This window comes from Solea senegalensis, linkage group LG1, assembly GCF_019176455.1.
Source record: "Solea senegalensis isolate Sse05_10M linkage group LG1, IFAPA_SoseM_1, whole genome shotgun sequence".
Lineage (NCBI taxonomy): Eukaryota > Metazoa > Chordata > Actinopteri > Pleuronectiformes > Soleidae > Solea > Solea senegalensis.
In genome coordinates this window covers 42661541-42786107 of record NC_058021.1, presented here as the reverse complement: position 1 = coordinate 42786107, position 124567 = coordinate 42661541, and the positions used below count along the sequence as shown (strand labels likewise).

The 124567-nt window shown below is 41.7% G+C and overlaps 5 protein-coding genes across 7 annotated transcripts; 3 read left to right on the top strand and 2 right to left on the bottom strand.

Moving 5' to 3' along the window:
- Positions 1-17765: 17765 nt before the first annotated feature.
- Positions 17766-26812, bottom strand: LOC122764307 (pyruvate kinase PKM-like). 2 transcript variants are annotated; one of them, XM_044018545.1, is made up of 2 exons: positions 26545-26812; positions 17766-19733 (listed from the first exon to the last, which is right to left on the bottom strand). In XM_044018545.1, the coding sequence occupies exon 2, from the start codon at positions 19478-19480 to the stop codon at positions 17894-17896; it is 1587 nt and encodes a 528-aa protein (XP_043874480.1). In that variant the 5' UTR covers positions 19481-19733; positions 26545-26812; the 3' UTR covers positions 17766-17893. The 2 variants fall into 2 exon arrangements, with proteins under 2 accessions (XP_043874480.1, XP_043874511.1); XM_044018576.1 differs by lacking the exon at positions 26545-26812 and adding an exon at positions 21054-21913.
- Positions 26813-31488: 4676 nt separating this feature from the next.
- On the top strand, positions 31489-48544 carry jcada (junctional cadherin 5 associated a). 2 transcript variants are annotated; one of them, XM_044036000.1, is made up of 5 exons: positions 31489-31737; positions 38905-39402; positions 41016-41939; positions 42634-46199; positions 46444-48544. In XM_044036000.1, the coding sequence occupies exons 2-5, from the start codon at positions 39047-39049 to the stop codon at positions 46476-46478; spliced, it is 4881 nt and encodes a 1626-aa protein (XP_043891935.1). In that variant the 5' UTR covers positions 31489-31737; positions 38905-39046; the 3' UTR covers positions 46479-48544. The 2 variants fall into 2 exon arrangements, with proteins under 2 accessions (XP_043891935.1, XP_043891943.1); XM_044036008.1 differs by lacking the exon at positions 31489-31737 and adding an exon at positions 31983-32102.
- Positions 48545-49288: 744 nt separating this feature from the next.
- LOC122773227 (LON peptidase N-terminal domain and RING finger protein 2-like) lies at positions 49289-59090 on the top strand. Its single transcript, XM_044031738.1, has 5 exons — positions 49289-49611; positions 54566-54648; positions 56204-56353; positions 57739-57888; positions 58420-59090. Exons 1-5 carry the CDS (start codon positions 49465-49467, stop codon positions 58682-58684), a joined length of 795 nt encoding a protein of 264 aa, XP_043887673.1. The 5' UTR covers positions 49289-49464; the 3' UTR covers positions 58685-59090.
- Positions 59091-59212: 122 nt separating this feature from the next.
- Positions 59213-62609, top strand: LOC122773219 (NLR family CARD domain-containing protein 3-like; the record flags this gene model as incomplete). The annotated part of the gene is made up of 2 exons (XM_044031727.1): positions 59213-61047; positions 61773-62609. Coding segments are annotated over 2 exons (2013 nt in total), but the record flags the coding sequence as incomplete, so codon positions are not given.
- Positions 62610-68467: 5858 nt separating this feature from the next.
- Positions 68468-102820, bottom strand: LOC122768345 (neuropilin-1a-like). Its single transcript, XM_044024280.1, has 7 exons — positions 102308-102820; positions 100643-101053; positions 99186-99360; positions 82410-82591; positions 74302-74529; positions 71532-71687; positions 68468-68646 (listed from the first exon to the last, which is right to left on the bottom strand). Exons 2-7 carry the CDS (start codon positions 100707-100709, stop codon positions 68468-68470), a joined length of 987 nt encoding a protein of 328 aa, XP_043880215.1. The 5' UTR covers positions 100710-101053; positions 102308-102820.
- Between the last annotated feature and the right edge of the window lie 21747 nt (positions 102821-124567).

The following is a 124567-nucleotide window of genomic DNA, read 5'->3' as shown; positions in this document are numbered from 1 at the left end:
TCACTGTATCATCATCATCATCATTCACCTTCAGCTCAGATTTAAACCTGCATGTCCTAACGCTGCTATCATCTTCTAAGCATCACAAAATGACTATGTGTTATTTATTTTGATTTACTGACCATTTCAGACCTGTAGATATTTTTGTTCAGATACAGTGAGACACCTGCTGGTCAGATTTAGTCATTTTATAATTGTCTATTTATGCTGTCCATAAAGTGAAGGGAGCAAAATATGCATAGTCGTACCAATTTTGGATATAGATATGATGTTTAAAGATATATTAGGCAGCTGTCAAGATGAAATAAGAAATAGACAAAAAAATAAAAAATAGGGAACATACTCAGCTAGGTTATAAGCACATTTTGATAAAAACTACAAGTCTCGAACCCCGACCCATAAGTTAATTAGACTTGTACTAGTTATTAATTAGACTTGACATCACCAGATAGTTTCAGCATTTAAAGTCTGTTTTATATTATTTAAGGGCTTTGGAAAATGGCTTTCCCTTTGCCTTCCAAGTCAGTGTTCTGCAGCCATAGGTTAATTAGTGCTAGTCTATGATTATGTTGACATTATGAAGTTTATCCATGCCACTGAAACTATACTTATTGTATAACATCATTTCTTGTTTGGTCTTATATACACTGGAGAGTAAAGGGAGAACATAAATAGACATCAATTGAAAAATGACTAAATCTGACCAGCAGGTGTCTCACTGTATCTGAACATAATTATCTACAGGTCTGAAATGGTCAGTAAATCAAAATAAATAACACATAGTCATTTTGTGATGCTTAAAAGATGATAGCAGTGTTAGGACATGCAGGTTTAAATCTGAGCTGAAGGTGAAGGATGATGATGATGATACAGTGATGAAAAACTATGTGGTAAGTGAAGCCAGGTCTACTGAAGGGTGTTTGTTAAGACACCAAATGCCTCTTTATTTTTTTCAATAGTCCAAATAGTTAATTTATTGCTACACATCAACACATTCTCTTCCCTCCATAGAGGTATGGGTGGCTCTGATAGAATGATAAAAACATACAGATAAAATACATGCTGTATACAGGACTAGAGATGTTGTAAATAAACCAACAAATACTAGATGAAACACATATCAATACATCTCTATCAATGGACAATTACAGGCATATGAGCAAACCAGGCATACAGTTAAATACACTCATACTGCCACCTACTGGTAGCGAGGGTAAACATCACTAATCATCTGTCTGTCTAATCGGCTATTATTTGTTTCTCTACTCTCCTCTTGGCTTTTATTTTGAAGTGTTTGCTTTTACTTTTGGGTCATCTGACTTCCTGTCCTTTACTTCGTTCCTCAGAAGGAAAAAAGGCAAAATAGTCAAAAAAAAAACACAAAATCGGGCCATTTATTTGGATTTGGTTTTCTCATTTCTTGATTTTGACAACACTTCGTTTATGGTTCAAAACGAAAAAACAATGGTATTTCCGCTTTGTCGTTAATTGGTTTAAACGAAAAAACGGACGGTCAAAGCGTACACGGACGCTATTTAAGCAACCATTGAAAGCAAATAATTTAAGAATATAACTGAATTTAGAAACGGTGAACATTTAACATTTTATGGACCAAACATGAAAATAAATCACAGGTTAATGAAAATTAATTAATTAGTTGCAGTTAAACCAATGATTTAACTGCTGTAACCAGACAAAACGGCTGATCCATGATGGTGCATACAGTTCAATGATGTAATTCATTTATATCCTGAATTCATAGTTATTTACATTCATATATTTACATGTTTAAATTTCATATTAATGTTTGGTTTCATGATATTGAGTGACGCATGATTTATGTGATTATTCTTATGTACATTATTTACAACCCTGGTCTCGCTTTATTGTGGAGACCTAGTTTGGTTACTTACTTCCGGTTACTCAGTTCCGGTTCTTCCTGACGTAAATTGACAAGATGCTCGAACTATTAGCCGACTTCACGGTCTCTTCTAATTACTTATTTTCTACGTTTATAAGGTTTACGTTCTTCGCAAATACATTTAGGACAAGGACCCTGCTATTCATTTGTGGTATAATATTATGTTAGTTTGTATCAAATTGTGTTGCTAGCTACAGGTGTGTAGCCTACGTTTGTCTGGTCTGATTTGACTTTGTTATTTGTGCTAATTGTAATATTGTGTCCAGTTTTCACGGTGCTAATGAAGATGTGGACGCGTCATTAACTCAGTTTGTGGAGGGAAGTTACTCACCATTCTGGACGGGCCACCAATCTGGACCAGGTCGAACACGCCATCCTGGAGCGGTCCTGACCACGCGACCAACTTTTCGGCGTCTGACGTCACGCCGCGTTATTTTTTTTAATGATTTCCTTCTTTTTTGAGGTTTTATGGCGGTTGTTGGTGCATTACCGCCACATGTTCCCTCCTCCCGGAACAGTTTCACTAGTTAAGCAGCGACACTTTTTTCACGTCTTTTTTTCGTTCCACGTCTCGTGCAGCTTCTCTTCAAACTAACATCGCGGGACTGTTGGTTGGAGGGAGGTTAAATAAGAAGAGGAAGAGGAGGAGGAAGCAATCAGCGGTCATCAGCTGATTGAAAAACACCTGCGTGAAGACGACGACGCTGAAGTTAGCCTCTGATTCGCCAGTTTCCGATTAAGGGGAAAGTTAAGGGGAAATTTACCGAACGTCCACTGATTATCTTTTTTAAAAACATTTTAGACGTTTTGGGTATGACATTAACTTTGCTTGACACCCACTATTGTATTTGTGAAACTTTTATTTTGTTTGTGAAAATGCTAAAGTTTCATACCTAGACCTCATTAGACCAGGTCCACATCAAAAACCACTGTACCTACCTAAACTTCTCAAATCTGGACTGGATTGATCTACAGACCCTGAAGATTCATTAAAAACACAGCCTCTGATTTGTGAAACCTTTATTTGTGAAAACGCAATAAAATGCACATTTCACTGTTTTTCAGCATATAGACCATTTTGGACCAGGTCAGGTCCAAGGTAATAATCGTGATAATCGTAATATTGTGCATAATTCTCTGGCAATAATCGTACCAAGAAAATCTATATTTTTGACATCCCTAATTCATTATATCAGTGTATATCATATATCAGTTTAGAATCATAATCAGAATACTTTTATTATCCCGAAGGAAATTGTTAAAAGTCATATATCATTATAGCTCAGTATATATCAGTATTTATCAATGTACATCAGTATATCTGTGAAATGCGCTGAGGCAGATCACCATTTTTAAAAGACTATGAATGAAAACACTTTATATTAAATGCTCTACTGTCACAATAACAGATCTTCCTGTTACCGCGTGACTCCCATCATGCCTTTGGCTCTTCGTGGACCTGTAGAGATGCAGCGTTCACAAGCCCACAGGTGTAATGGAAGTAACGCTCTTATCACATAAATGATTTACTGACTGCTCTGCTATAACGTCTGTGTGTGTGTGTGTGTGACAGTTCACCTTCCTCCATAGAACACACCATTTAGACCACACCTATTAGAACACAGATAAACACGGATGCTGCTCACCGTGTGCTCGTATTTCTGGGTTAACTGAAACTAAGTCCCAGGCCGTCCCTCCCAGAGTATGTCACCAACAGTTTACCTCCTGTTTTTCAAAGAGGACACTTGGCTTCCAATATCCACATTGTGTAGCCAGTTGTCACCTCTGCAGACACACAGTAGACACTTTATAGTCTGAGATGCACACAGTAATAATCCCTGAGGCCTGGGTGTGAAGCAAATCCATTCCATTCTCACTACCTCCTATGTGAGGCCAAGTGTGATGCTGCTGCTGCTGCTGCTGCTGCTGCTGCTGCTGGGCAAAGGGGAGTAGGAGACTGAGTGGACGCCAGGACGCCTGTCGCTCAACCCACGGAAATCAACGTAATGACTTCTACGACATTGTGGGGACAATTGGTGGAACCATGAGGGGAAGTGCTTTGGAGATTACTTTGGCCACATTTCTAAAAGGTCTTTGTCGAGTCAGTGGAGGTAAGTGGAAGGAGTGGCGTTGTGATCGGACAGCTTGATAAAATAACTTGTGAAAGTTAAAAAGTGCTCCAACTGATAAGGCGGCCACATCAAACACCCCCTCCCCCATTGTATTCATATAACCTCCAGGATCCTTCTTGTTTTTCCCACATGAACCATTTTCATGTAAACATGTCAATGCCAGGAGGGCTGTTACAACACTTGTAACATATAAGAACACAAGGGAAATACAATTTACAGAAAGAAAGAAATAACAATAGTCTCGTGGACACTTTTACAGGCGTCTCTTTTATGATATTGGTCAATGGGAAAATTGCTGTCCATCACCAATTTGTGATAAAGGACCTTCAAATATGCTGCTGCTGATGTTGATGCTGAGTCATCAGAGATGAACCAATCAGCATGTATCATGTATAGAGCATCAAGGCTGTGGTGACTCCTGAAGGACGATAAAGACATGGCTACTTCAGGGACAGTGGGAGTGGAGAGGGGGGTTGATAATTCAGTGCTGGGTGTGTAGAGATGATAATGTTGGTTCTGGGATGGAGGGTTGATTAGTAACAGCCTTCTCTCCCCTGATGTCCTGGTGAGCCAGATTTCTCCTTTCTTTTCTAGAAGAGCTTAATCTACAGTCTGCACAGCAGCCAGCGAGGCCTTTATCAGCGGTGTGAGAGCCCGCGTGACAGCTCCAGCCTCGGCTCTCTTCACCGGACACAACTGCCTCAGAAGACACACAAAAAGCACTGTGTCAACTGTGCTGCCCGTGCCAGTACAGAGAGGAACTTACCACCCGACTGCTGTTAGGAGCTACAGTTAGAGGCTGAATAACAATCCATCGCCACACTCAAATAACAGCAAACTGACACAGAAGGATATGTTATTGAAACTACAGTTGTACACTATTTATACTGTACACAGTTACACATGCAAAACTGTGGACGTGAGCGGTGGTTGAAGGTCAGCGCTCTCTCCTCCTCCTCCTCCTCCACCTTCTCCATCAGGTAGATTCCACATAAATGTTCTTGCTTGCACTTTCCAGACTGGAGAACATACTTCATGGCAGTTAAGTAGGTGGACTCAGTTCAGAACAATACAGATGTGAGGGTGGAAGTCACAAAGGAAGCTGTGTGTTGCAGCCTGAGCTCCCAGTGACTCTGCTGGCAGCCACACATAGATCACTATTGTGTCAGTGGACAGTCGACGGGACCCAGCGCTCATCTACACCCCCGTGATGTCACTTGAACTCATCCAGATGTGTACAAACACCGTGCTGTTGTTCAGCCATCGCAGTCGTTATGTTTCATGATTCCACGAACACTTCTGCTTCCGTTAAAGTTCAGCTATCCTCGTCCCAGTGGAGTGTCAATTTATTGGATGTTGGACTCCACGATGCTACGCAGCGCTAGTTTTCCGACTCACCAATTAAATTATGCCAAAAACAACTAAAACAACTTTAGCTGGCAACTAGTTGTTAGCATCCTTTATTTCAGAAATATATGATGCAGGATTTCTACCTTCAAACACTGTCTCCAAGATTATTTTGATGATTCATCAACTTCTAACAGGGTGAATGTGACCTGCTTCGCCTGCATTGACACTACGCAGCGTCTGATTTCGGTTCCATGTGACTTGGAGTTCAGACGAGGCTGCTGCTCTATCTGTCTGCTGCTGGCAGCGTGGACTTCATTACAGATTGTTTCCAAATAGCAATTGACAAGAGAGGCTGGAAAAAACAGGGTAAGAGGAAAAAGACCAGTGAGGAAGAGAGGATTGAAGCTTGACTGGGGACCTGAGAGAGACGAGTCTTTCCTCTAAATGGATTCATTAGGGTAACATGATAGTCCCATCTGGGATAATAGAGAGCAGAGGAAGAGGCCGGGAGTAGTGTGATGTTGATGCTTCTATTCCTGGACAGAAGCTGTTCTCCACAAAAATCCAGCCTGAAATTTACTGTAACAAGAGCTGTCGTGCCGCGGTGGTTTGCAAAAAGCCCCGGAAATCTGTTGTGTCAGGCAGAGTGAAGGAAGAATCAGCTTATGTGGAGGTAAATAGGAGTGTTGGTGCATGCTGGGAGCTCAACCACTAAACAACAATTACCTCGGACTGCCTTCCAGGTGTGGTAAATGATGATAAAACAAGAAAAAACAAACAAACAAACATCATTGTGCTGTTTTAGACCTTGTGGTCATGTGATCAGCGTGGCAGTCACATGATCAGTGCACGGTCCGAGTTACATGTCACATTGTGTTTAACAGAAAACAACAAATGGACAAATCAATAAAAGCACAATACTTTTGTACTTTTATTGATGTAAAATTGATGTAATGTTGTAAACATGACAAAAACAGAAAGCGGTTTGAAAATGCTGCTCCAATTTTCTTTACATTTGAATTTTAGTCTGGACAGAGACAATGCAGTTTCTCACATTCACCAGAAATCCTGAATTTTAACACTCTTTCTTTCTGAAACTAAGCAAAAACCTGCGGTGGAGAAGCTCTACTTCCTGTTATGCCCAGTTTACCTGACTGGTCACAATATACATTTTTCGGCGTGTTTGTGTGGATTCAGATTATTGCTGCTACACAGCTGAAATGATTTGTTTTTATCTGAAAATGAAAAGTGTTTAAATGGATGTAAGTGTATCATATTTCCTCATCCTTCCACATACATGAATTTGGAAAAAGGCCCATTCAAACAAAACGTGAGTGCAGGGCGTTCCTTCCTGGTCTGTGTTTAGGCAGCAGGCTTAAAGAGAGGGTAAAGAGACCCGAGCCCAAACAGCAGGTTTCAATACTCCCACAATGAGGCAGGTGTGTGTGTGTGTGCAGACACCAACATGTGAATGTAGCCATGTTTATTTTCTTTAGATTAAATAGGCATTTAGAGCCTGTGCAGCCAGGCTTGAGCTTCTATAACGCCTTTATTCCCCAGGACGTGGGGCAGAGTTGAGAGAGAGTTGGACAGGGAAAGCAGCAGTAGTAGTGGACTGTGTTTCTTTCTTTGCCCTCCTCTTCATCATCTTTCTCTTCACACTGTTGTCAGAGTGTAGGCATGACATGTCACACATGCCTTTGATTTGAAATAAAGAGCGCAGGAGCGAAGTTATCTTACTGCTGTGGAATTTTCCACTCTTGCTTCTGACGTGAGGCCAGAAGCAAATAAAAAAAAAAGATTGAAAGATTGAAAAAGAGGGGCGATGACTGCCGAGGTGAACGACAGTAAATATAAAACATGCTCCATTTCCTTTTTTCATGCTTGTGTTGGATGCAGAGTGTGAGTGAGTGAGTGAGTGAGTGAGTGAGTAAGTGAGTGTAACACGATGAGAAGGTGAGAGAATAATAAATACTACAGTCCTCTCTGGAACTGTGTTGCTAAAGAGGTATCAAGTGAAGTGATATTCATATGAGCATATGTTTTGACACTGTGTTTGGAGACTTAAACAGGTCGACCACAATGGCTGCTCTATTTTTGACTTGATGGTGTCGTAAAGCCGTAGGAAATAACAAACGACAAAGTAATTGCTGATGTTTCAAAATAAACTCTTTCAAAACAGCCTGTAAAAGTGGATTTATACTTAAAACATGGAAGTTCAGCCCAAATTGTACTAGAATTTCTCAAAGTCAGACTAAGGGCCTGTCCAACCAACTGAACTTTTCGTCCACACAAAAGACCTGGATGGGGCATTTTCTGTAGCCTTAGAATAAATCCATGTACTGTAGGCAACGGCCGTGATTCACAGAGGATGCCATTTTGTGCCGGCTCAAAAACATTCTTTCTGGTACACAAAGGCCACCATAATTGGGAAAGTGAGGGATGCATGGAGGAGTCTTCTGTTTGCTGCTAATCTGCAGTCTCACCATTAGATGTCGCTAATTGTTATAAACATTTCACTAATCTGAGGTTAATCAATTTTCAGTTTTAAATTAAAACATTCAAGACCATCACAAACCAGTTTGGGTTTTGTATGAATTTATCAGTATTTATTGTATGAATTTATCAGTATTTATTGTATGACTGTATCAGTATTTACTGTATGACTGTATCAGTATTTATTGTATGACTGTATCAGTATTTATTGTATGAATGTATCAGTATTTATTGTATGAATGTATCAGTATTTATTGCATGACTGTATCAGTATTTACATGTATGAATGTATCAGTATTTATTGTATATTTTGATGTATCAGTATTTATTGTATGAATGTATCAGTATTTATTGTATGACTGTATCAGTATTTACTGTATGTATGACTGTATCAGTATTTATTGTATGAATGTATCAGTATTTATTGTATGAATGTATCAGTATTTACTGTATGACTGTATCAGTATTTATTGTATGAATGTATCAGTATTTATTGTATGAATGTATCAGTATTTATTGCATGACTGTATCAGTATTTACTGTATGACTGTATCAGTATTTACTGTATGACTGTATCAGTATTTATTGTATGACTGTATCAGTATTTATTGTATGAATGTATCAGTGTTTATTTTGATGAATATATCAGTGTTAACTTTTGACTGTATTATATTGGAGAAAAATTGTATTGCTTTACTTCCCATCACAGTAGAATTGGCCTTCTCTTATATCTACATATCAATGTTAAAATAAGGCTACAGCATGATGAGTAACATCTGTATTGATCATTTCTTCCATATTTAAATTGCATTTTAGTTCCTACAGGGTTAGTAAAGTAAAAGACAGAATATTTCTCTCTCTTGACAAATGACCGCCTGCTCATTATCTCATGTTTGCTTATTACATCTTTAGTGAGTCATGTCGTTTGATAGACTTCAGAGCCTCGACAGAATAATGACCACTGTTACATAAAGAAGGGAAAAGACAATATTCTCTGTCTCTGTCTGGGGAATACAAGCTCGAGTGACCCAGTCACAGACGCCGTGTGATGGATCCAACAGAAACGTTGGACCCTCGGTTCTGTGGTTTGATTTTCTCTTCACATCCTTATGTTTGGTTTCCGCTCCTTTTGTGTGACGGCAGACTAAAAACGGCGGGTTATAAAAAGAACTGTGACAGAAGATCTTTGAAGTTTTCCACAAGAAAATTGTGGAGAGGAGTGGGGAAACAGTTGGGTCCCTTCGCCTTGAAATAGTAATTATGCTAACGCTTTGATATTTTGGATCCAGGGAGCCCACGTTCAAGCCTCTTATTCTCTGTGTTGTAACACAGAGAAAACTCCCAGTTCTCCTGAATAACAGTCACATTGATGTTCAGAAAAGATCTTTATTCCCAAGTGATTTCACTCACATGCACTGCTCTTTTTTTTCTCTCTAAGGAATCTGTGAGTAAAAAAAACCTCACTCCTTCTTTAAATTCATGTAGAATAATAATAACCAGCTTCGTCTCCTATTTCTTCTTTTTCTTGTCGTTTTCTCTCTGTTAAAGGCAGGAAGCTAAAAAGAAAATCGGCACCAAATGAAATACCTTCAACCCTCTGGCTCTGCTCTCGTTTCTGTCCATCCACCGACTGATGTTTATATGACATAAAGGGGAGAGTCAGTCATCATCTCTGTCATGTGCAGTCACAAAAACAGATGACGGCACCGCTGCAGTCATCTGTTACAACTGAAGAGAGTACGAGTCAAAGCTCGCTGCACTCGTTTGACTTACATGAAACCCGCCCTTGCTGTCCGGCCAAATCGTGCACGCTCTCCACCCAAACGAAAACATGGGTGTGTTCCGCAGAGAGACGGAGGGAAGGAAGGAGGGAAGGAAGGTAGAAATAGCTCTCTCTCTTTTGTTCCTAAAACATGCAAATACATCCAGACTTTAAAAATAAAAAGGAAAACTCACTGAGAAATCTAGGGTGTATGTATTTATTTGTGTCATATAGAATCATGAAGAGAGAGAGAAAGGGAGAAAAGAAGACAGTATGAATACATAACAGAGGAGAGGTGAGCAGCTGTGTGGTGTGTTGTCTCGGTCAGTGAGCAGCTCATTGAGAGTCTGAGGCCTTTTCCCTGACCCTGACTCTCAACACACTCACTGCAGCATCTGTCACTGGAGGAGAGAGATGGAGAGATGGATAGATAGATAGATAGATAGATAGATAGATAGATGGATGGATGGATGGATGGATAGATCGATGGATAGATAGATAGATAGATGGATAGATAGATAGATAGATAGATAGATAGATAGATAGATAGATAGATAGATAGATAGATAGATAGATAGATAGATAGATAGATGGATGGATGGATGGATGGATGGATAGATAGATAGATAGATAGATAGATAGATAGATAGATAGATAGATAGCTTTCAGAGAAGGCCCAAAAAGAATTCTGGACCAAAAAATATTACAGTTTTAAATACTATATATTATATATGTATAAATATTTAAAATAATCTATGTTATTTAATTTAATAAAATACATTTAATACATGTTTTCTCATCTATGTTCTAAAGTTAAGTTTACTGTCAAGTTCTCATCAGCAATGAAAGGGTTACTGACCTGAAACATGTTATCCAATCAGAATCGTCCGTCTTCTCCGTGTTTTTGTTCGGAGAGTGATGGGCAAATTGACCAATCACGGTTTGATTTTAAGTGGGCGGGCCACATTCGTGAAGTCCGAACAGCGCAGGTCTAACTGCAGACCACGCCCCCCCCAGAGTGGTAAGAGAGGTTGAGAGACGGCGGGAGACGAGAGCGATGTTGTGGCTAGCTTGATACTATCACCTTATTCAAGGCGGCCTTTCACAGAAACACTTCAAATAATAAAACAATAGAAGTCCAACTCCAGAAGTGGAATTAAAATAAAAGTTTATGAAAGTGGAAAGGCCTTTCAAGACCGAACATTATTATAAGTATGAGACGTGCACGCACCGGAAGCTGCACAGTGAAAACTACAGACTGCACTTTGACTTCCGCTGGCTCAACATTGAGCTTTAGCAAACTTTGAGACAAGGAGCCCATGAGACAAGGTGCCCATGAGACAAGGAGCCCATGAGACAAGGTGCCCATGAGACAAGGAGCCCATGAGACCTGCTGCACTTTGTGACACTTAACGAGCTGACTGAGAGCATGCCGCAGCTGTGTCCACTCACCTGCCTGGTGCTGACCATCCCCGTGGACAGGTGTCCACCTCCCCCGTGGACAGGTCTTACACGGCTCTGAAGCGCATCAAGACACACGCCAGAAACAGTACTGGACAGGATCGCCTGGGACCTTTGGTACTGATGTCCATAGAGAAAGGACGTCTTTTGGAGCTTAAGTCAAAGGACAAACTTGAAGACGCTGCCATCGTCCACTTCAAGGAAAGATTGACAATGGGTTTCATTTTCATGTAAGGTAGGTCCATGTTTTAAGCCCCCTTTGTTTATAAAAGTTCCAGGGTCAATAACTATAGTTCAAGTGCTCGGTACTTCATTACAATATGCACTGTATTGCAGTGTATTGAGTGGCTCTGACACTCCTATTAGGGAAAAGGAAAAATAAGATAATTATTATTTTATTATTTGTCCTGCAGTGGGGACATTTACAACACATACACATACAAAACAACACAAACAGCCGCAGGTGGACCGTGCCACGGTGCGAAAGTGAGGGCCGGCACGCGCCGGGGCCGTGCGCACCTCCGTCCCGCAGCGTTGGGGAGGTGGAGCGTGAGCGCGCGATAGGACCCGAAAAATGGTTAACTATGGCTGGGCAGGGCGAGTCCCCGGCATATCTGACGCATATGAGCAACCTTGATTATTATTTCAAGTGATAAAGTGGACATTCAGTAATTTTTATTTATTGTGGAGGTTGTCTGTACAATTTCCAGCGCAAATTGCCTTTAATTCAACTTATCAAACTTAACAAACGTGTGTGGATGGATTTTTAGAGGGTTTTTATTCGCCCTATGCCCATTTTCTGTCCCTTTCCCTGTAGAGAATTAAGGAGGTGTAGTGGCATCTATAAATGAAAATTCCGACTTTTTTGACATTGGTATTCATTGCGCCATTCGTAATTGCGCATGGAGAGGTATTTGCACTTCATTGTACCTTTACAAATAGTCTTTGTATTACCAGCTTGCTTAATTGTCTATGTCTGTATGGTTTGTTGTGCGCAGTGATTTCATAGCGATGTCTCTGGTGATGAAATGAGCCTCATTGTCGGTGTCAGCAGCGTCACAGGGTGACCTCATTTTATATTTCCAGATTTGGTCTATGTTTGCACTGAGTATGTTTATTTCATTTCAACTATGTAGCCTAAATGGTCTCCAGTTTCATGCAGTTAATGTTGAGGCTGTATCTTGTTGCGGAGAATGTTATTGACGTTATGGTCTATTTGTTTACATCCTTGTCATCGTTAATTAAATAATTGCAGTTGTTTAACGCTTTCTATTCATCATACTGTTGCTTTTTCCCGCGATGATTTATTTTCTCGGCAATGATGGCTGAGATGAAGGCCCAGCTGTAGTGCTCACAGTTCGATCATCGATCGATTTGATCAGCTAAACCTCACTGAGACTTTCTATTTTGTAGAATCAAGTGTGAATAAAGAGTCAATAGTGGGTACAGTTAGGACTCCGTCTGCTTTAATGTTGGATGTTCTGTTCCATGAATTTCATACTGCTGATAACAAATGATCCTATAACCTGTAGTAACAATACACACATGCCTCTATAGTTTAATCATTCTCATATGAGGTTTTGTTTTAGCTGGGATAGAAGCAAAGCCTGTGAATGTTCTTTCATATATTTCAGACTGTTTACCACTATTTACCAAACTAATTTTAGATACAGCAGTAATTTCTCAAAGTGGAGTCTATGGACCCTCAGGTGTTTTCCAGGCGTGTTTTTGGTGGTATTTATGACAGTGCAGTTACACTCAGCAACTGTGGGGGCGCCTGTGAGTCAAAAATCTGAAATAATGCCGTGTATTGCTCTAAAGCCCTCTTTCTGTGAGCAGTGTGGTCCTCGGTCACTGAAATGAAGTAAAACTTCATTGTGTGTGTGTGTGTGCTCTGTATAATCATACCTTTCCACAGACAGTGGCTGTCATTTAACTCCATAAGTGTCATTTTACCCTCAACTGTAGGTGATGAAATGTTTCAGTTTGGTTTAGTCTTCTGTTCGTTCAGCCCTGAGACTTTAGTGCATGTAGTTTTCTCAGATTTCCTCTGATATTTCTTTTCATTTAACAACTAAAAAGCACATTTTCCCCATTAGATCCCCTGTTTCTTTGTTGTTTTTTCCTACAATGCCCACAATAGTGAAAGGTGCACTGCTGTTCAAACACACCATCCACTGACCTGAGTCCTTCCCCTTTACCACCCTGAAAGCCTGTGGATTGACTGCCCGGTCCTCTGAGATTAACCTCTGACCTCTACCTTCACTAATATTTGACCTTCATCCACCCCCCACAGAAACACAACAGTCCCATTCAGAAGGTTTACTCCCCGGCTGCTCGTGAGTCAGACTCTAACACGCATGAACTGCAGCGTCTGAGGCCACGCCTCTGTTCTGTTTGATCAACTGCACTTTGTTAAACCTCAGAAAAACAACAACATTGAAGCCCAGGATGAAATGGGATTTTGACCAGTGGGAATGTGTTTAATCACTGTGTTCAATTACTCTGCAATTCATTGGTGGAAATGCAAGCTTTGGGTAAACACATTCATTTCCTCTTCATCGGCTTCATTTTTATTATAATATAATAATATCTGACATAGCCATTAGCATAGCTGTCAGCCAAGAATGTTGTAGTGCAGTGGTCCCCAACCCCCGGGCCGCGGACCAGTACTGGTGCTGTAATTACTTCTTCAGTAGTGGAAGGCAAAAATAAAATAATAGAAAGATTATTGATGGAATCAAGCCTTCTTGAGTTAAAGTGTGCTATTTGGAGCACGGTTATAGGGACGTCCTATCAGTTTTCCAACGCTGTTATCTCATGGAATGTGGAATGCCGCTGGTTGGGTGTGTCTCTCAGCGTAGACACTGTCCAGAAGGAGTGAGTCAGAAGCTGCAAGAAACACAGTGTGTCTGGAAAGTGGTGTGGACACATGTGAATATGGACACATGGGAAGGAGAAGACACATTTTAGGAAGAAGTGGAACCCAAGAGCATTTATTCCCTGGGGTGAAATTGGATTTTGTTAAAAAACACTTAAAATAACAGAATACCATAACTATATAAAACAAAAGAGTATAAACAGAGATGGATATTTGCATACAATATGTTTATCAAAATAGTCAGTCAGTCAGTCATCATCTAACCGCTTTATCCTCCACCAGAGGGTCGCGGGGGGTGCTGTGCCAATCTCAGCTACATCGGGCGATAGGCGGGGTACACCCTGGACAGTTTGCCAGTCCATCGCAGGGCCACACACAGCTAGAGACAAACAACCATTCACTCTCACACTCACTCCTATGGTCAATTTAGAGTGTCCAATTCACCTAATCCCCACATTGCATGTTTTTGGACTGTGGGAGGAAGCCGGAGTACCCGGAGAGAACCCACGCACACACGGGGAGAACATGCAAACTACATGCAGAAAGGCCCTTGTTCCAACCGGGGCTCGAACCCGGGTCTTCTCGCTGTTATCAAAATAGTATGTTTGAAAATTAAATAGCAATATAATTGAATGCAATAAGCCTACTATATACTAGCCTAAGTGAACTCTGCTGAGTTTTGCTAGTGATTTGATTTTGCTCTGCAGAGAAGTCTGGCAAAGACGACTTTTGGCCAACGACAGAATGTCCTAAAAACAGGTTTTTCCTGGGAACGAGCTGAACACGATGACCACAGAGGCGTGACATGTTGCAGCTTACATTTGAATTCAATTCAATTTCAATTCAATTGTATTTGTGTAGCATCAAATCACAACATGAATGATCACAAGTCTCTGTACAATACAATATAACAGCTGGCATCAGTGGAGATAAAAACAACTCTCCATATGAGATCATATATATATATATATACATATATATATATATATATATGTATATATATATGTATATATATATATATATATATATATATATATATACATATACATATACATATATATGTGTGTATGTATGTATATATATATATATATATATATATATATATATATATACATACATACATATGTACATATGTGTGTGTGTGTATATAATATACACCTACACTCATTTCCGTGTGGACAACAGTTTTTCTCACTTCCTCCATCACTTTGCCTGATTCACTATGGCTTTGATGCCCTTTATTACCCATGGCTTGTGGAACAGTAGTCTGTCTCTGTGTGGTTCACAAGGTGTCCGTCAGTCAGTCATTTCAAAGTTGACCTAAAGTGCCTCCTAAACCTTCTCTGACCATCTCCTCACAGTCCTGGTGGTCACAGGCTTGTTTTTAACCAGCGGTCAGGGGAGGCAGGTGGGGCTCACATCGTGAAAAGTAAAAAACTAATAATGATAACATAAAATAAAAAATGAGTCCACTTGTCTGTACAATAAATTAGTTTTCTATATGAATCCAATCATTTTGATCATTTTTAGTCAAAAATCCCGAGATGAGATGACTTCACTAACACGGCCTGATTTGATATTTAAATGACAAGTTATTTACACTTACTAGTCCAGCAGTAACAGCACCAGGTTACACTCAGTCAAGTAACCCGACACTGGGTCGATGCACTCTTCTTTTCTCTTGCCACTCCCGGCACAAATAACCCTAACCCTCGACAGAGATGTTTTGATCCACTATGTCCTGATGTAATATCTCTGCAAAGTACATGATATTACATTTCTGGGACTCTGCCTGGCTCCTGACTCGCCCCTTAGATCCTAAATTTTATCAGCCAAATCAGAGCTCTCACATTGCCCACAATAAGACAAGTGAGATGCCGCTTATGTCACCACTGCTCTCAAAGCCTCTCCTGTCTTGACTCGGCTCTCTTTCATCCTCTGTGAGGTTTCCTTCAGATTTCGGCCTCAGCTCAATCAGCTGATCCCGAGAGTGAACAATCTGAGCAGCACATCCACTTTGAGAGGCCACAACAAGAACACAGCTGTCTGTTCTTTTTGTCTCCTCCTGGACGTTGTGGCCTTACTGTCACATCCAGCCTGTAATGCTGGCCAATCTGCCAACACTAAAATCTGAATCTACAGTATGCTCATTTTTACCTGCACTGTTATTGGCACTACACATATGCCTGATTTGTTTTTCTTTGGTCTCTTAAATATCACTTGTAAATATCACAAAAAAAACACCCTATATCCAAGAGCTTACAAAGATTGGATGGCCTCCTCTTTGGGAAATATGCCACCTCATCTCTCACAGTCTTCTGAGAAAGCTTTAAAATGTTTCACTGACTTAACAAAGATCTTTTTTTTGCTGATTGAATTAAACCACAGACCTCCCAGGCCCAAACACAGAGGGTCGCATCATAAAGTATTAACTCCAGTCCATTCAGTAACATGCAGGTGTATAAGCACTTATTTCTTTTAAAACAGCAGCTACATTTCTCTCCAGGAAGCACACATGCACACAATCTCATAAAATCGACCTCACTGCAGACTTATAAGACAAACCACTTAGTGTTGTCATAGTTGTCCTTTACCTTGTCTCTTTTCAGCAGTGTGGTGATGTGTCCGCATGGTAAAACCCCGTAATACCCACTAACCAGGACAGAGTGTGGGGGAGGCGGTGTAAAGCGGGCGGCCATTAAATGGGTTCTCCAAAGGGCCTCCCTACGTTGGTGGTCCTCCCTGCCTGCTTCAGATTTTATGGCACAGTCTAGTCAGCACTGTTGGGTCTTTCTTGGATGAATGTGGGATGCTGTAATGCATCGCATGTGGAGAAGCACCCCAACACTGTGTGGAGGTCTGGTCTTCTGCTGTTAAACAATGGTGGCGTTGGAATCTACTATAAAGCAGATGCTGGCTCTCACTGCTGACAGAGCCAGCTGCTGTGGGATGACTGTGTTTGTGTAATATCAAACACCAGTTTGTTAGAATTTAGAAAAAAAAATGTCGTTATTATTCATGAACCAATCTCCTCGTGGCGTTGACCTTCACGGTTGCCTCATGTCCCTGACTCCCAGCACTGTCCCTGAGCTGCAGCTGGACCGCAGATTACTGCTGTTTACAGAGGTCGAGGGGGGAGTAGGAAGAGGAGGAGGAGGAGGAGGAGGCTGCTTGGATAGTTGGTCGCTGGCTTCAGATCACAGGTTGTGTGCATACGAACCTCAGAGCAAAACAGGCTGTGCCAGGCAGCCCCTCATCTGCCCTGTGGCATGACTGAGCTGTAAACCTGCTCCATTTCATCTGTGCTTTTAACTCACACGCACTGTTAGAATGCAGAAGGTTGGGGGCTCAAACAAAACAGACAAGTGTGGAGACATGTGGAAAGAAGACTGAATGGTATGGTTAAAGCTATAAAAGTGCAATATTGTCATTTTTAATACACCTTATGAGAAAGGCATTTCCTGTTTTTTTTTCATATGGGATTAAAGTAACACCATACAGGTTACCCAGTTTATATAACCTACTGCTGTGTCAATCACTTGATTTATAAACGAGATGGACAAGATGACTTCAATAACATGGTCTGACACACAACAAGCTCAAATGCTCTAGATATAGATGACAAGCAAGCTATTTACTTACTAACTGATTAACTTCTAACAATGAATCCACCAATCTCTGGATAGGTGCATTCATCTGAGGCCTGAACACTGGTTTGACTGAGATCATTTGTGAGAAACGACTGGAGACAGAGTTCTCAGAGTGGCTTAATTTATTAAATTATCAACATTTGCCCCATATTGATTAACACATTGCACGAAAGTAAACGATATATCAACAAATCCCTAAGTGGAATTATAGTGAAGATTATACTCAGTTCCATTGGTTATTTAGATGACTGGAACCACACGCATCGTGTTGGTGTGACCCGAGCCTGGGCACCACCCAGTCAAGACGACGACGACATTTTCCTCTTTCAAGAAGCCACGGGCTTTGCCCACATCAATGGCAAAGTTGACACGCATGTCTACGTCCTCTGCCCACACTTCATGGGTGGGATTAGTGTACAGGACAGGGAAGATGCCACGATACAGGTGAGCTTGACGGGCTGTGCAGGCATTACGGGTCACAGCGATGATGGGGGCACGGGGTCTGTACCTTGAGACCAGGTGGGCAGACCTCCCAGTCTCGGTGAGAACAATGATGGCGCTAGCGCAGCATTTGAAGGATGACTCTACGGCTCCGACAGCTACAGCCTCTGTAGGGTCTTTGGTTATTTGGGAGTGTCTCCTCAGCTCCTCAAACAGCTGTCTGTGGAAGATGGCTGCCTCTGCCTCTCGTGCTATCACATGCTGTGTGCGCACTGCCTCCAGAGGGTAGTCTCCCTTGGCGGTCTCCCCGCTCAGCATGATGCAGTCGGCCCCATCCAAAACAGCATTGGCTACATCACTGCCCTCAGCACGGGTCGGCCTGGGCTTCTTGATCATGCTCTCCAACATCTGAGTGGCACATGTAATCGGCTTTCCAGCTTTGTTGCAGCGACCAATCATCATCTTTTGGGCTAGGAAGACCTTTTCTGTGGGGATCTCAACACCTAAGTCACCACGAGCAACCATGATGCCATCGCTGGCCTCCATGATCTCATTAAATCTGCACACACCCTCGTGGTTCTCCACCTTGCTGATGATCTTAATGTCTTTGCCTCTCTCTCCCAACACTGCCCTGACAGCATGTACATCTTCTGCTTTGCGGATGAAGGAGGCAAAGATCATGTCGACTCCCTGCTCCACACCAAACTGCAGATCCATGATGTCCTTGTCTGAAACCGCAGGCAGGTCCACAGCAGTACCAGGGAGGTTTACTCCCTTCTTACTGCCCAAGGTGCCACCATTCTCAATCTCACACATGAGGAAATCAGAGCCAATCTCCTTAACCTGTAGGGACATGAGGCCATCATCAATGAAGATTTTGCTGCCAACTTCCACCACTTGGGTTATATTCTTGTAGTCAATCCAGAGGATCTCATCACTGCAGTTTTCCTTGTTGTCATCATCCAAAGTAATCTTGATCATCTTGCCTTTCTTCAGCTCCACCTCAGCAGTGCCACTTCCTTTGATGAGGCCAGTCCTGATCTCTGGGCCTTTAGTGTCCAGAGCGATGCAAATAGGCCTGTACTGGATACTTCCGGGCTCAAAGCTCTCACACGCCTCACGGACATTCTTGATGGTCTGTGCATGGTACTCATGCGTGCCGTGTGAGAAGTTCAAGCGAGCAATGTTCATTCCAGACTTGATCATCTCCTTCAGCATTTCCACAGAGCGGGAGGCTGGTCCAATAGTACAGATGATGCCAGTGTTGCGTGCAGTGGTGGGCTCAGAGTTGATGTCCAGTAGACACATGTGTTCTAGGAAGGTGTCAGCCATGGCAGCATTTAGCTGCTGTGCCTGGATGAAGGCAGAGCCCATGTCTTGAGACATTGCAACCAGTGGAGCTCCTGGATTAGTCCTTAACTTGCAGTCAGTAGATGGTGAACCCAAATAAACACAGATGGCAGGCAGATTAGATTGATGATAACTGAAGTACTGATCCAGATCAACAATGATTTAGCAGGTGAATGGTGTTGGTCTGTAGAAAGGGACTGAAGCCAGAGAGCGTGGGCTATGTGGTCCTGGAGCAAAGTACCAATACAGAGCCAGCAGGTGGGAGTGGTGACAGGAGCCAGGTCGGTAACTGGAAACAGAGGAGAACAGGGCTGAACAGGGAGTCCAGAGGACACAGACTACATGTTCAAACGAAAGAGATTTCTCAAAAGGCTTGGTAGAAGCCTGAGTCTAGGGGAGAACTCTGACATTGTTGTTCCAAGCATTCTCTCCATTAGAAATCACGTGAAACTGTAAATGTCAATAATGCAACAACACAATTGGTATATTACATTATTTTGCTGTTGATTGGTTTCTGGATGATAAGGATATCTGTCATTCTCTGTCATCAGTGGACGTTTTCTATTCAGAATCATGAAAGAGTTGTCTCCTTTTGTCTTTGATATGCAGATGAAAGGCGGGTGTAGATACATTTGCCTTTTATCTGCGAACATATCACACCATCTTAGCTCCTCTTCATAGGCTCCCTGTTCATTTGAGATCAGATTTGAACTCTTCTGGTACCACCTTGTCATGGGCGACACGATTTGTCACATGTACTCCTCATTATGTTTGTGATGCCTAGAAAATTAAAAAACTATGGACTAACAATCTGTCCTGAATTTGACCTCGCCTTTCATCCTATGTCATCTGAGATTGGCCCAATACACACTCAGTACTTTTACAGTCACAGTTCATGATACAAATTAGATGGACATGTCTCTTATGGTTGTTGTTTTGTCTGACGACAGTCTATGATGTCATTGTCTCCTACTTCAGAGACAAAGACATTTTGGGCCAAGTTTGAGTCCAGTGCGACTAAGTGTATCCATGCATGAGTAATCAGACTATGAATCGATTATCCGGGTATGTTAGTCCGACTAAGACTATCTCCATTTTGAACGTGTTTATATGACATTAAGAAAACTGAATTATTGTCTTAGTCTGACTAAAATCTGTCTTTTAACATGAATGTAAACACACAGGGTGCTGACTGTGCACACTTCATTCGCTCTGCTTCAGTCATCACAGCCTCTAATTCTATTACATCCCTCAAGTGAACCCAGTGCTATTCCCCTCTCTTTCTGAACATTACGTTGGATCGTACTTCATACTAACAGCAGATGAACTGAATAGATACTGGAGCACCTAGATGCATATCATTTGCATATTAATGAATACCACATTCCCTTAATGCGGAACTGTATCAACCACATTAAGTATATTGATTTGGACGTAAGTGCTCATTATAGAGTTAATTTACTCAATTAATGACCTTTGGCATTACAGTAATACATCATGGTGTTTAAGTGAGGCTGGCAGACATTGTAACGCTGCAGCCTAAGTACATTTGAACCAAATGTCAGTGTCTTCTTATTTGATGTTTGCACAAATGATACTGTTTACTTACCGGAAACGGCTGAACAGTGAGAAGTGGCGTCTGAGGCTGGACTACTTTGGCTACTACATCTGTATTCAGCAGCCTGGTCATATGGGCTCAGAGAGAGGAATAATAATAATTCAGCTGTGTTGCACTGTGATTGACCCTATGCGCTGCCTCCAGTCTGCGTCACTTGACTCGCAATGCACTGGGCAATTGCTGATAATGTTAATAAATGAGCTGCTGGAAGTCAGCGGAACGTGTCGAGCGCCATGTGTACGCGCACGAAGCAGCACAGTAGGTCTACGTGTGGATGATTGGAAGCAGACCTCACTGGGTGGGGCTTGCCGTATAATGGTGATTAATCCAGATTAACACGGTTCCCTCTGTCCCTCAACTCCGCCCACTTTTGTTGTTTAAATGTACAGAAATGGTCATGAATTACGGATGTGACACAGATGACACTGTCACCAGTTCATGTAGTGCCAGATCCAGAAAATACTGCGGCGGGGAGACAGGCCCTGGGGAGTTGTGGATTGAGCCTCAAACTTCATTCTCTTGCCGCAGACCTACACCGTCGCACAAAACAAAACAGCACAGGGAGGTTAGATCCCACCCAGGATCAACGTGCTGAAAAACAACAAAGACTTTTTAGACCTTCTGGCTCAACTCATATTCTCGGTCTTTACCTCTCAATAGCCCTTGCACTGGAGCTCTGCAAGAATAACACTGTGTCATATTTCCCTCGCCCAAAGTGATTTAATGTTGTGCTTTTATTTTGATACACTCACTTTGACACACACCTCCCTTTTACTCCTTTCCACCTCTCCTTCTGTTTCTGCTCATGTGTTGTGTCTGTAAAGGTGCAGTGCATAACTTTTGCTGATGGTATTATTCTGCCTCTGTTTCATCTTTGTGAACAGAAACCATGTTAAGAGTATTTGTATGCTGCATCTTTCATGTGAAAGAATGGGCTCTGTCAGGTATCATCTGATGATACTGAGGGAGCACTTGTGTGTGTGTGTAGATCAGCAGAGCAGGGGCGGGGCGAAGACTAAAAGCATTTACCTTGTCATTTACTGCTGAACAACCAGGTCATCTCACTTTATTAGTGCAATGCTGTTGTTTCCTCCATCTGTCTTGACTTAAATCGATTCACTTCCTGTGTGCAGTGCAGGAATGTTACCAGGCAACATGTGTTCTAAACACTGCTACACTGATGGAACTGATAGACTTAATCAACATAGTGTGAACACATTTGACAGACATTTGTTTATGATGAGTTCTTACAACAAACTACATTTCAACTTTGTATTTTCTCTTTTATGTCTGTCAGATCAGGAAACGCGTTACAACTGGTATCAGTTGCATTGGGACTTATGTAACATGATCAGAGGAGCTTTCCATGCTCCCATGGGCTCCCACTGCACTCCCACAGACACACACACACATCCATTAAAATAAAGTACAAAGTAAGAAACATGCCATTTTCAGTCCTCCTCATCTGGAGAGTAAAGTTTTCTTTGGTTCTTTGGACAGGGAGTAAATATGTGGAACAGCTGGGTGTAGAAATGGGTACAGAGAGGCCGGCACTATAATCAGTCACTGGAAGGGTTCTGTGAAAAGCTGACCGTGTCCACTGAGAGTCCTCAGGCTGAAGGGAGAGACTTCCTTATCCCAGAGCAACATGTCAAGAGACGGAGGAAACCTGCTGAGGAATCCCAACCATGTGTGTGTGTGTGTGTGTGTGCGCCACTCATCCATCCCTCATGCCTGTTGGCCCCTACAGAGCAACTCATGCTGCTAATGTCTCTTCTGGGAAAGGGGGATGTTATTGCATGTGTTTGTCTGCACACTGGAGCGTGTGTGAGTGAGTGAGTGATAATGGAGACTCTATGGTAACGCACATGAGAGCAAATTTTTATAACCTTTGCAAAAATATACTTCTGGTTAAAAAGGTTTTAGTCCAGTGAGCATCGGCCCTGTGCTGCTTTGGAATTGCATTTTAGTGTTGATGGGAAATACTTTACAGACACACTACAATCCTGCGGTTGTGGTCAGTTTCAATGTTCTCTTTCTGCCTCTCGTAACTGCTCTGCTCACTCACTGAGGCTGAGGGGAGTAGGTTTTCTCAGGGAAAGTATAAGGTTCACAGCTGACTCAAGTGACAGGGCTACGTTGTGATGTAGTAAGGGAGTGAAAACATTACTTAAAGGTACAGTTTAGTTTTAAAGATATTGAAATAGAATTCATACTGACTTCACTGTGTGCGCTTGGAGCCGGCCTCAGAAGCAGAGGCTCATAGCTGCCAGTGGGGACACTTCACTAAAGGCTCAAGCAAGAAAATGCCCTTTTTTGTCTGAATCATTAGAAAATGTTTGCTTGTTTTTCTTAAGTTAGACAGATGTTTCCAACAAAACAAAGTTTGTGTCACTTTGTTGACAGCTTACACTCCCACAACAAAGTCCTCAGGGAGGGAAGTCAGTGATTTTACAGTTGTTGATCCAGTGCTGCCTCCATCACAAAGTTCAAATGTTTTACTTCAGTGTCTTAATTCATATTCACTATTCACTCATATTTAACTGCGTGGAACAAACGCAGCAGTGAATCACCAGCTCTAGTGTTGTCACAAGCTAAAAATGTGGATTTGTTTTCTCAAGAAAAGAAATTTTTCTTTCTTTTTGTGCAGGAGAGTGAATGGTTTGGAAACTAACCCTAACTGTGACACAAAGAAGTTGACGTATTCTTAAAACCACAGAATGTAGGATTTCAAATCTTATCTCAAAGATAATTATAATTTTAATGGCACATCAAATTACAGAGTGGGCACAGAAAGAACCAGGATTCAAACTGGCGACCCTGCTGTGCTGCAGTAGTGCTAGCCACTCCTCTACTGTGTGACCACACTATAATCGCTCCTCAATAAATTCATTCACCATGACAAATACATAAAAAATAATTTAGTTTTTGTAGGAAATTCAGTGTTTCTGATGAATGTGAGTATTAAGCTTTGCTCATCAAGCCACCACCAACACTATAAATAGTTTAAAAAGTGATCTGCTTTCATATAATAATAACAATAATGCTGTGTGTTTTCTGTATTGTCAGACTGCTAATTAGACTTAATTACACATCACTGCAAACTTATGACATTTAGATTTCAGCTTGAGAACACCACTGGATTTTCCCTCTGGCTTTCTTCCATCCTCCTCCTCTTTCTTTTCCATGTCTAGTAGCACTGGGGCCGTCTGTCGTGTGTCTGCTGAACTCCAGCCAGACCCCATGAGGAACGAGGGATAGCTCATATTACTTTGACTGTGTGTGTCTGTGATTGTGTGTTTTACTTTATAACAACTCGGTGACACTCACACAAGAGTGAGGAGGAGGACAAACAGCACAGGGATGACAAAATGGACACACACACAGAGACTGATGCATCTGCAGATTTATAGACTGATGTGTGTGAGGAAATGAATCAAACATATAATCATGATGTTCTGCAGCAGGACTCAGATTGTTAATGTGGATTTCAGCCCCGATGTCTTCATTTCAAATTAGCCACAATGTCTGCAGGACTTCATGTCCCGTCTTCCTAAAGCATCCATATCTTATCTCATTCAGATAATGGAAGATGCTGCAGGTGGCAGCAAGAATGTGTCCTGTGCTTCATCAGTTATCTGAAGGTCAGAGGTTTGATCAGATCTGCATGTGCCAGGGAGGGAGGGAGACTCATTGTATTGTGTCTGCAATACAATCATTAGCAGTGCAAATATTTAAATTTAGTTACTCTTTTTTTATTGATTTTTTAACAGGAAACATGCTGAAACAAAACAACAGAGACAACAAAAACACAGGGAATTCAACAGAGCAATATATACATATACATATGCATGCGTGTAAATATAGACTAATAGGTCAAAGTGAAAGAAAGGGTGTGGCTTCTCACTATATCAGGTTACATAAGAACTATTAGTATAAGAACCCCAGTCTGTAGCACAGTCTTTCATAGGAGGAAATCTTAGTCGTAGGACATGTCCTTATGTATTGTGAGTCCGGTTCTGGTTTACATTTCCAATGATGTAACCCTACCCTGCATCCAGTAATAAGTGCTATTCTACACCATGAGATATGGTGGACATTAAGACCACTTCCTGTCTGTCTTTCTGTATCACTCCAAGTAGGCAAAGCGTCTGTTGATGAAAGAGATAATCTTAGACCACAGATCTATCATGTGTAACATATGTAAGAGAGTCAGAAGTCAGAGTTCCTAAGTCCTAACCGTGCCGTCTTACTTGGGGGTCCAGTAGATCTTATTGATAATGTTATGATTAATTAGACGTGCCTGCATTTCTCTTGATACTTTAAACCATGATCCATTCATTTCCCCCTAATATTTCACCAGATATCTCTTCCCTATATCTCTCTCCCAGCATCTCTCATTCAAAACTGGGTCAAAAAGTTAAGGTGTGCCTGAATACAACGCCGTAACTGCAAGTATTTCCAAAAAGTAGTCCAAAAATCCTTATTTGAGAGCTCATAGTAAAATCTTGTCTTGTGATTCCCAATTTGGTCCAGTTCTGTAATAGAAGCTCTATTTTCTGAATGAAAGGAAGGAGATTAATTGTCATGATGTTATCTAGTCGCAGAGTGAGTTTTCTACCCAAATATGTTAGTCCTTGCCACCCGCCTTATTACTGGCTATATTATAATTTTCAGTCAGGGCAAATCAAAGTTATTATAGCAGTTTGCATACTATCTGGTAAAGAACCCTTTTCTACTGCATCCTTAACAACTCTGAGTAGTGTTTTGGGGCAAGAAGATGTGAAAAAGCCTTCTAAAATTTGCCCGGGAGGCCATCCTCTCCTGGAGATTTCCCACCTTGTAACCTCCTGCAATGTGAACTTTGATAATACGTTGCAATTAAAGCTTTTTTGTCTGTGTCGTCTGTCTTCAGTTCACCTGCAAATGTTTTATGATATGTAACATTGCAGGAGATGAACCACCATCATGTATTACATACTAAACATTGTTTTAGTTTTGACGCTTACTATATTCTCAAACCTAGTTGGGAGGAAGTTGTGAAGGATCTTCAGCTGCAGCGTCACCAATTAATGTTGCCAAATTTGACACCAATCGTTTTAAATGAAGATGAGATATGTTCTTCCAGCCGAGATCTCAGGAGCAAATTCATTTCATTTACCAATTAGCCCGAGGAGAGAATGACTCTACCATTACTTTTCATTCCCACCAATTATTTCACCCACTCTTAAAGTGGAAGCTCGGCAATGTGGGAGAGTCTGATGGGGTCTGCAGCCAGATGGCTCACGGTTTCTTCAGTCCCGGTGCTGAATATCTGAGATTCCCTGAAACAAGCAATTAACTGCCAACGATTGTATTGAAGTTTACGGTCTCCTCTGTGCACTGCAGTCTCTTTCTGTTTTCCTAAGCCACGCTTTTAGAGCTCACGTAATTGACAGGATCTTAAAGAAAGGAAACGTTGTAACTGTAGTGTTGTACATACCTTGAATTCCTGATAGAAGGGTTAGGGTTTTTTCCACTTGCAGAGAAAAGGAGGGAGCCATATGAGTGAATGTGGATACAGCTTTTCCTCAAATTTAATATGACCCAAGTCATAAGCCCGTGCATTTGTTTTCAACTAGTTTGGTCAAGTTTTTAAATGTGACACAATGACCATTTGGAGATGGTGAAAATTCAGCTGATTTATCGACTTTCTTTGAGTTTGAACTTGAATGCTTGTCCCTCTTCCCAAACAATACCGTTTACCAACTGTGAGCAATGAAACCACGTCGTATGGGTGTAGCTTTAACTCGGCCGTGGTGATGTGAACACAGTTGTCTGCTTGAATCCAGATAAAGGAGGATCAAAGTGAATCTCTATATCAACATGAGGCAGCTGTTCACACTGTCAGTTCAGAGGTGAGGGGACTTTACACGATCCTCATGTGTTGAGAGTGGCCTGCGTGGCCTCATCCCCACAGATCTCTTACTTTATTACAAAAAGCACAATCCACAGTGGGACCAAAACACAAAATAATCCATGGTGGGTTCCCCAGATGTCCTCAGCAGATACCTCTGGGTGGTGTGTGATACTGCCGGGGGAGGCTGAGACCTCGTTCACATGTGTCCTGTGCTTATGGTGCGTACCCCGTCAAAACCCAGATGGTTTGATCGGGTCTGTGTCGTTAAGTCATCTTTGAGAGGATTCAGTGATCGTGTTTGTGAACGTGTCGGTAAGTATCGCAGCATTCTTCCTTCCCTGTGTCTCTGCTGCCTCAGCTCGTTGTTGCCCAGTTGCTGTGGGACCAGTCTAGCAAAATAAAAACTTTCCGGAGGAAGAAACTGAGCAGATTAGATAACCGATGTTCAGTCCTTCTCAGACTCGAAGCTTATGACAGGGGAGTGATGTGTTTTGTTAACAAATGATTTTTACTTTCAGACATTTTGTTTCAGACAAAAGACGAAAGAGTTGGTGTCAGTAAACAAAGAGCACATGTTCACAATTGTTGCTAAACAATAGCCCAAATGTCGACAATGGTTTCCTGCTGTTGAGTCACAGTTGCATTTGAGATGGTGGTGACGGAGAGCGGAATGTAACAGAGAATCACTTTTGTGTTGACTTTACACTGTGGTGCAATTGTTTGGGTTCGGGGCAGCTCCTGTGGTTTTGCCAGATACCTTTTATAAGATGCAGTGACCACTGGATAACCTGGTCCTTCCTAAAATAATCCTTATTATAGGCCTGCAGATGGATTCTGGTGGGAAATGGACAATTTTGGTCCACAAGGCCCACAACTGTGCACTGATTGTCGAGCCAAGTTTAGCACATTCTTTCTGTTTAGTAAAAGCAACTTTTGAAAGACGCATAAAACAATTCTCTGTGTGAGAGAGTGAGCCATGAAGCTGACGCTAAATAAAATCCTTCTGAAAGTGGTTTCATAACCTCTGCAGCTTGTGGCCTGGGAGCTGTTTTCTTTTTATTGTCAAGATGAGTTGTTACATCATCATCATCATCATCAGTCATTATTCAGAAAAGAAATCAAACATACTGCTGAGATAAAAGCCAGGGAAGGCCAGTCCAGTCCTTTCTAGACCAGTCACAGAAAGGAGAGCTGGTGTTTGTCAGATGCCACCGTGGCCTGTGATGGTAATCTGTGAAAAGTGGCCTCACTCACGACATTAGTAGAATCACAATTACAGCCCATTACCGACTGATCTATTTAAAGCTACGGTAGCAAGTCTCATTCCACCTCATTTTCACTCATACAACATTCACCTTATTCACTGATTGAAGGTAATATTCTAACGTTCCACGTCACAGAAGAGAAGAAGAGATCACATTGACTCGGTGTCATATGACTGTTTTAAGAGACAACAGAAACTCTTTGTGTCGCTATAGTTCCAGGCTGTATTATTGTTTGGTCAGTGTCATAAAGATGCTGATAAAAATGCAGGTACCCTAGGAACAGGGGTCGAGTGAATGAAGGCACGTTTCTGAAGCCGAGTTCTCTCCACTGACTGAGCGTCCATCCTCCCCATGCTTGTGTTCCTTCATCAGTGAGATTCCTTTTCGCTTCCCGGTTATTTTTATGTCCTACAGGGAAAAGGGTGAAGCGTGCTAATATTTTCAAAAAGACTGTGCCCCAAAGTTTAGAGAATAACATGGTTAATCAACTCAGTATAAATGTGTCGTTTGTCTATTGCTATAACAGCGTGCAATCAATTCAAACATCATAATGGCAAAACTAAGACATTGACAATTTAAGAATTTAAGAAGTCGTCTCTTTTTACTTTAAATGAGATTACGCATGAATTATGTCTATAAAGTAACACATTTTCTGGCCCAAAAGATCATCAATCGTCAATGAGTAGAGGAGCAATATTAATGCATTACATTCAGTTATGAATAAACGTGTGATAAAAATCTAAACTTCACAATCAAACTGAAGTCTCCACTGTGTGTGGAGGGCGGTCCCTGCACACAAGCAAATCACCACCCACATTGTTGTCATTTGTGGTTCCTCAATGGTGGAACAAGCAAACATGCTGTCGGAGCAGGGACGTCCCTCTCTGTCTCGAAGAGTCATCACTTCTGAGTCGTGTCCACTATCCATCTCATCGTCCACTTCTACATCTGTGACTTTTGTGTCTGTCCATATTCTTTTTTTGGAATGAAAATACAGCTGTAAAAAAAAATAAAATATATGATTGAACCAAACCAGGAAGTCATTATCGGATCTGTTTATTTGAACACAGCATACACCAGCCCTCTGGTTCTGAATGGGTTGTTTCTGAGCAGTTTTCAGATTGGCATAATTTTATTAGACATGTTTTATTCTAATTAGGCTTTTGTTGGGATTACTTGTGTCCATGACTTTTTGTTGCTGTTTTCTTTACCTTGGGTTTTTGGTTGTGTGTCAACTTTTCTGTTCCTCCTTTCCTCTTTTATTTTGTAGTTTTTCCTTGTGTATCAACTTTTACTTCCTGTCTTCTTTTTTGATCGTCTGTCCCACTCCAATGTGTTTCAGTGTCTGTTTGTCTCACCTGTGCCTGATTGTCCTTTTAGACTCCAGGCTCCTCAGTGTGTCTCTGTTCCTGTTCTCTTCCCTGTATTTGAAGGTATTTTTCTTTTTGAGTTTTCATTATTATGTTTTATTGAAGACTCTTTTTGTTTTCCTAATTTTATTCCTAATCCTAATGTTGCACACCATGTGACGCTACTTGTTTGCCAAATGCAGCATACATGTGTGATATTAATCTGTTTGTTATGAAACTATTGTGTTAAATCTGATCAGAAACAACAATGACTTCAGCTCTGTGAAAGATTCAGTTACCACCCTGTACACCGTGACACTCTTTAGAATTCATGAGGCAGTTGTAAATGCTCACTAAGTGGAGAAGCAGGGAGGTATTACCCCCACACACACACACACACACACACTTACAGAGTCAAGATGTTAGCACAGTGAGCAGCAGCACCAAAAACCACAAATGGCAAATGTAGTGGTGACATCAGCGTCTCTCATATGAGCTGCATATGTACAGCACACAATGGGAAACAGACACACTTGGCCACAAGGGTTGGGAGCAGCACTAGTGTTGACCTTCAGTGATACTGAGCACAGGCCAAATTCAATGATATGCTGCTTCCAAGTTGGTGTAACACAGCAGTTCCAGGTTCTCGTCCTCTTCTTTGTGTCTAAATGCTTCATTCTGTTGGACAAACTGTGTCCAGCTGCCACTGGGAGCTCAGACACCTCTCTGTCTGACTTCATTAAGTCATTATGGATGTTATTCTACACATACTAAAGGCCACAGGACGTGCTAATTCGACAACGGGAACAATGGCTCACTTAACAGGAAAGGCCGTAGTCATCAAGTGGGCAATTCAAACTTTATGTCAACATGAACATTATTGCTCTGGGGGCAAGTGTCGAGTACAATTTGAGTCATACTTTTACTTTTTATAAAGTATTTTGAGGGAATTACTGCACTTTCTGTTCCACGATGGTTTTGAGCTGTGGACAACTGTGGACAGACAATACAGCCATTACAAAAATATTAAGGGCTTTATTTATGTCAAATGTTCAGAAAGTGAAGAAGTCCACTGAAATGATTTCCACTGTGGGATTACACAAGCGTGGCTTACAGAGGCCCACCTTACCAGCCTCCCTTATTTTCAGGGGAATTCAGTTACATGCAACATCTGTGTCAATATTATGGAGATTTTAGGTCCTCTGTTCTTTGTAAGAGTCAGAAAAAGAGCACATATTTCAACTGCCAAGGCTTTGAGCCAAACACACACAAGGGTTTTGACAGGAGAATAAAAAAAAGTGGACTCTAGTTCATTTAATTAAAATGTTATTATTGTTAGTCAACGTTCGATATAGCTCATATATACAGAAATGAAGGTGTTTATATTCTGAGAAGAAATGACTTAAATCTACTAATATTCTACCATTTGAACTTATTTTATTGATTAATCAGTCTCTAATCCTAATCCTCTGTTGGGCGGCAAATACATTTTCTGAAAGGCAAAGAGGGTAAACATTACTTTATTTAAACATTTACTTATGATATACTGATGTAAGTATCGCTCCGTCATGGAGGTGCATGTTTCAAATGTCCAAGTCGTCAACCTTTACAGGCGCAAAGGCATTTGTTCTTCAAAATGCAAAGGAATTGTGTGTCAGAGAAATTCAATGATACAATAATATACAACAGACACACAATTATTCCAATGTCATGTGATGTGTAATATATGACGTGCAAAATGTATCTATGAATCATGACTGATGGAGAGATGGGTGGACATAAAGATGGACAGGCAGACACAGACAGGCACACATCAGGAGACAGACAGACAGACAGAAAAAGAAACAGAGACACAGACAGACATCAGGAGACAGAAAGACAGACAGACATAGATAGATGGGAATGAAAAGAAAGTGTGTGTGTGTGATTATTTGTGACCTTATCACTGAGCAGCATGCAGCTGGCTTCCTGCTGGAGAGGAGGGCTGCTGCTGCTGCTGCTGCTGCTGCTGTTGCTGCTGCTGTTGCTGCTGCTGCTGCTGCTGCTCCAGTACAGATGTACAGAGGGGCTGTTCCCTCAGCAGATCCCAGCTCCGTCAGTCCAGAGTAGCGCTCAGGATGATCACTGAGGACTAGGCGGCAACGCAACAACTCATTTCACAGGTAAAAAGTGTCTCCGAAGTCGAGTGATAGACGTGTGTTTGTTGTGTGTTTTTATTTGACGACACATGCAGACACAGCTGAGGGGGCGACGAGCTGCTGCTGTTACTGTTTGTTACTGTTACTGTTGCTAATGTTACTGTTGCTGCTGATGTTCCTGATGTTCCTGATGTTACTGTTACTGTTGCTGCTGATGTTCCTGATGTTACTGATGTTACTGTTACTGTTGCTGCTGATGTTCCTGATGTTACTGTTACTGTTACCGAGCAGCCGCCTCGGCGCTCCGATGCCCGCCTGTCACTGCCTCCTCCTCTCGCGCCGGGATTATAGGATTTAGGAAGAACACCTCCGGGACGCCAGATTAGAAGGTGACACAGGAGCGTCAGTATTTGTTTCTCTTTTTTTTTTCCCAACTTAAAGCTGTGCGGCAGCGGCAGCCTCCGTTTGCGGACGCGCTCCCGTCAGCTGAAGGTTAAAGATTACTGATGGAGCTAGTCAGGCTAGTGTTAGCCCCACTGTGACGTCCTCTGCTGAGAAACAGAGGCCAAACTCCGGACAAATGACCTACATGTCTGTATGTTCTTGCTAAACATAGTACTTATGTTTGTCTCTTTAAAGACAGAATACTGCGTTACTCCGGATATCTTGTTTACAATTTGAACTTGAGCAATAGCGTTGGCATACGCTTCCAATGGTATGCCATCCAAAATGTGCTGCGATCATTCAGCAGCCCGAGTTATAAAACAGAGCGATCATTCAAAATAGAGAACTATTTTTAATCCCGAAATAAACCGAAGACGTGTCCTCATCAGTAATGGGTCTTAATGTTTGGGAAAATGTGTATGAAACAAGACTTTGGTGCGGAGAAAGCTTAATTAGGCAGATATCTCAACGTGGTTCCGTCCTGGTCTCTCCTTGCATGTGTAAACTGTCCAGACTAGAATGTTATTCGGCCACAGCCTGCAGCAGAACCCCTCCTCCACGACCATGCCGAGCCTGTCAATCATTTCATAACGACATGATGACAACACTCGGTGTTGTTGTGCTCTAGATTCCAGTCAATGCTCACGAATGCCAAACGGCAACGTGAAGGAAGTGAAACAGCCTGCAGACAAACGGTCTGCCAGGTTTTTAGGTCTCTTTGATGTGATGTTTGCATACTGACACTGTTATTTGTAGCATGTGTGTGTGAAGATGACATGATGATGATGATGATGATGATGATAATGGCGGCTTCTTGACCTCTTTTCCTTCACTACTTCTGCCTCCTGTACGCATTTTATAACACTCTTTCCTTACCTGGTTACATATAAATTATAATCCTGCCTGTTAACGTATAAATTATAATCCTACCTGTTTACATATAAATTATAATTCTACCTGTTTACATGTAAATTATAGTCCTACCTGTTTACGTGTAAATTATAGTCCTACCTGTTTACGTGTAAATTATAATCCTACCTGTTTACATATAAATTATAATCCTACCTGTTTACATATAAATTATAGTCCTACCTATTTACATATAAATTATAATCCTACCTGTTTACATATAAATTATAGTCCTACCTGTTTACATATAAATTATAGTCCTACCTGTTTACATATAGATTATAATTCTACCTGTTTACATGTAAATTATAATCCTACCTGTTTACATGTAAATTATAGTCCTACCTGTTTACATATAGATTATAATTCTACCTGTTTACATGTAAATTACAATCCTTCCTGTTTACATGTAAATTATAATCCTAGCTGTTTACGTATGAATTATAGTCCTACCTGTTACGTATAAATTATAGTCCTACCTGTTTATGTATAAATTATAATCCTACCTGTTTACATATAAATTATAATCCTACCTGTTTACATGTAAATTACAATCCTACCTGTTTACATGTAAATTATAATCTACCTACCGTTTATAAATTATAATCCTACCTGTTTAAATGAATTATAATCCTACCTGTTTACATATAAATTATAATCCTACCTGTTACATCGTCCTGTTTACATATAAATTACAGTCCTACCTGTTTACGTATAAATTACAATCCTACCTGTTTACATATAAATTACAGTCCTACCTGTTTACATAAGAATTATAGTCCTACCTGTTTACATATAAATTATAATCCTACCTGTTTATATATAAATTATAATCCTACATGTTTACATGAGTTATAAATTATAATCCTATGTGTTAATGTTTCTGTGACATTATGATATTTTGCAACATTATGGCTAACATACATTTTAATAATAACATGTTTTGTAACATGACAACATTTCACAGATATTTCCAATAAGACATAAAATATAGATATTTTTCCACACACATAATGACTTAATCATAGTTGCTTTCTCCTGCTGATGCTTGACTTTCCCTCATCTCTTCCATGTCATAAGTTATGACATGTAATGTAATGAATCAGCATCATGTTTCATGTAGATGTGTATGAAGTAATTCCTGCCAGATTGAGATGATCTCAAATCACTGTTATGGTCTGTCGTGCCCTCAGCTGTGATTATTGTAGGTAGTGTTTGTAGGTTGTGTTTGTGACCCACTCCCCTCATACTGTAGCTCAGCTCATATTGTAAATGTACATGTGAGAGATCATGTTTCCAGTCTGTGTGAGCACAGTGTGTCGACTGCAGCAGCTGAAGAGTTAAAAAGTCAAACGTGGCCTAGTTAAGCAGCACTTTCACAGAAGACTCTTCCAAAAATCCAAAAAGTGTGTGTGTGTGTGTGTGTATTTCATGGTAGGTCGTTCACACATCCTTGAGAGTGTGATGGTGTGTGAAACGCAGAACCTTCTAGATGCCCTGAGGGGGGTGAAGTATGGTGGGATGGCGGAGCGTAGGGGAAGCGGCTCATTAATTCCCGAGGAAAGGGTTGGTCAGCAAAAACTGGAGAGGCCCTCCACAGATTTGAAATGACTCATTTGAGTTCAACTTTCAGGAGTGGCCTGAAAGAGGGCCGAGACAACTCCCTGGTGTTGCAGTCTACTTATCCGAAGGCCACATTTTCCCTTTTCAGAAATGTGCGTGTTTGAGTGTCTCTGATGGTAGAGAGCTCTCTCCTGTCTCTGTCTGTCAACACTTAGCTGCTTTTCTAGGTCAGGCACATCAAGAAAATTAGTTTTTCTGCCATCGGGTAGCTGCAGCTGAAGCCTGTGAAAGTGGTCTGATGTTTGCCTGGCTACAGGGATCCCCTCAGAGGTGCTGCTGCATGATGTCACTGATGATGTCAGAGCAGAGGTGGCGCAGGCACGAGCAAGGAAGCTGGTGGGTGAAGAAGCCAGCTGGAAAACGTGTGAAAGCCGCTGACATCTGCCAGGGTGGCATGGAAGCAGGGCAGTGAAGCCGAGCCATGAAATGAAATGGAATGCATGTCACACATGCATTATTACGTCCCGGCTGAGTGTGAGCCTGGTGGATGCACATGTGTTTGACAGATGGTTGAGTTGAGCTGCCTGCTTTGTGGTTTTTGTTTCATACCAGCGCAGTGATTAGCGATAATCCCGGCCATTCATTTCATTTGTTTACTTAGCAGATCTTCACGTTCATAACGACAACAGTTAAACATTATAGACTTTTCGTCCCACCCGTAATCCACGTTTGCTGTTCCCTTGACCTATCGTCTGTCTTTAAATATCATCCACTTTATACTGTGTATATATATATATATATATATATATATATATATATACATGCCAAGAGTTTGCAACTTGATTGGACTGTTTTTCACCGTTACATCTATTCTGCTGCAGAGTCACATCCACACAGAGTCTACATCTGAGAGAGAGCACTCTCCCCCTTTGATCACTGTGTTCCTGGCTGATAAACCGCTGTCGTGCTGGACCTTGACAGACATTAATTACCATGAACGTAGTTTGGCACAGGCTCAGAAGCAGCGTGACTTGGGAATAGTTGAGTGTAGGTGAAGCCTACTGTGCAGCAGCATCACAGGGCCTCTTTGGATTAGCGTGCCTAATACATTTGAGTTCTGACTGCAGAGGGAATATCTGTGCAGCCCACATGCTATTGTCCATGAGCTGCCATTCAGCAAAACAACGGTTGCCATGAGAAAAATAATATCAGTGGGTGTTTTGTTTTTTTTGTTTTTTTTTTACCCACAATGCTTTGCCTGTTGCTCCTCTTTGTATACCAGGAGGGTGTGGATGCTCGGGAGAACACATGGGTTGTAATGTGCTAATGATAATCTTCTTTTCATTGTTTCTCATCAGTGAAACATATGTTCTCCTGTTATTTTATAGTTGCAGGAGAATGTAATTGTCTCTAACTCGTAGGAGTGTTGCTGAGCCCAGCAGGATTTGTCTGATGGATGCCAGATAGCTCCCTCTGCCTCCATATGATGCCCGCACAACATTGTGCCGCCAAGAGCTTGGGATGAGTAAAATATGGCCTGAGGGTGTTTGTCCATCCAGTTTCTTTCCCCAGGACAAACGACAGCTCGCAGAGAGCCTGGCTGGAAACATGAGAGACACCGTCGCGTCTCCTCCGTCCTCATGACCACGCATTTCCTCAGGAAGAGAGAAGGCCCCTTCACTGGAAACAGTGATGTCACATAGATAAACAGTCGGCTGATGGTTGCTGTTTGCTGAATGTGAGGGGCTGTCATTCCCTAGAAAGACATGTGTGTGTGTGTGTGTGTGTGTGCGTGCACTAGGTCCAAACAGATGTGGGCCAGAGACGAGCCAAGTCACACACCCACTGGGGTCAGCTGTTATAGATCCAAGGAGACTGGGAACAATGAGGTGGAGAGGTGTGGCTCTTGTGGAATATTTTAGGAAGCAGACTTATCATCGTTTTCAGTCCCAGGCTCTGGTGTTAAACATTTGCTTTCTTATGCCTTTTTCAGAGGAGCGTGTTACATTTAGATTGTTTTTGTTTGCAGTTCTTTGCATCTTGGAAGGACGTGCTGTTTTAGAGGTTTTGTGTAACCTCTTCAGAACATCATTCATCACACTCACTTCCCTTCTCTTCTACATGTGTGATTATGACTGTTTGGTGTTGAAAGAGTTTCATTTATAGTCGGATGTATTCGGCTGCTTGTAACCTGTAGAGTTTAGACCTTTTGATACAGTTCTGTCCTCCCTGAGGCCTGATATAGGTCTCTCACCTGCTTTGTCTGGAACACATGCTGTCCCTCTGCTTCCCCCCTTCCCATCATCTCCTCATCTCAGCTGGGTCATGAATAAGGAGCTGACACCAAACTGTCCCCACACACACACACACACACACATACTCAGCTAAAAAACCACACAACAGCCTTGACAAACATTCAGTTGACCTGTAAAGTAGTGGCCTTATGCACATGGTGATGTGCTGCAGATGAGATATAAAGTGATGGTAGTGTGCTCTGATGCACAGTGAATGATCAGAGAAAATGTGAGGTTGTCTGCAGGGAAATGCCAGGCCTCATGTGGTTCTGTGTATTTTTAGCTTAGGTTGCAGCATATGTTATCCATAAAGTCTATCGTTTATTTCTCTGTTTGAGGGAGTCGTGTCATTAAAAATACAGCAGCAGCGTCTTTAAGCTGTGTTGTGTTTTGGGGGCTGAAAACTGACAATTGTTTCACTAATGCACTAATGCAACAACAGGAAAGATCTTCGTTTAAAGATCTTAGCAGATCGCACAACATATGGATATTCATGACAGATCATATGCAGCTATCTATCTAACTAACTACTAAATAGTGGGATGTGCTTACAGGGAGGAAGATGTATGATTATGATGCCAGTGTGTTGTGATCTCAACGCCTGACAGTGTTTCTTTAATGGGAGACCTGCTGGTGGTTCCTAATATAAATGTTTGCACTTTATCGCTCATTATAAATCCCCCCCCCCCTCCTCCTCCTCCAAAGTTGTAGCATCTCCTTGAGGGGATTATTCAAAACACAAATGGAGAGAGTTAAACTCAGGAATATTAACTGGGCAAGCGCCAAGAGTCAATCCTCCAAAACTAACAGGTTTAGAGTTTAAAATGAAAAAGGTAATCACATTAGAGAGCCAGACATACAAAGGGAGCAGCATTTCATGCTTGTGGATCCTGTTAATCAGGCACAAGGAGGAATGAAGCAAAGGCACGGAGGAAGGAGGGAATGAGGGAGTGAGCCGGAGTAAAGAAACAGTGTAACGATGTCAAGGATCCTTTTATCGATGGATTTTTTTCATTTCTAAGACGTCAGTGTGTTTGGAGCTGAATTCATTTCACTCATCATTTGCAGGACTGTATGCAAGCAAATAGTGATCGATCAGTGATTGGTTTTTAAACCGTCTGACCTGCACTGGATTCTGGCAGCGTGTCTCAAACAAATGCCATCAGTTATTAAGGACAGCCAGGTTGTTGGCAGTCACTTTCAGTACAGTGAGTTTTGAATGGGTGGGTTTGCAGCAGCATCTTTTCCAGTGACAAGGCGGCAAACGGGGATTGATGCTCCCTGGACGTCATCATTCATTCATTCATCCTACAACTGATCCATCAGACACGACTGCAAACGTTCATTATTGATAAATTATTTCAGTTTCATCAGAGATCATACGCTCACTTGTTTGCGTCAATTGTTTTACCTAAAACAAAGATATTCACAAAGTCAATTCATTGACAAAATGTTAAAATAAAAAAGGACATGCATCACACAAACCATTTCATTTTTCTTTCTTTATTTTTTAGAGTAAGATTACCCTACCTTCATCCAGCCCAGAGTGGGATTTAATTTGAGCGTGTGTGTTAAAAAATACTGTAGTAAAATACTTTTGAGATGAATGAGAGGTGTTATGAGAAAGAATGCATAGTTGAGCAGAAAGGAATAAAAACAAAACAGAGCTGTATGCAAGTATCCAGGGAGGCAACTTTAAACTGTGGCATCTTGTGCTTTTACTGCCACACAAACAGCTGCTCAAGTATTATCCTGGTTTATTCCTGACATGCTTGATTACCTTCCAGTCTGACTTAGGTCTGAACAGATTTGGAAAGAAGGTTGTTGCTAGGAGGAGAGGAAAGGAGAGAGGAGAGGAGAGGAGAGGAGGGAGGCACATGTCTTGGTCATGGCTCCAGGGATAATGGTTTTACCCTCACCTCCACTTCTCTGTCTTTTTCTTGTCCCCTCATGTCATTTCCCCTCTTTCTGTTTTTCCCAGTGATGGCTTCAGCTGTGCAGCCGTGCTGGTGATCCCGCCACTGCACGAAGGGAAGACGCAGAGACGCCGTGACAAGCGACCTACTTTCCTCTCTCTCCGAAAAGAGGAAATCATATACACACCAGCATAAACAAATGCCACCATGTACAGCGTGGAGGACCTCCTCATCTCTCATGGATACAAGCTGCCTAAGCATAGCACCTCCTCACCCACACCTACCCCAGCTCCAGCGTCCTCATCGCCACCGCCATCCTACAACAAACACAATGAAATCCTGGAGAACAGACCCACCTCCAGGACAGTGAATGGCTACGAAAGAGGATCTGGGGCAACCTATGGGAACGGCGGCAGTAGCAGGCAGCCGCCGCCGCCGTTCAGCAGTGGCTGCACCAACAACAATAACGAACCCAGGGACAGGAGCCAACCCAGACGCGAGGGTGAGAGCCGCAGCCATGTTGACACCCACTCCCTGGGAGAGTCGCTCACCTCAGACAGTGGGTAAGGCTCCTTCCTGTTTGGCTAAACATGACAGTTTAACAAATCATTCACCAAAGAGTTGTTTTATATATACAGTATGTGTGTGTGTGTGTTCATTAATATGGTTTAACACTGTAACTCAGTCCATCTCTTTCTTGCTTCTACCATTCAACTTGTGTGTCACAGGCATAATGTCTGCTGGAGTAACCAAATCAGCTTTTGTGCCAAATTCTTCAGCATGCCCAGTCACACACACACACACACACACACACACACGCTTTACACCTACTTATATAATGCATCAGTCATCAGTTATACACGATTCGTGTTTGGTGTATTTAAATATGAATATGGAGGATAGGCTATATTTAGCTTTGTCTGGAGTTATGTAATGGAAACCCTCTTTGATAAGAACTGCTGGAACATGTGGTATTTGCAGAGATGCCGCTGAGACGCAGCCAGTCTGTTTCTTTCCTCAAAACAAGATTGCTTATTTCTGGGTGTTAGACAAAGTCAATTCAGCTGTTCCCATGTCCACATAATTAGGCAGGCTTGTCAGTTTTGGCCTTTTTCCTTGTCTGATTTTATTTCTTTTTCCTCTAATCCCTTTTATCCAACAGACAGATGAAGATAGTCAAATGACCTTGAATAATGTATCTGGTTGTGTTTGTGTTTTTTCTCTCTCCTCACTTTGATGTCGCTACTATCGGGAATGTGGGAGTTCAAAAGACATTGGTTCTGCAATTTCAGTCTGTTGTTTGTTCGTCCTCCCTTTTTCCTCCCATCCCAACCCCTTTTCTCTGGGCGCTCGTGTGGATAAGAAACAAACCCGATGCTGTTCTCTGGTTAAACAGCACAACTAATGATCATATTTAGCATATTGAAACAGCTATCTCCCCTTCCCTGAGTAAACATCTCTGGTCAGTGATGACCGTGGACGGAAATGTCAAGGACACTCGGTGAAAAACTGTCTTGTCTGTCAGTCAGTCCGGAAACAATCCAGCAATCCCGCGTCTTTCATTCCATTCAGATCTGTACTCAAACGTCCCTCGATGTGATCTTAGTGTGTCTGCCAGTGAAACATTATTTAAATGGTTGATCTGTCTTTGAACATTCAGTGTGTGTTATTGTGTAATGTGAAAATCACAATTACCAGACAGACACTGTGCTGCTACTTATGGTCATCTGTCTCCATCTAGTGGGAGATATAGTCAGTCCAGTTCATACCAGAGGAACATTAGATCTTCCCTGCACTCTTTTCTTGTTATCATTGCTCATGTGTTGGCACGTCACTGTCCCGTGCAGCTGTATGTCTGTGTTTTAATAATTTCATTGCTTATCAGACATAGCTCCTTTATTTCAGTGTAAGAAAGATGTCAGATTCAGATTAACCATTTAAAAAAATAATGTTCTGATAGATATGATTTGTAATAGTCTCAAATCATAATAGAACATTTCACACATATTAAAACATCAGTTATTCTATATTCTAATGCAAGGATTAGTATAAAAAGACATGAATTATTATTGAAACCATTGATAGTAAAGTATAAACCCCCGGGTTAGATATACTGCATTTCTAATTTTCTAAAAGCATTTTATCAGGTGTTTTACATGTGGGTGTTTCCTCTCAGGTTCTGTGATGCCACCAGAGGTCCACAATCACAGACAAAGGACTTGTCCTACTGGAGGAGAAGAGGCCAGGATTTCACTGTGCTTCTGGATTATGCTGACCACGGAGGACACAGGGGTTACGTCAGGTCAGAGGGGCCTCAGCAAGCCAGAGGCCAAGAGATGTCTGCAGACGAGCGTCAGAGGGCAGCTCAGGAGAGGCAGTGCTGGGCGGCCCAGGTCCAGGCTCAGGCCCATGCCCAGGTCCACACACAGGCCCAGGCTCAGGCTCGCTCTCGAGAAAGGGAGGCTGCTCTTCATCAATGGAAAATGGCAAGTGAGAGGAAATGCCAGAGCCTGGGAACGGACGAGTGGCATCCAGCTGTGAACTTTGGCCGCCAGCTTTCACAGAGTGATGGCGAGTGGTGGGCTCAGGAGCAGCAGCGCATTCATGCCAGGACACCTGAGGGCATGGTAGTCCACCCAAGGGCCAAAGCCAAATCACAGTCCCTGCCCAGGATGTTGCAGCCTGAGAGCCTGCAATATGTGGACAGAGCCTCATCTGGTCAGGAATTGTATAGGCGGGTTAATGGCCACCCACTGTCACACCATGACCTTTACAGGGCCACCCGCTGGCCCGAGAACGGCAGGCCAGCTAGTGCCAACCAACTGTCAATGACACCAAAGCCCCGCTTCACCCGACCTCCACGACCTCCCTCCTACGAGTTGCACCAGCAGATCAGGGGAAGCTACGAGATGCTGTCTGCTACTCTTCCACAAGCTCGAGACAGAACACCACTTCCCATATCAAGAACAAGTGACCCCCAACTGGACTATTTTGCACAGGACTCTGGACCCCCAGGATACATCCCTCCCCCATCATACAAAAGAGCCCCTATAATGGCAGCGGGACGTCGAGGATATGGCGAAATTGCTGTTGACTACAGGTAAATACATTAGTTTTAAATGTTATATGTTATTTATTTTATTTTAAGTTTGACATTGTAGTTCTATAAACATGTCATCACTGATTCAGAACTGTCCTGTCTAAACTTGAAACTTGATACAGTTGTTGTATATCTGCTCCTGGTCTCTCTCTTCTGTCTCTACCTCATCTCCCTCTTGTCCTTTCTGTCCCCCGTCTCTCCTCTGTCGCCCATGTTTCCTTTCACCCCAACCGGTCGAGGCAGATTCTTTAAAAGGGAGTTTTTTTCTCTCCACTGATACCTAGTGTTGGTTCATTGTGTGAATTGTTGGGTTTCTCTGCTCTCCATGATGTTGTTGAGATAATGTATGTTGTAAATAAAAGTATTTTTTAAATAAATATTTAAACAAATAACAAGTATAATTGAGAAATATGTTGTAGTAGCCTACTTTAATTCATATTACAGTGCAGTGCCTTTATACTAGAATAAAGGGAAAACTGACTGTTAGAGGTTTAGGTGCAGTGGTAATCTCTAATAATAATCTGTGGCTCCAGTCTTTTGAAGCTCATCTGGGGGTTTTTTGTCCTTACATTTGCTGATAGATATAAATGTGTCTGCTCGCCCCTAGAAATGTAAAGGCACACTTGCTAAACAGACATATGAACTGGCTAACATCCCTTACTATAATCTATTTTTTTTCTATATCCTCTTTTAGATACCGAGGGGATGTGTACCAGCAGATACAAGTGGCTCCAGATGGATCTCACTGGTTCACCAGACATCCAGCTGCTTCCTGGCCTGATCCTCAGAGAGAGAGGAGCTTGTCCAGCCAGAAACAGCTTTACCCTGTGTATACCACCAAGGAGCACATAGGTGGAGGGGTCCAGTATATCTCCTTTGATGACCCACGTATCCGGCACATTTCCTCAGCCCTGGGAGGCAACTCCCTGACAGACGCTGACAAGATCCGCCACATTCGCAATGAGCTTCCCAGTGTCACCGTGTCTGAACCTGCGTCCGACGACAGTGCCTTTTTGCCCCCACCGTTGGGGCCTTTCATCGCTGCCAAACTGGCCGATGATGCCAACCAGATGTCTTGTAGCAACCTTGACAATGACAATAACAGGTGGCACAGAGATTTGCACAAAGAAACTGTCGATAACTTCCCAGCAACTGACCAAAATTACAATAATAGATATCCCAAAAACCACCGGCCTCCTTCATCGCCCTCCTCAACCTTCCATTCTCCATTAACAAGAAGTTGTTCCCGCCAGGGGCCCAACTCTGACCAAGTCTTTGCAGAAACGATCACCCAAGTCAAGAAAATTGCCCCAGATTCGGGGCCTGAGAACAACAGGAACACAAAGAGGAGAGTGAGTGAGACCATCTTCTGCCTTGTGTCCGTCCCTGTTCACACACCCGGTAACATCAGCAAAGACTTATCAGCAGATCAGAACAACAATGAGACCATACCGAGCCTGACTGTCACCAACACAGAAACCTTTGCTGTAGGCCTCAAAGAGGCTCAAAGCATTCGAAGCAAGTCTGTGAATGAGATGCCCATCAAACCCCACTACTCTCATTGCCACACCAGCAGCATATCCTCAATGAGGAATTACAAGAGGGCTCCATTAATGAAGGAGATAATAGATGCTTGGGCACTCCAAGCCAGTGAAGACAAAGAGCTGTGCTATGCCGGTTCCTGGCCTGGAAACCAGTACCGAAATCAGGAAACACAGACTGGCTCACCTCTGACAGTGGTAAAAAGTCCAGAACCCCAGAGTCCCCCTGGGGGACTGGAGCCAATCCAGTCCGTCTCAGACACAACCGCTGACATTGGTGTGGGGACAGACAATACTTGTGGTTACTCCATGACAGGCCAGCGAAATCTTCATCTCTCCAGCAACAGCGCCTTCTCTCGTCTTAGTCTCAGTCCAGTACAGCCACCATCAATGCAGCCGCCACAGCAACCATTACAGCAAGACCCACCCACCTCTCCATCCAAGGCCCAGGAACAGGCAAACCAGCAGCCACCCTCTCCCAGGAAGACCAACTCCTGTCCCCCAGAGTGTGCAGAACAAGTGGCCTTTGGACAGTTTCTCTTAAAGCCTGTGAACCGACGACCATGTGATCTCATTGGGGAACTGGAGAGCATTAATAAGAAAATGGAAGACACAATCAGCAAGAGGCCCCATATGGGTCAGGCCACTGATAATCTGGACGGGATGAATAATAGAATAGACCCATTTAAATCAGAAGCACATTTCATTGCTGGTCCAGAACCAGGCAGGGAAGCACTCAGTCTTCCACCAATGCACACAGAAAAACCCACCAGTATAAAGGTCAGATCAAAGTCTTTTCATTCTACCAGTGATCTTGACTCCATGGATGTGAGGGGAACATTCTCCAGGCCTGAGGCCAACAATATGTCCCCAACAAATGAGCAAACGGTGCTACCCAGTGCAGGCCTTATAGACAATTGCCTCTTGTCCTCACTGTCCCTACAAAATGACCAGCTCTATAGACAGGATATCCCAGTCCCTGAAGAGTCCATGCTGAGAGATGTGGGGCTAACTGTATACACAGAGACTCCTGGTGGTCCTGGAGAACCAGTGCAGCGATCGCTTTCAGTCCCATCACCACTCAGTCATAAGGAAACGCATCAGTCAGTGCAGCGGCAGACTGACATAGCGCCACTTAAAAACGGTGGTAGTCCTGAGCGCAAATCAGACAAAGAACTTCAAGCTGAGACGGATTCAGAGAGACAACCTAAATTAGACAATGTTCCACCAGTCAGGGGGGAGTTAAATTTAAGCAGAGCCAGCAGTGAAAGCAGATCATCACCCAAGAAAGAAGGTTCACCACATATCACACGGCTAATCAGGGAGGCTTCCTTCCTGTTAGAGGAGGAGGTTGATAACGAGACATATGCCATCACAGAGGCTCTGACCTATAAGAATGAGTTAACGATAGCAGATGAGCACCTGGAGAACTTGCTGTTTAAAGAGAAAGCAAACACTTTACCTACAGAGGACTTGAGCAACCTATATGAGGTCAAAAGTGCAAAAGGTATTCCTGAAAACGAGTCCATCGAGCAGAGGGCAGCAAGGATCCTGGGTATAGCTGTTCCAGTGGAGGCTTTAGGTGTGGCCGACAACCAGGATGAGACAAACACCACTGGTGGAAGAAAAGAACTGAATCCAAAAGAAGAGACAAAGCAAGTGATTGGAGATTGGGCGCATGTCAGAGAAGAGACAATGATTGTCCACCAGGAAGAGACAGAGGAGGTACAGGGGACAGGATTAGGCGTTGACTATGAGGAAGGTGACAGACAAAAGCACAGCAGCAATCACAGTAATGATGACCACAGCCAGGGGGATGAGTGTCAGGCAGCTTTAGTACTGGACCTGCCTGAGTTCCCACCCAGTAAGCTCCTCCTATCCCTACCTGTCACTCCAGATGAGAAGCTGGCACTGAGCATGTGCAGCGGGGAGAAGAAGGCACGAGGCGGTGCGTGCAAACTAATCGAATCCCTCCAAGATAAGCTAAACTCTTCTGCGTCTTCATCTGCCACATCCTTCAGCCGATCGACCACAGACAGAATGGCTCGTCTGAAAGAGCTGGACTCGGTGTCTCGAATCAGACGCCTAAGTCTCAAAGGGTCCGAGTCTGGAGGAGAAGCTGATTCTGCGGAGAAGGACGGCGACAGAGAGGAGACGGACGTTCAAGAAGAGACAAAAGAGGAAGTGGAGAAGCAAGAAGGAGAGGCTAAGAAACTGGAGGTAGAAGGAACGGAGGAGGTCTATGATGAAAATAGAAATGCACATGAAACACAGGATGAGTCGGGAGACACCAAAGACGTCTGTAAACCTAAAGAAGTGAATAAAGTCATATGTAAGGAAGAGCAAACACAAGAGGAAGAGGTAGGGGAGATAAATGTTGAGATTGCACTGAAAGTAGACAGCGATGAGAGAACAGAAATAGGTGTTGGAGGTGGAGAAGTGGACCTGAGAATTGTGGAGGAAGACAACGAAAAGCCAGTGGGGAAATTGAGAGATGGACAGAATGCAGAGGCGGACAGCAGAGATGAAACTTTACTGGGCACAGAGAAAGTAGTTGTGCCCAAACCAAAGCAGCGCACCAGGCTCCAGAAGCCTCCTCTGCTTCCTAAACCACGCAGCGTTCCCAAGAGAGAAGTAACACCATCCCAGCATCCCAGCCTGGGCTCTGGGATCAGTGGGCCCTCAAATATCGAGGATGAGGAGACGGTTTTTGTTTCAGGTGGGTTCTGAAACATCTAGAGTGACATTATTATACTTTTATCACAGACAGACCGTTATATTGATTGACAGGTCAGCATTATGGAACATATGTGTATTTGCTCTCATTCAGCGGAGTGAGGTTGCAAAATGTGTTGAAACAGGATTTCTCCCCCGATTCTCAGACAAAATATGGTTAAATCAGCCCAACACGTCTGTAATCTGAACGTTTGTGATGTTTCATAATCTCTCTCTTTTCTCATCAGACACCTACGACCCCAGTCGAGTGGAGAGAGTGTAACCTCACCGCTGTGGAAATGTGTCTTTCTCGTGTTAACAGTGTTTTCCAGCAACAGAGGCGTTCATCTCATCTCATCTCATCTCATCTCATGGCTCAGTCAGCCATGACCCTTTCCAATATTGTCACACATTACTTCTCACAGACCTGACTGTCCTGGTGCTGCAAAAGATTTGATTTTATTTTTAACAGCCAAACACAAAGCACTGCTGGAGCCAATTTCTCCAGGCTTTTTCAACCCAGTCAATGTCACTCTTCCTTTCTTTCCACCTCTCAAAATGTTTATTTGGTAAAGCGAACGCACATCCTCGTTCTCAGGCTTTTTCTTTTTTATTTTTTGCTTTTGGAAAAATGCATGTCATTATTCCCAGTCAGCACACGAGTGTGGGTGCTGAATTATGAATGTAACAGTGCTTCTGCTCAGCAAACAAAAGAAATGTAATAGAGTAATAAAAAAAAAAAAGGCAATGATATTTGCATTACAATCAGTATTTACCTACACCAAATGTAAATAACAAAGAGTTATAACATTTTATGAAGAATATAATAAAATATATACGTTTAAGACACTTCATTCCTGAAGAAATTTATATTTTCTTATCGATGTTAAGATGAGAGTAGATTTTTGGAAGTGTGGTCTTTGGGTGTATTACTAATAATAACTCGCCCTGCTCTTTATTCTTATACTTGTGTGATAGAGAATGTATCTAGAGAGCCGGAATTGCAATGAGAAACACTGTGGTCCTTGAATAGTTTCACTTTCACAAGAGCAATATTGATGTTATATGCAGGCTTTTGTGTTAAGTCTCCATTTCAAGAAGCTGAATCTATTTTATGTTTTGCTTTGAAGCTTTATCTTTTGGTACAATTGTTAGATTTGTGCTGCTGAGATTATTGGCTTAATGTCAACACTGAGCACCCCATAATCTCCTCAAACACTCAGAGATTACACCGGGAGAGATTCACCTCTGCTCCCTCCCTGTTCTCCAGAGCTCTCAGCATCACGTATCATGTTCCTTGTCAAACAAGAGAAAAATCTCTATTTTCTATATTAACTGGTGGAGTTTGTGTTTCTTCATGTCTTTGTTTCAGAAGTGCTGTCTGTGCAGCGAATGCCAGCTGTAGCTACAGTGTATGGATCGACTTGTACTTTAAACTGGACATTTATAATCCATTTGACTTCAACAGACAAGAATATGAAGTTGCATTCGGCAATAATAATAAATGAATAATAAATGAAAATGGAGGTGCTCAGTGTTGTTGCTGTACAGAACATAGATGTTGGAATACTACACTATTTGAACATGTGCAGTGATTTAATGTTGACATGTCTGTGTTTTGTAAGTTGTGGGAATAACTGTTCATTAGTTTACCTATGAGGTAGCATTAGCAATACAAGAATTCAAAATCATACCAAACCAAACTTTGTGCTATGCATTGGACATCAACATTCACAGGGTTTGATCCCAAAATTCAAAGCTAAAACTGCAAACTCTGATTTTGCTTGTTCAACTGACTTGTTCTTCACTTTGATGGATGTGGGCGTGGCTCTGAGTTAGTCAGTGGAAGTTCTGTCTAATGTGTATTTGTCTTTGTTCTGTTACCAACCCAGTACCCGTACCTCAGTGTTACCTGATCATCCTTGTAGGTCTTTTTGCACTACAACTTCTTTGTAACAGTAGACAGACTATTGGTGCACATCTTGCTTTGATATTTTCTATTTTCATACAGATGTATGTACAGCTTCCTTTTTTCGTGTGTGTGTGCATGAAATGCGTGAGACGCAACAGAGGAGAAGTTGTATTTGCATATAATTGCATTTGGTACTATACAGTCTATCCAATAAACAAGTGTTATATTTCATATAATGTATATTTTATTTTTAAAGATTAAGCTACATATTTAAACAGAACAAGGTATTTTTAGATTATTGTGAAAAGGGAACTGTTTTGAAGGCACAATATTTGTCTATGTTTGCTGGGATCATTACAAATGGTCATGAATAGAGACAAGTTTGTGCTGTTGTTGCAGAATATTCATAAATAAAAGTCTATGCATGACACATGTTGCATCAGTTTTCTTTGTGGCCATTATTTTTGCAGAATTTAAGTACAGTGCACAGTTGTGTGTATAGGATACAGTGTTACATATATAAATATAGTTATATTGTACATAGCATGCTTATATTAAAATTAAAATTATAATAACACCTCACCACATGAATAGAATGAATAGATCTTGAAAGTTAGTGATTAAAACATTCTGGAACTCATCAAGATTTTCATCACTGTCCATTTTCTGTACCGTCCAGCCACTGTAAGGGTCACTAACGATATTTTAAGATTCATCCATTACCTTTTCCAAAAGATTAGTGTGTTGGTTTGTATTACATTCATGACCAGATTATTTTGTTTTTCATTTTATAATCTTAATTTCTACTTCCTGGATTATTAGTGGGTGAACGTGTGTGAAAAGCTGTGTGATAGATAGAAAAAGTGTGTTAGTGAGTGAGTGAGTGAGTGAGTGCCTAAACTCTGCTCATGTAAAGTGCTAAACTCAAAGGTGAAAGTAAACCCACTTCCGTTTATAGAACCATGTGGGTGTGAGCTCTTAAACTCACTTCCTGGCAGTTTCACACACAGTGATAGTTATTATCTATCATGTGACAGAATGAGTTACATCTGCTGAAGACACATTAAATGGTGAAAGAAAGAGTAACTCTGAATCTAGACCTGCTCTCTTTCCTTTCCCACTCTTTTCTTTGCTTTTTTTTCTCTTCCCCTTCCTCTCTTGTCTTTCCTCTCCCTCCATTTTCTTCTCTTCTTCCTCGTGGCCCTGCCTCTTTTCATTCGTTTCCTCCTCCTCCAACTTCCGTTAGTCTAATTCTAGAAGGGACTGCAGAAAACAGCGATGGTGGTATAGTGGTGAGCATAGCTGCCTTCCAAGCAGTTGACCCGGGATCGATTCCCGGCCATAGCAGATTTTTCTTATGCGGACAGGAGGAATGATTATGAGGTTACCAACACCGAAAAGTGTTTCGCGCTCTATAAGTCACGTGTCACTGGTAAATCCAGAGGAAGAGGAAGAGAAACTATCTTTTGAATCCATTTTAACGGCAGAGCAGAAGGAGAGGACGGTGAGTGTGTTTATTTCATAAATACATAGAAACCATTTTACTGTGAGAAAAGTCAGGATGAAAGAAAAGCGTCTTCAATAGATTTGTCTATCGATAACTCCAGATGAAAATGAGCTAAAACTCACTCTCTGTCTCTCTCTAAACCGTGACGAGGCGAGTAGAGCCATAGATATACGGGCCATTCTACCGAATTCGTGCAAATTGCTGTCCCACAATAAAAAAACTATTTAACAAAACAATTAAGAATTCAGACCTTCAATATTTACTAAGATGATGTTATGATCTAGTTAAACACAAGACTGTAACTATTTAGTAATTAAGCTAAATATATACAAAATCATCATTTATGCTACCTTCCTAGGTACTTTCTATTGGGAAGTAGTTGTCCCAATCTCTAAGCCCTAAATTTCAATCCATGAAAATAATACTTAAAAGAATTTTGTCATTTTTTCCAATAGTGTATTTTAAAATATATGTTTGGTTTCTTTTAAACAGAATGTAAAACATTTAGATTCATTTTGAAGTTTTTTTTAAAATTACAAAACATGCTTTAAAAAATGCTGTCCCACACTTTCACGTCACAACCGTAACACGAGTTGTTTTACCACATGGGTGGAGCCTGGTTTTAGTTACACCCCAGAATTTCTGACCAAGAAATGACACTGCATCCCTGTGCCTCATGGCTGCATGGTGAGATATTACCTCTCATAATTTTTAAGTAAATGGGTTCCAAAGTCTGAAAATCAGCATGTTACATTAATAATTGTCACAACCGTACACGTATTATCTGCAAGTAAATACACTTTTGGGGGCTCAAAACAAAATATTATGTTTTGTTGTGTGTACAACTGTTCAAACATCTGTTCCTAGCCATTTACTTGTTAGCATGTTTGAGTTATGCTAGGAATTAGCTAAAAATGTCACAACCGTAACAGTCACAACCGTAACAAATTGTAACGTTACGGTTGTGACATAATCATTATGGTAGTGACAACATGTAATGTTCCACATATTTAAGGACATTTTTCATCATTATTATTACATTATACTCTTAAAACATAATAATAATAATAATAATAATAATAATAATAATAATAATATTGTTATTATATTTGATTTGTAAAGCACATTTCATTCTTAAGAATCTCAGAGTGCTAAATAATGTTTGATATGATAAGGAAAGAAGGAAAGAGAACGAAACTAGAAACGAAAGAAAGGAGGAAAGATCAAATCTATCAGTGATTTATCTGACAGGGAGCAAAGGAAGGTCAGAAGATCATGGCGAAAAAGACAGCAACATCACAGGCTATTGGTGAAAAGTCAAAGAGAGGTGGAGAGATTGTGCACAACTTCCACACCACCTCCCACACCCTCTGCCACGCCTTCTCCCATGCTGCCTTACCTTCCACGCACTTCTAGTGAGACTGTTACTCCACGCACTTCTAGTGAGACTAATAAGAGACGTTGGAATGCGTGACCACAGAAAAATAAACTTGAATGGAAGAAAGAAAAATATAGAAAACGGTGCCATAGATTGTGCGTGAGGCCAGAGAAGTCAAAATGTTCTGCAAGAACAAAAACTCAGAAGGAAGTATGGAAGCACAGAGTTCCTGTGCATATCAGAAAGACCCTTCTTTTTCATAACACACTCATGCACAATTTGCAGAAAAAAATACAAGTCTGCCAATTATAAAGAGAAACATGGATTAAGAAGCGCATTGACAAGCAGGTTGCTCAGAAAATACAATCTTGTTTCTATGCTCAGAGAAACACTAGGCAGCTCCCACAGGCAGCTCTCAACACGACTGCAGACAACCCACATCTAAAGTTCACATATCAGAGACATAACATTTGTGTTTGTAAAATTCACATTAAAAGGCAGGTTATGAGTTAATATTAAGCAATAAGGTTGAGGGGATATAATACAACCTTGCAAACAAAATACTGTGGTCATGAGCAAAACAGTGCGGTCACTACCGTAACAGTGCGGTCACTACCGTAACACTAAATGTTTTGTAAAATAAAATAAGAATTGAGTCATTAAATAACATTTTATGATAACTATTGGTTAAATATACATTCAATGTAATAACTAATGAACTCTGAGATCTCTATGATCAGTGTAATTCATTTTACAAAAAAGATTGCATTTAAATTTTGATGAGTCTTAGAAAATAAACTTTGTAAATTTGTTAAAAAAATGATTTTAATTGATTTAGTTGTAAAACCTTTCATAATAAATTACTAAAATTATTCTTTAGAGGGTGTATGGACACACAATATTAACAGATTAATATAATGGTTTTTATTGCAGTGTGTTGCTGTGTTACGGTAGTGACAAATTTTAGGAGTTGAAAAACATTTCAAGAACAGGCAGACATTAATATATGAAATTTGACTGCGCCTTTACTAGATATGTACCATAGACATATGGTACAATATATGTATGGACAAGGTTTTTGGAAAAAAACAACTTTTGAAAATGTGTTTCCAACTCTGGACTTTGCACGAATTCGGTAGAATGGCCCATACAGGTGCTGGTCATATAATTAGAATATCATCAAAAAGTTGATTCATGTCAGTAATTCCATTCAAAAAGTGAAACTTGCATAATGTATGTACATTCATTCCACACAGACTGATATATCTCAAGTGTTTATTGCTTTTAATTTTGATGATTTAGCTGACAACTAATGAAAACCCCAAATTCAGTATCTCAGAAAATTAGAATATTGTGAAAAGGTTCAATATTGAAGACACCTGGTGCCTCACTCTAATCAGCAAATTAACTCAAAACACCTAAAAAGGCCTTTAAATGGTCTCTCAGTCTAGTTCTGTAGGCTACACAATCATGGGGAAGACTGCTGACTTGATAGACCATTGACAACTTGCACAAGGAGGGCAAGGCACAAAAGGTCATTGCTAAAGAGGCTGGCTGTTCACAGAGCTCCGTGTCCAAGCAAATTAATAGAGAGTTGAAGGGAAGGAAAAGATGTGGTAGAAAAAAGTGTACAAGCAATAGGGATAACCGCACCCTGGAGAGGATTGTGAAACAAAACACATTCAAAAATGTGGCAGAGATTCACAAAGAGTTGACTGCAGCTGGAGTCAGTGCTTCAAGAACCACCACGCACAGACGTATGAAAGACATGGGTTTCAGCTGTCGCATTCCTTGTGTCAAACCACTCTTGAACAAGAGACAGCGTCAGAAGCATCTCGCCTGGGATAAAGACAAAAAGGACTGGACTGCTGCTGAGGGATCCAAAGTAACGTTCTCTGATGAAAGTAAATTTAGCATTTCCTTTGGAAATCAAGGTCCCAGAGTCTGGAGGAAGAGAGGAGAGGCACAGAATCCACCTTACTTGAAGTCCAGTGTAAAGTTTCCACAGTCAGTGATGCCAAAGCTACCAGTACCTGGTTTAAGGACCATGGTATCCCTGTTCTTCATTGGCTAGCAAACTCGCCTTACCTTAACCCCATAGAAAATCTATGGGGTACTGTGAAGAGGAAGATGCGATACGCCAGACCCAACAATGCAGAAGAGCTGAAGGCCACTATCGGAGCAACCTGGCCTCTCATAACACCTGAGCAGTGCCACAGACTGATCGACTCCATGCCACGTGGCCTTGCTGCAGTAATTCAGGCAAAATGAGCCCCAACTAAGTGTTGAGTGCTGTACATGCTCATACTTCCCATGTTCATACTTTTCAGTTGACCAACATTTCTAAAAAACATATTTTTGTATTGGTCTTAAGTAATATTCTAATTTTCTGAGATACTGAATTTGGGGTTTTCATTAGTTGTCAGCTAAATCATCAAAATTAAAAGCAATAAACACTTGAGATATATCAGTCTGTGTGGAATGAATGTATACATTATGCAAGTTTCACTTTTTGAATGGAATTACTGACATGAATCAACTTTTTGATGACATTCTAATTATATGACCAGCACCTGTATGTATATATATATATATGTATATATATATATGTATATATATATATATGTATATATATATATATATATAAAGGCTAGAAGTTGGAAAGATATTGACAGATTCGGACTTTTCGGTTCAATAACGTGTAAACGAAACGTTCTATAAACATAAGCGTGGTCTCTTCTCAATCAGAATTGTGTACTTAATGAGCGACAGTAACATTTTCATCCAAGTGACCTGAATTCTGTCTCACATATGCAGCAGCAGCGCGACAGGCCATGAGACCTAAAGACTCCAAATGAGTGTATAAACATAGTGTTATACTGCCTAGTCACGACACACCTCTTTTTACTCCATTTCAATAAAAAATTCCCACATTTATTATAATTTTTTTAAGGCAAATATTAGCATTTTAGCTCAATAGCTTCCAGACCATGTGACCCAAAGACACATGGTAACACATCAGCTCTTAGGCGATTTTGGTGACTGTACAATGTAACCATGGGCTTCAAATCACATTAAACAGAACAGAAAGGTGCATTGAATACATACATACACAAGGTATTTATGTTAAATCAATGTATGGGCTACTAAAACTCAGGATACAGAATGGCATGAGATATATGTATACTTTTATAATAGGAATATTACTAATGTAATCCAATCATTTGAATTATAACATGTTAAGTTTAAACAAGTAATAATTATTAAATAAATTATTTTATTATATCAGTAATATTCCTATTATAAATGCATGTATGTAACAACAGATATAATTTACTACTAATATCTTTTTTTGTGGCTCCTGACCCAGACTTTAGAAACCACTGTAGTAGATTATAATGCAGAGTATGAATCATGCACATAGTTGTGTGTTACAGATAAAGACACTTTTACTTTTACTTTTTCTTTTAAGTATCCCCTTTTAAGGCGCTGTTATACTAGACTGGTTCATACAGTAAGACTACAGTAAACAATTATACTTGGAAGGTTTATTTTCTCCTTTGCTTTCTACAGTGGCCCAGAAGACTCAACACCTTTACTATTAGGAAGCAGAGGAACATGCTGAATGAAAGACAGAGACTTCCAAGAAGTCAGAGGTATTCACATTTGTTTGCTTCTTTTGCCAACTCCAGATACTAATGTTACCTGTGAGCATGTGATTTATAAACCAGATAAGCCTTATAATCAAACCAAACCACCAACGTAAACCTTCTAATTAGAAGTACAAGAAAGAGCACAAACAAAATAAAATAAATTAATTATCAATTAATTATCACCAACAATAATTATCAAATAATTATTAATTATCACCAACAAGAGCGCTTAAAATTAAATTTAAATATCGCAAAAACCTTGTTTAAAACAACATGGAGAAAACATTTACAATGTGTACAGGACAGGCATTATCAATATGATAATTAATACTATGTAAAAACATATATACAGAGGCTATAAGGAAGTGACTCCAGGTTCAAGTGCATAGGGAAGGACATAGATGCATTAGACTTTTTGGTAATGCATGTTTATTACTTATTATCTTTATTATCTTTCTCTTTACTGTCTTGCTGCTTTAACGATGCAAATTTCCCCACTGAGGGACAAATAAAGGACTATCTTATCTTACTGGTATTATTCATATTCAAACTGTGAACCCAATTGTGTTTTATTGCTTTCACTTATATTGCTTGTTTTCACTTTTGCTTTAAGGACATTGCGACATCAGCAATGGTCAAACCTGCAGCTCATAAAACACTCAAACACTCACACATTAACCACTGCTGCCATAAAAGCTTTCACCATTGTATCTTCGTAAAACACCCAGAGGCACATTGCAATTATCTTTTCCCCCACAACATACACGTATGTGTAAGTACATACATAGTACAGTAGAGGGCATTAAGTTTCAAAATACTAAATAACACCAACAAAAAAACAAGAATAAAACACAAAAGCAGAGACTCACTATCTGTTTTTTGTTCTTTTTTTGGTTGCACTTTCTCTAGGGGCGCCATGGGGGATGATCCCAATATTTGATATTAATATTTGAGTTTTTACTTCCTGAAGCTACACTCCCATCTCTCAGGGCTTGGGATCAGCAGGACACTGTGGCCAATTAACAATGAGTAGTGGGGGACTCAAACTGCCAACCCTCCTGTTACAGGCTGCCCACAGAAGCTCAGTGGCTGTAACCACACAACAACAACAAAGTCTATCACTCATAATTCAATATAATGAACCCTCACAATAAAAACCAACTCAATACAAAAGAATAAAGGAAGAATATCACACACACACACACACACACACACACACACACACAGAGGGAGGAGCAGTAAAAGTAAAAGTAAAAGTGTTCCATGACTTTAGTTCAGACTTGATTTCATCATCACAGCAGACAGACAGAGAAGTGAGTGTTCATGAGATTTTATATGATTATATGTAATTTTGTACGATTATAATTTGACATGCTTTTATTTGATTTTACATGATGAAGTATGAGTTTTTACATAGGATTAGATATAGGATACTGTTATAGTTTTATATAATATTGTATATTTTCATGTTTTTACTTAAATACAGATGCAAATGAGATTAAAGTAACTTGTGGGTGATTGAGTGTGAGATCACAGTCTCTCTCTCTGTCTCTCTCAGACTGAATGAAGTCCAGAAGATGAGCGGTCGTGTGGAGGAAGACGAGGACACAGCAGAGTCTCCAGGACCCAGCGGTCTGTCTGTGAAGTCCAATGCATCTATGTCCTTCCCTATGCACTTCAGTAATGAACCTGGAACCTCAGATACAAAGTAAGAGAACAGAGAGAAACTCTTCTGCTTCTTCAGTCATATCAGTGTGATCTATTGTTACTGTGACTCTGTTCCTGTGTGTGTGTGTGTGTGTGTGTGTGTGTGTGATCATTCTCATAGAACAGAACACAAACTTAAACCAAGTTCCCATACAGTGAACTTTATGGAATTATCACCGTCAGTGTTACAGCAGCAAAGACAGTCACATTAAAAGGTAATACATAATAAACATGCTGCGGATAAACTATATAGAAAAATGTGCACTGCTCTGTTAAAATAAGTGTCAAAATAAATCAAACAGAATATGCTGTATGGGATTTGAAAAGCAGATTATTAACAACATCAAGAACATTTTGATATCTACACTGTATGGAACACAGTTAATCATTCTCTTATATGATCCACTGAAAGCAGTGTTTGCTCTTTCTGGTTGTTCCGTCATACCAGTGTGATCATAACTGGGTGCAGCTCAGTTCATGTTGCACATAAAATAATCAGAATCAGAATCAGAATCAGAAGAGCTTTATTGCCAAGTATGATTTGCACATACAAGGAATTTGTTCTGGTGACATAGGTGCATACAAGCATACAAAGTTTAAAAAAAAAAGTGAAACAGTAACGTATCGTATATATACACAGTATATAAATGTTTTTTGTGTGTTTGTTTGTTTTTTGTTTTTTTTGTTTGTTTTGTTTTGTTTTTTTTAAGATGAAAAAGAGCACTACAGAAGAGCAGTAAAGAGCAGTACAACTGGGATAAAATAATCCCAGATATAATAATAAAAATAGAAATAGAAAAAATAGACCTTCCTCAAACTGGTCTGCTCCCACTTTGGCACAAAGTCAACTTGGTTTCATTATGGAATTTTCTTGAAATATAACCGTCATTACTCTGGGAAACAGGCACATCACTTCTAAAAGGCTGAACACAAAATATATTTCAACCATTTTTTTTATCATATCTGAGTCCCAGAGTGGGAAAATCTGAAAATGCCACCTTTTGTGTGAAACAACACCAGTTTCTGTGATCATGTAAAAGAATTGAGCTCATGTTACCTGAATGTTTCCTGCTGACATGTAACAGCCTGGTGATGCCTTCAGGTATGTTCATGTAAATCGTAAACGGCAGCACTGAACAGGTCGTAGTCCCGACACAGACAGAAGGTCCATCACTTTGATTCTTTTTCACTAAACAAACATGAAAGCATCGTGTCCACTGGCTAACCTGGCTAACATTAGCATACCAGACCCAAACCAGCAGGTCAGGTCTACTCTGGAGGTCACACTGACGACCACTGAGGCTGCTTTTCTGAGTGAGTGAGTGAGTGAGTGAATGAGTAAGTGAGTGAGTGTGAGATCACAGTCTCTCTCTCTGTCTCTCTCAGACTGAATGAAGTCCAGAAGATGAGCGGTCGTGTGGAGGAAGACGAGGACACAGCAGAGTCTCCAGGACCCAGCGGTCTGTCTGTGAAGTCCAATGCATCTATGTCCTTCCCTATGCACTTCAGTAATGAACCTGGAACCTCAGACACAAAGTAAGAGAAAGTTTGTCCTGTGGTTCACAACCAAACCTCTGTGACAGAAACACACACACACACACACACACACATGTCATTTGTCTCTAGCAGGGGTCTTTTTCACTTGACCCGGCCCCTCCCAACCAGACTTGAAGTTCACTGGCCCTCAGGTCATTTTGAGTTTGAGGCCCCTGGTCTATAGTGAAGTAAGAAGAAATAAAGCTGTGTGTGAGGAACAGACAAACTCTGAACTGACTCAAATCTGATCAAACTGATCAATGAGTGGAATCATTGACAAGTCAGCGAGTGTGTGAGAATGAGCCACAGGAGGAGAACTTAACAACAGTCCATCAGAATCACTGTGAGGCAAAATAAACCCAGAATGTCTCACATCAGAGGACAAGTTTGTCTCGTGCCTCCAGTCGACACTGAGCTCTACATTTGCTTCAGTTCACAAAGGGACGAGGGTTTATATTCACTGTCCCGTTTCAGCCACACACATGTCCACCTGTCCCCTGACATGTCAGTAATAAAGAAATGTCTTCACAGAGACCAGTTTGCTGTTTCTGTGGACAAGCAGACGTCCCACTGTCGTCTGTGTCAGGACATCCTGAAGGATCCAGTCTCCACCAGCTGTGGTCACTGGTTCTGCAGACACTGCATCTCCTCATACAGGGACCAGTCTTGTCCACCAGAAGATTCCTGCTGTCCCCAGTGTGGACTGAGACCAGGACATGGACCACAGACACAGAGTAAGACAGAACATGTGTCTGCTGATGTCTTCACTCCTGAAAACAGGACTTGTTCTGTCTAGAACTCTTTTGTCCATATTTAAGATGATGATAAATAAGCAGAAAAGGAAAAACTAAACATACGACATATGACGTAAAGAGCATGTGACAAAACAGATTATTCACATGTGTTCTTCATCACGTTCATAAAGAGAGCAGCTCCTGTCAGTGCCAGCAGAACAACAAACTTAGAAAATGAAGGTTCATTTCATGTTAATGAAAGTGATGATGAAGATGATTCAGTTTAATCCTCTGCTGCCCCCTACAGGTTGAACAGAGGATTGTTTTTCCAGCTTTTATATTATTGTTGTTTTACACTTTCCTTCACAATCACTGTAGAATGATTCAGTCTTTCAGAATAAAGTTATTTTACTCATTTGCTGAAAATTACACCAAACAACACAACAATATCACATAAAGATGTGACATTGTCAGGTTTTTATTTTAATTACAAATCTTTTAGTTTTTCTGTCACTGATGAAAATAATCCTCAGCTGCTCACATTCTTTCTTCAGTCTGACTTTGTCTCTTGTCTTTGAGCAGATGTTGGTCTGCAGGAGGTTCTAGATGAACATAAGATCAGTCTGAGGAAGACATTTGAACATGTGACTGAAGGAACTGAAGGAACAGGAAGTAGAACCCCCCTGAACAAGATCTTCACTGAGCTCTACATCACAGAGGGACAGAGTGAAGAAGTCAATACTCAACATGAGGTGATGCAGCTGGAGATAACCTACAAGAAGTCGATCATCCAGGACACTCCCATCAAGTGCTGCGACATCTTTAAATCCTTACCTGGCCAGCAGCAGCACATCAGAGTCGTCCTGACCAACGGCGTCGCTGGTGTTGGAAAAACCTTCTCAGTGCAGAAGTTCACTCTGGACTGGGCCGAGGGTTTGAAAAACCAGGATGTGAATCTGCTGATTGTGCTCTCGTTCAGGGAGATGAACCTGATCGGAGATCAGCAGCACAGTCTTCTCACGCTGCTCCATGTTTTCCATCCAACATTAGAGAAGGTCAGAGCAGAGGAGCTCGCTGTCTGTAAACCTTTGTTCATCCTTGACGGCCTGGATGAAAGCAGACTCTCACTGGACTTCAACAGCAGGACACCGGTTTCTGACGTCACACACAGGTCATCAGTCAACGTGCTGCTGACGAACCTCATCCAGGGGAATCTGCTTCCCTTGGCTCTCGTCTGGATAACTTCTCGACCTGCAGCAGCCAATCAGATCCCTCCTACATGTATTGACAGGGTAACAGAAGTACGAGGCTTCACTGACGACCAGAAGGACGAGTACTTCAGGAAGAGATCCACAACTGAAGATCTGTCCAGCAGAATCATCTCACACATCAAGATGTCCAGGAGTCTCCACATCATGTGTCAAATCCCAGTCTTCTGCTGGATCGCTGCTACAGTTCTGGAGCACATGTTGACTACAGACCAGAGAGGAGAGCTGCCCAAGACCCTGACAGACCTGTACTCACACTTCCTGCAGGTTCAGACAAAGAGGAAGAAGAACAAGTACGATAAAGGACGTGAGACGAGTCCACAGGAGCTGATGGAGGCTGACAGAGATGTTCTTCTGAAACTGGGGAGGCTGGCCTTTGAACATCTGAAGAAAGGAGACATTATGTTCTACCAAGAAGACCTGGAGCAGTGTGGTCTTAGTGTGACAGAGGTCTCTGTGTACTCAGGAGTTTGTACAGAGATCTTCAGAAGAGACAGCGTGATCTTCCAGAAATCAGTCTACTACTTTGTTCATCTGAGCGTTCAGGAGTTTCTGGCTGCAGTCTACATGTTCCACTGTTTCACCAACAGGAAGACAGAGATACTGCAGGCCTTCCTGGTAGAAGAAGACTCAACTCAGACCCCAAAAACATTTTTTAAAAAAGTCTCCTCATATTTGAGAAGCTTTGTTGAAAGATCTCTGGATGTGTTCCTAAAAGGAGCCATGAAGAAATCACTTCAAAGTCAAAATGGTCACCTGGACCTGTTTGTTCGCTTCTTTCATGGACTCTGTCTGGAGTCCAACCAGAGACTCTTAGGAGGTCTGCTGGGTCAGACTCAGAACAGTCCAGAAATCATCCAGAGAGTCTCCAAGAACCTGAAGGAGATGAACACAGACAACATCTCACCTGACAGAAGCATCAACATCTTCCACTGTCTGACCGAGATGAACGACCAATCAGTGCATCGGGAGATCCAAGAGTTCATGAAGTCAGAGGACAAAGGACAGGAACTCTCTGAGATCCACTGCTCAGCTCTGGCCTACATGCTGCAGATGTCTGAGGAGGTTCTGGATGAGTTGGACCTGAGCAAGTACAGAACATCAGTCCAGGGAAAACACAGACTGATTCCAGCTGTGAGGAACTGCATGAAGGCTGGGTGAGTTCAGACATGTTCAATAACATCATCAATCACTGATGATTAATGGTTTGGTTTATCAAATACACACTGAAGTCAATTCTTCTCATTCTTCTCAGTTTGTGAGTCAGCTGTGTTGTTTTTCTGGAGATGTTTTAAATGATGAAAGTTCACAGTGAAGATTTGTCACCTGGTTGTGACTCTTGTTTTGAACTGAATGAAAACACCAAATGACAGCGAGTGCAAATTACGACAGCAGCAGCTTGCTGTGGTATTTCCAGTGGCAGCAGAGCTGCATTCAGCGTGAGACACACACGTTTCAATAAGTTCACACGCTCACACATGACATTTCTCATGCTCATAATTGTTAAAAGTCACCGCACATAAATTAGTAATCTGTGATCAATGATGCGAAGGCCGTTTGCTCTGTGTAAATCATTCATACAGTCATGACTTAGCAACCTTTCAGCCAATCACAAAATAGCACTCACTGTTCCCGGGTAAATACACTGGTTACAGAATCTGCGCTCAGCTCTGCAGGTTTTGTTGGGGTTCGTCTCGTGTGGAAATCCACTGTAAATGTTGTAAACACAACAAACGGAGCAGTATTCCCACCGAGTGAATAAACGGGAGCACACTGAGCTTGTGAGGACGCTTTCTTTGATGTAGTAAAGTAAGATACCATGTGGTGTCAACCCAGGATCTTTCATTCTGAAAAGTAAACCGGATGTTTATTCTTCATTCAGGTTGAGGGGCTGCAGTTTGTCAGACATCAGCTGTTCTTCTCTAGCCTCAGCTCTGAAGTCCAACCCCTCCCACCTGAGAGAACTGTACCTGAACGACAACAATCTGCAGGATTCAGGAGTGAAGGTGCTGTGTTCTGGACTGATGAGTCCACACTGTAGACTGGAGACTCTGGGGTGAGTTCACTGACTCTCTGTTACCGTTGTAAATCTCAGATGTCTAATCTACAACTGAACCGCATTAATGTTCACACATCAGTAGAATCAGTGATTGTGAATGAATGAATGAATGTTTCCACTTTTTCTTCTCTCAGATGTAGAATTCCGATCTTTTCCCAGCTGACGTGTTTTTTTCACCACATTCATTTTCACGTTAATCCTGTTTGTTTTCAAATCTGTCGTTTTCACACCAGTCACTGAATTTCAACGAGCAGCTTTGACTTTTTCTGACTTCCTTCTCTGACACGTTCACATGTAACCCATCAGAATGAGTGCTGTTGACGATGTCACAGCTGTGAGCTCCCTCTGCGGTCTGTTGCATCAAACTAGGATAAGGGATTAAGTCGGGCTCTGTCGCGTATCCTGGTGGGTTAGAGTTATTGATTAATAATCCAGTGATAATATTGACATGGGATGTGCCATGGCCTAATCCTAGGATAAATAGTTTTCACTATAACGCAAGTGTCCGAGTATCCTAAGTGAAGTCAACATGCTTGTGCTTATCAGTTTTATGTCGAGAAGTTTGACCCTGAGTCTGATTCTCTAGGAGTCATTGTACTGTGAGTGCCGTATGCTCAGCTTCACCTCAGGGCGTCGAAAGAAAAAAACTATTGTCTTATCTTTAGTGGTCAAAATAAAGAAAAATAAACAATTCTTCAAAAAGGATTTTGATTTTCTTTCTTGCAAAAACAGGTAAACAATTAATAAAAATAAATCAATAAAAGAAAGAGAAATAATCTATATTACAAAGTTTACAAAACAAACAAAATAAAGTAAAGTACAAAAAATAAAGTATACCCACTGTCTGGGGATGAGGTTTAGAAAAACAATGTTCTCACACAGAAATCTAAGGCATTTGTCATTATTATAGCAGTTTTGCAGAGGAATAAAATAGCAGAGACAAATCAACAGTTTTTAAGCTTAAAAAAATGGTTTCAAGCAGCAACTTTGTCATCTGAACTTTCATGTTCTGTTCTTTATTCAGGTTGAAAAATTGCAGTTTGTCAAAGATCAGCTGTTCTTCTCTGGCCTCAGCTCTGAAGTTCAACCCCTCCCACCTGAGAAAACTGGACCTGAGGGGGAACAATCTTCAGGATTCAGGAGTGAAGCCTCTGTCTGATCTTAGGATGAGTCCAGACTACAGTCTGAGGAATCTGAGGTGAGTAGTGTGTTGATCAGTGTTGTACTCATCACAGAGCAAAGGTCCAGTGTTTCCTCAGTGAAGCTGTGACAGCAGAATAGTGACAGGCTTCATGATTGAACACAAAGACACAGAGAGACAACAGTCGGCCAATCAGACGAGCCACGAGCGTCATGTGATCGCAGACTAGAGCTGACCGCCTCATATGATGACCATGCATCAGCTGTTTGTAGTTTGACTTCATCACTGATGATGAGTGAAAGCAGATGTTAGATCCACTGTATCATACACTGTAAAAACAGCACCACATCTGCTTGAATTGGTTTGAAATGATCTTGTATTGTTTGGTTAGAAAACTTCCGACCACTTTCAGACTCTAATGTCATTTTCCTTAAAACTCTGACAAAACTATCAAGAAATGACCAAAATATAAAGAAATTATATTTATCACAAGCAAAGAAATTCTGTTGACTTAAAATGAGTCTTCCTTTACTTGACCAATCGGACTTTTTTGTTTTTGAACACAAACTTAATTCACAGCAGTAGTGACGCATTTCATTCAAACTATTGTTTTAGTGTGTTACTGCTTATTAAAGCTTACATTAAGTTGTAATATCTTATTTTAAGATTGCGTTTTCTTCAAATTAGAGTATTTCTCATAATTAAAACTTGCTTGCAGATATTATTTTTCTTTATTTTACCTGGTTAAAAACCATTTTTTTGCAGCGTAAACGTTACAATTGTTCCACAAACACCTTCAACTGTAAACAATATAACACCATGAGAAAAAAGCTGCTGTAAACATGAATACTGGAGTGACAAACACCCTCCCTTCCTGTTGGCCCTCACGTTAAAGCTCCGCCTCCAAAACTCTGAAAGATTGTTTGTAACATTAGTAAAATAAAAGGTTTATAGACAATTTTTGCATGAACAGAATATAAACACAACTTTTTCCATGACAAATATGCAAATGAGTGACTTGAGTATTGTCACCATGAAACGGTGTCAACAACAATTCAATAAAAAAAACTTACGACACAATAAACATCAACAACAACTGAATGTCCCTGAAATATATTTACTAACAAGTAGTTTCCATAAAAGTACACAAAGTACAGATTTAAGGTCTGTACCTGTCACCATAGCTGATCATGTGACCTTTACTTCCATGTCAACAGAGATGAACATGAAGAAACAGCAGCCCCTGCTGGTGAGAAGTAATTCCTGCAGCACTGTAGATACACTCTATGGACCAAAGTATTTGGTCACACCTGTGAAGTGTTGAATTCACGTGTTTCAATCGGCCTCTTCTCTCTCGTGAAGGACAATCTGAACGCTTCAGCAAACACAGACAGTCTTTTCTATTCCAACGTGACTGTGTCCCAGTGGACAAAGCAATGACTATAAAGACTTTGACTTTGTTGTGGAAGAACTTGACTGTCCCGCACAGAGCCCTGACCTTTAACCCCATCCAGCACCTTTGCGATGAACTGGAACAGCGATTATGAGTCCACAGAGACCTGGTCCAACTTCAGTGTGTGACCTCATCAATGCTCGATAATTCACATGTCAAAATGAAACAAGTCAAAACAAAGACTTCCAGGAAGAGTGGAAGCTGTTACAGCTGCAAAACTACAGATTAAAATACTGTATATGTATTTAAATACTTCATAATAGTCCCTGTTGGTTCAAATACTTTTATTTATTTGTTTTCATGCAATCACTTTCCCATGACAACTGGAAACAATGAGTGTTTGGTGAATGAGTGAATGTGAGGTGTTGTAACATGTTGACATGTTTTGTTATTATTCCACATCTGCTCTTTGTTGTGGATGAGCTGAATCACTGACTCACCGCTGTCACTCTGACTCTTCTTCTCTGTCGTCTTCTCTCAACAGGTGGAAGTGAAGAGGACAGTGTGTGTGTGTGTGTGTGTGTGTGAGGCCTGCACTGTGACGCCGCTTCATCAGATCAGTGACAAAACTCCTCTGAAGGACACACCAAACACAAAGACTGTGAAAATGACTTGTGTTTTAAAATCATCAGTCAAGAATCAAGAATCAAGAAGTTTTTATTGTCATTATGAATATGACATAATGACATTTTTGCAGAGACGCCCGGCTTGAGGTACACAATAAAATAGCAAAAATAACGAAAATAACGAAGGACTTGACATTTAAATAGACATGACGAAAGGCATTTAAATAAGACACAACAAGAGACTTAACACTTAATGAGACACAACAAAATGTAAGACCCAACAAAATATAAAATATAAAAGTACAGTCCTAACCTGTCGTAAACCTGTGACGAGCTGTTTAACATTTGACTTCTTCACAGTCAACAGGAACATTTTACATATTAGTATAATTTGTATCAACACTCTCTGTTGCTGCTTTATAAATGACATTGTATTGCTATAAACTTGTCATCATTGACTGTATAAACTTATAAACCTCTCCTCTGTCCACCATTTTCCTTTCACCCCAACCGGTCGAGGCAGATGACTGCACATCTCTAAGTCTGGTTCTGTCAGAGATTTCTTCCTGTTAAGAGGGAGTTTATTCTCTTCACTGATGCCTAGTGTTTGCTCAGTGTGTGAACTGTTGTGTTTCTCTGCTCTCCTTGATGTTGTCTATGTACAGTGCCTTGAGATAATGTATATTATGATTTGGCGCTATACAATTAAAATTGAATTGAATTGAATTGAATCTACAATGTTAATAATATCCATCACTTTTATTACATTATGTAGAATTACATCGCTGCAATGTAACCCTGACCAGTCTAAATGTGTTTCCTTTTCATGTGCATCAATTAAAAGTATATATGTTGTCTACCGATGAATATTTCATAAATGGCTTTTAAACAGGATAATTGCTTAAATATTCAAAAAGAGAGCATTTGTTCTTTTAATTAGTGGAATGTTGCTTTGCTTACTTTAAACTTACTTCTAATGTCTTTAAAACAAAGGATAATGTTGTGTTGATGAGATGAAAGCTTCCACTGCCTTTTCAGATTTGTTGATCCATGATTTCACTGATCTCTTTGTAAAATGATGAAGATCATTTATCATTGTGTTGATGAATATTCATATATATATATATTCATATATATGTATGATATAAATATACTTAACTCATTTAGCAGTCACTCATTGTTTGAAGTTGTAATCGGAGAGTGATTGTGTTAAAACAAATGAACTAAAGTATTTGGACGCCTGATCATTAAACCAACAGGGACAGGGGTCGAGTGGCTCAGTAGTTAAGACCGGTACCCTGTGTGCAAAGGACTTCATGGTCGTAAGGTCAACTCCACCCCTGCCGGGTTGTACTCAGTTCCCTTGTAAGTTAAATAAAAGTGTCTGTTAAATGACATGTAATGACTGTGATTTATTTATTTTTGACTTTCACTGAATTTTAATGGAATTGAAGATAACTTTCATTAAAATTGCAATCATTGCATTTTTCACTTTTTCATGCTGTAAGTGCACTTTTTAAAACATAATTTTTTGCCTCATATGGATGTAAATGTGGAATTCCCAACTTTCTTATTCCAAATTAAAAAATACGCTGTAGGAGTTTAAACTCATGTAACAACATATGAACGTTAGCTGTGCAAAGATAAAAGAGCAAAATTACAGAGGTTTTAGTTCAGGGATGCCTCATTTGTGCCATTTGAGATTACCAAATTATTAAGTCATTTCATTTTAAAATTATATACTATAGTATGTCGTCCAAAATGAGACAAAAAAGTCATACTATAGTATGTCGTCCAAAATGAGACAAAAAAGTCATACTATAGCATGTCATCCAAAATCAGTCAAAAAAGTCAAAGTATAGTATGTCGTCCAAAATCACTCAAAAAAGTCATACGTATAGTATGTCTCCAAAATGAGACAAAAAGTCATAGTATAGTATGTCGTCCAAAAAAAAAAAAGTCATAGTATAGTATGTCGTCCAAAATCACCAAAAAAGTCATAGTATAGTATGTCGTCCAAAATCACTCAAAAAAGTCATAGTATAGTATGTCGTCCAAAATCACTCAAAAGTCATATTATACTATGTCATCAAAGATCACTTAAAAAAGTGCATCTTCATAGAGGGGAAACTTAGCTCACTTGGTAGAGCAGCAGCCCCACATTCAGGATACAGTCTTCACTGCAAGTGGCACCAGTTCGAATCCTGCATTGGACGGTTATTTCCTGCATGTCTTTCTCTTACTTCCCATTTCATGTCTCTCTGCACTATCAATTAAAGCCCAGAAAAATATACTTTGGAAAAGTCATAGTATGTCGTCCAAAATCACTCAAAAATCATAGTAAAGTATGTCGACCAAAATCACTCAAAAAAGTCATAGTATAGTATGTTGTCCAAAATTGACAAAAAAAGTCATAGTATAGTATGTCGTCCAAAATCACGAAAAAAAGTCATAGTATAGTATGTTGTAAAAAATCACCAAAAAAAGTCATAGTATTGGTTGTGTCACATGTGAGGGGGAGGAGGGGTTGTACTGTGAGTGGACTTGGAATATGTGACTTATCCCCATCTGAGGTTGGAGAAACTAAATCTTTAATCTTTTTCCAAGTTTCCCTGGTGGGTGATGATTGCTTAGTGGAGATAAGCCTCAGACAGAAAAATATGACACAGCCTATCCATGACTGTGTGTGTGTGTGTGTGTGTTACTCATGTTATGGGGACCTGAATCTGTTTACACTGTCTAATTGGGGTGGCTTGTCTTCCTCATGGGGACTAAAAGCAAGTCCCCATAATGTACATTATTACATTTTAAGGCGAGGACAAGTTGTATGGTTTGCATGAGGTTAGGGTTAGACAAGTAGTAGTTATGGCGAAGGTTTAAGTAAGTCTCCAGGCAATTAATGGTCCTCTGAAGTCATGGAAACCAAACCAGACTGTGTGTGTGTGTGTGTGTGTGTGTGTGTGGGGGGGCTAGACTAGAAATACCCTGGGGGGGGCTCTCTTATCAAAGAGAGGGAAAGTTATCAGGTATGACAGGAAGACAGTGGAAAGGGAGAGAGAGAGAGACACAGACAGGTAGACAGTGACAGAGAGTGGACACAGGCAATTTTTGTGAGGTGTGGACTCGACCACCCAGAGGTCCATCAGGACGCCTGACATTCATCATCGAAACTGTTGGATTGTTGGTTCTTGTCAGAGTGTTATGGAGAGACAAGACCTCCAGAGACTGAAGGACAAACACAGACACTCCCACTGCGTTATGACTCAGGCCACTGCCTCTGTTGACTGTTGAAAAAGACTTTTCAACAGTAGCAGCTGAAACTACCTTAAAAAAATCAATTATTAACCAATCAAAGTAACTAAGGCAGTACCTGTATCCACTCCTTGTTGGAGTCTTCGGCCGGAGTCCATGCGTTTTCATAGTAGTTGAGTCGGGAGCGCTCTGGGGACCAGCTGGGGTTGTACTGGGATGAAGCGATGATTTGGTCTGATGTTATCTCTCCAGATTCCATTCCCAATGGGTCACTGCAGTCAAAGTCTGAGGTGGGGGAGGAAATGGAGAGGGGAGGGGAGCAGATAGAAGGTGGGAGGAAAGGATGGAAATCGGGTGAGTAAAAAAGATTTTTTTGCTGAGTTTGAAAGCACCAGACTGTACCCAGCATGTGCTTTCAGTGTCCTTCTGATTCACGCGCTCATCTCTAGGGAGCAGGACATCACACGACAGGCACTCAGCTCTGTCGGCTGGAAAAGAACAGCGCATCAGTGATGCCTCACTAAATCCTTTCTCTCTCTATCACTTTCTACTCTTTAATGGAAGAAGGATTGAAGTGTTCTACATTAAGATGTAAAAGTGTCTTCATAAAACATTCAAGTGTGGGCTAACTTTACACCAGTATGAGGCGTTAAAGTGACTTTCACCCCACTGATTTCTTCCACTGACTGGACCCATTTCCCTCACATCCCTGTGTGGAACTAATCTTTTTTGCACAGAAATCTCTTGGTCTCTTGGGGGAGTTTAGATGCATTGAGTATCTTTATTTTGGGGGGTATATTTCACACCCAACGACATAGCCAGCCGTGGAAGGCTGTGGATTCCCTTCTTTGTGTTGACATGGAACAGCCGTTACAGGGCACCCGTGGCCTAAAGACGGAGGTGGGTCAGCTAGGGGTCAGTCTGTCCATCCACTGGAGGTCAGACTTGCTGACACCACCGTGGACAGAGCTGCGGCAACGGATGGGACAAGTCACATGACCTTTTCATCTGGCCAAGATTCGTATAACGTCTCCACCACAACAACGGTGGTATGTGAAGACATGTTTACACAGTCATGGAGAATTCTTCTTTTTATTGTTTATTTACATCTTTGTCAGCTGATGACAACTTTGACTATAGGGCACCTCATTTCAAACTAGGGATTCAACAATTCATTGATTATTGATCGATGACTATTTGGGTTTTCATCATACTCTATCCGAAATCAGCTGTCATTTTACTAATGCAATGTCACTGTTGCCTCCATCTGTTTTGACATTAAACAAATGATTTCCTGTGTGCAGCACGGGAATGTCCTCAGACAACACAAGACCTAGGAACACAGGAAGTGTTGTGTGGAGCTGAAAGGCTTAGTCAGCATTGTGTGAACTTATTTGACGGTGGTTGGAATGTAAAGGACATCTGTTCATATCCAAAGTTATGCACTAGACTTTTGAATACCAATCTTTGTTCTCTAAACTAGAAGAACTGAATATGTTGGTGTTTGTGGACAAAATAAGACATTTAAACACGTCATTCTGAGGTTTGGGGAACACAGATTGCAATTTTTTCAAATGTTCTGTCATCCATGGATCAATACAGTAATTGATAAATCAATTAAATCACATTAAACTTCAATGAAAACAAGTTTGAAGATGATCGCATGTAAACTCTAGGACAAGTTTTTAAGTATTTAAATTAAAAATAATGTGAACTAAAATTGTGTTCACATTATTTTTAAATTAAATACGCAGTTGTAAGGTGCTCGTGTGTATATGGACAGACACACGCCCTCGAGGGCACAGCATGAGGATCGGTGTGGAACTGCTATATGGCTGCTGCCTATGAGCTATAACACAGATGGCCTCTCCATCTGCCACACAGCTAAAACACCTCTGTCACTGGGTCAGAGTGTGTGTGTGTGTGTGTGTGAGCGTTGCAGTGTCAGTGCACACTTGCATACGTACGTGCTCACGCATGAGTGAACTGAGTGTTTGTGTGAGGCTGAGAAAACTGTCTCACACCTATCTGCTCACTTCGTTGGCTGCCTGCTCTCGTCTGACGTTTGTACACAGACCAAAATCATCTACTGTAGATCACTGGGTCATGCTCAGCAAAAACACAGCTTCCTTTCATCACCTTATCACCTCTCAACAGTACATTCATCTTTCCATGCAGAAGTGACTGAAAATCCACTGTGTATTATGCATAATATACCTATAAATGATTTAAGTGGTACGAGTGTGGTAAAGCAAAGATGGAGTTTGGGCATTTTTTGTACTTACTTCTCAGTTGGTGATGGAAGACAGAGCAAATTGAACAAATGAAAGTATGTTGGGGTCAGATATTTCACTATGCTGAATGTGAACATTTAATTTGTGAAATCTGATCTTAGATGTGTGATTAAAGCAACTCGGAGCAGAGTAAACGGTCAAGATTTGACATCAGCAGGGATGTTTTGACCGTTCATTGTGTGTGTGTGTGTGTGTGCTCAGTGCCTGTCTTCCCTTTGGGCAAAACAAAATACTCTTTGGAGATGATTAGTAGATTTGCTGAATGTCATCCATCTCCATTGCTATTCAAAGACTGACTCTGTGTGTGTGTGTGTGCGCTTGTGTCTGGGGTGGTCTGTTCTGTGGACAGATTTATGACTCCTACCACTGCTCTTCTTCCTTAATGAAATGTTTAGTTGGAGCGTTTTGCAAAATGGGGTGGGAGGTCAAACTCTGTGACGACGATGCAGCATGTAAGTAAAAAAACCTTAGGGCATGAGTGTGTGTGTGTGTGTGCACGGTGGGGAGGCTGTCTTTCGGAGCCTGTCTGGTCCCACCGTGTTTAAACGTTGGACTCGTAAACCACAGGAGGCCGTTTACAAGAATTCTCAAAGGCAACACATCTCTCAGATGAAGAGGAAAGAGGTGTTTATTTAATAATTAATAACCCCTGTGCTTTGTTAAATGAGTGGAAATGTGTCACAACAGGAGCATGAAGCCTCAGTACCTCCCTCTAATGTTTAGTCAACTAGCTTTAATTTAGTGTCCTTGCAACCCATATTTTCTTCCAATTGCCCAGTCTCTCTTTTCATGTCTGCATTGTTTGGCTCGCTCCATTGGTGCCTCCCTGACAATCCCATCGCTCTTGACTTGTAGTGGTTTTGTGTGTGGGCTCACCCTCGGGAACGGTCCTTTCAATGACGGTGAAGTTCGCAGAGAAGCCCTCCTTAGCGATGGCACTGTCGGTGTTGATTGTCAGTGCCAGGATGCCAGTGTAGGAGATGATCCGACCAGGAGTGTTCTGCCCACAGTACCTCCCGACATATGGACCGACTGGAAAGAGAAACACATCGTAACATTGTTACTCGGTCAGACTTGGGTTAGGTTAATATTTGTTTGTTTGTGAGGTCACAGATGGGCTTTTACTAGCAGCTCCTCCATCTGGAGGTGTGAAAATGAGTGTGTCTATGGCACCGGCTGCATTTTTTTACGTGACCCCCAATGCGTAAGAAGACACTCTTAGCATTCTTTGCCTGTTTGCTCGTCAAACACAGAAAGAGAAAGGCGGAACAGTGACCCGTGATGTGGACAGGTCATGATCTCCGTTTATTTGACGGCTGTAAATACTTCAGACGCCTCGTCTTTCCCTACCAAAACTTGTTTGTTTTTTCATTCCTGTGCAGACTGGAGGCAGATGCAGCCAAAGCTGAGTGAGTTTATATTGGGCAGAAAGAATAGGCAGTAGGGAGCAATAAAAGCATGAGCAGGACATGTTCCACTGAACAGATTGGGAAGAAAGGCAAAGCAGGGGCATGGAACACAGCAAGTGAAAGGAGGACGACTCAGGGAGACCGAGAGTCGGGGAGACATGGGGAAAGACTGATGTGGTAACGAGGGAGAGCAGGAGAGCATAATGACCTTGGCCCTATGCTTCTGATGTGTGCTACGATCCATGCACATTTATCAGTGTGTGCTCCTGTTAGTGTGCAAGGACCTGTGGCTTATCTGTGATTAGTAGATGCTGTGATCAGCGGCGAGTGACAGTCCTGCCTCCTTGTGGCCTCCTGTCATCCAAAACATGCTTTTTCTAGCCCAGCTCCTGCATGAAAGGCCATAGGGTGCCACAGACAGAGACTTGATGGCTCAAGATTAATCTTTGTAACCCAGGTGTGTGCGAGACTACGTTTCCTATCTCCTGGATTATCTGTGTGCCTCCACAGTTTTGTGCAATTTTAAAGAACCCTGCTATGAACTCTGTGTCTCTTGTCCTCAGGGAAATAGAATGTGGGAGTAGAGTGTTTTACTTTGCATTGCTTGACCAGCAGGGTGTGTTTTAAGAGGTAGTGCCAAGAAGGGAGGTGTGAGTCCCCCCCCCGTCAGGGAGGCCTGTATTTGCCCGGACATTGGTCAGCTCTGCGCATCCTGACTTCTAGCATGACCCCAGCCTTCTGTGATAATGCACTATCGATCCAGCAGGCACCACAGGAATTGCCAGGCAAGAGGCCATTGCACTATTTTCCACCCCTGACTAATTTTTACATGAGGCTGTGTGTCATAACACTTTATTTCTGAGTCACAAACAGAACGTATTTTCCCTGAGGTACCTTTCGATAAGACATGTATTAAAAGGTGATAATAATGTCAGAAATTGGGCGTGAACCAAGCTTTAATCATTACTTATGTTGAAATTAAACATGTCCCACCTTGACGGAAGCTTGTACAAATGAGCTGACAATGTCAAGTCAGTAGCATATATGTGAGGTGACTAAACTTAAAGTAAATCCACTTGAATAGGCACATATATTGACACTTAAACCCCACCAGTCTTCACTGATAAAAAACGATTTCAATTCTCAGCCACTGATGGTTGACAACAGCTTTCATCTCGTCTGCACCCTGTGCTGGAATAGCCAGGAAAAAACCCCCAAAAACTTCAAGAGGAGATTTTACTTGCTGAGTTCAAAGCCTGATCTTGGGCAATGAAAGCGTTGCTTTGAACGCTGCTCATCCTTCCCCATCTCTCCCTTCACCTGCTGATGTTTTCATAGACTTGAAAATACTTTTTAAAAGGCAATATTTTATTGTGTGCCCGAACCTATCATTGCTCAGTTCTGTGACAGAGAGATTCTGGCTATAATCAGGACCAAACTGGACCAAATCCAATTCAATAAGCACTTGTTTTATTCTCTCTCTAGAGGGAAACACGAGGAAATGTCTAGAGGAAATTCCTTTTTGAGTCATTTCCTGCATGATTGGATTGTGCACTCAATGCATTGAGACGCAGCGAGGTAATGACTTAAATATCACAGCATACATTAAACTATGAATTCCCAAGTGTACTGACATCAACAAATCCACCAACACAATACAGCCTGTGACAGAAAAAGGAAGGGTGGGAGGCTGTTGTAATCAGACAGAGTCCGGCAATGAGTGATGACGAAGCATTATGCGCTCATGACGACAGGCTCCTGGAGCCCTGCCAAGCTGGGTTAAGGCAGTTATCCCACCCACCCGGATAATGCCATCATACAGTGTAAAGCTGTTCATTCCCTCTGGAAAAGCAGTGGGAAGCGGAGCTGAACACCCCCTTCCTTCCCATTCTCTCTTTCCCACTACAAGACTGCAGATTTCTAAGCAGTGGGATTAGTGAAGTGAAGTTTAATATGCTGTACCGTGTGAGGTTGTGGCAGCAAAAGTGAATTCAACTAACAAGGTGCAGACTTTTGTGGCACTAATGTAGAGAGCACAACTTCGGGAACTTGTGTAGAGCAGGAGGAAAAATACTTAAAGTGTGTTTAAAAGCCTTTTTGAAGAAGACCTTCAAGGTTGAAGGTGTTTAATTGATATGTAACCGTGTCTAAACAAAGGCTTTTAAAGCACACTTTTAGTTTCTACTCCTCACAAGAGTGCCTGAAGTTGATGTTTTCTGAATATTCTGCTCGCTCACCTCCAGGAAAACCGTCCCAAATCTCCAGCCTGTCATATCGGCAGAACACGCCAGAAGGTGGTGTCGGGTCTGGCTCCAACTCAAAGCTCTCAAACTCCAAAATGATCTCAGACATCTTAGGGGCAAAGATCATGAAAGTGCAGTCCAGGTTGTTGGGGTACTTCTCTGGGAAACCAGGAGATTTTATGACACCGCTGTTGGAGGTGAAGTTCCTGGAGCATTCAGGACCTGCAGGAAAGAGGACAGGAAACAAGGAGGTGAGTGAGAAGATAAGATGATATAAGGGACAAAGGAGGATCTGTTTAGGTGACTGTGGGGGAGGCATTGAGACGCTACATCTCCCAGTTGTTTACATCCATTTACACACTTTCTGTGTGTGTATATATCTATAACTGCTCGACATCGGGACTTTGATTGTAAACATTGGTGAAAGGACTCAATTACAATAGCATCGAGAAACAATGAATAAACAGTTTGAGTCACTCTGGAAAAACTGTCTCACATACTCACACACACACACACACACACAATATAGAAGAGGTGCTTAGGCAAAGTTCTGGTGTTAATGATGGAAGGCGAGGGCAATGATTGTGCATATATCAACACACACACTTAAACACACAGTTTTACACGAGGGAAAGTCAAAATATTTATTCACAGCTCCCCAGAGAGCTGTCTGTCAGCTGATGACGAGCATTAGCACATTTCCCATGTTAGCCACTTGTCACAGCACCGTGAGCACGAGATTATGATTTGAGAATGAGTGACACATGATGAAAAAAAAAAAATAAAAATATGCTAGCAGCTGCAGGGAAAGACACATTAGGACGTGTAAATAATGCCAGCTCAAGCACTGTTTCAGATTGTTAGCAAGCCTGGCTTTGCACAAACTTGCACATACTGAATATGCAGTACTTTGAGGGGAAAAAAAGAGCAGGACAATTATTTGGTGCCATTAGTGGCAGAATTGTTAGAATAACATCATTTTTATGGTACTCTGACAGGCGGCATTATGGGAGCAGATGGTGCAGATCAAGACTAAAATTGCTATCGTTAGATAGTGCCTCTGTGCTACAGCCATTGTGGCTTAAATGAATGTGGCAAACTGCATTTTCCACTGTCATTCAAGTATCTCACTTTGCCCCTAATTCAAGACCATCAGGCCCACTTCAGCCTGTCCACCAGTGGAGTAAAGGAAAGAAGCAAGAGCCATTTCATTTTCTTTTTTTAAAATTGAAAGCCACGGCAAGCGGCATTTTGACTCTGGAGAGAGAGAGTTGACATTTAGTGCAACCGCTAAAGTGTGGCTTTTTGAGCACAGTGGGCACCATTAATTTCACAGCTTCCCCTCATATTTACCCCTGGAAAACAGAACGATTTTGCTGAGTGGGAGCATTCCCTGGGATGAGAGGGTGGACGGATGCTGCCATTCTGCACTTCACCATGCCATATTATGAAGAAATGTCAGCCAGTTTTTGGATGGTTGGGGGCAGAAGACTACAAATGCAAGATGCTTCTTTTAAAATAGGTGCCCGTGGTTCCTGAGTGCTCTGGACAGCTACAGTATTGGCGCAATTTAGTTTGGTGTGTTGAATTTCCTGTGGATATTGGCTCAAACCTCCAAATTCCTGATCCACTTCGACAGCTTCCACCTTGACGCTTATCTCAGCTCAGCAGTTGGCCAGAACAGAGCCCACCTTAGGAAACGGTTCACTCCAAACAATGAACAGGCATGTGAAGAAGCATGGGTTTTGTGTTGTTGCACTTTATCCAAACTATTTCATCTGTATTGTTCTTTTAAGACATCTTAGTTAAGTGTGGCATATTTTTTACACTTTATTGTAATATTTTACATTTGATTCCAATACTTTATTCCTTCTTGTACATTTGCTTATATATTTTTAATATTGTGTTCTGTACCTTATTCTTCTATTTGTGTGCATGTTTGCATTTAATGAAATGCAAACATGTTTCTATATATTTTTACATGTTTTTTGATTATATGCAAGGATGTTTGGAATTATCTCACCACAGGTGTGAACAAACTCAAATGCGACACAAATCAGGTGACAAAAAACACATTTGATGGTGATCTGTTTATAGGAGTGAATGCAAATCTGTCCAAAGGATGCATTAAAGTCCGCCTACTCCCTTAAAATCCTTTGACCTGCTTTAGCTTCAGTGACCCAGGGGTTTCAGTACACTTCTCACTTTTAAATTAACACTGGTTGCTACTATTTATTTTTTTCTTAATATTAGTCACATGTCATGTTACAGCTGTAGTGCAGTTTTGACCAACTCATTTTGCCTCTCTCTTCCTATCACATGCACTCATACAGAGACACAGATGGGTACAATTTGTAAAGTCAGCCTTGGTTGAAAACATCATTTACAGCATGGTCTGAACAAGGCCTGAGCCAAGGCCAGACTCCATTATTGTCAAATTTTGTGTGTCTGTGTCAACAACACACAAAAGAAAAGGACAGAGTGAAGACCTCACAACAAAACAGAGTGTCAGGAGAAGAAAGAGCACTGCGCTCATTCCCACTGGTAAAATAATCACCCAACAGATCTCTTTTATCTGGGGTCTCGACATGGGAGGGCTTTCGTCCCCAGCTTCCCTCGCTACAACCAGCATGCTTTGTGCTGATGTCTGGGTGAGGGAGTCGTCCAGTGATAGCAGACGTGCTTTTTGTGGTGACAGTATCTTGTTTCCTCACGTCTTTGTAGACAAGGAACTCCATGAGGACAATATATCCCTGCTGTTAGCCAAAGGCAAATTCCTTGCCCCCCCCACACTCATTCACTGACACTGTCCTGGTGGACTCATCACCTTGGCAGTGGGAATGGGGACAAAGGCAGGTTTTGAAAACAGGAAACAGAAAAGGGTTTTGTAAATATGACGGGTCTGACTCATTGGCACACAAAGAAACACCAGCTTGACCACAGCGTACCCACGGAACATGTCCGCTATACTTTTAAACAAACAGCTGGATTTACGAGGGGAAGTCAGGAGAGAGAAAAGGAGCTAAACCTTGAACGCACCACATTTACTGTCAACCTCCATCCAGGCGCTGCAACGTTTACTGCCGACAGTAATGGATTCTCTTTGCTCTCCTTTATGTCAGGCCCTACTCCTCTGGAGGGGCGGGAGTAAACAAATGTCAGCCCTGCTCACTCTCTGACTGATTAGAGTTTGCTTAACAGGACATGTTGGAGCCGGTAAAATGATATTTAATGGAGATCTGATGTCAGTCTTTGCAAGTGTTGGAGATTTATTATAAATCTTAGATAAATGTGGTATGATGTATATTCGAGCATTAAGGGAAAAGGCTGCCTTTCAACTGTTAGTCTTCCTGATGACTTGTCCTCTATGTATCTATTAAGTTGTTGCGCTAAGTGCTGAACACAGAGCACAGACTGGGTGTTCATCATTAGACTAAAACTGTGCGAGGGAGCAGGCGTTAAATGGTATAGCCTCTCACTATTTTTATTTTTTAATCTCTCTCCCTCTCCTTTTCACATATATCATCTACCGCCCTCTCCCCAGTCAGGGTTATTAGGGGCCGGAGCCACAAGGACTGAAGGTGTGCCACCCCCTTCCACCCCTAACAACCCTCACACCCCCTTCACTGTCATTCACCAATACACTAAATAAGCAAAACATGTATAATAACGATTTGGCTTTAGAATATTATTCAAATTGTTAAGTGTTGTTATTGTTGACATAACCAAGGAGGCAGGTGTGAATAACTTTATCTTCTTTTCTGTACTATAGAGGATTCAGTTTCTCTTTTGTCTAAGTATAAGGCTTTTTCCTATTTAAAAATTAACCACAATAAATAACCCAAACTGAACAGTGAACTCCTATGCCACAGCTCTTCTCTTTCAACCTGTACCTACACCACACAGACATTAGTTGCCAGAGGGAAATTAACTCTTTCAACACTAAATCAAACATTAACCATGAAGCCTGTGGACTGTCAGCCATTCAAACAGATGGGACTGACAGGTTTACATTAACACACACACACACTCACCCTGAGGCACTGCACTGCCGACATGGAATTTAGTGTGTTGACTGTGGAGAGAACGTCACTTCCCCCCAAATCCAGTGCGGGAAGACACAATGCTCTTGGGATTCGGGGGCAGGGGGTAAGCACAGGGGGGAGGCAGGGGTGGAGGTTTGCACTCTCCCTCCAGCTCTCTTTAAAGAGATTTGTTGTCTTGGGTTTCCATGAGGGCTGCGTGTGTGATGACAGTACTTCTCCATGCCAGATGTGACCTATGCCATCAGGGTGTGCTGTCCACGAAAGCAAAACGTACCCTGTGTTAGGCCCCACCCAACACACACATGCACACACCTTGGAAGTGTTTTCACAGGTGTGTGCTCAGAGTAAAAGTGCCCACATCACGGTGACACAACAAACAGGGTTTCTGTGTGAACGACGGTGTCTTTTTTTCGTGTAAAGGAGAACAAGGGAGGCCTCCCACCAGCAGTCAGTCATTCTGCTGCGTTACAGCGAGGAGATGAAGATGAGCTCCTCTGTGCTGTGTAAATGGCACTATCTCTGCCTCTGCGCCCACTTCAATGGGCCCTCAGCCACGCAGCCTTGATGTGGCTCAGAGCAAACTGCTGCACTGTTAAAGGAAAACATATGTCGTGTGTGCATGCTTATACTTAAAACCGTTGGATGTTTCCAAAAACACTCCAGGGTTTCAAATTAAGTCGGACGATAAGCAGAACGACCACATTTCGATGGTCTCGGTTTCCCAAACTGTTCAGGCTGTTTGTCTTTGCTGCTTCTTATTATCATGGTTTATTTATTTATTTTTTTAAATTCATCATTTCATTAACATCTGTATCTGCAAGCAAAGAGAAACAATACTATAAATATTCCTGAATCTCTCATAAATCCCTTCCCTCTATCTCTGTCCCTCACACCATCACACTGCTTCCTGGCTCTTGCCAGACTTCAGCCAGTGGAGCGAGGCTGCCAATTTGCAGGCTATAAAATAAATAGCCCATGCTAATTAAGATGGTTGGATGGGACTGAGGAGTGGAGGGGGTTAGACAGTGATGTGGAAGTGGCCACAGAGAGCCTCAAAACAACCTGTTCTCTTCCAATTAGACACTTTGCAGGGTTACTGCTCATGAAAGCCAAGGCTGCCAATGCCAGCATGCTGCAATGTGTGAGAGAGTGTATTTACATAGTTTACAGCTTAAATGGGTAAAACGGCATATGTAAACACTGGCATATGATCCCTGATTTGAGTCTCTCTTTGCATAGGTTTGCTTTTTGTGTAAATATTTATCTTACATGTGACCTTTGCTTGTGGTAATCCTGGGATGAAAGGAATTATTAGTTCCTAAGGTTGACCTCCAGTGATTTCCACGCCTTTAATCACACTGATAAACACTCGCCTTTTTTTTTCTTTTCTTTTTTTGCATTGCCCTTCATTGGCATTCACAAACGTGAGCCTCCTGTTCCTCTATTTGTTATCAGACCATCTGTGTATCATTAACGTTACATGTGTTAGCCAACACAATGTTTTCCCAACTAATGCGCTGCTTGTTGATAAGCTGTGCTAATAAACTAGCTTCGTATCTCTCTTTCTGCCTGGTACTCTCTCTCTCTCTCTCTCTCCCCATCTCCCTTTCTGTCTTCAACAAACAGAGTTGTTAATTAATCTCAGAGTGTTGCTCTTGGCATGGCAGCAGAGTAAATTCAAAGCTTTATGATGGTCTGGATCAACTAAAGAAACTAGATTTAGTCCACACTGATTTCCCTTTGATTCCATCAAAAATAATAATAATAATGATAATGGTAATAATAATGGTGGTAATAATAATAACAACAACAATAATAATAATAAATCCCAAATTCTCATCTAGCTATGACTCTCTTGTCCTGACTGTCCATCTTCTATCCCCACTTACGTCCTCCTCATTTAGTGTGTTCTGCATCTTCTGCCATATCGCTACTGGGCCCTAACATGCCTCATTTACAATCATCTCAGGCTAATTGATGAAATGAGAAATACTGAGCTGGAATGAGGAAGAATGCAGTAGATTTAACTGGCCTATGAAGGGGAATGAGGCAGTGCTGATGAGTTTGCGTATGTCGGGGTGGAGCGTCGCTTTGATCTCTTAAATGGACCCACACTACACCAGCTGCCCCACCGCGATGGTGACACGCACGAGCTTAAACACACACGTTCACACACACAAAGGCTCAAACACACACACACACTCTAGACCAGATAAAAAGAAGAGGAGGGACCTCACAGGGCCATCCATCTTGTCTCTGAGGTCACAGGGGCCATTTCATAGAGAGCTGCTGAGGTTAATTAATGAAACCGGAGTCCGTAGCACCTGTCTGCTAGTCGCTCTCCAGATATGTGGTGTCCTCCTCCTGCTTCGTTTAATCCAAACAAAGGAAGGCAGCCAAACAATAAGGGCACACACCCTCATGTTGTGCTGTGCTCTGATAAGATAGACTTCTCCTGAGGAAATTGTTACTTTATCATACACGATTCCTAAGGTTAAATGAGCCATAATCTTATTTTAGGATGAACACTGAAGGGAGGAACCTCAAATTGACCGGATAACGAGATACATGAAAAATCCCTACAAAACGCTAAATAGACTATTAGCTTGGTTCAGGCCAACAGAAGAAACACAGCAGCAATGGCTACAATGTAATCCTTTGGAACAACTGTGATATGCTACATTATGTCCAATTAAAATGCTTGGGTTTTTTTGACAACAAAATGCTCAAATTGTTTTTATATGATTGGTTCTGTGGGTGCTAATCAATCATGATTACACATTTATTGTCATAGAGGACAGGTTAAAGAATTTCACATCATTTTGAATAGAATATTCCATCACAACAATGATGGCAGAGTAAGACTCATATCCCACCCATGTCTATTTAACATCCAAAACTGGAAAGGTGTCTGTCAATCTTGTTGTTGCACTGCTGCACAACCACGCAGTTGAGGTTCATGACAGTGACGCTGACTTGCAACTTCTTGTTCAAGCACTGTGCTGGGTAATCTAATGCATAAAGTAGAAGCATAAGGCATTTTCAAACATTATTTTGGTGCAATGTTGTTGATCGTATCAAGAGTTTTGTCTGTCTGATTCCACAAACATCGTGTTTGTATCCCAGCAAACCATTAAATGTGAACATATAACTCTCTCCCCATTAATTTAAATAGGAGCCTGGTCGTGTTTAGCTGCCTGTAGGTGTTACCAAGGTGGCTGCCAAGAGGCAAAACTGTCCACGAAGGAAAACCAATAAGCACTTATAAACACAAGAACCACAACCAGTCATTAGTTATAACGGCGAGTTCATGCTCTGTCCCGTGCTCGTCCTGTCTTGCCATCTGATGACAAACCAAACACTCCATTCAACATTTGTTGAATCAAAGCAAATGATGCCCTTGTTTATTGTGCTATAATTCACATGGGATGCAAACTGCTACAATCATGGAACATATGGGAGTATGATTCATGGGCTCTGAATAGAGCATATTGCCTGCCATATTGTGAGGGTATAATCTGATGCACTGGTGCTTTGACTAAATCACAAACAAACCATGAAATTAGACCGAGAGGCTCATTCTTGCCCCATTATGAGAATTTATATTGTAATCCTGCTATGTTAGTATGACGATGGATTCAGTTTAAGAGAAATCACGCTGGAATGGATTTTGATTTTAATAAAATATTAATGGTATAGCAGGCAGGATTTTTGGGAGGTTATTGAAATGTTATTGGTTATTTAAATGCCATAAAACAAGCGTGATTACCTTCAGCCATTTATCACATCTGAAACTAGTGTATCTGTTCATTTTTACGATGAGAGGAGCTCAGGATATCCTACACTTTCAATCCCAAAGTGTGAGTATCTGCCTACTGCAGCTTTAATGTTTTGCCAATTATGACGTCTGCATTGAATTTCATACAGCTGAAAAACAGAAGGGTTATGAATCTTCAAGTACAAAGAGCACAAGCCTCCTCTGTTCCATGGCGCCATTGTTGTCACGTGTTATACAGCTGGGCTAAAGCGAAGCCGCAGCTGTGTCAGGCCACCCACCTGTCTTGAAGATCTCATATCGGATGGAGAAACCTGCTCCATGGGTCTCGTAGTCGGACACAAACTTGATGAAGAGCTGGTTTCCCGAAGACACGACCGGGGAGGGGGCAATCTTCCCGCAGTACTTCCCCACCAGCTGACCGCTCTCATCCACGCCATCTCGCACCTCCACGTAGTCATATCTGAAGAGGAAGAGGTGCAGCGTCAGTCACACTGTGGTGTTAAAACTCATTTTGTTCACTTTGTCTGGTTTGTCGAATCACATTGACGTCTTATTGGATCTAATTGCACGAGTGGCAAATTAGGATACAAGCACAAACATACTCACACTCTCTCACACACACATAAATACATTCATACACTGAGGAGCACAAACACACAGAGCCACACAACACATTGTGCAGGTAATGTAGTGGAAATAAAACACCATGTACTAATGAGGTCTCAGGTTAAAACTCGGAGAACAGGTGGGCAGGCATTGATTTCATTACATTGACCTGGCACATGTACGCGCGCGCGCACACACACACACACACACAAACTGCTCCCGGCAGTGCTGGGGTCAGGTTTATGTAACGCCTTTAACTAGTGAACTTAACCTGAACAGTCATATATGCTGTTTAACCTTGTGAGAACACTGACACAACAGTCACAACATGTGTGTGACTGCTTTGTACAAGACTATGGGATGTTGATGGAATCAAATGTGATTCATTTTTTTTGGCCTTTGGCTTTGGAGGGGCGGCATACCGAGTCAGACAGAGCACGTGGTAAAGCGCTTAAACACACATACACGTTCAAACATTGCGTTGAAATGGAATTTCAGACCCACGGCTGTTAAATGGAGCAGCCGCTTAATTGAGTCGTTGCAGAGTTTTGGAGCAGGAGAGGGAAATGGCTTTTGAAATAGGACTGGGAACTGGAGCCATGATGCAGGCGCGCACACACACACACACACAGTATGCAGTAATATGGAATCTGGAATCATAAAAAATAATAATAAAAAAAGGGAGTGAGGGTGGTCGTCTCGTTGTCACTGTATATGTTTTCAGGCAGTTTTTAAAAGTTAACATTACATGCTCGAGTTAGTTTTACTCCAGTGCCTCTGTGTGTGTGTGTGTGTGTGTGTGTGTACTCTTGCACAAAGATTCAGATGACTTTTCCGTGCTGTGTTTTGACTGTGAGTGACGAGGCAAGCTCCCTTCTAAAAGCAGATTTAGGTTCAGGTTTCCACAGTTCCTAATTGCCTGGAACGTCTGTTCACGCCAGCTTTTCAGCTATGCGGGCTACTTATTGAACATTTTCCTGCTCAAAATCTAACGCTGCCCTGATCCTCCGTCTTCATCAGACACCAACTGAAAAAAACAAACAAAACACGACTATTCACACACTTACATTAAGTGAACAAATTGATTTTAAGGTATGTAAAGTAAAATAGGCAACAGGTGAGCGAGTACATTCAATCACACACATACACACATGCTGCCTCTGTTACACAGAAAGTATGTGCCCTCTGGGCAAAGGGGCCTATTTTCACAGTTTTACCTTGATTGCCAAATTACTGTCAAAACATCAGGCCTCCTTAGCAATTTTGAACCCACTTAATTCATGGGATTTTGCACAAAAAGGCGATTTACACTTTGAATGATAGCTCAGGGTGGGCTCCCCAGGTGGGGCCTCACATGTATCCACACGCGCAGTCTTAACCTTTCTCTATGAAAGTGGTTTCAGTCACCTGCTGTTTATGAAAACAAAAAATTGCCACAGCCAGTCAAGACCTTGTGGCGGAACGGTAGCATATCTGAATCACGTCAGGGTCAGTGGTTTGATTCCCAGCTGCACTAATCTACATGCTGATGTATCCCTGGGCAAGCAGGTATCAAAATGTGGGTGAATGGTAAACCAGCTTAGTTCATCAAGACTAGAAAAGTGTTTTATAAATACAGACTATTTTATATTTAATGATAGCAAACCACATGTAAGATGCAGTGGATAGATTACTACACAATGAAATACAGCTTTCAACATGCATCGGGTGTCTGTGTCTCAGGTTAAAAGGTATTGTATTGAAATTTGGAAAAAATAAATAAATCTGAAGCACTTTCAGTGAGCCTTGATATGAAGTTTATTTCGTCCACTCCATGAAAAGGGTTAAGGTTCATTACAGAATTAACCACAAACTAGCGTGAAATATTCACTTGTCTCCACTTGAGTGGAATCACTTTTAAGTCCAGCTCGTTTCTGTTGTTTTCTCTGAAATCCCCTGCTCGGATTGTTTTGTTGTTGGCTTACTTCTCTTCGCTTTGACTTCAGAAGCTTTGGCTTCCACAAGCACCACTTTGTTTCAGCTACTTTATCAGCTATAGCTTGGTAACAAAAAAAATACTAGTTTCACACAGTGTTTACAGTGTTATCCGCCCCTGCTTTGCACTAAACAGCCAGGGAATTACTCATTATTTACTTTAAAAGGCATCATGTTTCTGCTGTAGTGATGTAATTGTCATTCTTGCAGTGAAGTCCTGTGATTTCAAATTGAAATGAGTTTATTTTTTTGTTAGTGGAATAAAAAACAGACGCTGCAGTTTCATTGTTCTGTTTTTCAGACCTTAGATTGTTTTAAGTTTTAAGCCAATAAAAAAAAAATCCATTACACAAATATTGAAAACATTTCATGTCTTCAATTTCTCATTCCTGAAGCATGAGTCATGTCAGGTAACTGATAAAGTAAGGCTCCATCTTGCTTTAAAACCATCACAGGGTAAATATTCAACAGAGGCGTCACAGAATAAATAAGAACTGAAAATAATGTCAGAAAGGTCACAATTAAACATGCTGCCCAAATAATTCAGCCCCATATAGAGGTATAAGAATACTGTAAAAAGATGTAGCAAGGGCTTTCAGATTGCAACCCCTCTCCTCTCCATCGACTCACAGCTCACAGCTCACAACAGAGAGCATCAATCTTTCTGTGGGTCTGCTCTGCTCTATCAGCAGACTTATAATTCACCTCAGAATCTCTGTCTCTGCAGCTCTCTGACTCCTCCCCTGCAACTGTCAAAAGCTGAGCTCTGCCTAAAAAATTGATGTTGAGATGCATCACCGAGACGGAGAGGGAGAGCAGAGCAAGCTGAAGAACACATCTGAAGAAGCTGAACGGGATTGTGTGAACATATGCGTGATATGTGTGCATACAAGTGTGCGTACATGCACAGCATTATGGATATTGCATGCAAGTGTGGCATAAAATCATGCAAGCATGTGAATCGAAGCCAATCAGCTAATGCTTTCATTGTGTCTTTCCTCACAGACTCATTGTTCACCATCCAAAGAGAGAAATCATCTCATTGCTGCCTCCATGTCAACTCATCACACCCCCAGAAAAGCTGTTCATTGCCCATTATCAGCATGCGTGGCCCCCGTGAAGGCGACACAGTGGGAGACAGGATGCAGATGGAAGAGGGGAAAATGCCTTGGGGTTCCTAGCTGTGTTCTAAGAAAGAAGAAACACCCAAAATGTCTCCATTTGTGTCTAAATGACTAGCGTGTCAGCCACAAGTCCGCCAGTTCTGCACCAGTGGGTCCACACACTTGATCCAAGCCCTTATCATCTGGAAGACATTATGGGAAACGCTTGGCATGGCAGTTTGACGCCTACGAAGGACTCTCCTGTTGCCAGTTGTGCTAAATGTAGCTGTAATCCTTTCCTCTAAACACCTGCGGGGACTTGTCCGTAGGGTTTGCAGTCAGAGGAAAGTTAACAATCTCTCTATCTAACTTCATACAAGAAGAACATGGACGACTTTAAAAGGAGCAGGGTGGTTCCACTTCTCCGGTCGTTTGCCTCTTAACTCTCGCATTGTCAAGTTCCTTTTCTCAGGGGCTCGTGTGTACGAGTTTTTTTATTAATGTTTTATTACTAGTGCTGTTGTGTTTCTTATTCCTCATGACAGTACAATCCAGTTAAGCCATGAACCTATTTATCCGTCTTGTCTGCTTTGGGTCTGGGTGGGCCTGACAGCAAACCTAAACACACACGCACACACACACACACAGTTTTACACACACATACAGGGAGCAGCTTACCACAGTGCTAATAGTGAAAACAGTTTGTCAATCCTGTGGGGAAATTAAGGGGTAAAAAAAAGGGAGATGGGTTTGGGGGTGGTTGAGGCATGGCAGCAGCGGGGGGGTGAATGTAATTCTCGACGACCTTCGCTTCACCGATTCAAATGTACTAGCTCGCCTTCTTTCTTCAGGCACAGAAAGAAAGCAATCCGCTAGTGTCAAACGAGAACATTAGCCCTCTTTGCAAAGCCAAAGAGAAGGCGACAAACCGCTGCTCTAACAATATAACAGTTCTGTTGCCCGAAGCTTTCCCATGGAAATAATCTGTCCTCCCTCTATAAATGTCTGTTTGATATAGCTCTACAAAAGCAATACAATCTGAGGCAATGGAATAACGATATGACAGACTGTATAAGCCTCAAACAGTTGGTTAGATTTCTTAATCAGCTCATTTATAAGCTCAGGCATTCTGTGGAAACCCCCAGAACAAAAGCTCTTTCTCTGCTATTACTCTCTTTCAGCATTCAGCTGTACACAGAACAAATGCCTGCCGTGTTTCTCCAGCATTTCACTTTTTTTTTTTTTTTCTGCGGCTCTCACAGTTCGGTTTAATATTTCTATTGCTCGACAACATGTCATCGAGAGCATGTCATAACATCTCTGGGTAACACAGGTGAGGCCTGAACAACATTATGAGGCCCACGGAGGCTTGAGCAGGAAAAAAAAGACCTCGTTGTCAGCTGTCAGGAAACTGCGGCCGCTGACTTCACGTGTAAATGAGTCTCGCTTAACAAACTGTCATTGGGGCGCCGGCAAAACATCATTAACGTTTGTACAATGGGGCCCGAGACAAGACTTACTCTTTCCGAGCCTAGAGGCGACATATCACTGCAATAAAATGTACTCTGTTCTCCACTTTCTTCCTCCTGTACTGCTTCCCCTTCTTGCATGTGACATTCATTAACCCGAGCTACAATAACAAGTTCCCTCTTCCCTCGAAGCCAGTCCGGTTGTAATGACCCAAACACCTGATTGCCCTTAAAGACAAAGAAGGAAAAAAAAATAGTAAAGGGCAGTAAAACGAGTCCACATTTTAATGTTCTCAGCTAGAAACATTATCTATAATAGTCGTAGCCTGACTTAAGATTTTTATTGAGTGAAAAGACCTCACCATTAAACCAGATCCTTGACCGTGAGGTATGAAAAAAATAATTTTAAATCTTTTTTTTAAGCTGCAGTGATGTGTCTCTACTTATTGAATCCAAACAAAAAAAAATATTGCAGGAGCTGAAAGCCACAGAACGTGCCAACCCACCAAGCAGAATAAACCACTAACCAATCAGGGCTGACAGGTTCAGAAGTGGTTCCTTTTCGGTGCAGGGAGAACGGTGCGATTGCTTTGCTCGCCATCTCCCTGCCACATGGATGGAAGTTAAAAAGGATGGATGAAACGGTGTGGAATACCCGGCCAGACGGCCCAGCTGTGCCCGTTGAATGTGCCTCTTTGGGTGTCACCCCCGTGCGGTAAAAGTCGGCTCCATCATATTTTTAGATGTCATGGCTGGTTCTGATTTTGTGGAGGCATCGGCCACATGTTTGTGAAGCATATTCGCTTTCCTAAGTAGCAATTATCATTAGCATTGATGGATCTAACGTGCCTCCATCCATTAGCTCTCCTAATTACACTGTTGAGAGGTCTGCTGTCGCCAACAATCAAATGAATGAATTTGGCTATTTAGGCTCAATTACTGCATCCTTCTTTCCTAGCTTGTACAAAAATCCCTTATTCAGATTTATGACAGAGGGAGCATTCTTTCCTAAAGAAGCAGGATTCTCTGCAAGTTGTGACAAAAAGTCACAATAATGTGATGATATAAGTTTAATATGTCCATAATATATGGACAAATGGACTGTATTAGCTTTTTTGGTATTTAGCCATTTGTTTTCTATGGTCAAACATAAGATAATCAACACTGGTATCAGTCAGAAACACCTTTGCCTTTAAAACTGCTGACTGAACTTCTTTGATCTTTCATTCTGATGCATCCAACATTTCTGCTTCCACTTATGCTAATCCAAAGCAAAGAGAAATAGATAATATACAAATGAACTGCTCATTTAACCTAAAATGACCAATAAATGTTAGACTGCAAAGTCATGGGGCTTAGATATCGAGGCACTTGACACTAACGTACACTGCTGATGTGAAAAATTCACGGGACTATAGCAGAATTTAAAAAATGCATATAGCTGCATATTCTTTTTTTCCTATCATACATATTTTCATCATGAATACAAGGAGAGTAATTACACCTATGAAAACTGCTCATGGCAAAATGGAAACACACATTAACCAAGTTTTGAACTTCAGAAATGAAATTGATTATAGAATACGGCGTCATTCTCTTAGTGTGCGGATAATTATTAGGCTCTGAATGTAAGACTCTGCAAATGAAGCCACAAAACCCGAGGGCACATTTCTAAGAAACACTGTATGTAGCAATGGCCTTATTATACAGGAATTTGAACAGAGCTGTGATGCAACAGATTAGTTATACACGCTATTCTCAATAAACGTGTTAAAACAAACGCATATAACATGAACAAAAGAAAACAATTGGTATAAAAGTCAGAAAAATACAGGGAAAGAAAGAAAAGCAATACACTTAAATAGAAAAGAGACACAAAGAGGTGGAGAAGGAGAAACATTCCAGCCCATTTCTGGGGCCATTACAGCAGGGAATGGCCCCCATTTGTCCCACCTTGACATTTGCGAGTATCTTAGATTACACAGGAGAAAAGGGGGCAGGCAGATGTGAGCAAAGAGAGAGAGAGAGTCCTCCACAGGAGTCTGGTGCAGGGCTTAGATGATGCCCTGTCCTTTCAACAATCAAAAGTCAAGGGTGAAAATAACAGGGCACTGGGAGAAAGGGCGATGTGGCGTAACAGGGCTGGAGCCTATATATACACCGTCTTTCAAACACGTTGTCCTGTCCCTGCTCTTGTCACTCACTTACACTCTTTGACACCTGCAGGGGCCCAGTTGCATGCAAGCCCTACAGAGAGGGAGCACAGAGCGGCTTCAACCAAACATAACTGTTTAATGAGAAATCAAAAGACCCACAGCCCTCAGCTCAGCTCACACTATGTGAAGTTTGAAATATCATCAACATAGCACCATAGTAGATCATTTGGGAGCATAAAGCCCCACAACTCCATATGTAAACCATTGAGCACCATTCAAAGAAAACGAATACTTTATTTTAGCGAAAGCTTTAACACATCACTATGTTGCTTCTACTTTTATTTAAAAACAAAATAAAAATGAATGAGGAAAATATCAATCAACTATCACAGAGACTGACCTGACCATTCAAAGGACAGCATTGCATTGCATCAATATCTCCCAAACTCTTAATATACGGAGTTATAGTTTACCAATGACAAACTGTCATGACCCAGTGCACAACATAAATTTGTGCATAATATAACGTTTCTGACTCTTCTTACTGCCATTTCTGTAGCACCTAATGTTGTTTTGAATATTTAAACCAGTGATTTCAAAGAGACATGTGGTTGTTAAATAAAAATCTCCCTCAAAAAAACCTGATTCAGTCTCTGAAAAAGGATGCATTAGAGTAAAGCATAACAAATTGTACTTCGTTCAGGGCACTTACTATTACTGCACATCCTTTTCATGAATACATGTGTAGGATATACATAGATGTTTTATTTCAAGTGCACAGGAACCATGTGACAGGAGGAAGCATGAGGAAACATGGGGATAATTATAAACAATGTTGAGACAGTGACCTACTGAACTTTGCAGGAGACCAAGATTAGCCAAGTGAACGCTGCGAGACTTCACTTTATCTGGGCTGATTAGAAAAATAAAAATAACCACAACAATATGCCGTATTGCCTCCACACACACAGGCAGTCATCTATCGGTTTCTGATGCTGTGCGTTAGCAGTTAGCCGCATTCCCCGTCACTGAATGGGCTTAGTGTGTGTGTGTGTGTGTGTGTGTGAGGAGCATGCTGCATTCACAGAAGAGAGAGGAGCAGCGGAGGAGAGCTGAAGAGGAAGGGAAGTTAAGGCGCAGAGTTGAAGAAGAGGTCAACTAGAGGTGAAGCTTTGGGTGCCATTCAAAACTCTCTCTCTCCCTTTCCTCTCTACAATGGCCAGGAAGTAAGACAGACTGACTGCTGAGAAAGATAGAATAAGAGTTTGAAGGCAAGTAAATTGACGGATTGATAAAGGGATAAAAAACAAAAGAAAGACATTGTGCACATAGCTGATAGAGGTATAGCTGGCAGACATGTGTCAACACTGGTGATGGTTCAGTGGTGTGACACACTCTCTCTCTCGCTCTCTGTGTGAAAGATTTTTTTTTTTACACGGCTCTACAATAGAGAGGAAGCTCGAGGGCAGTGGTGGTAATAACTGCACTGGGAATTATTCAATTAAACAACCCATCTGCCCCACACACACACACACACCACCACCAGCCTCTCCTCTTTCTTCTCTTTGTCGTCTCTGCAGCCTGTGATGAGGGGTTGGGAGGGGGTTATAGAGCATTCTGGGCTGGGTGCTCAGTGACCCGGTCATCTGGCTGGACATGCAGCCTCTTGGCTGTGAGACTGAACAGGCCCTGAGAAGGTATTGTGAAAGACTGTGGATAGTCCCCACTTGGTGTATACAACATGGACAAACAGGCAGCAGCAAACGTGTGACCTTAAACCACACAATCACCTTGAGACAAGACAGGCTATTATTGGTTCTTCACAGGAAGAGGAAAAAGGATGGCGATTAAAATAAACAGGGAGGGTGTTTCTACAATGGACACGTATTTTCTCCAACAGCCAGCTGACCAGCTGTTTGTTGCCAGATTTCCTTCAACTGTGGATCAGCCCCTGGATGTGGCATCTATTGGTTAAAACCGCATCCTTCTTTTACTTCAGACTGCTGCATTGTTCTCACTGTGTACAAAGAAACTTGGATTTTCTGGTGATGCAGCACTTTGAAAGCCAAGCAGTTCATGCTGCGTGGGCCACATGCCAAGCGGTGAACCTCTTCCGCGGTGCTGCTAGTGCTTGGCAGCGCGGGGCCGATCTAAGTCCGGATGGCCAGCCAGCACTGCCTTGAAGGGCAAGGTGACTCTAACAGTAAGAGACCCCATGATCAAATATTTCTGCCAACCTGGAGGATGTCTGTCCAGTGGTATAGTTTCCCATTGCAATCTGGAGAAATCCTCCTGAGAGATTTTAGTTTGCATAGAGGAGAGGAACCACCTTGTCACTCATCCCAAGCAAGGGGCAAACAGGAAAGCCTGGGCAGGCAGCACACAAGAAAAACAGGCTCCTAACAACAAGTTCAGCACCACCACCCTGCTGTGATAATGCCACAAAATGTTGCTGTGAGCCTAAATTTACACTCCTTTTCTGCAATTACTGTCATTGAACAGAATAAATAAAGCCGTGAGAAAATAATGACAGCAAAGACGGCTGAAGTGAAAAAGAGAGACCACAACTAATGTCGTCCATTCAGTAGGGAGAGATCCAGCAACGAGAACACAAAGCAAAGGATTGTGAGAGTGCTAACTCAATCAGAGAGCAGTGGGGTACCAACCAATCAATCACTGTCTGTTTGCCACCTCGACCAAATCAGGCTGAGTTGAGTGGTGGAGAAATGCCAGCAGGCCAGGACAGCCTGCTGTGTGCAAACACAGTGCCCGAAAATGACCCCAGGGATCCAGTGCTGACACAGAAGCATCCTTGCTTTACTTCCTACCTACCTACCCTCCCACTTACACATTGCAAACAAACTTTACTTCACCCAGAGAGCCTTTAGGGAATCACATGATTGTTTGTGTACAGAACACTGTGGTTACTGAACCCCCTCTTCCACCCACCTGCTGCCCCATGTGAAACTTGTGAGCACCGGGGCGTTGGGGGGAACAAACAGGCTGTCTAGGACTGCAGTCACATCAATCAAAATCATGAGGCCCATTCAAGGTTAGACCACCGAAAGGAAACATGTCTGAACACGCTGTATTTAAGTGTCCAGAACTCTCTCATCAATTCAACTCAGGAGTCTCTACTCTTTCATTTCTCCTCTGGATGAGTGTTTGAAAGTAATTCACCGCTGACAACTGCTCTGCAGCCCCAAATATCAACAGTACAAGTTATTATTCATACATTCATTCACCCTCTGTATCACTTCTTGTTGTTTTTTCCACACAGACTCATAAACTGAGAAATCAGCATTTGATGGAAGGAAAAAAAAAAAGAAAAGAGAGGGAAAACCTGTTGCTAATTATATGATATGAGACAGAGAAGAGGGGGGATTACTTATTGCCAACTGTCCTTTGGAAACAGAAACGCATAATTGAATTACAGCCTCGGTGTTTAATGCTTTTTCATTGGCGCTGGAAGCCAAATGAGTATGAATTGTCTTACAGTTACAGTAGATGTGTGTCCAGATAGTGAGCCGAGATTACCAAAATGCTGTCCTCTAATCACGACACTCTCCATACGGCTCCCTCTCTAGCAATCTGTTTTGGATAAAAAGTAGATGAGCATAAGGCTGACATTGCTAAGCTGTGTGGGCCGCCACAAGAAACTTCCATATAGGGAGGCTTGTATTGGTTTGGGGCTGAAAAGAAAAAGACGTAAAAGGGAAAAACAAAAAAACAAAAACGTCATCAGCTGTGTGCCAGAAACAGCTTAGTGACACTCAGTCCCTGGCAAACGAGTTGCAAACTCCCACATCAAGATGAAAAACACAACTGGCAGACATGTGAGACCGTGTGATGTGTTTGTGCTGCTTCAGATATGTGACGACGCTTGAAATCCAGCAGGTTATTTATAAGCTTGTCTCTTCCCTTTCCTCTCGTCCTCTCCCTCCCCTGTTCCTCCCTTTTTGCCTGCTCCTCCACTGTGAAGTGGACCTCCCTCCTGCTGTGAGGTAAGAGTGGCTTGCCTCCCGGTTGTGGTCAGGTTGTGCATGAATCAAAGTGGTGACAGAGCAGTGGGGAGGATGGCAGATGCCACAGCCAGAAAGCTTTTCAATCAGGCTGCCCTTTCAAGCCATAGCCAAGGTGAAACACTTCAACAGCAGATGAAGAAGAAGGGGGGAAAAAAGGCCCTAGACCTGACGGTCACTCAAATGCACACACAGCCACACACACACAATGAGCACAGACCTAGTTAAATCCTGCTCATTAGTGGGTAAACCTTTATTTTTGAATGAAGACGAAGAAGAAACGGGATTAATGACAGAGAAGGTCAGCAGCTTTCTGATGCAAGATCTCTGACTACTGTCCTGTCCTCTTTGCCCTCTGGTTTAATTAAGTAGGTGAAAACGTAACATTAATAAGCACCACGGCTTTCCTTTGCTTTCACAGCTCTCTCTCACCTCATTAGCAGTTATGTTATCTGGATGGGAAACAGGACAATGTGTTGCAAATAGAAATTTTAGAGACCTGGAGGACTTCATTTCACAATTTTTCACCATGCTGACAAAACAAGATTTGGCATAATTGCGGTGACGTTCAAACAAGACATATTCAAAGTGGATTGTTCTTTGAGATGCTATAGACGAGCCACTTTTTTCAAATTCTATGTAATTTCGTGTGTAATTTGATTTCCATTGTGATGAGGCGTGGGAGTCTTTTGCTTTGGGAAATACAAGGTGCATAATTTCAGGTGCTTTTGTCAGACCCGGTAGTTAACAGAAGTGGCATTTATTATTCTGCTGTGCGGCGTCACTTTCATCTCCGTTGGCATGGATGTTTCTGTGACATACACTTTGAAAAGAGAGCTGCACATCAACAACAGAAATAAACATCCGCTAACAGCCCATAAGTATGTCCAACAATCCATGTCACTCTAAAGCCTCAGCCCCTCAGGCCCCGAGGTCACAGCACTTCCCTGCTTTAAAAGCCTGGGGCCTGTTAAAAAAAGGTTTCTCTTGCGTTCCAACCGTATTTGTTTTCCTCCATGACAACGGCTGATAAATGGTCACGCAGCCCACTTCTCCTTATTTGCCCATGGTTGCTTTGCAGGGGAGCGTGAGAGAGTAGTGAGTGGGGAGAAGGAGCTGTTTTCAGATGCAGGGAAGAATCAGTTGCTCACCAGCTGCGAAGTGCCACGGCTCTGTTTCGAGGGAATGGCTGCATGGTGTTCAGGTGGAAGGGTAACAGGGGAATTAAGAGAGAAAGTGGACTATAGGATCCTTTCCCTAGAGCCACCTCTGTCCACTCTCACTTCTTAAGAACAGGTGGCCCACTTTTTTTACCCACCGTTACCATATGAGTGAAGTTACTGGGAGTCCACATGACAAAGAAGCAGCCAACTATAGATCTAGACTAGGGTAACTATGCAGCTCCCCCTTCCCATGCTCCTGTTAGTCATCCATGCAGTGCAGGGCTGGTGAGGAATGCCAGGACATGCAGGATGTCTATTGTAGAGGGTACACAGAAGAGAATGTTTGACTTCCAAGCAACTCTGTAGGGGCTCAACAGCGGGACAGTGGAGTGGAAAGGGGTAAGGAAAAAAGAGAGCTACGTTATTAAAAAAGAGAAAAAGTGTGTGTTTTTTTCAAACTTTGAGACCCTGTTCTGACCTGGTATTACATTCATCCTCAGTGATCTGGTCACGCCCAGATTGTACTACATACAGGTCTGAAAATTCCCATTCCATCCTGAATGTATCCGAAGATGCAATCGGAATAAACATTCGGATTTGGTTCGAGAATGTGCTGCACATGGCCACATTCCTGAGGACTCAGGAATTACAGGTCACCTCCTCAGCTCCTGTCCTATCATCTGCAGTAGCTCTGTTCCATTTCTTTATAATAAACAGTGCTAATATTTTGATTTATTTGCATCCACCCCAACATTATTTCTCTTTTCTCTAATGTTACAGCAGTGCGAGTAGTGCTTTTCTCTCGGACACACACACACACACACAAATGCACACTCAGGCAGACACAAACATGTTGACAGACACATCATTGTGTCATCCAAGAAGCATTTTGATGCCAGATGTGTGAACATTCGTGCTTAACTCAGTTTGCGTGAAATTGCTGAGGATGGATGTTAACGCCAGGTATGAATGAGACCACAGTTACAAGCGCCTAAAACAGATTTTTGAAGCGTGGCCAGGCGGGAAACTTTCACTGACGTTCTGCACAATCCGCCCCACAAAAGAGTGCTTGAGAAGGCATTCCTCAAATATCTCGACTGCTTAGTACCACCCTGCCATACATATCAGAGCCTCCGTCTACTGCAGAGACTGGAATTTCTGTGAGGTCCAAAAGAATACCACCAAGACGAAGAGAAAAGCAAAGAATTGCAGGAAGGCTGAGAAAAATCAAAGGAGAATATACCTCTCCCTGTTTGTGAACCCTTCTCTCAAAACAAGCAGTGGATTGCAGTGTGCTGGAAAAGTACAGGAACTGTTTTTTGGTCTGGTCAGCAAATCCGATGCTATCAATGATGCATGATATTGTCAGGAGTGCATCAAATCTTTAGAAAGCTGGTTCACCTCTGCAAGTCAGCAGGAGAGGAGGAGGTGGAGAAAACAACCTGCAGCACAGGATGAAATGATCTTTATTTTTAAGTGACTTCAAAATTCTGGAAACTCTTCAGACTTCCACGGAGGAAAGTGGCGTGTGAACAATGGAGTGTCCCACGAATGCAATCAATTGTCCTGCAATCTACTGTCTGTGAAACCTGTCTGTCACTTGCTTGAATTTAAATCAACTGAAACGCCAATTTTTTCTTCAGTCAATAGAGCTGCCACAGCCAGATGAGCTCTAATCACAGAGTGGGGAATCAGGGAGTGGGTTCAGGAGGAGTGAGCACAGCAAAAGCATATCTATTTACTTCAGTTTTCACCTAAGCTTAGTTTTCTCATTCCACTGATTTTTTAGAGCAAATTGACTTCAAATATTTGCCTTGATGCAGGCTATGCCTTTATGTCAAACTTCACTGGCTATGAGAGTGCGGCGAGGGTGGCCCCTGAAACTCCACTCTCTGTGAAAGTCCACAGTGGTGCGTGAAAGGTAAACACGTTCTGCATTCAGAATCACAGGGCTCACTTAGTGTCCTTATCTCTGTGATGAAGTGTTTTCCTCCTCCAGCTCTCAGGATACAGGCCTCTGCACTTCCCCAAACAAAACCTGCCCAGGGTAGTGCACACGTGCAACAACACGGCCAGACTCCACTCAGCGAAGGTTGTTTTTCTTTTCAGGAGCGCCACTTTGAGTGCTTCTTGTTTGGTTTGCTGATAACGGCCATGTTGGGGAACATGTGGTGCATGTGTGTTCCATTTGCCCACTAATTAGATTGCAAGGCAGTGCACTGAAGCATGCATTGTGGCCCCCCACTCCACCGCCTGCCCCTCCACCCACTCTGCCAGTCCATCAGATAAGGAAGCCATTCGGGCCCTCATCAGTTTCCATTATGTAAGGGCAGATGTGGTGAGCGGCGCTGCGACAGAGAGTCTGATGTGTCCAAAACAAATCATACGCTGCTGTCTGCAGATGTATAAGTGACTATTCTCTTGCTCATGATCGAGTTAGCAACGACATGCCTCGTCAGCGCTTATCACAAAGACCTACAGCCTCCTGTTACATGTCGTCTTAATTTGGAATTAAGGAGGAATAAAGGAAAATTGGTGAAGACATGCAAGGTGGAATGTATTCCTAAGGTTCCATGAAAACCGCGCCATAAAAAATGAAACACCGCGCCAAGTTAAAAATAGAAAAAAAAAAGCTGTAGGTCAGGATGGCCCCGTTTTCCTGGGCGATCTCTAAGTGGTTTGTGTGAATCACAGACTTACTTAAGTTTCAGAGCCTGGACCATTTGTTAGCGCCGCAAGTTGAGGTCACTGTTGTCATTACATGTAGGCTGTGTCTGCTCCAAATGTAATTAATATGCAAATATGTCAGGAAAAAAAACATGGGGAGAGAGGAAGAGATACAAACACATAGAAGCACATGACCCAAACTTCATTTGCTAACAAATTTATGAACAACTAATTAACTGGCAATCTGCAATCTGGCTGGGAAATGATAGAGCAGAGCTAATATAATATAATAAATGACATATCGATGGATCACTAAACAAAGCCGGCCCTTCTTTCAGCATGGAGAGAAAAAAAACTGCCTTCCTTGAGCCTGCGGGGGAAAATCTTTTTTACTGTGTGTGTATTTAGACACAGGAAATCCATTCCTGACTAATTTGATTAGCACAAGCATTGTTACAGCAACCCCCCTCCATCCTCACATCCCTTCCTCTTTTTCTGTTTCTTGGTCAGTTAATGTTCCCTCTGGTGCTGATACTGGACCCAGAACAAGTGTCAAGGAGCAGTCTGCCGTACCCCATCTGTCATAAATCTGTGACAATGAGTGAAGAAAGCCTTAAGTGGAACTGAAATCTTGACAAAAAATAATTGTTGCAAACATATAAAGGGGCAGTTCACGGCACACAAAAGAAGCGCGAGGTCCCGGTTTTTGGGTGGAAAGGGGGATACAGTAACAAGATCCAGCAAAGCCCTGTACTCTCCCAAGCCCTGCAGCGTAAACAAACAGCTGAGACAGGAGCAGGGCAAAGGCACCGGCACACACACACACACACACAATCACTGACACACAGACAAGCAATCGGAACGAGGCAGTCTGCCCAAGCAAGGCTCACCTCGGGGCACCCAAAAGGACACGTGGGCTCATCACATTACTGTCGGTCTCCAATTTCACTGGCTTAAACTATCTATCTGACAACAGGTTAGCTGCTTAGCCTCTTGCTGGACGTCACACTTTGTGACTTACAGGTCAAATAAGGCCAGGAAAAAAACAATCTAAATGAAAAACATCATTTTGCCCTTTTTGGAGTCAATTAAAATTCAAAAAAAGTGCAAGAGAAGGCAAATCCTTTTACTTGTTTCCAACACCAGCATTAACAGAATGAATGCTGGATTCAAATATGATGACAGTTGTTCTTTCATGTTCCCAATTCTTCGAGTAACAGGATTGTATGGCTTATTATGACGCGCTTCTCTTTCTCACAGCATAAAAAGCAGCTACGGTTAATGAATGGCCACTGGTGACTTTCTGGCCACATACTCTGCACAACGCCTTCTGCTGAAGTGCTGTATAATCCAGATCAATATTTTGCCCCAGTGACTTCACCCTACAATGAAGAAAAAATGACTATATTCCAAAACCAAATGGCAGGGGTGAGACATTCCTGCTGCCCTATGTAGTGCCATGTCTGTATTACATTAATACAAATTCAGAGAGGCAGCAGACACTAGATGGCGCAGTTTCATGTGCAATACGCACGGAAGAAAGGAAGGCACGAGAGTCACACACACGCAGAGACACACACACAAAGGCAATTCTACTCATAGGTTCATGAAACAAGCACACAACGCTAGTACATAACACATATACAGGGAGTATTAGTGTGAACAGCCTGTGTTTGGATTATGTTATTCAGCAGAGCCTCTTCTGATGTAATAATTCCACAATGGCCAAATAGGTGCTTTTAAAGTTTGCAGCATTTGTATTTGCACAGAGTAAAATAATTTAATGTTAACGATTTCCATCGGAGGTTTAAAACTATAAAATGAACTCCAAAAAAAACGAGAAAAAAAAACACATCTGCTTTGCATATACAAGACTAATTTGGGTTGCTCTTACTTGCACTCCCGGTCCTCCAGATCAAAATGTGGATTGAAGTTGATGAGGATCCGCTGGTGAGGGCCAGGCGCCGATATCACCCATGTGCATCTCTGAGAGGGGGGATACGACATGGGGTATCCGGGCGACGTGAGATAGCTGGCAGCTGAGATTCTGATGTTGCCTCCACATTTATCTGCAGGGCAGAATGAGGAGAATAACATTTCTACACAATAATACAGACTGAAGTGTCTCGTTCAAGTATATCCATGACGTTATCGATTTATCTGAATATGTTATTAAGTTGTCTGAATCATACAAACTTTTTGGCTCTAACAGAATGTACATGGCAGTTGTACATATGAAGTAAACATCTATCCATTTTAAAATGATGTTGTACATGTACCAGTATCACAGCATGTATTGGTTATTCTGAGGTATAATTTTCTTTTAAATAAAGACTTATAGAATGCTGTACTGTACATGGTAAACCCACGAGACAAACTTGAGTCTTCATCTATATAAGAACATGTCAATGTACCCCAATGTATTCTGAATTATTTAGCAACGTAATATTTGAGTATACTATAAATGGTAAACCAGTGAGGTAAAACTATACAATTATTTAATTTAATGCTGTGGCACTTATTTAAAGGTCCATGCATTATAAGGGAGAACAAGCTGCTTTTTGTTGTACATTTCTATGCCGATATACATATTATGATCGACCGAAAAAAAAAAAGAAAAGTTTTGTTTTGCTGAAGTTCGTTTAAAGCTCAACACTAAACAGCTTGTTTCATCATCAAAAAGGAATAATCCTTTGTTTTTAGAGGCCCCGCTGCTGTTGTTGCTCACTATGATCTTCACGTGCGCTTCTATTCATCATGGTACTGTAAAGAATATCCAGCATCTGCCGCTCAAACGTATAACCTGCTTTAACGGAGTAAAATGAGCGCAAAGCTGAAACGAAATTGGTGCTGGGAGAATATAAATTGACAGGGGAAGTCGATGATTTGGCGTTATGTGCGCAAGCCTATCATTAATACTGAGAACAGTAAACCATTAATCAAATCGATGAATAAACTTTGATTTAACAAAGGTCTCATAAGAGACCGTGCATGTATTTGGCAAATAAAACTATTTAAAATGAGTGCTATTGCAGGAGTTAATAAATGTCTTAAAAATAAACTATCATCCAACTTAACATTCATTAAAAACAATAAAAAAACAATAGAAAAAAAACACTGTTGAGGCCACATTGTTGAGCAGGTAGCGACATGACTATCAGTTCCCAGAAATAACATAAAGTAGGATTTTCTTTTAAGCGGTGGGAAAATGGGCAGGTGAGCGACTTGCGCGTTTGCCAAAAGATCAGTGTGGACCGGGAAAGGCTAATCTTTTAGAAAAATATTGGGATTAGTAGCCTTGCATGTGTACATAAAGGCTTTACTTAAATAGATATCAGATGTCACACTTACCGTTTTTGAAAGCCTTGACCACCAAGAGGATTCCCATGAACAGGATAAAGACTAATCCACAATGCATCCTTGTTTAATCGCCAGAAAAAGTAAAATTACGGACATAAAACAATTCTCAAAACAAACTCCTCCAAAAGGTTTCAAGACAATTATTATTTCGTTGTCCTCTTAATTCGAGAAATAAAGTGTGAGTGTCTCTTTGAGTGAAGCTGGTGGTGATCTGAGTGCGGGCTCAGGTCGCTGGCATCCTGTCATTCAGCTCCTGTTTGCTCTCGCATGTGCCGGCTGCGCTTCTCTCTCCAGCGCCGACAGTGCCATATCCTCTCCAAAGACGCCAAAAGCGCACGAAGAAACGGGTAATTATGCGTCCTTAGTCCGTCAAATGATGCCCGGGCTGGGTGTAATCCTTGGCTGCGGAGGTGAAAGAAACAGACGGAGGGGTGAGCAGGTTATGCGTTGCTTTGCGCACAGGGCATTCCCGACTCTATCTCAACCGCTGTCGATACGAACAGGACTATAAAGGCTATAAAGCCGCGGATACACCCCTTCCCAAAAAACGGTGGCCACTGTACTTCTATAGGCTCAGAGTGAGGACTGGGGCAGGTTTGTGATTGGCTTGATTACAAGTAGCGAACCTATGTGGTCAAAGACCGGTGTCTTTATGAGTAAGCGGAGCTGCACACTGAGTCACAGAGCAGCAGCCCGATAAGTGACATGACTCTGTCTCCCCTTCCTCCTCTTTCTCTCTCCTTTACTCACTCACTCTCTCTCTCGCTCTATACATTTCCCTCCCTCCTTCATTACCTCCCTCCCTCCCTATATATGTCTGCTTACAAAAAGGGAGCTGTGCGTAAATGGAACTTTCTAAGAGGATATTTTTCCAAAATCCGGACTCCCCCCATACAATATAAACTATTTAGTGAAGATTTGCCTAACTTTTTAACATTTCTAAGTCTTGATCATAAGGAATAATGTCAGGTTATTTCCTCTCATCGACTGATTGACATTAAATGTGACGAACTCAAAGAAGTTCCGTCCCATACCACACTCATTCGATTGCTTGAATAGAAAAAAAAAATAGATCCATCTGTGCTCACTTTTTAGGTTCAGTATTTTTCATGGACCCTAAATAATAGAACAATTAAACCCGTTCCCTTTTACCCCTGCCTGCCGTGTATTTTATGCTCCAGCAGCTTTCCACATGCGCCCTCTGTTACAGCCTACTCCACAGCAGTGACACCATTAAAGTGGCATTCTGAAATTTAGGGAAAATCAATTTAGGCGTAAATTACAGTAACCCCGTGTCGTTTACTTCAGGCTGCTCTTATTGGGTCACATGCAAAAAAAAAAAAGCAGGATGGTGGGATTGTATTCAACAACCTCAGTCAGCACATGCAGTCCTTTCCACCGCAAAAACGTGTGTGATGCATGGCACTGAAAATTCACTTTTAATACGAATGCTTTTATAGCTTTTTTATATTGTCTACCTAAAATATACACGCCCTTAAACTAGTGGATCATGTCAAGAAAATGCGTAAAATCGAAGCTATAAGTGGTTTAATGGAAAGATAATAAAACAAATCTACTGTAACTGCAGTGTGTTTTAACACAGTGAACATGTCAATCAGCTTTATACGTAAGTCATATAAAAACAGCTGCATTCACCTGCGCCTTGAGGACTCGCAAAGCCGCAGGCATCCAGCCTTCCTCTCTCCACTTTCAACATGCGTGGAGGAGAATGTGATCCGATATCCTTACTCGGATTCAGTTAAAAATGTCACAGAAGTCTTCTCCAGGTCCACACTAAAGTTAGTAAGTTATTCCTCTTCCCACGAAACCTTCGGAATCACTTCAAGCCGACCCTGGATCGCTATACCGCGCAATGACGCACAGCCAAGCCGCGAGTCACGCTCTCCTCTCCGCGTACAGATTTGTCTCCTCCCCGCTGATTTCTCCGGGTCTCCTTCTGGTTTCGCTCGCTCCCATTCAGCGCACACACGACAGAGCCCCGTTCAGTGGGTAATATGATAGAGAGTCCTTTAAAAATGCCACAGGAAAGGGAGGGAATTCGTAGTGTAGAAAAAAAAGAAAAGTCCGCTCAGATCTCGTGGCAAGTTCGCCACACTGTCTGTCTCTGTCTGTCTGTCTGCGTGCGCCACCGCGCTCTGCTCCTCTACTGATGCACAGGCAGAGGGTTTGAGTCCCTGCCAGCCCCTCACGCCCCTTTACGAGGGATGAGTACAAGGATGCGCGCGAGTGTGTGCGTGCATGTGAGTGAGTGAGCGGAGTGGAGGAGGGTGTCTCCGCAATCAAGATGCCGATTTCACCCAGCTGTTTACCAGCCTGCAGCCTTATAACTGGACCCGTCAGAGAAATAAAGTGACATTAGACATATAATGCAACACCAGGATGAAGAGCATCTGCGCTGGTGAGACACAACTTATTCATTCTCACACTGCCCTTATTTACATCTACTTGTGTGGACCTAAAGGAAACAGCACACAAGCCAACCTGTATCTTTAAACAGGAAATTGTAGGTTTATTATAAAAAAAAAACATCATACACAAATGAAATAGTCCACTCAGAGACAGAGATCTCACACATGCCAAGTCTACAGACTATATGGACTGATGTACTGTTATCTGGGAGCATTCAGGGGCCTGAGGGGACTCACTGACTGCACAGAGTTGTTTCCATGAACAAAGAAGCTGGTGAATGAGCAATGTCTGTCATCCGTCTCCATCTGAACACCAAAAATACACGCAGACGCAATAATGACAGCAAAGGTCATCCTTTCCTTGATCTGAAAGCCGTTACAGTACTGTAGGCATTAGTGCATAAACCTGGGGAGAATACATACATAATGAATCTAATGTAAAGTTTTGTTGGCCTTAATTAACTCTTGGACTGAAGGACGAACTATGAAGTCCCCAAAGTTTCAATAATGCTTTCAGAACCCGTATTTGGAGAAATCCCATGAGAAATCCTATTTCTGTTTGCGTGTAGGACTGATTTTGAAACTAAACATTTCCTTTAAAACCAACAGTGGACAATGAAACCTCCGGTCCAAACACCCATTCAAAATGTTTTTTTGTGCCATTGTGAAACTCTCCACCAAGAGGAACTGAAATTCGATTCAACCTCATATAACTCAAAGTTCACTGTATCCTGTTTCCCTAACCCCTGCCACTGGGCCTTGAGGCTTTAGCAGTGCCGTGCAAGCACAACAAGGTGTGTTAAGCTCAACTGACTGCAATAACTGGAGGCTTCCAGCTGCAGGCTGCTGTGGTTAGGAGCCCTCTGCCCTGTAGGGGGCATCAGAGCTAGTGAGCTGTTCAAAGAGAAGGAAGGAGGACGGAGGGAGAAGGATGGAGACAGAGCCTCACAGAAAAGGGAGAGGTTTCCCTTCAAAGCATCCCCACAGCCAGAAAAAAAAAACTTTTCCATGTGGCAAATGTTGTTAAAGGGTCTATTTTAACCCAAACCATGATATTTTCTCTTAAGTACTTTTGTTGCCTCAACTTAATCAAACTGTGACTAAAAGCTGATGCCAGAAATCTGCTCTCCCTGTGACTCTTTCTGGCAGAAAACCCTGAAGGCAAACTTCTACCAGCAGCAACAGAGCCGCCCATTGCTCCCCAGACTTACTGTGCTGCCTTTGAAATTCCACAGCTGGGTTTACAAACACGTGAACTGACTGAAGCTTTCTGCACATGTAATCACTATATTTACGATATGTTTAAGTCTGACTTCCCATGCACAGGCTTTAGCGCTGTTCTCTTATTCTTCATGATAATTCTAACTTTGTATCACATACTGTGTTCTCAGCTTCCAGTAGTGAAACATATAGCAATCGATGTGTCTTTCTATAAGCACAGCATGCAGCAGATTGACATTTTTTATACACATTGTACATTAAGATCTTCTAAAAAAGTTTTTTTTCTAAAACAAAAAAAGGCACATTAGAGCAAGATAAGCTTACAGTCCCTGCACATTATTATTTTTCACTCCCAGAGAGACGGAGACAGAGGATCGAGTGGCTTCATTCCCATCCTACTGCTGCCAATTCTCTGTCTCGCTGATAACACAAATGTTAAAATGGTGGCAGGCATCTCTATCAGAGACAGCACTAACTGGCCTTTCGTGTCTTCAGGATAACACAGGAACAATGGCTTAGAGTCATTTCACAAGGGTGCCTGCCTGTGCCATATCTAAAATGAGGGGGAACAATGAAAGAGCCATTTAAAGGATTTGCTTCTTCACATTTATCCGAATTAATCTTTAGTAAAGCCCTGATGAATAATTAGCTCTCATACAAAAGCAGACATTTTACGGCTCCTGTGAGCAGTTGGCTTGATTTCATTAGCCTGCCCTTTATTCACCAGAGTGAGTGAGTCAGAGTGAAATGTTCCATTTAGCACACAGTCGGACAGAGTCAGTGTTTCTCATCAGTTTCTGAATGAAAATCTTCTACTGGACTCGGATGTCAAGTACTGAGGTACAATTTAACACTTAGCACTATGTTGCATCACAGATTAGTGACAGGTGACAAATTAAGACACATAGAGAACATTGGATGTTTCCATTTAGGGCCTGACAAGTCACTGACCAAACTGTGTGTTGTGGCCTGCAGAATCCAAAGGAAGACCCACAGAGACATTGCACTAACATGTTTGATGGGAAAACAAACAAAGAAGCAATGAAGTAGTTCTGGAGGTTCTTAATAGTCCAATTCTTTATAAAAACAACCCTACTGCCATAAGCAATCCTACTAAAGAGAAATTTGGGGATTCTGTAAAATGTTGGACATGTTCATCAATAGCTTAAAAAGTGTATTATTACATGGCAGCCATGGTACGGTTAAGGTTAGGGTAAGATGTTGCTAATGGTTACATCAACCACTCTTTAAACCATCAATAAGATTTAACCTGACATTCTGGTAAAGCATACCTTAAAAGAGCATTTCCAGATCTGTGTTGCTTAGCTCAGTTCACCCTGAAAATGGAAAGATTTGATGAATTGCTGTAATGAATATTCAGCAAAATAAACAGTTAACTGCAGGTGTTTAAGAAGAATAGAACCAGGGTTTGAACTCGTCTGCCATGAAACACAGAATGTTGTCTTTGTATTCTGGTAGATAACTTCCCCGGGACATGCTCTCTGTGTTTCTCACGCTCTCAAACCCCAATAGTATGGAAATGCAATCAATTTACCGAGCAAAGAGAATGTCATAAAGCTATGTTTTCACTTAAATGAAAATAAAAATACACAACATATTTTCAGGCATTCGAATTGTGTCCATCTCTCCTGTGCAAACTTCTCTATCACTCTTTTGTTCACATAACATTGTCCATATGTCTACTTGTCTGTGTTTCTTTTTTGTTCTTTCAGATAAATGTTTTGTAAAGTCTGTATTACCTGTCTGAATCCAAGCTTGTTCGGTGTCCGGCATCTGAAAGAGGAGGCGGGGAAAACAAAACATGGCACCTGATGGCAACCAGTTAGCCAGTCCTTCTTCTCATACCAACTCATGACCGTCTGTTGCCGTTTAAGGCGGCGTTTGGCTGGTCGGGTCCGAGTTACATAAGCCGAAGCTTTTCTTCTATGAAACGGCTTACATTGCAGCGAGAGAAAGGTGTGTGGAGCTTATTTTTCCACGGTGAAACCGGCAATTAAGCGCCGGTAAAGTTAGCACAACTTACATAGAAGCTAGCGGAGGCATTTCCGTTTCCGCCGGCATCAGGCCATTTCCGCTCAGACGGAATCACGTTGGGGCGAGCCCTCTCGAACTCGGGATGCTGAACGTCACAGCGATATTCAGTCTGCTGATTGGACAATATTACTAAGACTTAGACCAGCAAAATAAACTTTTTTTTCCCTCTTTTTTCATGTGGCTTAAGGAGGACACTGCACTATCGCCCACTATGGGCCAGCAGCTCCATAGTATTATTTGTATACTACTCACAAGAGTTTTTCATAAATAAAGCTTTATGGGAAAAAAAATACACAAAACATCCACAAAGGATACTCATTTCTGTGTCCAAAACATACACTCATCTCTCGTGGAGGATTTTTTTTTAAAAGAAATCCTTAATCCAGATATGTTTCCATATCACCACAAATATCTTAGAAATTGTCATCAAAATCTGTCCTTTACTTTTTGAGTTATGCTGCTTGCAGACAGACAGACAAACAAACACAATCTCCTGGAGTCTGTAGTTCTTGCAATTTGGTAATTAACATTTCCAATCACTAAATCTCGCTAAATCAGATAGCGCCACATGCATTTACACCTGTGTCCACATCAATATCACAGTCACCCCCCCCCCTACGTCACCTACCCCTTCTTAGTGCTGCCATATCAATTCAAAAACAACAACGTTCGTTGCACGCAAAGTCGAGCTATTGTATATGTGAAAAGTGTAGCTTGTTTAGCATATCCAGATTTGTAGATGGCGGCTTTATACAGTTCCCAAAACAGTCAACTTGTATGAAGAATCAAACCATCTAACCATCACTGGTGGAATAAGCTGGACCGCCCATACAGAGAGTTTGTCCACTTTCCAATTGCAGCTGCACAGTAAGGCCTCAAAATATCAGGCCTATGACCCAAAATGACTGAGTGCAGGATGCCAGTCCTTATGTCATATCAACCAAGATGCTTTGCACTGATTTCAGTCAGACTATGGGTCTCGCTGTCATACAGACCATTTGAGCGCTTGAATTTCTGCATTAAAACCTCAGTCTTTGATATGTGCTACCTCAAACGTCCATGTGGGCAGCATTTCCTCTGTAAAAACAGCAAGGTCTCTGACTGCAAACAGGCACACCGCTGCGGCTCAAACTATGGACTTGTGAGTTCAGGATGAGGTGGCAAATGTGGTTTATTGCACCACCAGTGGGAACACTTAAATGCATGTTCCCGTTCCACTGCATCACAAAGTGGATTTAAGATGCAGACCATGCTACTTACTAATAACAAATTCTCCTCTGTGACAACCACAGTGAGGGAGCTACAGAGACAGAGGTTATTGTGCCTATACAGTAGCTCTCACAGTATAGAAGCTGCACATTTTTCACAACTTTCAGCTGCAGTTTATAATTACAAGCCAAAGAATACGACATGCACTCTTGAGCAAGCCTGCCGACAGAAATGACACTCCTCCAGACTCTGTCATTGTGTCATAATCCCGGGTCTTTTTGTTCAGAGGAATGTGGAATGCACATGTGCGTGTTTGTTTGAGGCAGGAGGTGGAGAAACAGGAAAATGAAGAAAATGTGAATGGTCTGTGAAAACAAAGAGGAAAAAGGACAAACAGTGAGCTGGCTCTCTTATATTAGACTCTGGGTGAAGACATGGGAATAAGAAGAGTCCCTGAAAAATCCCTGCAACGCCGAGTCTTGAAAGGTGGGGCGGCGGAGGAGGTGGTAGGAGGGGAGGCTCAGTCGGATCAAGGTCTGGAGTAATTGCTACAAAGGCAGCGTTTCTCCTCCAAGGCGTTTGGGCGAGGTGAAACTAAGTGTGAATGGAATTAGCAGAGGGCCGAATAAAACGCTTCTGAAGTTTAGAAGCATTATGGTAATACAGAAAAGATCAACCAAGCTGAAACATTTTCAGGGATATTCCTCATTTGAACCAAAAGCAGGGGAGACACAGAAACCAAGAGGAAAAATGCTATAGAACAAAAAAACATGAAGAAATGGCTTCATTAGACATCGAAACATTTACAGTGACATTTAGTGAAGCGAGGAAGACGTATGAATAAATATGCATAATGTTGCCAGGAAGCATGGAGAGCTTCTCAGGGGCAGAAGGAGGGTGAGAGTGATGGCTTCTGAATTAATGATGAGGGAGCCTACTGTCTGTCTCTGGGTGTGCATGTGGATCTGTATGAGTGTCTTCACATGTGACAGCATTTAACAGCAAAAGGATTGGTGTGAGTGCATGTGTGTGTGCGTGTGTGTCACCCTGGCACACTCATATATCCAACTCATTCTTGCAGCACCCCAATTTCACATCATCACGGATGCAAATTACCCAATCATCGATGCCTAATCAAGCGATCACTTTTTGGAGGTGCACAGATTTGCGATTGTCTTTGATGCTTAATTACATTTCTGGAAAGTCAGGGAGCAAACTGTCTGGCAAGTTCCAATTTTGGCTGAGATATATTTGTATTTTGTTGGGTTTTTTTTTCCATGCAAGCGAGCTAATGTTCTCTTCCCCACTTGTTATTCCCTCACCAGTTTGGCGGTTGAGGTGACGATTCCTGTGCTGCTCATCATCAAATGCACAAGGAGAAGCCCCACAGATCAGGGCAGAGCAGGGGAGGGAGGCTGTGGAGTGGGGAGGAACTGTCAGGGAGAAATGCTATGTAGGTCAATGAAGAATTGCACTGGGATATTGCCTCCTCAGCTCACAGTCTGGGAAGCTGATTTGATTTCTGGTGAATGCCTCCGACTTGAATTAAGAGAGATTACCCTCGCTAAAATCACCTTGGTGACTGCTGTGGAAACCCTCTGCTCTCAGGGGGATGTATATGCAGAGAGTATATGGAGTAGGGAGTATATCAAATAGTATTTATATACTTTAAAAGGTCTGTATTGTGAAGGTGTGGCCTTCAAATACACACGTGCATGTTGTGGGTAGAGAATCACTAATCTTCTATATATATTTATCAAGAAATTTAGAACCAACATGACATAGATTCCTGCTTGTTTTATACGAAATAGCAAATTATGATAACAACACAGAGATCTGTTCAATTTCTGGGTCCACGAGTCTCCATGCACTTATTATTAAGTGCAATAATAAAGGAATGGCATAAAGGAGTGCAATGGCATACCGGATCTCATGGATTTTTTTTTTGTATGCAGCTTTGAGTGGTCATCAAGAGTAGAAAATCACTAATTAAGTACAGACCATTTAACATTCACAGGTGTGTGTAGGTTCCCTCTCAATACTCTGGTTTTCTCCCAGTCCAAAAACATAGATTTGACACTCTAATTTGTGTGAATGTGAGAGCGAATGGTTGTTTGTCTCTGTATGTTCTGCAGTGGATGTACTCCACCTTTTGCCATATATGATTTGCTCCAGCCCCCCACATCCCTCATAGGAAGGATAAAGAGGTAGAAAATGAATAAGAACAACAAGAAGACATGAATACATTATATAATTAGTAAAATCCAGCTGTTGAGGTTATTATTCTCTTCTATTGGAGCCTCTGTTTAGTCTTTGTCAACAGAAAGGATGGAACATTATTTGTATGTTGCATCCTTCATCTGAAAACAGACAAGCAATACTATCAGACCTGCAGAAACTCCGACAATGCAGGGGCTGGTGTGGCCAAGAAGTGTTTTGAGTCATACTCCAGCCTGTTAGTTGCCCACTTCAGTCTTGACATAAAATGAATCACTTCCTGTATGCAGTGTGGGAATGCTGTGGAGTGATATGAGATGTTAACGCCGCTTTACTGAGAAACACATAGAAAGTTGTGTGGACCTGATTGTCTTTTTCAGTACTCAATGGATTAAATCCAAATTATATTTCAAGGTTAAATGATGATATAACTCAATTCCAGCATTTGAAATGTAATCTTTCTACAATTTTCATGACGTGAGACATTTTTCAAAGTTAAAGTGAAGAGAAACCACAAACCTGACGTTTTTATGAAGTCATTCAAGGAAGATTGGAATATTCAGACCACAGGTGAATGGTGGTCACTCAGCAAGTTCCTCCACAGTCACAGAAAACAAAGTATTGCTCAATAATCACTGGTCACAGTTTTATTTCCATTTATCTCTGATGGACCCCTAACAAACTCAAGGGGCTTTTTTATTGTTTCATGATGAAACCATCTACCCACAGAAGGATTCTCTCGTTACTTCTGCTCTCTCAGAAATCACGTAACATGATGCCATTAAACTGCACATTCTTGACCTCAGGACTCTGACTCCATCACTGACTGTTCCTCTTTGTAAAACACTTATTCTGACTCACTTCATGTTGTTTATGTGTGTTTGTGTTTCTCTTTTCAAGTACCAGCATGTCTTTGAATTGAAACACACTTTGGCAACTATAGTGTCTACATATGAATTTATTGTAAAGCTCTCTTAGAACTGCTAATATCGTAGACTTTGGCATTTGTAAAATAAAGAGGGATACTGCGTGAAATCAAGCTCCTGTGCTTTGTTAGTTTGTTAGTAATTGCCACAACAGGTGGTAAACCTAGCTGCCCCTCTGGCCCTTCAACATCACAAGGGGGTTAAGAAGACACAAAACAGGGTTAGAAATGGAGCCTGAAACAGAAGCACAGTCAGCACAAAGCCCAATGTCCTAGTAATTAAGAGGAGGAAATCCCAACAATGGCGGCCCAGCCTCTGATGGTAAAGATTAGCTGAAACTGTGAGACGGGCTAGTGAGGAAGATGAAACGCTACCCTTTGTGAATGAGTGTGTGTGTGTGCTGCTGAAGGGGTGGGGGTGGGGGAGGCACCTCATTGGTCCCACTCTCCCATTCTGTGTGAGTGAATGCGGCGTCCTTCACGCTGGTAATTTTTATTTTTCATGTTAACAGATTTGTCTTCGTATTTTTGTCTTTGTCACAAGATCTGACTGTTTTCATGCAAGTGCCGAAAGAGGACACACACACACACACACACACAGAAAAACTCTATCATGTGACGAGACTGGTGATTTAGTCTTGGATTATTTACCAAAGACTGACAGGATGTGACTAAAGCAGCCCAGGGAACAGAAAAAGCCAATATTAGACTTAGATCTAACGTCATCAGTAAGTAGCAGTTGCACCATGATATATCAGTCACATGAAAACACGTATCACAAGACTGCATTTTCCCAAGAAATCCAAAGATGGTAATAAGCAAAGAAATGTGCTTGATACGCTTAGCATTACTACACCTCTCTCAAGGGACTCATCTGGGCTTTTTGTCTGGAGAGCAGAACAACTGAGGGACCTTTATTCATCGAAAGTATGCTACGAACATGTACCCAAGTAAAGAATTTACTCCCCATCAGCAAACCAATGCACATTTCTCATGACATGGTGCTCTAGATTTTCATCACCCTCTGTGATCTCGGTATTTGAGGATGTAGGAACAGTGAGGGATACACAGTATTGCTCTCCTGTGGATCACATTTGCTGTTCTTTAAAGTTTTGTAATACAATCTAAGAAAGTTGAGAGCAAAATTTGGGCAAAAATTTGGCTTACACAATTTAATTTCAGTCTATATGTTACATATCTGCTTGACAGGTGCATGAGAAATGATGCACCAGAAACAATCCCATTACTACGGTCTGATTCTATGTTTCCAAAATTGGGTCTTAATCAAAAACTTCTGTGCCCAACATGACCAGCCACAGTGCAACGTTGTATCTTCAAGGACATTTTATAGCCTCTGTGTATAATGTGATGGCTCCAGGGCTTTTATCCTGGGGTTGGTGCTCTAGTGTTGTTTGGTGACCTCTGTGTCTTTTCTCAGGTTGCCCTAATCATGGAAATGAAGTTGCTTAACACACCACCATGGGAACAGTTCAATATTTGATTTGCTGCTTAGTACATTCTAATTATTTCCCTCCATGTCAGATTCCTTATTTCTTGTGGTCAATGCCATAATGGAACAATAGTTCAAATGTTGAGGACGTGCACAGCAAGTACACTTTACTTTTCTAAAAAGAAATACAGCTTCTTACCGTTAGTGAGATGACCACACAGTGGAAGAGGGATTTCTGGCACAGACAGACATAGTGGATTGAATAATACAGACCGTCACTTTTTGTTTTACCTCAATAAATTGTGATTATTTAAAATATGTTTTTCTGGCTTCCCTTGCTTTTGTTGCACATGACAGACTTAATATAACAGGTGAATAGAGAAAGTGAGAGATGCTATAGAGCAGGGGTAGGGAACCTATGGCTCGCGAGCCAGGTGTGGCTCTTTTGATGATTGCATCTGGCTCGCAGATTTCGGCTTTTCAGATAAAACATAAAATATTATCACTTGTTTTAATCCATCCATCGATTTTGGAAGTGGAGGAAACGCAAGTGAATGACATAAATGCAGCACCGTTCTATTCCCTGGCTTTGGATGAGTCAACAGACGTAAGTCATTTGTCGCAGTTCAGTGTGATTGCAAGATATGCTGCTGGTGACACACTGCGCGAAGAAAGTCTTGCTGTTCTGCCAATAAAAGGGTCCACAAGAACCAGAAGTCGCATTAATGGTGAGTATTATAACAACATTATTTAAAAGAATAAATTCAGAGGCTTATTATACTCACATTTAGTTAAATTCAGTCTTAAAATATATTATATGGCTCTCACTGAAATAAATTTGCAAATATTTTGCTTTCATGGCTCTCTGAGTCAAAAAGGTTCCCGACCCCTGCTATAGAGGAAAATGCTGAGGCCAAATTTAAATCCCAGATGCAGCAGAGGACAACTATACCTCAAATCCCAGAGGGCAACTACTTGTGCTTTTTGATAAACTGGCTAACATCAGTGCATGTTAACTACCAGTCATGATTCTCAGCCCTTGTGAGGTTTGTCAGGTTTGTGAGCTGACATAGGGCGATAGGCGGGGTACCCCCTGTACAGTTCGCCAGTCAGGGCAGGGCCGCACACATAGAGACAAACAGCCATTCACCTATGGTCAATTTAGAGAGACCAATTTACCTAAACCCATATTGCATGTATTTGGACTGTGGGAGGAAGCTGGAGAACCCAGACAACACACACACACGCAGAAAGACCCCTGTTCCAACCGGGCTCGAACCCGGCTCTTCTTGCTGCAAAGGCAAGAGTGCTAACCGCTACACCAACCGCGTGGCCTGCTTTGTGCTTTCCTGTTAATGTAACTACAGTTAATGTCTGCAGTGCGTTCAAGCTTCACCTCTTCATTCTTGCTGTCTCACTGTGAACCCTGAAGTCCACTCCGTCAATATCTGTAGTTGTTATCCTGACTGCCAAGTGCCCGCAACCCTGTAGGAACCAACTAACTCCATTTTCAGCATGTCAGAGTGCAGCCCACAGAGAAACCAGCCTGTCCACAGAGACAAATGGAGACGGACAGTGAGAAAAAGAGATGCAGCAGGACAGAGACTGAGAGGAAGAGACGGGCGCAGGCACACACACACACACACACACACACACACACAGGCGGGGCGAGAACAAACGAGGGACAGAGATATTTAGAATCTGACACGGCGACAGGGACCGCGGGTGAGAAAAATGTACTATATCAAGAGATAAAGAGACAGAGGTGTAGAGAAAAACAAATCAGGAGAGAAATAAAAAGATATCTGAATTAAGATAGAGGGAGAAAGAAAAGGAGGTTGACAAGTAAAGAGAAAAAGCTGGAGAGATGGCTGACAGAAAGTGAAAGAAAATTGAAAGAGAGGCAGGCAGACAGTGAGAAACTTGAGAACACAGAAACTGAACACTGAGTGTAGAGATGTACACAGTTGAGATGTACACAGGCCTTTTAACACAAGCCACACTGGTTTCTAAAGAGTGCATTTCACCTTTTCTCACGCAGCTCTTAAAGTATATGACTGCCCAATATGGATTATATACATTATATACATTCATCCATCCATGTATGACTATACAAACAGGCTGCTTCAAAAACATGGTGGCACAAGATGGCAAGATGGGACATTTTAAAATGAAAAAACAAGTATGTCAAATGCAATTTTATATTATTATATGTCGTGTGACACGTTTACATACAAAGTCAACGTGAAGCAGAAAACACAATTAGGAACAAAGTATTAAATTGAAAGTTGTTTTATTGTTTATGAAAATGTCATCGCTTCCTCATAGTAATATAATGTGGGGATTGAGCTGCGTACACACCAACGTTGGTCACAATGTTGTCTCCAAAGTAAATTGTTTTTTTTTATTCATTTACACTGGAGGCTTGTCTGGGATATATTGCAAAAACAAACAACAACAATGAGAATGACGGTGCTCGGAGGGGAAGCTAACACTGATGTGTCGGTAAATAAAAGCCAAAACCCTGTGAGCCTCCTCTATGCTCCGCGACCACGGTCTTTGAGCTTAAGACATGAAAGGTTGCAGTGACTCCCTCTCTCCACATATATTGAAGTTAATATGAGAAAAAAAAAATTCCATGTCTCTAACGATTTGGTTAAATGACTGGACTCATGTGCATTGATACAAACAAGGCCCTCTATGTGATTTGTTCCTAGCAACAGTCTCTTACACTTAACACACATTGCTTTTTATCCTGATCCACTATGAAATCTTGTCCCATCCTGTAATTGATCCCATCTCTGAAGGGATTTTGGAATATTAGGATCAATCCATTCACCTGTTTTGTGCAAATGGAGTGATAGAGAGAAAATTCACATAGGCTAAATAAAGCTGCATAATGTTCTAATTTGCTCTGAACACTCAGAACTATGAATTGAACAGTGGGCAAGAGGCGACAGCTCCCCACATCTCCTCCAGTCATATTTCATGGTTAATTATGAAGTGTTAGATGAGAGTGGCTGCTTTTAAAAAGACTAGATTGAGAGGCTGTGAAGCGTCAGTGTTCATAGACTTGACATATGCTTGGGTGTTATCACCACTAGATTTTTAAAAACGGGGCCCCAGCAACACAAACAACACTACACAATATGTTCACAACACACTGTGTTCTTGTTAACGCTTACTTTAATTCGCAAATGGACACAATCACTACAAGCTCTGTTGATTTTGCCAAATGACTCCCCCCCCCTCCTTTTCCTCCTTCCTTTCAGCTTCACTGATATGAATCAAATGCCAGACTATGAGCTATAATTCTGTGGCTGTTTTGCAATAGCGCGTCTGCACTGATGATGGCCCATCAACTCTCTTGTAGACGAACAGTCATAGCAGCAGCAGACTGAGACTGACATTGTGATGTGCGTGACCTATGCTGACCCCATTTTGTTTCACTGCCCGTGTCTGATGTCGAAATATGCCTCTGTCTGTTTTATCAGTTCTGGTCTGTGCCTCTTCAACTCTGCCAACCTCGCAGCCTCACAATGGGCCCTTGAGACAACACACACAAACACGGTCGCACACCCAGCCCGACACATACACACGGAGGTTATCGTGCCTTGACATGTTGGAGGTAATCACTGTCACATCGCATTACATTCTGTGCAGCATATCCAACAACTCTCCAATGAAGTGGTCTTCTCTGAGGAATGGGTACTTGCCCCCCCCCGGTCCCATTGCACTGTCAAGTTAAGGAAGTGCACGCAAACGGACACTTAATTTTTCTTTTTCTTGTCATTAGCTCTGCAGCCACGTAGCTGACCGCAAATACATGCCTCTGTTTCGATTGAATGTCAGCTGCTGTGTGTCAATGTAAGTATTGGACACATTTGTTTTGGTTTCAGAAAAAAAAACGGACAGCGTATGAGATACAGACAAAGGGCAGCAGACTGACAAGACGGACTGATGGTTTTGATATAGTGTTCTTTCCTTACACATGCGCCAGGCTCGCTGTCACTGACACAAAACGGACTCCAAACAAATGCACAGAAGGAGGGGAAAATCCTGTCTGTCTGCTGCTTCTGCTTCTCATCTTAAACAATTACTCTTATATGTGAGATGGATGAATCCATGCCTGCAGCCATTCATATTTAGTTGTCTTAAAAAGAACTTGTATCTGTAATACAGACACAGTGAGTTGATTTCTATCAATATGCCCACCTGAGCTCACCCTACTTCCCAAAGAATCTTCCCAAAAGCCAGACATACATACACCTGAGGCATGCTCGATAGCCAGAGGTTAAGTCACAGAAAAAATGGCAGAAACACTGCAGCCCAATTGGCAGGTCACTGGCTTTTGTCGTAGTAGTCTCTCATCCGCGATCCGGTTTGCAATTTTCATGTACATGATCGTAAGAGGCTCCTGGAGTAAGGAGGTAGAACCCCAGAAAACCCCAGATTTGGTGGGCTCCATTTGAGCATGAATTGGAGGTCATGATTTTGTGGAAGAGTTAGGGTAACTTGGTGTCTTGGTGAGAAGAAAAGGTGACATGGCGGGTGAGATTGACATGTGGATCAGAGTAGTGTCAGCAGTAATTTGGGCATTGCACTTCAGCATTGCGGCGAAGCAGAGCCTGAAGGCAAAGCTTTAGATTTACCAGTTGATCGACATTCCAGCCTTCACCTATGGTCATGACCTCTGAGTACTGGCCAGAACAATGGGAAAGCTCACATGGGTTTTGCTTGAAAAATGCCCACAATTATCTTTGGTCAAAGAGCTCAGACATCCAGGACCTAGGATTAGGACCTTCAGCACCTTCCAGTAGAGGTTTTCGTAACCTGAACATGCTGGAGCAATCACATATCTCATCTAGCGTGGGAATGCTTTGGGAACCCCTGAGGGAACAGGGGCATGGACGACTTTGCTTAACCTGCTGCCACTGCAACCTGGGCAAGTGGTTGAAAGTTGATGGATTCATTATTCTCAATAACCTTCATGCATCATTTCCCCAAACTACTTACTCTTTTTATGCAGTTAGTGTAATAATCAGCCAATTAGGTAGTTACTCAAAGCATTTTCTGCCATTTCAGCGACTTCACTTCTGTCAGCACTGCTGCAGCGCACCGTGTGGATGAATGTGCTCGCTCCTGTCAGGCAATTTATCTGAAAGACAAACTGCAATAATGTTGTGAGTGAAACACAGCTTTGTGTTTGTTGGCATATTTACAAATGTTCTGTGTAGATTCTGACTGATGGCTGACGTGGTTGAGTTATTTGCCCTTCATAAATAACTGTGTGCATATAGCTGCACAGTACTGTGTCAAACAATTGTACAGTCAATTGTAAGTGATAACATACTGAATTAATTAAAGGACACATGCATCGAACAGCGTACTTTTCATGGTAATAAAACAACCTTTTAAAGAGGCATCACACAACTTTAGTGTCCTTTGTAGTTCCTTTTTGGTCACTCATAAAGACACAGCAGGAGAGGATGCAGTATTAAGTGGACATTCTTCTCCTTATTGTTTCAGATATGTAATGATGCACTTTCTTTGGGCTGTTAATTGAGTTGTCTTTCTTTCTTTATAAATGTGGGTGGTGTCGTTGTTACCTCTCTGGATTGCACTGAGCAATCAGTTTTACTGTAATGACACATTTAAGCCACAGGGCTGTGTTTTTCTTTTATTTATCAAAGCAATTTCAGCTTCAAAGCTGACATCTCAAGCTTTGACCACGCCTCCTCCGGCCATCTGTAGAAAACTTTCAAAGAATGTCACTCTAGAATAAGCATATGTTCTGCTCAGTGTCATGCTGTCAGTGTCACTTCATGTTTTTCATGGTTACATCAAAGCCCTTTGTTTATGTAAGCTATAGCGTCCAATGACATTCCTGGACATTCCATGTTTCTCCCACAGATGTATCATAAGACATTTTTAGAAATGGGACAAAGACCACTTCTGTTTAGGGTCATCAAAAACTGGAGTGATAATCAAAGATGGAATAACAAAAAGATTTCAGGAAAATACCAGTTTGAGTAGTCACAGGTCTGTGACTCCTGCACTCAAATCCAGATATTTTCCCACGAATTAGACCAAACGATGCATCAGATGTGATGGATATTGCTGAGGCTGACTGGGAGCCTAGACAACATCCATCCATCCATGAGTGGACTGCAGCTGGAGCCAATCCCAATAAACTTTGAGCAGTTTGCAAACTCCAGATAGCCTATATCCAAACTCTGACTGAGAACCTTCACAGACATCCACACAGAGAGGGACTTGAACCACAGATCTTCTTGCTGTCAGACAGCCTGGAGAACAGGGACACAGAGACACACTAATGCATAATGAGAAATGTTGATTTACCAAACAGTTCCCAGTAATTGCTCATCACTTTCATTTGAAAACTTTCTATACTCTTTAACAAGGTTTGATGTTTACTTCATGTCGCAAGGTATTCACTCGCTCCTCACTCGTCTTCTTCATACTCCGTTTCCAGGCAGCTGAAGGGCACGGTGATGAGAACAGTAAATGAGGAGCATAATACGGGGCTGGCATAGCTGTAGCATGAACCTGACAAGTTTAATGAAGACGGGCGGGGAAATGAAGATGAGAGGAAAAAAATAGAATCAGGAGCTGGCGATGACTGCAGGTCAAGTTGAAGAGCAGCACAGCAGCTCAGAGATGCATCCCTGATAAATACAAGCTCCTCCAAAGCCTGGCCTTGATATATGTGGTAATAAACGTATTAGGGGCCTGGTAGGCAGTTCGCTTCAGGGGGTGATTCAAGAAAATGACCTCACTTAGATATGACGATGCTTTGGAAATGGCTGTGACAGTTTGCAACACTGACCTCAAATTCTCCCAGTGCTCCTCTGATACCAATACATGTGGAATGTTTGACTTGGCTCAGCTACACAATGCAATGCTTGGAATTTATGTGGCTTTTCAAAGAGGGTGAGGGTTTTTCTTTGGAACTCAGCTATGAGCACCAGGTGGGTTTTGAGGTCTGCATTCGGAAACAGGATGATTTAACAAGACGTTTGTGGAAACTTGTGCATACTTTGGGTTTTTTATCGCTTGTTCAATCCGGGATTCCAAAGTTTTCTTTCCTGTTCTACTCACATTCAGATCAGCAGGAGTATTTCACAGTTGAGCTGCCCACACAAAGTTATTATTTAATATTTATAATTGCAAAATCTTTTAGTTCCCCTATGCACGAGGAGGAAATAAGTCAAAGGAGGGTAGTAACCGGTCTTTAAGTAAACTAAACAGCACGGGTTCCTCAAACACAGCACCAGATGAGATGCACATTTTGTTATTTGTCATGAAAACTGTCTCTCCAAACATGAAAAATATGACTATCCTATTTCACTAAACACTCAAGACAAGAGCAAAGAAAGAGATGTAAATAAATACAGTACAGTGCGCTGGTTTGAAGTCTGGAAAGTACAACGTCGCACTGCTAAGCTGCATGGCAGCAACTGTAACAACTGCTATGGCCCATTATAAGATCAACAAAGTCTGTCATTGGCGCTGTTTGTTTTCACAAAGAAGAGAGGAGAGACTTGCTGTATGTTAGTGGACGTGTATTCTTCGCTATAAATTAGCAGGGAGAGAAGTTGGTCTTGGCTTCAAAGAGGATCATCAAATCAACAGCGCAATCTCACCATGTGGTCCGTTTACTGTCTGCTCTGCAGCATTTTCTCCTTGAAGGTAAATGCTGAGGGTTTTAAGTTCAAAGTTTGGAATCAAGTACACAAAACAACTGAAGGTGAAACATCTACAATTCTGCAAAATATGTGATGAGAACCCTCATTCGGTGACATCAAAAGGCAGACACACAGCTACTCATTCTAGTTTCATTCTATTATTTTCTCATCAATTCTCTGGGTAAATCTTACATATTCAACAAACTTGCATTATATGCAGGTTTTGGACAAGAAAACATTTTAATTTGTTAATTAAACAAGAAAAAAGTAGCTTGGGCCATGGTGTCCAACATGTGAAGTTCTAGCCCTGATGGGAACATTTATAAGAAACTGTGTGCTTGGAAGAAATTGACATTTAGGTAATTGTCATTGTGGTCTCTACTGGTGATAATATGTATTATCTTGTACAAGTGCAATTCCAAAATGCTAGAGAGCATTAAAAAAAGGACAAACATAGAGAGTGTGAATCAATTAATTCACATTCCCCTACAGTAAGAATCTCATTAAGAGAGGAAGCGGCCAAAGTAAGTTTTCTTCTTTGCACCTTTTCACTTTACCAGTGCAGCGTTTCACAGTTTATCCTGGATCGTCACGTGCTGACATATTTGCAGCGCGTGAAATGTCACTTATGAACGTGTGCGAGTCTCCTGTGTGAGGACGTGTGCATGGATGTCAGGCGGATGTCCCACATTTGATGCTATGAGTGCAACTGAACCGTCACATGTTCTTCAACACATCTAAAACGCAGAGATCACCACATATTCCCTTTTGCTCATTTTGAAACTGAATGCCACCACTTATGCCGTTGACACAGTCAGGATAGACATTCAATGTGTGTGTACTTGTATTTGTTACCTCAATAGGACCTTTTCTGGCATAAAGACCGACCTTGTCACGGCCAGTAGTCCTTATGGAGACCTAAACCTGGTACTTAGTTGAGGAAATAGTTGAGTTTAGTTTAGGGTTAGTCATTAACTGGTTATGGTTTATGTCAATGCAGTGTCTTAAGAAGAATAGCTGTACAAACCTGTGTGTGTATGTGTGTTGAGTGCACATCAGAAGGGAGCCGCTGAAGCTTTTGTCTGAGTTAATTACTAAAACGGCATCAAACAAGGGAACAGAAACGCTCTCCACGGATAGTCTGACAGTTTGTCACAGCTTCAAAACCACCTACCACTGCTGTGATAAGACGTGTGTGTGTGTGTGTGTTAGTCAGTTGGACAGCGGAAGAGCCATTTCATCTGTGTTTGCGTGATGTGAGCGTGTGTGTGTGTGTGCTGTCATCCTGGATAGCCCACAACAATTTTGTCAGTGAGCAAATAAAGTAAAGTATCTCTGTGTGTCCAGACATTTTAGCCGAACACAGGGCAGTGTTGGCACATTTTGGTTATTTCTGGTGAAATACGTGCAACGTTTATATCTGCACCAGCAGCAGACAAGTGCTCGCAAAGATAAGCCCAGGTGCCTTCAGGTTTCAGCAAAACAAATTTACACTGTAACTTCATTCAGCTGAAGGCTCAGTGAAAACTCTTTTTCCAGGTTAGCCACAGGAAAGTCATCATCCACATCCCTAACGCCACTATAATTAAATTAAATTAAATTAAGTACAATACACTCCAAGAGCTCTAAACTTCATTGGAACTACTTTTTCTGAATAAATAGTTGCCAATAAACTGTGCTGTATGGACCAACAAGAGTAAATGATAACAGGAGATTGCAGTAAGATTTTCTTCTTACCTTGAATTACTTTTTCCTTGTTGTGTGAGGTCAAAATGAAGTCACTTTTTTAGTAATAGTGACATTCAATTATTAGTTTGATCAGTTCCCCTAAACTGTTCTGTAAGGCTAACTGTGCTGCAGTGCCAGGCGGCAATTTTCATACACAAGGCCATACAGACTGCAGAGCTCGTTGTCCTGCTGTCAGACATCAGCAAATGTATTACTAAAGCTGGGGTTGGCAACATATTAGACTTCTGCAACCTACAAAAGGAAAGACACAACCTTTAAGGGATGGAAATAATTCCTCTGGTATTCTGTGGAAAATACAGCATGTGTTTCTGCCTATGCTCAACCAGACAGAGAGCTGTGGTCCCTAAACTTTGGTATATAAATGCAAAAGGCAAAAGAATAACAAAAGACATCATTTGATGATTCAGGAAGCAGCATTGTCGTCTTGTTTGGTTCCTGTTAGGGGCAGAGATCCAGCACTGGACTGCAGCAATGAGTAGTGATCCATCCATCCATCCATCCATCCATCCATTTCCTTCCACAGAAGGGTGGCGGGGGAGCTGTGCGTGTCACACCCTGGACAGTTCGCCAGAATTGAGATAAATTAACTTTTAAAATGAAATCTTTTTAGATAAATCTTGAATTTGCACTGCTGTACCTGGAAATCCTGCCAAACCTCCACAGTGACAGAAGGATCGAAACTATACTCTTAAGCACCATGTTGTGAAAGTTCTGGTATGGACTTTCAACACATTCTCTATCTCTGCATAGTTTGAGTGCTGAAGATTAACGGCTCTCAGTGTGGAAATGCCATTCCTTTCAGGCTATTGTTGAATATTTCCAACCCTCTTCAGGTAGAATCATATCTTCAGCTCACTTTATTAAAATCCCTATTTAAATATCTCAGTTTCCTATTGGAGTCACGTATGGGTCCCAGTGAATGACACAATAACTTGATATCTTATTCAATTGAAATGCCACGGAGCAATAACTGTTTGCTGCAGCAAACAGCTTGCAAATAAAGCTTGTCTCCCTGAGCGGTAATAAAAACCCTCATATGGAAGAGGTTATATTAGGACTTGTGAAATCAAATAGATAGGATCTGGAGTACTTGGTTTCACTCTGAGCTCTGCAAAGAAGGGTTAGCTGCCTTGTGGTGTGTTGAGGTGTTGCACTCAAACACACACGTATGCAAAATCCGTCAGCTTCTTGTGTTTGGTTTGGCCTAACTATGTTTACATGCACTTAAATAGCCAGGTTAGTGTGTGCACCACCTGCAGCACATAACGTCATGCCAAAGAAAGTAACCATTATTGAGCATCAGGAGAAAAAGGATTATTTTAATATTTCTAAGCCCCCAGGTCTTACTTTCCATGTCTGTGTGGCCACAGAGGTCTTGTAGAGTCCACGTGATATACGTAGTGTGTGAGTATGATGCATAAGATTCAAGATGATTCATAACTGCAATTTGAGATGTTACATAAATGATAAATCACGAAGAACTTAATGGTAATATTGTAAAGACAGCATGGGAGTGCACAATCATATCACCAGTATATTTATCAGTGTTAAAGACAATTTAGGGACCACTTTGTTTGCTGTTGATGTTGACAAACAAGTCACACATAAGTGAATTCATCACATCTGCTAGATCAACAACTGGGATCCAGCAGATTTGATTTTTCTCTCGTCCTTTTAACTACAGACTTGTCTATAAAGTCATCATGAATGTCATTAACGACTCCTAAGTCACTCGTAATGAAGACTCCAATACCTTGGTTAATTAATTAATAAATTAATAAATGAATCAATGTGCCATCATGAGATACCGTTAATACATGCACATTTGCTACACACAGAATACTATGACCCAGGCCTATTGCATTCACATCGTTCATACATCGGCATTGCAAATGATGTGAACGACACAATAAAAACTGATGCGATGTGAACGATGTGCAGGTCTAATGTTTGTGTAATTTACTCGAGTTGAAATATTTGAACTTCTGCCTGACACAATGTTGTAATCAACGATGAGATTGGGACAGAAATGGTGGCAAGAAAACACCCCCTCCCATTCTTTCTATTGTTCTGGAGAAGAACACACAATTATTGATTGTGTTTATCTGTTCCTGCATGTGAGTGTTGAAAAAAACATACTCACAGGTTGTTCCAACTGGTATCTCTAGCAAATGTTTATGGTTCGCCCTGTTTTTTTCCCCCCTCGTATTTCTTGTTGTATTGCTGTGGACACACACACACACACACACACCTGTGACTCACTGGATGCTAAACTACAACTGAAACCTGCTGGATAAAATCAGATTTAAAACATTCTCTGTCTGAGTGTGTAGTGTAATTATAATGGTGCAGACGCCATGGGGATCTCTTTGTTTCCAGTATTTTCAGACTTTTGTTTGCTCAGCCTTAGATTGACACCCCATTCTTCCTGGTTTACCTGCCATGATTAGTCCTTGTTGGTATCCAGAGTTACTATAAAAAAATCCTAATCCTCTCTGGTTACCTGCCATTTTTCATTCCATGCCCCTGCCTGTCCTGCTCCTTCAACATGGATTTACTGCCACAGCTCTTTACACAATAAAGCACTGTTTGTGATCTTTTGCAGTTGCTACACGCGTATTAAAAGAAAATGTAATTTTAAATGTAAGCGCAAGCAAGACACGGATATCAAGTGGCTCGCTTTCACTTTCAGCCAAGTGTAAAAATAACTCCAGAGCAATTGTCAAGTGATCACATGATTGATCACAAGTATATGCTGCAATAAACGAAATGTGCAGCGCTGGATGTCACTCAAACTCTGACTTTGGAATGTCACTGCGTAATGCACTTCACAAAAAAGAAGCGTAAAGCGTCTCTTGAGATTGAATACTTGTTGTTTTTTGTTTAGCAAGATCATTCTGGAGCTCACCAAAGCCAAAATGACTTACTTGAACCATAATATTCTGACTATAG

Bases quoted from the DNA above. Each gene is read 5' to 3' on its own strand.
- jcada (XM_044036000.1), top strand. From the start codon at position 39,047: ATGTACAGCGTGGAGGACCTCCTCATCTCTCATGGATACAAGCTGCCT. The intron at 41,940-42,633 runs GTAAATACATTA...ATCCTCTTTTAG, and splicing joins GAAATTGCTGTTGACTACAG to ATACCGAGGGGATGTGTACC. The intron at 46,200-46,443 runs GTGGGTTCTGAA...TTTTCTCATCAG, and splicing joins GGAGACGGTTTTTGTTTCAG to ACACCTACGACCCCAGTCGA.
- LOC122764307 (XM_044018545.1), bottom strand. From the start codon at position 19,480: ATGTCTCAAGACATGGGCTCTGCCTTCATCCAGGCACAGCAGCTAAAT.
- LOC122773227 (XM_044031738.1), top strand. From the start codon at position 49,465: ATGCGGACAGGAGGAATGATTATGAGGTTACCAACACCGAAAAGTGTT. The intron at 49,612-54,565 runs GTGAGTGTGTTT...TGCTTTCTACAG, and splicing joins CAGAGCAGAAGGAGAGGACG to TGGCCCAGAAGACTCAACAC. The intron at 56,354-57,738 runs GTAAGAGAACAG...TGTCTCTCTCAG, and splicing joins CCTGGAACCTCAGATACAAA to ACTGAATGAAGTCCAGAAGA.
- LOC122768345 (XM_044024280.1), bottom strand. From the start codon at position 100,709: ATGCATTGTGGATTAGTCTTTATCCTGTTCATGGGAATCCTCTTGGTG. The intron at 82,592-99,185 runs GTAAGAGCAACC...CTTCCTCTTCAG, and splicing joins CTGGAGGACCGGGAGTGCAA to ATATGACTACGTGGAGGTGC. The intron at 71,688-74,301 runs GTGAGCGAGCAG...TTCTCTTTCCAG, and splicing joins TTGGGACGGTTTTCCTGGAG to TCGGTCCATATGTCGGGAGG.